Source organism: Aythya marila, assembly GCF_965140915.1.
Source record: "Aythya marila genome assembly, chromosome: 1".
NCBI classification, from domain to species: Eukaryota; Metazoa; Chordata; class Aves; order Anseriformes; family Anatidae; genus Aythya; species Aythya marila.
The window spans coordinates 18,509,099-18,653,277 of record NC_139042.1 but is presented as its reverse complement, the minus strand read 5'-3'; the positions used below and the strand labels follow the sequence as shown (position 1 = coordinate 18,653,277).

Here is a 144,179-nt window from a genome sequence, read left to right as displayed (position 1 = left end):
CATAGTATTAAACCTTTCGGGCAGATGGTTGGAAGTGAGATCTCTCTCTTCTTCCTCCTAAAATCAAACCTTTCAGCTCAGGGGCTTCACTGCATGAAGGAAGCTGTAATGTCAGGAGCTACAGGGGCTGCTGGGATTCCCTCCCTTGCCACCATGCCCCACTGCTTTAGGATCCACACTGTGATACTACAACACTGACAATCATGGCAGCACCATGTTTTGGATGTATCACCCATCTCTGGTGATAATCATTTGCCCAAGTGCCACCACTAGTGCTTAAGTCAACGTATATCATCCTCCTTAGTATTTTCAGCTGAAAGATTTAAGAGGTAGCAACCAAGCGTTGTAAGGATACAAGCACATGTGGATCCTCTGGTTCAGTTTGTCACTGGTCCTGTGCTACACTCAGCTCTTCAAAGTGTTTCAAAATTTTTCATGAATGTTATTTTTACTGAATAGAGCAACAGAGAGTCTTGAAAACAACCTGCTGTGGTCAAGTTTACATCTCTCTGTAAACATCTGTAGAGTACAGAGCTGTAGAGTTACAACTGTAGAGTAGCTATGAACAGAAACTTATATGCTATTGCTGAAGAGTCATTGTGCTAGAATAAATCATTCTGTCCAATGTTTTCTTTTCTCAGGGTAACAGTCAAGAACACACAAAAGACTGATCAAAATGTAGGGGACAGCAAAATATTTGAGTGCTGAAAAATATTAAGAGCTGCCTTTAAGTCATCATCTGGACAGAGTTGCAATAAATTAGGTACTTTAAATGGGCTGCACACAATGGCGTGACAGCTGTCCTTGACTGGGGAGAGTATTTGAAAAAATGCATTTTAAAAAATATTGCCCATAATGCCTTCTTTTCCTAGCATAGGCTTAATCACAGGTATAGGTGCTCAAACCCTGAAGAGCCAGCCTTGCCATTTGTAAAACTTGAGGAGCATCTAGTAATCCTGCAAGGAGCTGATGCAATGTCACTTCCATTGTGTCAATGAAAGGATCCAGCCTGACACAGGGGCCATAACTGCAGCCTGTGAAGCACCCCAGCTTGTGGGGCTGGAAGCTCTTTGTACAGGGCACACAAGCAGCGGGAAGGCTTACTCCATCATAAAATCATTGAATGGCTTGGGTTGGAAGGGACTTCAAACATCATCTAACTCCAATCCCCCTGTCATAGGCAGAGAAGCCACCCACTAGATCAGGTTGCTCAGGGCCTCATCTAACCTGGTCTTGAACACCTCCAGGGATGGGGCATCCACAGCCTCTCTGGGCAACCTGTTCCAGTGCCTCACCACCCTCTGACTGAAGAATTTCCTCTTAACCTCTAATCTAAATCTCCCCTCTTTTAGTTTGTGTCTCGTTCTGTCATTATCTGATTGAGCAAAGAGTCACTCTCCATCTTTTTAATAGTCCTCTTCAAGTTTGAAAGGGTACAATGATGTCACCCCAGACCCTTCTCTTCTCCAGGCTGAACAGCCCCAGCTCTCTCAGCCTTTTTTCACAAGAGAGGTGCTCCAGCCTCTTGATCATCTTCATGGCTCTCCTCTGGGCTGGCTCTAAGAGCTCCACATCCTTCTGGTGCTGGGGGCCTCAGCCCTGGACGCAGCACTCCAGGTGGGGCCTCACCAGGGCAGAGCAGAGGGGCACAATCCCTTCCCTCCACCTGCTGCCCACCCCTCTGTTGGTGCAGCCCAGGACGCAGTTGGCCTTCTGGGCTGCAGGCACACACTGCTGGCTCATGTTGATCTTTTTACACAGCAGAACCCCCAAGTCCTTCCCTGCAGGGCTGCTCACAATGAGTTCTTCTCCCAGTCTGTGCTCTTGTCTGGGATTGTCCCAGCCCAGGTGCAGCATCTTGCACTTGGACTTGCTGAACCTCATTAGGTTCACGTGGGCCCAACTCCCAAGCTTACCCAGGTCCCCCTGGATGGCATCCCTTCCTTCTTTGGTATCAACTGCACCACTCAGCTTGGTGTCATCTGCAAACTTGCTGAGGATGCACTCAATCCCAGTGTCTATGTCATAGACAAAGGTATTAAACAGTGCCAGTCCCAGGACAGACCCCTGAGGGACACCACTCATCATCAGCCTCCACTTGGACATAGAGCTATTGACCACCACTCTCTTTGTGTACAACCTTCAGTCCAACTCCTTATCCACAGAATGGTCCACCCATCAAATCCATATGTCTCCAATTTGGAGATCAGGATATCATGTGGGACCATGTCAAAGGCCTTAGAGAAGTCCAGGTAGATGACATTGGTTGGTCTTCCCTAGCCAACTGATGCAGTCACTCCATTGTAGAAGGCCACCAGGTTGGTCAGGCGTGATTTGCCCTTGCTGAAGCCATGCTGGCTGTCCCAGATCACCTCCTTGTCCTGCATGTGCCTCGACATTGCTTCCAGGAGGATCTTCTCCATGACCTTCCCAGGCACAGAGGCAAGGCTCACCTGTCTGTAGTTCCCCAGGTCCTCTTTTCTACCCTTTTCAAAAATGGAAGTGCTGTTTTCCTTTTTCCAGTCACCATGGACTTTGCCTGACTGCCAGGACATTTCAGACACGATGGAGAGAGGCTTGGCAGCTCCATCAGCCAGTTCCCTCAGGACCGTGGGATGCACGGCATCAGGTCCCATAGACTTGTGTGTGTTTGGTTCCATCAGGTGGTCTCAAACCTGCTCTTCGTTTACAGCGGGACGCACTTTGCTCCCTGAGCCTCCATCTATGGGTTCGGACTTGGTCTGAGGGAAACAAAACAAACTCCTTTTGTGTGAATAACTTTTATTTCGGATACACCTAACGCAGCATTGCGGGCGGGCTGGGGTACACCACCGTGAGGCGCTGCTGCGCCCCGCGACATGGCGGCGGTCGCTCCCCCTCACGGCCCGGCGCTCTGCCCGCTTCCACCTCTGCCCGGGAGCCGTGGCCGCCGGCGGCATCGCTGTACCGGCCACAGCCACGGAGCGGCCCCGGGACAAGGACGGAGCCTCCGGGGCCAGGCTGGGGAGGGAGGCGGGCGAGGGGAGGGGGAAGAGGGAGGGACGGGGACCCGCTGCTGCCGCGGGGGCTCCGCCGCGGGCGGGCGGCTGAGGGCGCGGCCAGGCAGCAGGTAGGGAGAGGCGCCCCCCCTGCTTTCTTCCACAGCCCGAGCTAAAATTTGGGGGCTTACTGTGCCCCCCTGTTAAACGAGCAATGATCGGACGCTGTCCGGGCTCCCCCGAAGGAGTTGGGCTTTGGCTGATTAAAACAGCCTCGCGTAAGTAGGGCGGGGGGTGGGGGGGGTCCCGGGCTGAGGCGCCGAGGGAGCCGGCTGGGGACTGGTAACGGGGAGAAGTGTCCAGAGCTCACAAAACACCTCGGGAAACGCAGGGGAGAGGGGGGAGACGGATTTCTGTGTGTGTCAGGGATTGTCACGGCTGTTGCCGGGCAAGGGTGTGTGTGTAGGGGATGTTGTTTCTTCCCTAAGGGTTCCCGCTAACTTTTGAGCATCACTGTGCGTTGCAAGCCAGTTTTACACCAGGAGAGCAATGAAATCCAAGATGTACCGCGGAGACAGACTTACTTCGACCCTTGTACCACACAGAATGATAAAGTTAACAAACATAACCCAAGATGCTTCTGGCATTTCATGTGCTCAGCTCTGATTTACCTGACCGATCAAGGGTTTCACCCGTACGGGCCACACAGAGACCAGGCTTTTGCCTCACTCCGGTCACATCTGTGGCCTGAGAATTAACCAAAAACATGCCAGTTGCTCACTTGTTCACTTGGGACTCTAAAGGGATGCAAAGTATTTTAAATGCGTAAATGCTCTTTAAAGCTTTTTGGAAGATATTTATAGCTCGATTAGGCAAAAATTGGCCAGTGTTAGCAGGAAGGAAGTTGTGTCTTTTTTTTTTACCCCATAGGCAAAAAGAGTATCAGAGGTATTTTGGGTTCATCCCTGACTTGCTGAAGAAATCACATAAGCCTGGGGTGTTATTAGGAATCCTGAGTGTGTGTTAGTTGTGTAAAAGCCTGACGTAGATGTGAAGAAGGAATTGAACTGAACAGCCAGAGCAACTAGAGTTTCCCTTTAAGGGAACTTTAAAGGGAAAATCCCACCAGAGCACTTCAGAATCAAACTAGAAGAAAAATTAATTAGTTTCCATAAGACAAAAATGCGCTTGAAGAAGTTTGAACAGGCTATCTGGCACTGTCTGCCTTGCAGTTCCTGTAACGTGCCTGAAGTCCCATCATACCTCAACCTGTCCTCTGGGTGCCTGCTCCTCTGCGGTGAAAAAGGGTCTTGAATCTTTGAACCACCAGAAAAGCTCATCTATCCTCTGTACATCTGGGGCAAGGGGTGGGACGCTCCTTACTGTGCAGTTTTTAGATCCGTGTGGCTGCTCGTATGTGGACACCTGACAGATCTGTCTCATTCATGCTTCACTCACTTGGGATGTAGGGACTGTCCCCCTCAAGCTCGACGGCTATTCTGTAGTGCCCACTCTTCCGTAGCTTCACACTCTTCTCACCTTTCAGAGTGTTTTATTGGTAAGTCACTGTCTTTTAATTCCAAAGTAGAGCTCTTAGATGGCATTTCAGTATTCTGGGGAAGAAAAGGGGTTACTTTCTGTTCCTGTCTTTTTTCCTCTGAGCAGTGAATCTGAGCAAAGGTTTGCTATGCCGGGGAACAGAGGAGTGTAGCAGGTGGAGTGTAGCTCTCCTCCTGGGCTCCTTGCAGTTTTGCTTTACTCAGGACAAACTTTCACTGAAGTCAAGAAGTTTTGACTAGAATTTAAGGAAGGGGCTCCACAGTAGCAGTGAGTTTAAGACAGGCGATTCTTTTCTCACAAGTGTTTAAAATGTAATGAAAGTGATAATAGAAGCCTCTGAAACTGTTACACTGTGAGCATAAGAAAGATATCTTTCAAGCCCTCATTCAAAATAAGTTTATAAAACAAATTATGAAACTTCAGCTGTTGTGTATCATATATGTACGTGACCAGATACCATTAGATTTTCACTGGGAATTATAGTAGCTCATTCTGTCCCTCCAGATCTTCCAGTTTGTCTGGAATGACACAGCCCACTGCAAACTTTGTGCAAAGTGACTACTACTTTTGTTGGATATGAATTGCCAGAGACACTTGATCTTTTAGCGTAAAAACAAGGAAGTATGGCAAGTTGTGTTCTCTTTTAACAGCATTTTTTTTTCTCATACTGGTTTGTAAAGCCTAGATAATTTTGAAGATGAAAACCCAAATTCCAAGATATTACCGACTACCACAAGAAATGAAAGAAAATGTGGGCTGAATTCATATTCTGACAGAGACTTGTTAGGTCTCAAATAATTACTAAAGGACTTTTTTTAGATATATCAGTATTACAAAATCATAAACATACCAGCTGTCATAATCTGGTAGTATTTGCAGCCTAGCTGTGTAATTATTTGTGTGTATGTCTGTATATATATATGCCTATATAAACATACATGTATGAGTAGAATTATAAATAAAATATCATATTTCATACACGTGACAGTGATAAACATCTTCTGTGACAGGGTCAGAAACACAACGAGAAGTAGTAACTGGCAAGTTATAAATGCCAGATGAGAATTATTTCTCTCCTGTAGAGGGGTATATTTGACATCATGGCTTTTAAAATTTATTCTCTGTCTTGCTCATTCTCTTTGTCACACACACAAACAAATGCAACATCCACAAAGCCTGTTTGTACTTGTATTAAACTTGGTAACCAATGGCAGAACATTGATTTTTAAAGATAATTCCATGCCATTTTTTATGAACAGACTATTTTTCAGTTTCTGTCCCAGCAGAATGATTTTTTTAAGTGACACAAACAATATACAGCTCCCAGTTCTTATGACACAAACCCAAGGTGCATGAAATCCTAGCTTTTCATACTATTGAATTAAGTTGCTTTCTGGGACAGATTCTCTGTCATTCTTTTGCAAGTATTTCCCCAATAATTTCATGAAATACAGATAAAAATGTTTCATTTTTTAAACTGTATTTTTTCCAATCGCAGAAAGAAAGAATGTCTCCCTTCACAAACCATATATGAGACTAGGGCTAAGCAATTTCCTGTCTTTTTATTTGAAATTGTGATCAACAGTGCTGGAAGCAGCACTGTACAGCTAAAGTTTAATACTACAAAAGCAAGCTTGGAAACGTTCTCAGATAAAATACTGAGTAGTGTCTGTTTAAATTTAAATGTAGGTGTTTTGTTGTTGAACTCAGTGGTGACTACTCAAATAGTCCGTGAGGTCTGTGAGCTCTTGGATTTAGTCTGATGTTATTTAATCATTATTTATATCAAAGCACCCCTTTAAAATGGTTGGTGTTATTTTTGGATGCATTACATTGGCTTTACGAATTACTCACTGGAGTATTTGTTAATGATGAAGGGAGATAACGGACCTGGATTTCTTCAAATCCTCTAGCCATTGGAACTAAGTATTTTCGCATTGTCTTTGGAAATTGTGTCCTTCCCATATTTTGGTATAGGCGATACAGATCTGTGGTGAAGGCAATGATTGCTGCAGTTGGTACCAAGATGAACACTGAGGTTTTCACCTCTGTGCAGTTTAGATGCTATGAAGTATCCACTCCCTTCTAAAGGACTTTTTCTCTGTGTACTGCATGGATTTTCAGACTTTGATATAAATCTTTTATTAATGTAAGCAATTAGAATCCCTTTTAAGTGTATCCTTTGAGAAGTGCATCATTGTGTCATACCTTTGGTGTCCTGAATTATCTCAGACTGGGCATTGCTGGCCTGTAGCAAAAAGGGAAAAAAACATCTTCAATAGTATTAGTGGATGGAGAAAGACTGAGAATAAATTTGATTCCTTTGCTTTTTACAAGCTATTATTTTTGTTCTTCCACTAGTCAATAGATAATTCTTCCAAAAAAAATCACAAAAAATCCTACTTTAATTGTAGTGAACATTACTTATTGATGTGTCTATATTAAAAAAAAAGACAATTGCTGTCTGTTCACCTTACACTGCAGGGGTTATATTTTTTTAGGATGGCAGCTTGACTTCGTTTTGGGGAAAGTAGTATCTGTTTTTGTCAAGAACAGTTTGCAGCGCCTAGCCCAATGGAAGCAGGGGTGACCATGCTGAAAATGGACCAAATTTTTGAAGATAAAGAAAATTTGGTGTGCTAACTTTTGCCAAACCAGAAGCTTTCTATTACAAATATTACTAACAAAAGAACAAAACTTAATTTTGACTACTTTTTACTTGAGCCATCCACTTTGCTTATCTGGACAGAAAACAAAGAGCGAGACAAATTGAAATGATAGACACAGAATAATGCAAAGGATAGGAGAAAAATGAAGTGCTGAATTTGGTATTATGCTAAATTTCCTTAATCTATCCAATATCACATTATTCCTTTTGTTGTTGCTACACAACAACTTTTGCAGTCAAAATAAGAAAATTGCTGAACAACACTAAGATAGAACTAAAATGATAAACTTTAGATTGAGGATAAAACATAAAAATCATATAAGGATACTAAATTAGTGTTAAAGAAATAGAATATCCTAACAAAGTTTATGCAGCCTTGGGTTAATATTTTGAGGGAGAAAAATACATTCTTTAGAAACACTTTGAATATACTTCCAAAAAAAAAAGAAAGATTAAAAATTGTTTGGGGACCAGAAGCATTCCTGCACAAAATCAGTGTTTCAGAATCAGTATATTAATACCATAATTTACAATTTATCATGCTGTGGTGGAAAAGGAATTCTATAACATTAAAAGCGATGAGTTTTTGTAGGATATCAAAAGCTATTGTTAGGGAAGTTTATGCTGAATTAACTTTCTAAAGATAAAAAGTGTATTAGCATTCCAGGTTTTCCAAAAATGTTGCTTTTTGCGTGGAAGAATACTGCTCTGCAATTACAGGTACCTCAGTTCCTCGTTGTAAAATCAAGTTATACAAAAAGAACAGTATAGAAAATTAACAAAATGACTACCTTAACTGAGAGCTTCAAAGGAGTTCAGTACTGACTTTGGAAATGCTTCCTCTTGAAATTCAGCAACACTGTTGCTGGAAATCACAATAAATTAAATACCAAAAATGATCAGTTTTCTCACTGGTAATTTCCTACATGTAATGATGAACTCTTTTTGGGAATTGTAACACATGCAGGTATCTAAACAAAAAAAAAGATAAGTAAAAAGCTAAAAAGAGCAAAGTGCAATTCAGTTATACCAATAAAAGTAAGCTAAAATTTTTAAAGGAGGGATAGCAGGATAAGTTTTTTATAGTGATTTTTCTTGCATGTTGATTGTTGCATCTGATTTGTAATTACAATTAATTATTCCTGAAAATATTGAAGACAGATGAAAGTAAAGTTTTGTGGTTTGTTTTCATTTGAAGGTTGACATCTAAAAGGTAGAAGTGTGTTTCTTAGGAGAATGAAATGTACTTCTTATGTATATTCCAGCATGTTCCAACTGAAAACAAGCCAGGGATAACAGAAGTGATGCTAGCAAATTATAGCTTGTTTCTCAGTTGAAGACAGCTGACAAGGAATCTAATTAAATTAAAATAAAATAAAATAAAATCTTTAAGCCTTTCCAAATCAGAATTGTGTCACTGCCTAGAACTGAACATGGGAAGCCCATCATATATGAATTATTGGAAGCCACCGATAATATATGCCAGTTTCTCACACAAGTAAGAAAATGTCGTTTTATTTCTCTGTGCACAATTGCCGAAGTGCCCTGAGCTGTGGTGGTTTTTTTTTAGAAATAATTTTATTGACTTTGCAGTACATTAACCACAAGTGGCAGGACATTAGGGAAAACATTATAGAAACCTTTCCACTGTTCCTCTCAGAATTTGTCATTTTCCCCAATATTTTTAGATACTCCAATAATTCTCTTTCCAGAAATAAACAGACTCAAACATGAGTAAGCTTGGAGGACATTAGTGTTGATGGTATGGTCATAGAATTAAACTGTACTTTGATAGTTTTTGAATAATTGTCTGTTTGTATAGGGTTAAAATAGCAGAGACCTGAGACATTACTAGTCCCCTGAATGCTGTAATAAATAAATCCTGATAACAAAAAGAGATTGTTAGCCAAACTTTGTATCACACTGTGATACAAGTGCAGTCACTTTACGAGTAAGAATATTCTAATTAATTGAACTAATTTCCATCTGTTCCATTCTAAAAATAGGCAAGAACAGCTAGAGGCATCTCAGGTGGAAGAAACAAAGAAATGGCATTGTTCAAAGATTTAAATGTAGCAGAAATTCTAGTTCTGAGTGTGCCTTGCCTGCCATTGTGTGTAGACACACCTGCAGTGACTAGTGAGAGCATCCTGTGCTCTCCCAGACCCCTGGCTGCCCGGGACGCAGGGTTTGTAAAGACGAGATGCTTTAACATTGCTCTGCTTGCTCTTATTGTAGGTTAGAAATCTGTAACGATGGGTGACTGGAGCTTTCTGGGGAGGCTGTTGGAGAACGCGCAGGAGCACTCCACGGTTATCGGCAAGGTTTGGCTGACGGTGCTGTTTATCTTCAGGATACTGGTGCTGGGGGCCGCCGCTGAGGAGGTCTGGGGAGACGAGCAGTCAGACTTTACGTGCAACACTCAGCAACCTGGTTGCGAAAACGTGTGCTATGACAAAGCCTTCCCCATCTCTCACATCCGCTTCTGGGTGCTGCAGATCATTTTTGTCTCCACTCCAACCCTCATCTACCTGGGCCATGTGCTGCACATTGTACGCATGGAGGAGAAGAGGAAAGAGAAAGAAGAGGAACTGAAAAAGAAGGGAAGCGTCAAGGACAGCAACTACCCAGGAGCAGCGATGCCTGGCAGTGGTGGTGGAGGCAGCAATAACTCCAAGGATCCTCCTGCCAAAAGGGGGAAGGAGAAGCTCCCAATCCGTGATGAGCGCGGTAGAATCCGTATGGGGGGCGCCCTGCTCCGTACCTACGTCTTCAACATCATTTTCAAGACACTGTTTGAGGTGGGCTTCATTGTGGGCCAGTACTTCCTATATGGTTTCGAACTAAAGCCAGTCTACCAGTGCAGCCGCCCGCCTTGCCCACACACCGTGGACTGCTTCATCTCGCGGCCCACCGAGAAGACCATCTTCATCATCTTCATGTTGGTGGTGGCCTCTGTCTCCCTGCTGCTCAACATGCTTGAGATATATCACCTGGGGTGGAAGAAGCTCAAGCAGGGCATGACGAGCCAGTACAGCCTGGAGATGCCGATCACAACGCTGACGCCGGTCATGGTCACAGGGGAGACCAAACCCGTGTCCCTGCCACCGCCGGCACCACCCGTGGTGGTGACGACCGCCGCACCCCCTCCCGTTCTGCCAGACACCCGTGCTGTCACGCCGCTGCTGGCCCCGGTGACCATGGCACCGTACTACGCCGCGGCTGCTCCCAGAGCGCGGCCCCCCTCCAACACGGCCTCAGTGGCAAGCTACCCCGTGGCTACACCAGTTCCCGAGGAGAGGCACCGTGCCATCACCCCCACGCCCGTCTCCACTCCCGTCACCATCCCGACGCCCATCCCCACGCCTACGCCGGCCGTCGTCAACTACTTCAACAGCAAAAACCACGCGCTGGCGGCCGAGCAGAACTGGGTCAACATGGCAGCCGAGCAGCAGGGGAAGGCTCCCTCCAGCTCGCCGGGCTCCTCCACCCTCAGCAGCATCCAGCGTCCCCTCCCCGAGCAAGAAGAGCCCCTGGAGCAGCTTCTCCCACCCTCCACCGGGCCCCCCGTGGCGGCGGCCAGCAGCGGCAGCAGCACCAGCCTGAGCGGGGCGAGCGGCACCAAGTGGGACGTGGAGGGCGAGGAGGAGCTGGCGGAGGAGCGGCCCGTCTCGGCCGCCTGCACCACGGTGGAGATGCACGAGCCGCCGCTGCTGGTCGACACGCGGCGCTTGAGCAGGGCCAGTAAGTCGAGCAGCAGCAGAGCCAGGTCAGACGACCTGGCCGTGTAGCGCGGTGGCCACAGCGCAGCGGGGCCGGTGGCTGGAGGCAGAGCGGGCAGGGGAGCTGCCCCCATGGGGGCCAGGCCCGGCGCGGGCGGGGTAAAGGCTTGGGTTTCACACTTTGACGCTTGCTGTTTTTTTTTGCACTCTGTTGAGTTGTAGTGGGGAAAAATAGCAACATTTTCTGATAGGTCAGGGGTGGCCGAAGCGCCAGGGGACCAACCCCGCTCTCTTTAATGCCCGTGGCGGATCTCCCAAGGGCAGCTGTAGTGGAGGCCCGCACAGGTAGCAGGCGGCAATGGGAGCTGGTCTTGTGCCCCGAGGCTGACTTTGATTTGAGAACATTGATACCCTTAGTGCCCATGTGCCCGCCCATCATCTCCTTCACGCCCTTGCCTTCCAGCCTTTTCACACAAGCTGTTCGTGAGCAGACACCATGACTTATTTTCTTCCTCTTAAATCCTAATAGAGCCCGATGGCAAACCCCAGGATGGCATATTGCCTGTTGGCACCCGTCACCTCTATGGAACAACTTGCCATGTTAAAGACCAAGGCGACGGCAGTCTCTTCCGTATAACACAGCTTAATGAAGCCTTTGTGCTCATGGCAAGTTGCCAGTGTGATCCTCTTGGCTGGGCAAAGTTTAGGTAACCCCTGTAATAGATTTTATCATTTTGAAGTTCATCTTTCTCCTTTTTTTTTTTTTTTTAATTTATTTTTTTTTTCACTCTTGACCTGTTAGGAAGTGTTCGGTTTGACCTTCTATCCAGTGTTTGCCGACCATGATCACACCTTTTTTTTTTAAGCCCACAAACACGTTTCAGCATGTTTGATTACAATTTTAGATGGCTTCTGACATTGCTTAGAAGAGGACAGGAATGTAAACCACACACCTCAGAAATGATTACACAGAACAATTTCTCTTCAGAAAGCAAGGATTATGATTTCAAGACATTGTGGCCCCATACGTTGCCCGTGGACAAACATTAGGATAAAGTACAGCTCTGCATTTTAGACTATTAGATACCAGCTTAAGTTTGTTGGAAAAAAAGCTTTTTAGAAGTAAACTTGAGTGCATATTTTTAAGTATTTAAACATTTTTAGAGTAATTTTGATCTGTAGGTTTAAACTTACTTGGATGTGTACTTACTCATTTTAGTTTGATTTTTGATCTTACAAGAAAATGTAAGGGGAAAGAAACTTAACTAATGGTGAAAGTCCCAAAGCAACATTATTTCCTGTTATGATCTACCCTGTCCTTTAACAGCAATCTGTAGTGTCTGACAAGTCCCTAAAAACAGATTTAGACAACATTGTATTGCAGAAAAGGTGGCTAAAATATCTGGGCAACATGCTAGTGGCTAAAGGGTCTGTTTTGATCCCACTGAAGTCACTTGCAGAATATCCATTCATTTTACCAAGGAGCAAGATTTGGGGATGGATCTTGCAGGCCTTATTCAATCGAAACTAAAATTCACATGGAGTTTTGGGAGCCAGAAGGAGCATAGATTTGGGGCCTTAGATAAAGACATTAAAATCCTGCTTTTGAAAATTGTGCATTTCCCTTAAAAACGGATGGAGGAAACTGCTGGGTACTTTTTTCTAAGGTGCAGCTTTCCTTTTCACTGACTTAGTCCTCCTTTCCTTTGTAACAAGCACTCTCGCAGAAATCAGTCAGAATTTTGCGTGTCTGATGAGGCTGGTGAGAGTTTGGGTACAAAGCAACACGGGATTAGGCCCAACTTCTGTTCTAAGCAAAATCCAAAGGAATTGAAGCTCAGAGTCGGTCCTATGGCTGCTGTCCACTGGAAGCGCTGTAACTGGAGCAGAGCAGTCAAACACACTGGGAGAGCCCCTCGCGTGGTCAGAGTATTTGGCCTGGCACTGCAGCCCTTCCTCAGGCAAGCAGGGTCACCCTGTAGCAAACACTTACAGTTGCCAGTTACTCTGCTGTTAAATGTTTTCCTCGATGTGTTGATTTTATTCAACAACTAAAATATGTTCCCACCACTCAAGATGAAAGATTTTTTTTTTACTCCTTTCGAATAGACAGAAAGAGTTTCTCGTGGTCAGAGGCACTGTTCTGCAACCCTTAGGTGTGCTGTCCCGTGACTTCTTGACCTGCTTCTAGTCAAGTAGACGAGAAGCCTTTCTGCTGCCACTCATCTTGGGGCAGACACTGCATTAAAAGTCAATGTACAGCAGTACAATAAAGATTCCTACTATTAGGTGTTCAGCTTCGGGCATGCTCTTGTGAATTTTCTGTGTTATAAGCCATAAAACCAATTTCTGCAAGAAAGCTAAAAGCTAAATCCTGCTCTGTGTTGGATCCCTGCAACTGTGCTGAACGTAGAGGTGATGCAGTTGCCTAGACGTAAACAAAGGCAGAATTTAGCTCTCACAAATTTTAGCCTTATTAGCAGCTGTAGTAGTAGTTTTTAAGTTTTGGTAAATGCCAAATAATTCAATTGCTGCAAGAATGCAATATGCATCTCCGTGTTGTAGTACACCAGAACCCATGGGCTGTATTTTCCTTTCCTTTATGCTTCTGAAGAATGAAGCCAACGTCTCTCTGGAGTGTGTTTCTATAAACCAAACCACCTGGAATATGTGCTTTTTTATATGGAGGCCTGAGAGCAAACCTGACTTTTTGTTTGATGGAGCCCTGCATCTTGCAGTCTGTAACTTACTACAGCCCGTAGCGAGTGTCCCTTGCAGGACTGCATCCATATTGTATATAAAGAATTAAGAAAGAGAGAGTTTTAACTTAGGATCCATTGATACCTAGTCTGCCTGTTTGAATTAATGTGTGTGGTTAGGCCTGCAGAGAGTTTGGGTGCTTTTGTGGAATATATGGTATTTTCAGGCAGAGTAACTACTGCCAGAAGGCTGTAAAAGTTTTTTTTTTTTCCTTTTTTTTTCTTTTCTTTCTTTTTTTTTTTCTTTCTGTTCTGTAAGGTTCAGGGGGAGAAATGCAAGTCTTTTGCAGTCCCTAAGAGAAATCTGACAGGGCAGCCCCCACATCAAAGCGATACTAGTCTAAGAAAGCAAAGCTACAACTCACAGGTTGTGCTTTTAGGATCACCTTGTTTAAGTTCCACCAAATAACTCTACAGTGTCAAGCTTCTTGGTTGCCTACAATTTCATTTGGAGTCCAGTAACTGTTTCTTCATTTAAGCCCAGGTAACTGTTTTGGCTGAAATCCCCTTTCGTGCTTACCACTCCTTTTAGTTCCTGTGTCACATTTGGGATCTGTTGGAAAAAAATCCCATTGATGTGGCAGATTTTGAATAATTAATCTTTATTCATGAATTATCGCTGAATTCAACATATGTGAGTAAAGCATGAAGACCAAACTCTGGATTTGTCCTAATGCATAGTGTTACAATAAGACTACAGATCTTAATTGGAACTAATGGAAAAATTATGATGAGGCCTAACCCTTTTCACTTTTTTCCTGAGTAAGAATTACAGATAGAAATTATTTAGTGTCTAATAAGATATTTTCAGTACATAGGTATTAGTTAGTACATCAAAAGGTGAGTGTTTCAGTTTCAAAGGTATTTGCCCTGTTTTGGTATTAAAAAAGATTAGTTTGCTATCTTCTGTAATTCTGGAAAAACTGTACAAACACCAACTAACTTGCAGAACAGAGTCTGTTGGCAAAAACAGCTGTTAATTTTCAAGTTGTTTACTCTTATACATTAGTTAATTCCGAAGAGGGGGCTGGTAGCAAATAGCACTTTGATTTAGTCTGCTCACGTGGCCATTCAAGCCACAGTCCTGAAAGATTGTATTCACACCCCTAACCTGAAGCCAGTTATTGCAGAAGAGGCACAGAATCATGCCTGATCAATCAACTAAACAAAACAACTCTTTTTTTTTTTTTTGCTCTTTTAATAGAATGTGGGAAGATTGTCTTAACTAAAGTTTAAAAAAATAATAATCTAAGGTAAACTATGAAGAAGAGAAAAAGAAAGAAACAAAACAAAACAAAAAAAAAGAGATATTCTTTGAACAGGCTACCAGGTGTATGATGTGCTACTCTTTTCGCAGTAAGTCATCTCCCTGTTATTAGTTGACCTTGCTTTGAGCAAGGGGGTTGGACTAGATGACTTCCAGAGGTCCCTTCCAATCACAGGGATTCTATGAAACACATTTTCCAAATCACTGATGGCAACATTACATTCTTCATAATAGTTTTACACAGGTGTAGTAAAAATATATCTATATTGCACATAAATACATAGTTTCTTGGCCATGGGCATGTTGATCTGTTTTCTGTCACTGAGCTTTTTTAATTAGCGCAGCTGTCAGTTAATAGAAAAGAAAACCAAGTACAGATGATTTAAAACCACACATTTCTTCCCTTTCTATTTTGATTAAATGAAAACAGCCTGCTAGAACCTTCCCTTTATAAAAGTGGTATATTTTGCCTATGAAAATCAATCTCTTGGTTTTTCATAGATAAAATAAGTGCTCCTTGAATCTGTTGGTCCATGCTGGCATTGAAAAATCCTAAATTCTTGACAATAGGTAGTATCCACTGATGAAGCAGATGAGCTGTGTTCTTCTCTGGTGTAATTTGGAAGCCAGTTGTGTGCAAAGTGGTACCAGGGATTGATTTGGCTCAGTGTATTTGTCACTTACAAAGGCACATGGAGCTAATTAAATGTCTGACATTTTGCAGCTCTTGAGATTATTTTCTGGTATGAATACATAAGTGTAGGATCGGTAAAATAATTAAGGCAAGCTTTAAAACTCAGATGAATACTTGGGTCCTTTTTCGGTGATTCATGGGACCACCCCCTCTGCCAATGCGAATTGTTGCATTCCACTGAGCTCATGTGAGTGATAACAGTCTGCGAAAGATTGTCTGCAAAAGCAGAGCATTGAGCCCCCAGCTCGTTTTGTTTATTTATTTTTGATACATACACTAACACCATGGATTAGAACAGGCTGGCTTTTTTTTTTTTTTTTTTTTTTTTCCCAGTTGTTTTTGTTTCATTTACTTTGATTTTTCTTGTGAAAAGTGTGCTCTTGTAATTTTTGATTTTCTGAAGTTTACATTCAGTTTTTGATTTCAGATTGCACATTTGGATGAAATTGTTTTCCAAGTTTACATTTGTATGAGAAGTAAAAGAACGACTCTGCCAAAATCTTAAACCTAAAAGCGAAATGTCAGAAATGTCTTACTCTAACACAGGAACTCTTCAGACATAAGGCAGTACCATTAAAGAAAAGGAAACCTGATCACTGATCTATAGCATCAGTTTCTCTGTATATTTAAACAATGGGAGCTGGATATGTAGGGAGCACACTATGCAAAAAGATGCTTTTCACCATAAACTTAATTATTACCCAGTAAATTCATTATTATTGAATTAAGTTCATTATTATTGATACGCCTTCTTGTGTGTGTAGAGGTTTAATGACAAAAACTAGCTGTGGCATATGTCTTTTAAGAGCTAAATTTACAGCCTGCTTTAAAATCCCAAACAAACTACTCGTGGAGAAACACTGCACTGTTACCCATAGAAGATTTTCGAAAAAGGTAAATGTTTTGTTTTCCAGCCAACAATATGGTTCTGAGCCTGCAAATGCAATTTCATCCAAGTTATTTTTACTCTTGCAAATAAGATCATTAAAGGTAATGGGACTATTTGCATAAGCAAAAAACACTGATGTGGAAAAGAAATTGTAGATTTGCATTTTAAGTTCATTGTAAGATGCCAATCAAATTCCAGAAGTTTTAGTCCTTGAAGAGTTATGCAAGAAATGTGATCGTACTTTAAGATGGAGAATATATTCCTGTTCCCATTGACGCTGTTTCTCACAATTAAAGGGTTGTAAAGCATTAGAAAGCTTACTCAGAGCTTTCTTGTTGCTTACTGGGTGTTTGTCTTTTACATGACAGAACCTGACAACAAACATAACAAGTTTTCTGGGCCATCAGGGACTTGTAATATCCATAAAAGCAGTAAACGGTTAAAAAGTGCTGTCTTCAAAGAAGTGCCTTGTGTATTAAACTCTGTAAGAAACAAGTTGATGTAAATGTTAATTTACCTCAAATGTTTACAAAATCTTGACTAAATAAACTTTTTGTACCACAGTATTGTCTCTTCTAGATTAAATTTTCACGGCTGTGTAGATGGTCTTAAAATACTGGGATGACTGAACAGTTAAGCTAGGTCAGTTAGCTTTCTCCCTTTATTTACTTACCTTGCTGCTTCCCTTCTTCATGTGGCGTGCTTGCTGACTTGCAGCTGTCGGAGAACTGGATGTTTGAAAGCCACCTCCATGCAGAGCTCCCCGTGCCTTCAAAGGAAGCTCACGGTCCAGAAGACACGGCTGGTCAGGACCCGCACTGGCAAGTGCAAGGGGTGGAAAGCTGGCTGCCTTGAAATCAGCAGGAGGTCTTCCTCTGCCTTCTACCAGACACACACTTACACTTGGCTCTTATTTTGACACACACATTTATCTCATGCTGTTATGGTGTTAGTAGTGACTCCCATCTTTTCCCCAATGACTTTACTTCTATTATGCATCTAGCTGATTTGTCTAGCAAGACTCTTACTATAAATGCACAGTGGATTTTAGTGTCCTTACTAGGGATATGCCAGGTACCCACTGTGTTTGAGATTTGCCCCTTGTAGGCAAAGTTCACAGTTTATCACACAGGAGTGTAACCCAATTTGGTACTGAAAACATATGTACTTGAGTCCAGGCCCAAGTTTCCAAAAAACTTGGTTTGTGAAGAGCAGCAATGTGGGCTAGATTAAGTGACTCTTGTAGAAATGTTATTGCCATGGCAGGAGTGTCTCTGTCCTGTGGTATTGGGTGTTTCTCTTGTGTTAGTCCAGTCTAGTGAATTTTTGATGCCTCCTGTGCTCAGGCGCTGTGTCTGCTCTACCTGATGTATCCATATGGTAAAGCAGATTTATCCGCCGTCTTTGAAGATTGGGCAAAGGTGAAACAAACGGACAAGGCTGTAATATGGATAGTTCTAAGATAACGCGCAGCAGTGGGAAGAAGCCAAGGAAGAATGTGAATGAAGTGATAATAGTGATACCAGCTGCATGGGTAAAGAGGACTCCCTTGTCCCTGATGAAGAGCACTTTTTACTACAAATTTATGTGGCCAGAATATGTTGCATTCTTTTTTATTTAGATGCAGATTTCACTGCAAAGTTCCACAACCATGCAGTCTGAAGAATGGACAGAGTACTCCCAAAAGAGCCGAGAGCCCCAGCTGGTACAGAGCGTGGCTGTGCACTGGGCTCTCCCTCCCTTGGGAGGCAGCCACGCCACCTTCACGGGGCAGCCAGGCTCCTAAAGAACTGCTGACAGAAGTATGAAGAACAAATGTCGCTGCTTTTAATCTCCCAAGGCCTGTGTGATGGTGGGGATAATGTTTGCTCCTGGGGCTGCCTTGCTACATTGAGCAAGGCGGCTTGATGAGAACTTGTGGAAGGATAACCAAAAACGCCTTTGTTTGTAGGAACAAAAATCTCTATTTGGAAATGGCAAAAAAACAACCAACCAACCAACCAACCAACTCCCCCCAAAAAAAAACAAAACACAGAAATAACCACAGAAATTTAATGTTCCCACTGAGCCTCACAGAGTTTAAAAATGAAGTAACACCATGCAATTCTCTACCTCCATGCAAAGATGTTAAAATCTCTTCAGAAGTATCTCTCCTTATTGTCCCTCAGCGACATCTGTGTGAAATGATGTAGATTCAGTCTGCTTCCAAAGCTCTGAATTTGACCTGAGTCCAATTTGGGCTGTGTTCTCACCTCTGGTGCATCAGTCCTGATGCTAACTACAAGCTTCAATCAAGGTGAAAGCCGCACAACAGTACAGTTTCTCCCCCAAAACCGTGGCTGGGCAAAGCAAAGCTTGTGGCAATGAGTGGAGGAGGTGTGTTGGGGGCAGCTCTCCAACCTTCTCCTGTGACCCTGCACCGTACAGCTGTGCTGGAAGCCAAATGAGGAGCAGCATTTTTGGCAACTGGATGTATCTCAGGTCTAACCATCTTTGTGTCTGTTTTCAGTTGACGATGAAATAAGCAGATGTTTATCCAAAATCATGAAACTGAAGAGAAGCCCTTCTCATAGAGATGGTCTAGGAAGAATTCACTATTCCTGAAGAATCCTAGTCCAGGAAAACAGAGTGTTTGAGGAAGTGCACATTTTAGAGCTTACAGGTATGTGCAAGAATTTACTGTGCCAGAATTACTGGTGACTTAAAGTACTGCTACTGCGTTAGTAGAGCAGTTGGTTTGCACCACCTGCACTTCATTGTGTAACTGTGGTGGTTGGTTGTTGTTTTTTTCCTTCGTATAAAGGAATTAGTGACAGATAGCAACAAAATGCTGCCTGTCATAGTAGTTACCTCCCTTTTTCTCGAAGTAGCTGATCTGCGTATCTCTGTGTCACTACTGGTAGTATAAGGTCTATCAGAACTTTTTTCAGGATCAAGAGGAGGGTCTTCAATGAGAGGAACTTTTGCCATACCCCATTTTCAAGGGTGACACTCGGCACTTATGACAGTAGCTACAGGTGTTAAGGTGGCTGGTGCTGCAGAGAGCAGGGACAAGTACATTAACACCAAAATAATGAGATCATGCACAGCTGCAGAGGGGAAAAATAAAATAAAATACCTGCAATTCTTCATCCTCAGTCCTATTTATTTGTACTGTGAAAGCATGATAAAACATATAAAAATGTCCAGGCTTTGGCTGTTCTGAGTAATGTGAAGCATGGCTTTTTAAAGAGTTCCTGTACTATTTAGAGACTATTTCTAAAAATACAAAGTGCTTAACAAATTCCTGCTCTCTATTCTGTGGTACAGATTTCTCCTGTGTTTACACAAGATCCACCATAGACAGTGAGTAGCTCGTGGGAAAGTGATATAAAAACCTTATTTTCCACACTAAAATATGTCTTGTATTTCTGTACTCCTAAATTGAGAACTGAACAGGAGGAGAAAGCAGTTAGCAGCCAGTGTATGTTCTCACTTCCAGTTTGGCAAGATGAAACTTTCTAAAGACTTTGGCTGTAAGGAATGTTGTGGTCTTCTGAGCAGATATTAAGGGATAAATATGGTTGGGTTATCCAGCCCCACAGGGGAACCTACTGTTTGCTTTGCATGGCTTATCCAGTGCGGTCTGTTATGAAAATTCAGCACAAAATGCAGAAGTAAGCAGCTGAGAATGGTTTGCCTAAGCAAACTTGTTCTTGTTTGAATTAGTCACAGATAATCTGAGAAAGCAGCTTCTTCATTATGAGCGGTGGAAGATGAGGAAAGGCAGAATCACAGAGTAGAGTAGTCACATTTCTTCCTATTTCTTTGTTAAGGGGAGTTTCATGCTGAATATAAATACATTGTACCAGGTCTCTAAAACAGAGGTAGTTTTCATACCCCCATTCACCATCCTTCCTTTCTGTCTCTCTGCTCTCTAGCAGGGATTTAATTTTTTTCTTTTTTCTTCAATCATGAAGTTCCTTCTGTCTTTCAGACTGCCTGTACCCGCTGTAGGGCCTGGTATGTATCTTTAAACAGTCCTGTGACTGAGATTGGAATACAGTAAAAACAACAAAATCAGACAACGGAATGAGCAGTAAGGACTGACAGCATCAGTTAAAGTTATTTAAATTAACCACGGTTTAGTGTGGCTGAAGTTTTATCACAAATAGCTATCACAATGCTGAGCGTGATTTGTCCTAATGTACGTATGACCGTGAAGCAATACTCAGCACTGTCACAGTTAGCAGAAGTGCTTGTGTGTGGTTTGTTCCAACAGCACAGTGATTTTTTTGTAAACCAAACCATCTATTTTCTTGACAAGACGGGCAATACTGGCATGACCTGGACAGGACGGAGAAAATCCTGCAGCAAACCCAGCCTGGCTGGGATACCAGAAACACGCACCACTAACTGTCCTGCTTTGCAGCATCCCGGAGTCTTACTAACTCTCTGCTCCACGTAGTAAAGCCCAATGCTTTGAGAGAGAAATTCTTGGCCAAGAGACTACCAAATGATCCCTGCATTACATTTGCCTGCTCACGCAGACTGGCCCTGCCAGCAGTGCCAGGCAAACATCAGGGATCTGCCCTAAAGCCACGGGCTGTCTGTCACTTCCCTGCTATGGAAACCCAAATGTCCAGAGGTCCCAGTTAGTGCAAGGTCCTCTGCAGTGTGCTGCAACCACAGCTTCTGGCCACAGCATAACCAACATTTCTTCAAAGAAAAAATACCTGAGCAGTCCTCAGAATGACAGCAATTTCCTAGAGTTTTGGACTTCTGGGGCTGAAGAGTAACAAACAAGATTGCTGCCCACTGATCACACTGCTTTTATCAAGTAGGTTCAAAAACACTCCGTTTGTCATTTATATGTTTATAGGACAACTAAAATACCCAGCAAATCTTTCCAAGTCTGTAAAACTTCATGTACCAATATGGCTATTGCTGTAGTGTGCTTGAACAATTTCATTTTGAACCCAGAAAAACCTTTGCGCAGTGCACTCAGCTCACTAGATGAGTTCTCTTTTGTTTGGAGCTTGCATGTCAGGATGATGTGAGAGGAGGCAAGCTGGAGACAAAACCAGTTGTGAGAAGGCAGTAGAGGCAAGCTCCAGGCATATTTTAGGGCTAAAGATCTAGTGCTGAAACCACTCAATGGCTCTTTGGGATTTTTTCAGCTTCCAGCACAGACTGCTATTCCCTGCCTGGCTTTGTCCTGACACCCATTACTTTTTAAAAGCTTCTTTCTCTTACAGAAAGTTTCTAGTCACCAGAAAAAAAAATGCTTTCAGGAGAGGACTGTGCCTGCTTCTGTTGGCTTAGTCTGTGAAAGAGGAGCTCATCACTTCAAGATGTAAGTTGCAACTACAGCCAGTTAACATTCAGAATTTCTATTTCATAAGAAAGCCTGAGATTTCAAATCAAGAAGCAATATGTTTTCATGTATCTTTTGTGAATGAAACTCTAAGAAATTCTCTCTAAAGGTTTTTGTATTAGGGAAAAAATCAGATGATCATTTTAGAAGCAAAGTATCATTCTGGAATTTGTCTCTTTTTTCCTTCTTTCTTTCTTTTTTTTTTTTTTTTTTTTCCTGTTTTGTATTTTTTTAAGGTTATTTTGCAACATGTGAAGAGTAACTGCACCTCACGTAGTGTCAAGCCAAACAAAGCAGAGGTGGTGATGACGGGGTGATTTCTGAGCTCTTCCCTGAAGGCACCTCAATTCCATCTATAGTTATTTTAGACACCTAGTTGTTTTGAATCTTATATCTTCATCCTTGAGTTCAAAGCTTTCATATTCAGAGTGCTGAAGAGCCATCTCCATAGAGGATACAGATGGGATAATAATCCTATTGCTGCTGAATAAACTGGAGAGAAGATGGACTGCTCGTCATCCATGTGTAATGGGAAAGCCTAAATGTATTTGCTTAGGTGTGAAAATCTGTTACAAATAAAGCCATGACCCAACTTTCTAACAGTTTTGTGTACCCCTCTGAATTCCTTTTCCCTACGGCTGCTATAGCAAGTCATGCATGACACTGAAATGTGCATTACAAGTTTTTTGGTGTATAGGAGAAGTGCAGTGATCTGCATATAATGTGGGTAGCTGTCTTTATTTTCAGCTGAAAGAATTCTCTCAGTTGCAACAACGTAAATCCAGTATAACTCCATCACATTGGTGAAACACAGATAAGACTTCCTTTGTGTTTAAATGACTGCTGTGGACAAGATCAATTGCAGAAAGAATAGTTCTTTTTTAAAGAAAGATCTGCAAGTTTAGTACATAATGGGCCAAATTAATCTCCGCTGTAAGTACACTCATTGGTGTTGCAGCAGGAATGAACTAAGCCCAAAGCAACTTTACAATAACTCATATATAACCATGCACAACTAGAAGTGTAATCACTTTGAACAAACTCAGCATTGTCTGGAGCATAGTTGGTCTGCTGAACCTCTGAGGCTAGGAACTGGCCATTGTGTGTTGAGTTTGTTTAGACAGTACCATTTTTGTTCAATTGGCTACATCTGTGGTATTTTAGTGACAGCAGAAATGTTCACCCTCACTACAGAGTGACATTATAGCTGCTGGACAGGATTTTTTTTTTTTTTTTTTCTAGAACATGTATGCTGTAACTCATTTGTACACTTTGAAAGAAAATTATAACCAAATATAAAGAAACAGTGTGTTTGTTTCACCAGTTCTAAAATGTATGACTCTTTGAGTTACATCCTTAATTCAAAAGGGGTTGACATACTCTTATAGAATAGCCTTCAGAAGTGATAAAAGCAGCTGAAGAGAGTGAAGACTGAAACAGATCAGATCCAGAATGTATTAATTCAGCTTTAGAGAAGATAATGTAACAATTTTTCTCTGGTTTCAGGCTTGATTTCTGTGTAGTTTTCAGTTCCAAATGCTGTGTTATAAGTGATACAGCCACTGCTATACCCACGGAGTTCCTCAGCCTTCAGCAATGTGGCTCTTTTAGAGATCACCAGCTGTACAGACCCCATCAGAGGAACACATGGGCTGTGCATGTTAGGCCATCAGTATCAGTGTCAGAAATCTCCAAGGATGGCAATCCCACAAGCTATATCCTCTGTTTTTCTAAATGTCCACCATGAGCATCCCAAACTGCAGCCTCTGGCTGTTGCCACTTTTTTACACCATCTGCCACGAGCAAGAAACATCAGACTCTATTGTGTTTTTAACTTCTTTCCAAGTGTGTTAGGCTCCTGTTACATTCTCATTTAGCCTTCTATTTGCCAGATAAGCCCATCTCCCACAACATCCCCTTGGGGCTCCAGGCCCCTGGCCATCCTGACTGACCCTTGCTGGATCCTCTCCAGCTTCTCCACATCCCTCTTGAACTGAAACTGGACACACTACCCCAGGTGAGGCCTCACAGGTGCTGAGTAAAATCAAGCAAGTTGATTTTACCTCATTTTCCTCCTTGAGAGGATGACTCCCAGGACTGCCATGGTGTGACAGTGAGCAGTCAGAGAGGTACGCAGCTAGCTGGGCAGGAGTGAGGTTTCTGATCTGCAGGTAAGTTTGCAATAGCTCTTTTAAAAACTTCAGCAACAAGAAGAGATCAAACAGAGTTGAACAAAGAAGGGAGTAAACTGAAAGCATTGTGAAACGTATTTTGGAAGAACTAGGCAAGAAATTCTCCTGTGCAAGGTGAAGTTAGGATTTTGTTGTGTATTTTGTTTGTTTGTTCATTTAATCTTTGGTATGACCAGATCTGAAGATATTTGACATATTCCTAGCAAGAATCTTTGCAGTTAGAAGAATATCTTCTACATTGTATAACATCTATTTTCTTGCTTTGTCTACCAAATGTCCCGTGTCTCCTGTTGGGTTTATTAGCTGTGTGGTGGTCAAACGCCCAGCTGTCACCTCATCAGATACAGAGATCCAGATCTGGCTGGTGATGTGAGGTCAGGTCCAGCCCTGACAATTTTGTTGTTGTATTGATGGGGTGGGGTGGGAACAGAGGAGGTGGATGAGGAAGTTTCAGCAAGACAAAAGTGATTTCCCTTTTTTCTTAGTTGGCCACTGTTGGAGGAATAAAGGCACACTTATCACTCAGGATATTTATAGAGTTTCCTACAAGAAGATGGTTTATAAATAACTACAGATCTCAGGACAACTTTCAATTTCTTTATGGAATAGAGGCCTTAGCAGAGAGTAGGAAAGTTTAGTTTTACTCAGAGTTTAAAAAGCTGCTGCTTGTGATACTTACAATTAGAGCTCCAGCCAGTGTCTGTGGTTCAGAAGAGCTGTCGAGGCAACTCACTTATGCTCTCCCCCCTGCATTTTTTTTTTGTTGTTATTATGGACTTTCCAGCATCCTAAGGCAATCTTATAGTATCATAGAATCACAGAATCACTTAGGTCTGAGTAGACCTCTAAGATCATCAAGTCCAACCATTAACCTAGCACTACCACGTCTATCACTAAACCATGCCTCTAAGCACCACATCTACACGTCTTCTGAATCCCTCCAGGGATGGTGACTCAACCACTTCCCTGGGCAGCCTGTTCCAATGCCTCACAACTCTTTCAGTGAATAAATGCTTCCTAATACCCAACCTGAACCTCCCCTGGCGCAGCTTGAGGCCATTCCCTCTGGTCCTATCACTGGTTATCTGTGAGCAGAGGCCGACCCCCAGCTCCCCACAGCTCCTTTCAGGCAGTTGCAGAGAGCAATGAGGTCTCCCCTGAGCCTCCTCTTCCCCAGCCCAACCCCCCCCAGCTCCCTCAGCCGCTCCTCACAGGCCTTGTGCCCCAGGCCCTTCACCAGCTCCGTAGCCCTGTTCTGGACACGCTCCAGCACCTCCATGTCCTTCTTGTGCTGAGGGGCCCAAAGCTGAACCCAGCACTCGAGGTGCGGCCTCGCCAGAGCCAAGTACAAGGGGACGATCACCTCCCTGCTCCTGCTGGCCGCACCATTCCTGACACAGGCCAGGATGCCGTTGGCCTTCTTGGCCACCTGAGCACACAGCTGGCACACATTCAGCTGGCCAGCAACCAATACCCCAAGATCCCTTTCTGCCGGGCAGCTTTCCAGCCACTCTTCCCCCACCCTACAGTGCAGCACTGGGATTTTCATGCCCCAAGTGCCCCCGGCACTTAGCCCTGTTCATCATCATACAGTTGGCCTTGGCTCATCAGTCCAGCCTGTCCAGATCCCTTTGTAAGCCTTCCTGCACCCAAGCAGATCAACATTCCTGCCCAACCTGATGTTGTCTGTGACAATCTTGTTCATCCTTGCAACATCAGGCAGTATTGCCTTGCACTTTTCAGCCCCTGCTTGCAGCAAGGCTCACGGCCCCACTGACCTGACCTGTTTCAGCTGAACTGCCTCCAGCCTGTGGCACATCTGCAGCTTGACAGACTTCCTCCCATACGGCTGCTGTGACAGCCTGGAGTTCAGGCAGGAATTAAAGTGCTGATGATTCTTGGGAGCTTGGCTGGGTGATGGGGTTTGCTAAAGAGCGCTGGTATTTTGGGGACGGTCTCTTCAATGGAAAGGACCCTGCTGGCAGGGACGGAGGCAACATGCCATTAGAGCTTGGGGCACTGGTCTTAGTGACTGTGATCCTGGCAGCCATGGGAGTCAGGGTTAGTTGGTCTTTCACCTATGGAAGTGGCAGAGCCTTCTGGAGACTGTGTCGACTCTTTTGTCTTGGTCCTATCTCTGGGTGCTAGCATTAGCAGTCTAGGCAGTGAGGTCGTTGGGAAAGCACAAAGGCCTCACTGCCAGTATCAGAGCTCTTCAGGATCTCTGGACAGCAAGAAATCTCTTGATTGGATTCCTTAATGGATTTATTTCTACCTAACTTGAAATCACAGGTACAGATGTGACAATTCGGGTGACAAAGCACTGGAACAGGCTGCCCAGAGAAGATATGGAGTCTCCTTCTTTGGAGATATTCAGAACCTGCCTGGATGTCATCCTTTGTAACATGCTCTTGAGCAGGGGGGTTGGACTAGATGATGTCTGGAGGCCCCTTCCAACCTCAGCCATTCTGTGAGTCTGTGATTTGGGGATAACTTCTTATGAATTTACCTGTCATCTTGAGGCACACATTTCCAGAAGAATTTCCAAGCTACAATTGTTCTTTGTCTGACACTTCATCTCGAAGATGTTTATCAGTTCCAGCCCAACACAGACAAGAGACAGTCCATACCCTTCACTTCCAAACATTTTTTGCTTACTAAATGCTGCCATCCTGTTGGTCACTCATGGGCATCATCTTGATGTCATTTCCTATGGATGTCTCTCCACACATTCTTACAGCTAGGCTCTGCCTACACCATGGGATATTCAATGACTGCTTAGAGTCTTTCTGTGTAAATATTTCTAATGCATGAGCTGTGTGGAGTGGTAGTGCATTAGTGCTGATTCTCAGGTCTTTCTGTGCCACCATGTAGGATACTGTTAATGGTACTTCCCCTTTCCTCAGAGTCTGGTTGAATGTTGTGCCAGCAGCTGACACTGTTGAGCCATGTCAGCTCCTGGCACCAGCCAGCCCACGTCCCCTGCAGGCCTGGGCACTGTCAGATGGTGTGTAGAACAGATTAACCAGCTGGAGAAGACAGAACCAAATCCCAAGAGTATCTCACCAGGGATGGTCTTCTCAGGACCTTGGGGCCCAGCAGCAGGATGTACCTAAGCTTCAGAAAGGACTCTGGAAATCACTACCTGTGCCAGATGCTGGTGCCTGTATGTCATGAAAATTGTACCTACCTGACAGGCAGGAGAACTGTGCCAGCTCCTGGGGCTTGCTCACATAGGCAGGTTGGCAGCATTAACCCTGTAAAAAAAAAAAAAAGTTAAGCAACCTCTTCCACAGACTTTATTTTTTTAAGGAGTTTATAGGATAATAAGGAATTACAGGCTCTGGTGAAAGTCAGTGTTAATTTGTGCTTATGAATCATCTACAGTTGAAATCCCTGTTTTTAAATCTGCTCATCGACACCTAAAAACTGTTTACTTACAAAATTCAGAGACCAGTTTCACTTAGGATCAGGTACTACTCAGAATTTTCCTGAAAATAACCCTAATATGAATGTGCCTATATATTGATTTAGCTTAACTCTATTATGAAACTTCCCTTAGCTTAAGTCTAAGCAGATTCATAAGTGATTTCCTGAGACAGACTTAAAAGATAGCTTAAAAGATAACAGTCTTTAAAGAAACAAAGTTGGAAGGTACATGGGTTGTGCTGTAAAGTTGGTCATGAAAAATTAAACAGGCTCATGCAAATTAAATATCTCACAGATAAATACACACGAAGAGAGCCAGACATAGAAATCTGCCTAGTTCTGGCAAAACTTCCAAGGACAAACAGAGAGTCCTGCCCATTATTTATCTTTTTAAAAAAATTATTATTATTATTATTTTTTTTTCTGATAGGTTGGCTAGTGTCACCTAGAAATGACAGGCTGAAAGTGTATTTTCCCTTCTTCACAGTTCAGAAACATATATACTTTTTCCCTTTTATGAACAGTTCTATCAACCCCTTGGTCCTTGGTTTGACTCTTATTGTGGTTCTGGACCCCAGATTATTCATTTTAATGCTCTCAGGCATCTCTGCACTGTGCTGCAGTCAACAGCATTGACATATCTGCACACATTGGAATCTGCTCACTTCAGGATGCTTATCTGCCTGTGGCAGGAGCCCAGTTGCATGGAGACCCTGTACGACAGTCTCTGGTTTTGTTTTCTGCTGACTCTATAATGGGTCTTTCTGCGTCTTCCCCCCAGAGTAGCTAACTGTGGAGTGGGTCAGCTGAGATCTTCCTGCCTCCCTGGAGCAAAAAGGGGCTGCTTGCAGAATATATACAAGCTTGACTTATAAACATTTTGTCCTAGAAAAATAACAAATTAATATCTGTGATATGCAAAGGGAACTTGGTTGTGCTTACAGCTGCTAGCCAAGAAAGATAACTTTTGGCTACAGGGAGTCCCAGCTGGGCTCCTCACAAGGAACTTTCCTCCTCAGCATTGCAGAGACCTTTGTTGTGCATTGTCACCAGCACCTTCACTGTCTGGCTACTCTTTTGTCCAACAGTGGTCAAACAAAATTTTAGGGCTCTGCTTTTCAGGCAACTAGCATAAAATTCTGTCTACTGGTGTAAAAGCTGGATGGTCCTTAAGTAGACACCAGACATGGATAACCCTGATGAGTAAAGAGTTAAGTCCAAAATGTAGAGTAGTTACCAAGCAACTATTTTCCCTTCTGTATACAGCACGGTGTTATCATTACAGTGCTCAGAGATAGGCATGACTGACACAGTGAAGTGGGCCCAGGAGGCGTAATCAGCTTCATGTCCTGTACTCCTGCAAGCTCGGCTGGTTTGTTTCGAAGAATAATTGCAAAGGGCAGGTCACCAAGCCTGAAAAGCACATACTGAGTTTTCAAAACACAACTGATCTGTCAGCCTGACTGAACATTTTTCTGTATCTCTGAATTTATGTCAGAAAGGTGATGAATTGCAAACCACATATGTCAGCCCAGTGTCTCTGAGGTGGGCTAGCTGGCTGGACTAATAAAAGTGACCTCCTGCCAAGACTGATTTACAGAGCAGGCAAGATTTGGCACTCACTGCCCTTCTTGTGTAGTGGCTTACTTTTGTACTGACTCTTCTCCAAAATGTTCCCCCAGCATTTTAGAGCATACTCTTTTTGCTCACTGTTGGTCCAACAGCCAGGAAACCTCAAGTCTCTTAGCGGTGCCTTCGCATTAACCTTGAGAAAGTCCTGCAAGCTCCCAGTACCTCCCTTTCTCCACCTCCAAAAGGGGCACACGACTTTCACCTGCTTTAAGAAGTGTTTTCACTTCTGCAGGTGAGAAGCTTTAAGTTGTACAGATATACTGTCAGCCACTGGAAGGGAGGTACATTTTCAAGAACAGGCTATAGTAATCTGTACAAACAATACACAATAATAGTTAAAATTCAGCAACCATGATTTAGAAGTTTGTGTACAATAGCCAAACTATGAGTGTTCCAGAAAACAACCTATTTAAAATTATTTACTTATAATTATAATACTGTTTATTCTGTATATCATTTTGTTCTTTACTACAGCTCTAAAAATCCCTGCCCTTTCTTAATAGCTTCACTAACTAGCTAAGGACGTTTCAAGCCATCCCATATAGTTCCATGACATTTACCATAGTCTTCTTTCATCTGAATTCTATGCCACCAAAGCCCTAAAACACAAGCAAGCGTAATTTTAGAGGGAAGCCCCAAAATGAGGAGGAATTTGAAGATCTGCCATTAGTGATGGGGCTTCAGTGTTACATGGCAAGCTCTGATGCATGACTGATGGAAATGTAAATAGTGTCACATGGGGAAACGATCTGAGAGAGGCAAACCATGTACATCTCCAGGCTCTTTTTTGTCTGTCATGAGAAGGAACTGCACTGTGTTCACTGGTTTTCCATGCACTGGACAACAACAAGAAACTTCCCAAATTTTGAGACGTTACATTTTGTGGGATCCTTCAAGCAGCGATTTTATTTTCGAGGAAGCACATTGTTAGTGGCTAAACCCAAATGCAATGTCTTCACAACACTAAGACAGCTAACAGAGGCTGGAGGAGCTTACAGTCTTGTCTCGGGAGGCAGCAACTGGAAGTATATTGTGGGATTTCTGCTGCACTAATTAGACAACCATTTTTATAATGCCAAGTAGATCTTAGGAAGTGAAGAGCATGTTTCGGAGTAGGCCTAGATGTGAACTAGACCTTGGCCTGGTGGTGAGGAGGAGCCTCTGTGCTGTGGACGTGACTCCCTCCAGCTTGCAGGATGGAAATGGTGCCTGGCTCTTCGTCTTCCCGTCCTGTGCCGATGTTTACACACTCAAAGCCACTGTCACAAGAGGCAACTTGCTGACAGGGCTAGTGATGGGGTCAAGCACAGACAGTGCACCAGCACTCAGTCCTTCGCCCTTTCTCCTCTGGTACGCCAGCACTTGAGATCCCAGCTGGAAGTGCTCAGGACTAGTGTGGAGGCAGCAGGGTGTCTCTGATCTGTTGAAGAAGAGGATTTCAGCATTATCAAACTGATGTTTTCCAAAGACAGTAACTTTCGTCTGTTACACAAAACTTGAAGTAAAATGGTTAATACAAAGAGAGAAATGCTTTTCAGTGTATTGTTAGGGAACTAATTTGGCATTGGATTTGGGTGACAAAAAGTCACATTTCCCTTGACGCTGTGCCACACAGAGGGAATTGGAGATGATTTCTGCTAGAATAGTCTTGCTGTAGATATGCAACAGGTATGACATTTGTGTGCTTCAGCTACACGTCAATGTTAAAAATAAAATATGATAATACAAAGAGATAGTGGGAGATGCAAGGACTGATGATGCAAAGACTGAGAGATGCAAAGATTATCGCAGGTGCAATAATGACAGATGCAAAGACAGAGCCAACGACAAATGGGATGTCAGCACATGATGTTGGGAAGTTATGCTGTGGTTACTGCTCAGAAGAGAATATGCTGCTTTCAGTTTTATTTTGAGAGAAAGGGAAAAAACAATCTCAGTGAGGTAAATATAGGATGGATGCTGTAGCATTTTGTCATTTCCTTACCTGAATCTCATTTAAAATTACTGTTTTACTGACATCGCCATCATGCAGGCTGTGAAATATATGTTTAAATCTGATAGAGGCAGTGCAGGCAATGTAATTAGAGAATTTAGCTCAGGCTGCCTGTGGTATTTTGAACTGATTTACTTATGCATCAACACCACCATCTTTTTGTGACTTACCTAACACAGGATATTTACTTCCAGGAAGATACTAAGATGCTCTAAGATGGAACAAGTTACAGCTGCCTTACATACAGTTAGTGGCAAACAAAAGAAAACTGCAATCCATGAGTTTCTGGGTGTAGTGGGTTTACATGGAGAGGTTTTGGTGGCGAAGGGCTGCAGGGGCGGTTTCTGTGAGAAGAGTCCAGGAGCTGCCCCATGGTTACACAAGGGCCAGTTTCAGCTGGCTCCAAAGGGACCTGCTGCTGGCCAGAGCTGAGCCAGTAAGTGATATTGTTTGCACCTCTGTGAAATCAGATTGAGGAAAGGGGGAAAACAAATGCTGTGCTACAGCAGCTGGGAGAGCGAGGAGTGAGAAGCAGCCCTGCAGCCCCCAAGGGGAGTGCAGCAGGAGGGCAGGAGGTGCTCCAGGCAGGCAGCAGCAGTTCCCCTACAGCCTGTGGAGAGGCCCCTGGTGGAGCAGGCTGTCCCCCTGCAGCCCATGGGTCCCACATGGAGCAGATCTCCACGCTGCAGCCCCCCCATGGGTGGAGGAGCCCCCGGTGGAGCAGGTGGATGTGGCCTGGAGGAGGCTGCGGCCCATGGAGAGCCCCCGCAGGAGCAGACCCCGGGCCAGAGCTGCAGCCCGTGGAGAGGAGCCCACGCAGGAGCAGGGGGGCTGGGGGGAGCTGCCGCCCACCCGTGGGGGACCCGTGCTGGAGCAGTTTGGGACTGGGGGATGGACCCCGTGGGACGGAGCCGTGTGGGAGCAGTTCCTGAAGAGCTGCAGCCTGTGGGCAGCCCCCGCAGGCTCAGTTCGGGAAGGACGGCATCCATGGGAGGGACCCCACAGGGAGCAGGGGCAGAGAGGGACCCTGAGCGAGCGGCAGAGACGAAGCGCCAGGGACTGACCGCAGCCCCCATTCCCCCAAATTTAATTCTGAAAGGGCTTTGGCTTTCCTAACTTGATCCCTCTGGCTTTCCTAACTTGATCCCTGGCCGTTCGGACAATGTTTCTGTATCCCTCCCAGTCTATCTGCACTTGCTTCCACTCTCTGTAGGCTACAGAAAATGGGCCTATTTAAATAGGAAATAACTTACAGCTTAATGGTTTGATATAGAAGTCTCAAAACCTTTTCTCCCATTTCTACAAGCCTGGGCTCAAACCTAATAGTGACATCCTAAAAGAACGAAACTCCTTTTAATATACAGCCAGAAGATGCTATTCCACACTCTGATTTCAACTTCTATAGACACTGTTCTGATGCTATGTATTTATTCATATCACTAGTAAAAAAAAATGATTCTTAATTTCAGAAGTGCCTACCTGCTGGAGAACTGAACAAGCCTTCCTCTGGTGGGAAAATAAGACAGTTCTGTCTGGTTTGATCCTACCTGACTATTTTGTATGCACATACCAGAAGTGTGTGTTGTTCATATTTTCAGACCTCAGAAATACAGTTATGAATTTTCTGATATTTCAGTTTCTGTATGCCTGTATTCCCACGTGGACTGTTTATGCTGCTGATTTTCTCAGAAAATGGCAAGGAAAAACAATAGTCTTTTTCCTGGAAGTTTTTGTGCACTCTGCTCCTCCCTTCCCCACATTGCTGATAACCCCTGCTGTGACTTCTGAAGGGCTCACTCAGCAGTCCAAGGGTACTTAATGGTAAAGCCTGGAGCAGCTCACCAAATGCAAAAGCTGCCTGGATCAGGGAATGGAAATTCCCTTTCTAAATGGCCCAGCTATGACAGACAAAACAAGTGCTGCACAGCTGGTCCATCCCATCAGTGCAAACTCAACCAGTAGGCAATGAGGTGACAGTGGTGTCTCCGGGCAGTGATTTACCCCCTAGTCCTCAGGTGTGTTTCTTCTAGGAGTATTTTCCATGGGGAAAGGCTTGTCTCTCTGCAGAGACAGCCAAGGCAGCTACCTTAGATACATCATCCTACATCATCCTACACATGATTACTTAGCTGGATCAGAGAATAAATGAAGATATTTAGCTGTGTCCCATGGAGACACAGTACTCCTCCATGTCCCAGTGGGATCGCCACACTCGTGTCTAGTGTTGGACTTTGCCATTAAACACCATGACCCTGGGAGGGATAGACTCAACCCAGCCAACTCAGGTTGAGTCCTGTTGTCCATCCTGTGGTTTCTGGGACCTGGAACAAATTAAGGCACATGAAAAATCAAGGAAAGACTGTCTGCAATGAGGAAGACAGGTGCAGAAACAAGAACAGTTGTCTCTGCTGACATAAATTATCACAGTGTCATACAATCATAGAATGGTTTGGATAGGAAGGGACCTTTTAAGATTATCTAGTCCAAACCCCCTGCCGCAGGCAGGGACTTCTTTCATGAGACCAGGTTGCTCAAAGCCACATCCAACCTGGCCTTAAACACTTTCACGGATGGGGCATCCACAACTTCAGGAGGAGGGGGCTCAGACCAGGGGCTGAGTAGGTTGCTTCAAGTCTGTGGCTGTGCATCTTTCCATGGGGAAAGACCTCTGACTTCTCAGTGCTTGACAAACTCTGTTTCTCCCATGTTTTATTCTGGTGAGTGCTTTTGTAAAGGCAGGGCAGAGGTGGGCAGGGAAGTCCTGGGGTTGGTGAGCCACAGGCAGGAACTTACCTGGCTCCCAGCACAAGGGTGTGGGATCTCAGCATCCTACAGGAGAATTGAAATGCTTTTCTAAGGACAAATTTGTGCAACTAAAAAAATCACTTTTCTGGTGTGCTTGTTTGCTTACAGTGACCCCTGTTTTAGTGCTTTGTTTTTTCACAAGTTTTTATGAAAAGGTGTTCTTCCTGCCATTTAAGCTGTTGATAAAGATTTTGTTAATTGCTGTTCTACAAATGTCAAGGTTGAAAAGACACTGAGGTCATGTAATGTCCACACCCAACATAAGCAAAACAGAGCTAGCAGGAGAGATCTAGCTGGATGTGGAAACCATGGCCACCTTACAGACATACTTGTGAAGTTACCTATGGAAAAATGAGAGGTTTTTCTCTAAGAACAGCCAAGAAAATGCCAGTGTTAAATAACCAGGCCAGGCTCTACTGGTTTCCTAGGGAGGATCTGGGTATGTGAACTTCTGAATCCTGTGATTCTACTCACATGAAAAACATAACCCTGGAGAAGGTAGCAAGGATAAATAGCCAGGTGTCCTCTGACATTTCTCTTCCTGCAGCTTCAGAGGGCAACATCCTGCCTTGAACATTAATTCTCCTGGGAATGCTGGAGAAAGACAATACACTGTGCTCATTACCTGGTGAAGAACAAACTGTTGCTGTGATCTGAATGAATTTTGAGTTGATTAGGGATGTTTTTCTGTTGCTGACAACTGGTCCTTCTAATGTTGTGCTGCAGTCCCAGCCTAAATCTTTTCCAGCATGCTTTTCCTTGACTGATCTTCTCTTTAGCAGACAGTCCTTTTTAACTTTGTATATTAAAATATAAAAAAATCCATGCTGATCATTTAGATGACGCACTGTATTGCAATGTTCTAGCATTATTGTGTTAGTTCAGCAGTAAATCATACAGCTCCAGGACATGGGAAATTTTGGACATGATTTCTGATAACACCCAGTGGCATTTCTTTCTTGTTGACCTTAATTTCCCTTTCCTTCCAGCAAAGCTGTGTGAAAGGGTTTCTGATCCAATGGCCACTTTTTGAACTCCTGTTACTTTCGTCAGTAAAGGAAGACAGAAACCGACCGAGCAGAGAAAGTACTGTGGCCACGGCAGTCAGCAGCTGCCTTCGTCATTTCACCTGTGCTTTTTGCAGTGCCTTGCCCTGTTCCTTAAGCACAGAGCAGTTCATTGGGCTCTTGCCAGATATTCAGGGACTGAAATAATGGTAGAAAAGGGTTCAAATCAAGAAAAAGTCTGTCTGACAAAGCAAATGATGCATAGCTGATGTGTGAATCTTACTTCCTGGCTGCAGTCACCCCACTGGTGTCAGGACTACAGAAAAAATGGCTTTCTGACATACAGCCAAGTCTACATCCATCTTCTCCAGTATTTAATTTATTATAAATTAAATTTAATATATATATTTATATATAAATAATTTATATATTTATATATATAATATATATATTTAATATAAATTTCTGTTTCCCCATGGACATTAGCAACTCCCTGTCTCCATGGAAGATAGTTTTTGCCTTGGGCTACAGAGATTTCATATGCTAACCAAAGAGGTGATATAGTGATTTCTCTGTGAATTTTGGCACACGTGAATTCTAATGAGATGCAAACTTTGTAACATATAGAGATAATTTGATTCTAATCAAATAATTTGATTCTAATCAACATCAGAGACATCCTTTACCAAGAAATTAAGGGAGATCTTCCACATATATTAAAAAAAAATAATAATGATTTTATGGTTGAGGAACCAGAAAAAAAACTAAGACACAGCTTTATATTCCAACTCTGCTGCAGATTTCCTATCCAACCTGGGCTGAGCCATTCACTCTCTGCTTGTGGTTTGGAAATAAGCAGTTCCTTCCTTCCTTCCTTCCTTCCTTCCTTCCTTCCTTCCTTCCTTCCTTCCTTCCTTCCTTCCTTCCTTCCTTCCTTCCTTCCTTCCTTCCTTTCTTTTTCTTTCTTTCTTTCTTTCTTCCTTCCTTCCTTCCTTCCTTCCTTCCTTCCTTCCTTCCTTCCTTCCTTCCTTCCTTCCTTCCTTCCTTCCTTCCTTCCTTTCTTTCTTTCTTTCTTTCTTTCTTATCCTTTTGTAAGCCTTGAACATGACTGGACATGGGTGCAGCTGTGTTACTCATAGTTACTTTGTCACCCTTACGCTTCATTTGAAGAGGGAGTTAGTGCTGCAGTATGCCCAATTATACACTTCTTTAATTTGTTTTATTTATAACTCTTCACCAGGCCTGGAACAGAGTAATTCAGCAGCAGCATGCAGGCAATCTCTTTTTCTGAAGTTGTCTACCCATGCACCATGTCCGAAGGAGCGTGCCTGCTGCACTAAAAAGTTCTTAGTTTCAAGGGGAAGTCATGCTTCACCAACTTAATTTGCGATGACATGACTGGCCTGGTAGGTGAGAGGAGAACAGTGGATATTGTCTGGGCTGCCACAACTTTTAATACATGATGAGCAGTGGCTTAGCAACTACATCCGCCAGTTCTCTCAGGATCTGTGGGTGTATCTCATCAGGTCCCATGCATTTGTGCACATTGAGGTTCCTCAGCTGGTCATCCAGTTCAAGAAAGTTGAAGAATCAGAATTGCCATGCAGCCTGGAGGGCAGCATGACAGCCTGTTTTGGGTTGGCAGAAGGCACCAGAAAGCCCAGCAGTACCTTCATGCTTCTGACAGGGACTTACAAGCAATTTAAAAGGCCACTCAGAGAGATTGTGTCTCCAGTTTTAGGATCAAACAAGCTTACCTGGCTGCTGGCAGCTTAAGTGGCTGCTTCCCCCTGATAGTTTCAGTACACCCTGCCTGGATTTACTGCCCTGTCCTGGCTCTGTGAATTAAACTAGATAAAGAATTAACTCAATTACTCATATATAGCAGAATATATTCAACAGGTCAACTCTAGGATCTGGAGCGAGCAGGGATGTCTGCACAGGCTGGCTCCTAGGTCATAGAGGTCCCTGTTGTCCCTTCAGGTGCAACACCTCTTGATTGTCTTGAGCACTAGAAATATTTTGTGATATTTTTACCTAGAAGATTGGATGGAGAGTTGTTGATGTGTCAAAATGGATGGTATTAATTTCAGAGTTTTTCTACATCTTGGCATGAACCAAAGTCTTAAGAAATGATAATAAAGCAAGAAATAAAAGTAATTTTAGAACAGAATTGCACTTGAACTTCTCGTATTTACATTTTTAATAACACATCATGAATTCATTAAATATTTAATTAATATTTTTTCTTAATGACAAATTTTAATTTCCACTTGAGTTGAGAGAAGGAGGTGGATACTGGCTGCACATGAGAGTCATAAAGAGTACTGAATCCTCATCCCCTGAAAAGATACTTGTTCTAACTGAAACAGGCTGGAAATGCAATTACTTTAACTTCAGTTTTTCCTAGTTGCCTAAAAAGATCACATTGTACTTGCTTAAACAAAGCATTTAAAAATGCAGTTGTCATCCATTCTATTCCTCCTGTAGCTGGACACTTTGTTGTTTTATAATAAACGGTGACATTTGTTCATATCATGTGATTAAAAAGGATTCATCACACATTAGAGCCCATAATCGCAGCCTATAGTCTCATTTTAACATTTCTCACCGGCATATCCTACTTGACCCCGCTTACTGCAGCACTTCTATTATGCTGTCTAAAAGGACAAGAGGATTGAACAGAAACAAAAATGCAGGGGTGAAAATTGCTTTCACACTCACAGCTATGTGTTCAGTACTGTTATAGCTCTAGATGAATAGAAGAAATCTGGAGTCTGGCCAACATCGCTTGATAGAAATCTCCATCTTCCAAAAAAAATGTCCTGATGCATTTAAAATAAATTGGAACAGCTAGAACAGTGAGCAAGAACCTTCTTTCACAGAAATACAGGACATCACTCAAGACAACCTGATTTAACATGATATCAGCTTCATACTTCATGCACTAACACTACTTTGTGGTGGTTTTTTTTTTGTTTTGTTTTGTTTTGTTTTTTTCTTGGCATGCTGGCAATATATGATGAGTATTCATATCAAAAGGTTGAAGGATAGTGATTAGATAGGTTTATGATAGGTAATGCAGTGTTGGCATATTCCTTATGAAATAAATCAAGCTATAACAGAGCAAAAGTATTTTATTCCAAAAAATTTGCGGTTGAAATTTGTTGCAGACTGCTTACTGATAACACCATGTAAATAGCTTTCATGTTTAGAATGAGTGACAAAGCCAGCCCAAAATCTTGCTTTTCTGTTTCTTTCCCTTTCTCTTACTTTAAAGAGCTCTGCGTATAAAAATGATGTGAAATTAAAAGGTAGCGAGGCACTGCCTGAAGCTGAGCCAAAGAAGAGCACGCTGTGCTTGAGCTGGGCAGCGGGTGGGAGGGAGGACATCCCTTCCAGCCCATAGGGGTTGGGCACTTGATGGTGCAGTGCCGGGGTAAGCTTGTCTTGTGTTTTGCCCCTGGGCCAGGATTTGGTCTGGACCTTATTTTATTTATCAGTTTAAGGAGCGTTGTGGAGAGCAGCAGGGCCAAATGAAAGCTCTTGGGCTGGTGCTTGGTGTCGTTGGGGTGAGGCTGGAAACATCCCTGTGCTTGTAACCCTGCTCCTGGGCCCCACACACATCCACCTGCGCACTTCTAAGGTACACCCATAGCTAAGCCATTTTACCTCATCTCCTAAACCAAATTTTCTCCAGCTTTGCTGAAACCCAGGTGTGGAATGAGGAGAGGTTTCCACCCAGTAGCAGCCCTTTCCTTCTGGGGGAAACAAGCAGACAAACAAACACACACACACACACACACAAATATATGACAGTATGACTAAAGCAACCTGTTTCTCCATTTTAAAGCCCTCTTCCACAGTGCGTATAGCTCTTCTTTTGGTTTCTCATGTTGTCTTCTCAGACACAATCTGTTCCAGTAGACTCTTCTGTTCACAAAATAGCCTTAAGAAATATCTTCCCATGTCTCAGCTGTTCTATCTCCCCAGTACTCAAAGGGCTATTGTGCATGTCATTAAATGAAGCTGATAAAACACTCTGAAGAGCTGCAGTGGTATATGTATATTCTAAGAGAAATTATTATGGTAGTGTTAGTACTATATGAAATCTGAAACAAATCTGTGAACTACAGCATCAGTTACAATTCTTTAGAATAAACAATAAAGATACTAAGTGTTATAAATAGTTGACTACTTTAGAACATAGTTCTGTAAAAACTTTATTCAGGAACAATGCACTCCAACAAAGATGAAGTTGGGCCTGCATGGATGAACAAGGAGCTCCTGGCCAAACTCAGAAAAAGGAGGCTGACAGAGGGTAGAAGCAAGGACAGATGGCCTGGGAGGGATACAGAGAAATTGTCCAAGCAGACAGGGATCAGGTTAGGAAAGCCAAAGCCCATTTAGAATTAAATTTGGTCAGGCCAGATTGTGCCTGACAGAGCTGGTGGCCTGCTATGACAAGGTTACAGCATTGGTGGATAGGGGAAGATCAACTGATATCATCTACTTGGACATGTGCGAAGCATTTGAATTTGTCATGCATGACATCCTTGTATCTAAATTGGAGAGACAAGGATTTGATGAATGAACTACTCAGTGGGTGAGGAATTGGCTGGATGTTCACACTGAAAGAGTTGCAGTCAGTGGCTCAGTGTCCAGGTGGAGATCAGTGACAGGTGGTGTTCCTCAGGGACCAGCCCTGTTTAACACCTTTGTTGGTGACATGGACAGTGGGATCGAGTGCACCCTCAGAAAGTTTGCTGATGACACCAAGCTGAATGGTGTGGTCAATACGCTGGACGGAAGGGCTGCCATCCAGAGAGAACTCAACAGGGAACCACATGAACCTCACAAAGCTGATGATCTTTTATGTCCCTTCCAGCCCAAAGCATTCTGTATGTGATTCTGTGTGATCTTTCTTCCAGTGTGATGTCCTGATCTTCTTCAAGATCTTCTTGATGATGTCCTGTCTTTTCATACATGTAGCTTTCATGATGTCCTGTCTTTTCAGAGCTGTCCTCCTAGCTGGGTTCAGCCCTGTGGACACCAGTCTGCTGCTGTCCCTTCCTGTTTGCAGTCTTGCTGTACATCTCTAACATGTGAACGGGGTCCAGTATGGGAACTGGTATGACCGTTCCTGCAGCTGTCTGAGGCTATCTTCCCACAGGATGGGAGTATCCAGACCAGACCCTTTTGCTGGCTCCCACAGTCTTCCATTTCTTCCAGAATCCACTGCATGATGGTGTTACTTTGCCATTAAATCTGGATTTACTCAGCAAAAATAGTAGTTAAATAGCCAAATGACTATTTCAAGCAGTTTCTAAGCACATATGTGGTGGTAGTTATGGTAGTATCCTACCTCCTCATACTCTGTAGCAGCTGGGTGAGGAAGGGAAATTTCATCACTTGCTTTCCAGCTGTGGGTTTGCCCACAGACAGCTCAGGGCTCCCGAGTGCATGCAGGCTATGAAAATACCCAGATGTAATACGGCTATTAACACGGAAATATTCCTCTAACAGCTCTCTGCCATAACTTCTTGATTTTTGACGGGTCAGGGTATTGCACATTTACATCTAGAAAATTAAATAGAGAATGTAAAAGACCCTGAGAGTTATTTGGGTTACTAATAGTATGTGGGATGTGATTCACCTCGTGCAAGTTTAGATGAGATTAAATTTGTGTTGCCTTAGAGGCAATGGTGGGAATCAGTCACTTGTGCAATGTGATTCTCCAGTTTTGCTTTATGTCACACTGGGATTTCCATAAGGAGTTGTGCCCTAAAGCTGCCTGTACTCGTACTGAATGTGGAGGTACCAAGGGGAGTTCTAACAGGAAAAGCTGCAATAATGTTTTTGTGTATTTTCAGGTCAAGGACAATGTCTGTAATCCCTGCATCTGACCACAGGACGCATGGAGCACATGAGGCAGAAAACAGTCTGGAGTTAGAGACGCTTTATAACCTCCTCCCATATAATTTTATTTTTTTTCTGGAAAGACCCAGTTATGCTGGCTGTGGGGCTCAGAGCAGAAATGACCGAAGACACCGAACACCACACAGCTCCAGGAGGGATCCCAGCAGCAGGCATGTCATTTTTATAGTGATAAAGCTTATTTTTCTTGATGAAAAGCATTCCCCAACAAGGTTTGCTCTCCATAAAACATAGAAGGAAACATGGATAAGGCCTCTGTTGGCCTGCAAATGTTACCTGCTGTCAGCCCCAGGGCTTTGGGCATCCGTGGCATGGCTGGCTTAGGCCGGTGCTTTCTCTCAGAAATAATCCAATAGCTTTCTATGTGAAGGAGGATGTGGTGACCTTGTGCGCAGCTCATCCTGACTCACCTCCAAACATTTCCCAAAACTGCCACAAAAACTGCAGCTGCCATCTAAACCCAAGGAGTGTGATCTTCACTTATATGTGGCACGGGGCCCTCCTGTGTACAGAGTGCATGGTCTTCACTGCATTGCTCTGCTGTACATGCTGCATGGTCCTCGGCGTGGTGCTCCTGCATACGTGGTGCATGGTCTTCAGTGCTGAGCTCCTGTGTGCATGGTGCGAGGTCTTCAGCACGGTGCTGCTCACAAAGCAGGTGTCAGGAGAAGCGCAGGTACTTTCACTGGAGGTGGGACAGGAGGACCCTGTGAGGCTGCAGCCTCTCTTCTCTCAGATCCAGCCACCTCTCCTAGGCTGCCCGGTCACAGTGCTGTCTCCTAACACCTCTCCTTCCATTCTGAGAGAATCAGATGTTAAATCATTGCTGTCTGGGGCAGCTCTCCTCCAGGCCTTGTACCTACACACCCAGGGTTACATCTCCTCTCTGTCAGCCAAAGGGCCACAGGACCCCTCTATTGTCCTGGGAGAGTAAATCCCATCTGTCATCATACCCTCAGGGAGGACCCATCACTGATGGTGTCTCTCGCTCTGCCCTGAGCATCCAGGAGCCCAGAGGACTATTCTTGTTGCATGCTTGATGGTTGTGACTGGGCTGGATTTAAATCAGCACATCCCAAAGATGCCAGGAAGGCCGTGACTGATTTGACAGCCCTTCACTTCAAGAAAGACATCAAGGCCCTGGAACGTGTCCAGAGAATGGCTATGAAGCTGGTGAAGGGCCTGGAGCACAAGTCCTGTGAGAAGCAGCCAAGCGAACTGGGGTTGTTGTGTCTGGGGAAGAGGAGGCTCAGGGGAGACCTCATTGCTCTCTGCAACGACCTGAAAGGAAAATGTAGGGAGCTGGGGGTCAGCCTCTTCTCACAGGTAACTAATGATAGGACTAGAGGGAAAGGCCTCAAGTTGCACCAGGGGAGTTTTAGGTTAGAAATGAGGAGACATTTCTTCTCAGAAAGAGCAGTCAGGCACTGGGACGGGTTGCCCAGGTAGGTGGTGGAGTCACCGTCCCTGGGGGTGCTCAAGGAGAGGTTGGACGTGGTGCTTAGGGACGTGGGTTAGTGGGTGACAGTGGTGGTAGGGGATGGTTGGACCAGATGATCTTAGAGGGCTTTTCCAACCTTAATGATTCTATGATTGTATGCTTCTGTGACATCTATATCTTGCTTCCTCTTCCAAGAGCAGAAGATACCCTGAGGCAGCATTTGATCTGTTTTGCTGGCCAAGATGTCACAACCACAGCAGTGGCATTTTGCAGCAGGCAGCCCCCCAGTGATGAATTAGAGCCAGTAAGAAAATGAGACTGCACAGAAGTCTGCTTTTCTCCATCTTTTCAGTCTTCAAATGCCATCTGTGGGTGGCAATCACAAGACATCCCAGTCTGCATGGTTAAGAGAGGTTTTTTTTTTGTGTGTGTTTTTTTTTTTTTTTTTTTTTTCTCAGATATGTTAAGATAAGCTTCCCTGCAGATGTTGATGTCTACCACAGACTTGATGCCTACTGGGCACTTACACTAGCAGTTGGCCAATGAGTTCAGCATGTCCCAGAAATGGTGTGGTGTTCTTGTTTCTGTCATCCCAAAGTTTCACATGGCTGTGGTGCTCTCCTGAGGGGAACAAGGAGAATGCACTGTCCTAAAGACACCTGTGGGGATATTTTTGTCCTCCCCAGGAGGTGTCATCCTGGCTGGGCAGATGGCTGGATGCCATCTGGTTGTGTATGGAGTGAGTGAGATTGGCTCTGCAGGCACATCTGGGCTGGAAGGGTGGAAACATCTGCATTGAGGGGCTTGGGAGCTGTGGGTCTGCTGCTGTGCTCTGTGGCCTCACTTAATTTATCCCTGGTCTATCAAATAATGACAAAATAATGTGCACTGTGAAATTTCTTCTGACTGTTTTTTAACTGTACATTTTTGTTTGAATGTTTCTGGTTAGCAGTGGCTCTTTCTTGCCCTGCTTCGCTGTAGCACATCTTTCCCAGGTATGTAGCACATATTCCCCAAACCCAGCGGTAAGAGCACACTATTTACCATATAGCAGGAGCAAGTCAATGCTTCAGTAATGCCAGCTTGCTGCTGTTTGGACGCATAGCACACTGAAATGGAAGCTCAGGAAAAAAAAAGAGAATTGAAACTAGGGTACTGTTTTCCATATCATTCTTTAAAAAAAAAAAATAATAAAATGGAATTATGAAAATCCTTTTGCTTGTTAACAGTAATGTGTAATTAATGTGTTTCATTTCACCCTAACACAAAACCCTGTGAAACCCACATTGCTAATGTGCCTGATTTTTCACAGAGTTAACAGAAATGTGGTTACATCAACCTTTCATTGTATGTGGTGTCAGTTATGCACGGCACTCTTTGTTATGCATTGACTGCGCTCTCGCGCACGTGATCGTCTCAGAAACCTCGCACAATGGCATAAAAAGGCTCTCTTCTTGTCAGCAACACCAAATTTGGAGAAAAAAAAAAAAGAAAGAAAGAAAGAAAGAAAAAGATTTCAAATGATTACATCCTGTTGCAAGAGGACGTATTTTAGTAGAAATAGCTCTGATGTATCATTTATCTTTGCTTGCCATTAATACAACGTTAATTTATGGGCTGACATCATTGGGTACTATTTAAGGAACTGATTTTGATCACCTATTTTAAAATAAATTAATCACCAATTACCACAGACTTCTGTAATTCTGAAATTTTTCCAATCTGCTCTTGATCGTACTTTTTTGCCCCATTGGGAAGTGTGCAATAGCTGCACTGTGGTCTGCCTTCACTTATATGTACACGAGTTGTTTTACCCAGCACAGCTAGTGAGATTTCTGTTTAGCCAGAAAGCTTTTTACAGCACCTACAAGATGGAACAGTTGAAAATTATATTGAAAATGAGTACAAGTAATGGATTAGGGTAATATATAAGGTACTTGCCTGCAGACACGTATTGTTCCTTCCATGAGGATGACTGTTGTACTCCTTCTGACCCAAACCATGTGGAAGTCAAACCGGGCAGGTATTACAGCAATATACAGTAAATGGAGTTAACAATCCCATTTACAGGAAAAAAAAACAAAACAAAACAAAACAAAACAAAACAAAACAAAACACTAATTTAAGTCTTATTGTAATTGAGAAATGTAATCACCGTAACATGTCCACTGATCTGTGTCCAAAGCTCCCTGAAAGCAATGTCACCACTTTCATTTCCTGCAGCCACTACTGGATCAGGCCCTATTAGCGGCAGGTAGTACAGCAGCTATGAGATGAGATTTTTGCAAAGATTAAAATGCAAGCAGCATTTTTGTGTTAAGGAAATATTGCTTGATACTCGGGAAAAATAGCAGGAAAATGCTTAGTATTGAATGAACATTTTCTGTTAAAAGAAGTTATTTGTGTCCAGTGTCTTACATGTGCTCAGAGATCACTGATGAATGTAAACCCAATGGGAGACACTGCTTGTACAGCGATTTCCTTTGTGCCTTTTGCTGGATTCATGTATGCAGTCATCACAAGCTCTTCTTGTAACTAGCAAATGATCAGCGTTGTGGCAAGAACAGACCTCTATTTCCTCTATCTTGCGAATAATCCCTGCCTTGCCCAATAAGCAAAGGCAATTTGAGGAATTTGTACTGCTGCTCAAGCAAAAGCTCCCTGCTTCTCCCTTGTGAAATGTTTTCTTTTGCCAGGTTTCCACCACTTGTATCACACATTTGGTAATCTGCAAAAGGGACCTGTTCCATATTCCCAGTGTTCATAGCTATTACTATCAGGTGATTTTTTGTGCTGTCTTTTTTAATCAGACAGAGAAACAGATCTTTTACAGAGTCCAAACAGTGACTTGTTATAGCTTGCACTGTGTCATGATATCAATTTATGAAACCATTAAAGCTGTTTCAAAGGCGTTCGCTACTGTGCAAAGTTACATTCCTGAAACAACAAGCTTGGCTCTATTGATTCCTCTAGCAACTGTTCAACAAAGTGATTGTCATGAACTAGAAATGTTGTGCTATAAAAACTCACCTTCAAAATCTCTCCAAAGAAAAAGCTCTGCAAGGCAGTCTAAGTTTTTGGAAGATTCCTGACATTCTCCTTGGTACCTGCATTTTCTGTAAGGTACAGTTTGGGCACCCGAGTGCTGATTTCCCATGGAAGTTGAGAATCAAATAAAAATAGATTTTAGCAGAGCTTCAAACAAGCCAGCTTACATCTAATTCCCTATCCCTCACATCACATCACAGAATGCTGGAGGTGGGAAGGCACCTCTGGGTCCATCTGGTGCCAGCTCTGCTCAAGCAGGGACACCCAGAGCAGGCTGCCCAGGACCACGTCCACGTGTCTTTTGGAGATCCCCAAGGAGGAGACCCCACAGCCTCTCTGGGCAGCCTGTGCCAGTGTTCACATGCACCTCTACAGTCTACCAGGAACACCACAGCAGGGAAAGTTTATGTTGGAAATTTTAAAGATCAAAACAGGAGTTTTGGTGTGATACCAATCCACCATAAACCCTGCAAGATCTGTAGTGAGGTGAGTCTCCTGGTGGATGCTTCCACCACATGAACCTTGCACAGCACTGGGGTGATACTAGACACCTTTTGCTCATGGTTCTTCACAATAACATTTTTTTTTTTTTTTTTGAAACTAAACTCAGATTTAATTTTTCAGTCTGAAGTCTTGCTGCAGTCATACTCCTTTTTCATCATCTGGTCACTTTTGCTTGGATCTTTAAATCCTAGCAGACATCCTCTTCTATTTCTATGAAATGTTACACACATTGAAAAATGTTTCTACAAAAACAAAAGACAAAACGACAAAAAACACACAAACAACTGAGTACATCCATCTTTCGTTTTCTTTTTTTTTTTTTTTTCTTTTTCCCACATATGTAATTTCATAACTTGTCCTAGTTTTGTAGGGAGGAGGTCTGTATTAGGAGAAAACATACATATCTGATACTACCACATCTTCTGAAACATATATTCTAAAAATGTGAAAACATTTTTATGTTCTGCAGCAGAACTGCCACTGCTTTGCTCCTTGTGACTGATGAACTTCTCCAGCAGGTCAACTGAATTTCTCCATTAGTGAGAAGGAAAGGAGAGACAGGAGCAGCCAAACACAAGAGTGAACACAGGAGTGGGCTGGAGATGCTTTTCCCAGGAACAGCACCTCCATTGCCACCAGCAGCTCCAGGCCTCACTCCTCAGACCAAATGCATCCCATACCAGTGCACCTCTGTCCTGCAGTGGCTATGGGCACGTTGCTGGGACCAGGAAACCTTTTTCCTCCTGGTAACTCATCTCAGATGACAGTAGCATGAGGCAGCTCCCCTCTAACTCAGGAACGTCCTCCCTTGTGTTGGGAACTGCTGTGCCTCTGGGAAGGCAGGGCATAATGCAGCCCATAAGTGGTCTTATTTCTCTGAGGCTTTTTTGTTCACCTGTTTCTCCCTGTACTGCAGCCATCTGTCCCTTGGTGCTGCTGAAGGAACAGGAGGAGCAAGGATACTTCCTTAAATATATAGGCCAGAGAATTCACTTTCTAATATTTGAAAAAAAAAAAAAAAAATATATATATATATATATATATATATATATATATATATATATAAAAAACTATAAACCGTTCTTGTGATTGCTCTCAAAAATACAAGTCTTACAAAAATACAAGTCTTGCTCTCAAAAAATAAGTCTTACCTGGGAGACTTAGCACTGCTCCCACCCTGAGATCACACCCCAGTGGGTTTATGTGGACTAACAATGTGCTGTGAACGGGTGGCTCTTTTCATGTTAAATTTTAATTATTTTGCTTGACACTTTATATTGACATCCCATTACTCACTTCCTCCCTTCTGAGCTTAAACAGTCTGAATATTTTAGTCCTTCTCCCATAAAAATCATTTTTACATCGTTGCCAGGCTTCCATTCCCCAGAAAGGTCAATGATTGCACCACAGATTCTGGTCCCTTGTTAAACTCTTGACCACATTGTTACTAAGGAATTTTATAGGATCCTCTTTTATTTTGGCAAAGTACCAAAACCTAACTAACCCAAGCTGTTCCTCATGGTTCAGGGGATTTAGCTGATGTGAAGAGTTAGCTTGCTGCTTTGTACCTCCTCTCCAGGGGGTTTCCTTTATGGGATTCTCCAGTCAAGCTGGAGGAGAAATCACATTATTTTGCCATGATGATGACACCAACAAGAATGTCCTCCTTGGGGAGTTAGCAGACAGTGTTTTTTTAAATGTGACAATGAATGTTGGACCTTGTCCTTGTGGATGAGGTGAGACTTTAGAATAAAAAACACTTATTACCTGAGGGTCAGAGGAAATAATGGCTGCAGTGCAACATGGTCACTTCTCCAGGTGAACATACATACACATACATATAAATATACATTAACAGACAGTGCAATCCATAGTTATTTCTCTGAAGTATACCATTTCAAGAACATTGTCTATAGAAACTACTCAAGATATAAGAAAATGTATATGAACAAGTCTGTACATTGCAAGACACCTGGGTTTTTGTCCTCCAACAAACCTGAAGGACACACTCATAGAGAATTTATTTATTTTTTAGCTGCCTCAGCTGATGTTAAGCCCATCAAATAACGCTCTTCCTCCTGCTCTCTTTTAAAACTTTTTTTAAACAACTTTCACCTTCCGCTTTAATCTTAATAAATAAATAAACAAATAAAATAAGGCTTTATTTTTTAAGTTAATGGAAATAAGACTGTAGATCTTTCGGTATCTATTATTTTGATTACAATCATTGATTTGTTGTGTACTAGCATAGATTTCCTTTCTGGCATTAGAGAAAAAACAAATAGAAGATGTTTTCAGATGTAATGAGGAGGGAAGACTTTCCGGAATTATTTTTGTCCAGGTCAATCATTTGGCAGTGGTGGTGGGTACCTTTGTTTGCCACGGTGACACAGCTTTCTCCTGAGCTGAAAAACTTCCTTTCAGCTTCAAGTAGGGTATTCCAACAATTCTTAATTAAAGACTAGAAATGCAAATACTACATTTACATCACCTGCATAATGTATGCTGAAAACAGAAAACATCATCTTGATGACAGTTGGAAGCATATTGCTTACTCAGCAAACATAACGAGAAATAAAATACGTCTTTTTTTTTTTTTTTTTTTAAACCAGAAAAGCACTTAGTGATTTGTCACAAAAGAAACAACAGCAGTTTAAATTATACAGATGACAAGGATGTTCCTGTTCATTTCTAAGACAGAACATGGGGGTTTAATATTTTATGAAACAAAATTTTAGTGCAATAGCAAAATAGAGGACTTAAGCTATCTAGGCACAGGCTTTCAAGACTTAGCTGTACATGACACAACCAATAATGCCCTGAGCACTTCCCTCCCCTGTGACTGAACCAAAGCACTAATAAAAAAGGAAAAAGGGAAAACAAATGCTAACAAACCTAACCTCTCCTTGTACCTGGCAGAACACCCATTCTTGAGGACCTCTTCTGAGAGAAACCAAACCAGCCTGCTTGTGCTGGGGAAACGGCAGGTCAGAATGAGCCACCAATTCATCATTTGCTTATTTTCCTCAAAGTAAGGCAACAGCTGAAAAATGGAGGCAGTTCAATGCTAGGTCTTGTTCTCTCCAGACCTCTTGAACACAAACCGCTGGCTCCTCTTCCTGGCACACCTGGGCCTTGTTGCAAATAGCTTTCACCTCCTGCACAACCTGCACGCATCACTGAGGGAGATTCATTTTCAGCATTTGCCGTCCAGTCACATTGTCATTTTCATAGTTTTGGGCCAAGATGGGTACAACCAGTAAAGTAAAGACTTCAGCTTGGCACGCAGTTCTGGGAAGCTCTCAGCACTGATGTGACTGGCTTTGATAGTGCAAAACTGGATGGCAGGCAGGAGCAGGCCTCGTCCAGGGCCACGTGCCACTTCTCCAAAAATCTCCACGCCATGGGGAAAGCAAAACTCAGGTCCTGTCCAAGTCCCACCTACACTCACATCCACAAAGTCTGAGAGTACACAAATCGCTTGAATTAGAAATGAAAGTTCAGATCCACCTTCTTGTTTTCTTTCTGTATTTGTTTTTAGTTTGCAGAAATTTGCTTCCAGGACTGCCACTGGTTTGCCTGGATAATGCTGTGGTTCATGAGGGGAGCAGAGTCTGGGCTGCTTTTCCTAGCTGTGACAAACACGAGGACCACCTCAGCCAGCTCGCACATCTGACTGCCAGCAGCAGAGGAAACCCAACTGACGCTGTCCTTAAGGGCTGATTCCAAGGACTCAACTTTCTTTACAGATTTTCTCAAAAGAAAAAAAAATAAAATAAAGAGGCTAGAGATAGAAAAATATTTGATTTAACACAAAGTTTTGTGACTCCTTGCTGGTACCTGGTACACCATACAGTGATTTAACAGCATCCTTCCCTGCTTAAATTATGCAGAAGCAAATATGCCATGACTGCTATATCAATGGCTTTACTCTATGAAAACAAATGATTCTTAGGTGACAAAATACAAAAATTTTCCAGTTGTATGAAATAAATGCATTTTGAAACACCAAGATACTGATATCCTGAAAACAGAATTCGTTATGAAAAATGATTTTAATTATCTACCTCGTTTCTATGCCCACTAGCAGCATAGAGCAGTAGCTGGGCGAAATCCTTTGAGACAGGCTATGCAGCAAGTTTGAATAGGGATGGAAGCCTGGAAGGGACTGTGGGAACACAAATTAAGCCTACACTTCTAAACCCTGTAATCTGTTCAACATGGATACAACCAATCTTTTCTGTCCCTTCTCTGCATTTGCTCACTCTTCTCACCCACCAACACCAGCTTCTCCAGCCACCGCCACATACCCCTGAAGATGCTCACCACAAAAGTGTCTCACTCAAATCCTTTCTGGTATTCTGCCTGTCAGAATTGGCTTGAGGATGGTGAAGACTTTAGTAAAGCTAACAAGAGGTGAAAATATGCCTTACTGAAGAATAAGGAAGAAGTGGAATTATCATTACAGTTCTCTCTCCGGCCATGGCCTAATTCGGGGCCACCCACAGCAAGCTGGGGCCCTGCCAAGGCAGAGCCGCTCTCCCAAGGCTGCCAGCTCCGGATGGAGCGGTGCAAAGAACAGACACAGATCCCCACATCATCTTTTTATGCCTGTGAGATGCCTGCTGTGCTTGCGGATGTCCAAAGAGACAGGCAATTACCACTACTAACACTAGCATGAGCCTGGATGTTGAAGCACTTGTCCCATTACATTGTGGTTTCAAGCACCTGTGCTGTGGCTCATGTTCTAGGGCTTTCAGATTTCAACATTTCAAATTAAAAAGCTGCTACAGGAAAGATTTCTGACTTGACAAATCCCCAAGGCCATGGGCAGAGTACAGTCTGTGCTGTTGGCCATGATCAGGCTCTTCAGGAGACACACGCAAACCCTACGGCTTCGATCTAGCCCTAAACGGAGGGTAAGTCAAACTTCAAGGTAAAATTCAAAACATTTCCAAAACATCATTAGCATTTGTTGTTGTAACCCAGACAGTCTTGTTTCACTTATGAGGGTCTCATACGATTTTAAATCTTGGTAACTCCTTGGCTTTAAAATATTCAATATTTCAGTTTCATTGAAAGTCCTGGTGCCCTCAGTGCAAGAGGAAGTTGGAAAGCTCCCACTCAGCTTAGTCCAGGCCATACTCCCTTCTACTTGTAATGGAAAGAAAATACTCAATTGCCCTTCCTAACAGCAACAGACCAAAATGGGAAAGTGAACATTAGAACAAGAAGGAACTTTTATACACCCTCCCCCAAAAGAACAAAGTCTGCTGAAATGGCAATATGGTGTGCATGCCCATTACCACTCCCATCTTTTCTCTTCTATCCCAAAGACATTTCTGCCAGCTTTCAGGGCTGCCAGCTTTGTTGGCCACCTCTCCTATTTTACACAGCCTATCATAGGACAAAGTCGTAGATAATAAGAAAACAAATTTTGTTACATTATAGATTCACACAGTGGCATTTTAAAGGCAAATAACATTGTACACTTTAAAATTAGTCCACAATAACCACCTTTTTTTCAGTAATTTATGCTTAGTTCAGTAATTACAAAAATACCTAGGCTGCGTTTTTCTCATACTCCCAAAATTACTGCACAATTATACACGGAAAAAATGTGACTGACAAAGCAAATTACTTTTCTGAAGATTGCATGAGTTTTTCAGTTTTTCATAATGAGGCATATTTTCTATGTAATTTGCTTACAACTGCCTTCTCATTTTCCCAGTATCTTGAGGCTACAACTTCACCGATGAATTGTTCAAGACGAGGTCTCCAGCTGAGGAGAAGTAGAGCACTTCCCACATGCACTTTGCAGGTGAGCTGTGCCAGAGCTTACAGAAATGGCCAGAATATCCAGGTTACCACTTCACAATTCCTTCTCAAGGGGGAAAGAGAGGGCAGGATTCAGATGCATATCGTTAGGTTGGGAGCTCTGTGTAGGACACAGCATTGCACATTTTGCTGTACAACAATCATTACCACTCAAATTTAGGAAAAGCACGTTTACATTGAGCCTTGATGCAATCTTGACCACAGTATCTCAGAAGTTTACAATGTTTGGCCTTGACACACTACACCCATGAAAAACATTATGGTTGATGATGGAATAGCTCCATCTTCTGGAATAAAACTTACTTTTTTGTCAAACCTTTTTGCTTCCAATGTGGATCTGTACATAAAAGTTATTTCAAATCCTAACTTTAATATTTTTACTGATAAAAGGTGAATCTTGTGTAGTAAATGTGATGAATTCAGGATAATATGATTTCTGATAAAATTAAAGAGAGCATTCATTATTTTCTAATGACATTGAAAATGTACACGCATTGTTCAGTATACCATGTTACAAACTAACCTTATTATTTAATAGGCATAATCTGATTTTGCTAATACCAATTCAGATTCTGTTTGAGACTAACACTCAACATACACACACTTTAGTCCTGATTCAGGGTACTTCAGTTTCGTGATAAAAGTCTGTAGTTTTACAAAAGTGTGTTTGCAGTTAAATACTTGTCTGAAACTCAGTGAGACTGAAGCCCATGCTGAAGTAACTGAAGTCTGAAACTATACAGAAGGGTGATTCTTATTACCATTTTTCAAAGCATTTGAATGAATGTTTTGAATAAATATTTCATGTTAAGCACAACACATTTTAGGTAGGTAAATAGCAGTGAAGGCTTAAAATTTAACACATGGTCAAGTCAGGTGTTCAACCAGAGTGGCCAGAATAAAACTGTGGTTACGATTCCCAATTTCATCTTTCACATACCACGGACAAATTGTATTGCTGTTGCTTGAAAAACAAACAAAACAACAAAAAAACTATTAGAGAACTAGAGCACTGAAGCTATAAGTTACCTACTGGGTGTTGCTGTGTATTATTTCTTGATTTCACGGGAAGGATAGAGCCACGAGAAAAAAATGAAAAAAATATATGAATATATACACTACATCTACTTTTGAAATAGTGATATCTAAAGTTAATATGTAATCATGGACACACAAGAATAGCAGAAATTTAAATAAACTTGCTTACCAAAACAAAGCAACTGAAGCTTTATTTCTCTATATAGAAAGATGAGTCCTTATGTGCATTCTTTTAATCTAAGGAAAATGAAAAAGCCATGCAGCCCTTGCAAGAAATGAGTCCTAAGGTGGTGTATATATATACGTACATACACGCACACAATGTTTCCCCTTTAACAGATGATTCCTCTCAACATATTTCAAGTCACTTAAGAAAGCAAAAGTCATGACTATTACTTCATAGTAGAATATTCTACTACAATTTTTTCAGTACAATAGCAAAATCATTGTATCAGCCACCATATTGCTCACATCAGTTAAACAAGAGCAAGGAACAAAACTTGAGCAGATAAACATGTATCTGGAAATCAGACTCCTTATGCAAAATACGCACAATGAAAAGATATAGAACACATGAAAGGAGTTTTCTTCAAAAAAATTATCTTTCAACTTTCTGCAACATCATGTGTCATATGGCTTTTGAATGGAGGCATTAGTTAAAAGAATTTTCCCACCCATAGTCAAGTATTCACTGTATTTAAGTACAGCAATGCAAGGACAAACAAGTTCAAATTTAGTAAACTGTATTACTTTATGTAATACAGTATTAAAATTCCTTTCTCTAAGGCTACAAAGACAGATTTACAGTAATATGAGGTACCAGCATTTATGGCAGGAAAAGTAATGGAAAAGAATTATACAGCATTGTCATCAGACATTTTTTTTTAATCTTTCCCTTTTCTTTGTTTTTGCCTTTTTTTTTTGCTTTTTTTTTTTTTATTTAAACAAAATACATGTCTTGATGATCACATGCTTTAAGCTTATGCTCATTTATTTATTTATATATATATATATATATATATTTTATTTGTAGGGGCAATTGAGAGAGAGTCACAAATAAGGAAAGGACACTAAGGTTTTAATAAGGGCAACAAAAAAAATGTTTTCACCAGAATAGATTCACATTACAGTACACCAATATTGACAGCATTCTCTTTTGTCTATTTTTGGTACATAAGATGGAATCTCTCTACATAACCTCATAAGGCTTCAGTAACTAAAAAGTAAAAAACCTATTAGTTTACAATTTATTTAAAAATTCTGAAAGACACAGCAAGTTCTAAACTTTAGTAGTGCTACCCATACACAACCATCTGGTTTAAGAACCCAGTAAAAGAGTGTCCTTTCAAGGGAGCTTGCAACAGCAGAGTTGTGCAATATGGATGTCTCTTACTACAAGAAAAAAAAATTACACATGGCACATTCTCATTCATATTTTTGCAATGTAAAAAGTTACAAACATACCTAATCAAATAAATAATAATAAAAAAAAAAAAGAATCTGAAATGTGTTTGTTATGTGTCCTAAAATCACTATGCAGAATAATGGAAACTTTCACTCACAGATTATTTACATGGTAATACCCAGGTGAGGGTACACACTGCTACAAAACTCATAAAACAAAGGGTAAACTTGAAATGTTCTCCATAATAAAGGTCTAGCAGCATGACTATATCTAATGCTGTTTGTTTTCTTGAATGTTTTTGGAAGTTTGTTTTAATCAATGTCCTCATCCAGTTCATAATTGTCCTTTTCATAAATATCTTTTACTAAAAGAACCCGTACGAGCATATTTTCCAAAGTGTTGCGGTCCAGTGAGGTGGAAGTGTACCAGATAGGACTATCCGAGGAGACAGAGCATTCTGGTTGCAAATAGAACATGTCCGTCCTCTGATTCAGATTCTGTGGGCTACAAGGTGGAAAACAAGGGGAGTTAGAATAACAGTTTCACAGAACGTATTAATACATTAATATTTCTGACATTGTGTTAATGAAATCCTACATGTATTTAGGCAAGTTATTAAATGAAGATTAATGTGGAAAAATATTAAAATTCCTTCTATTTTACTCAGAGGGTTGGTCACTAAGCCTTAAAATCCCTTAACACCTGACCTGATATATTTTGGAGTTCACACACATGCTTAATCCAACTCAGATATACCCTCTACACCACTAGGAAATTCTAGTATTTTGTTCTTTTAAGCAAGTCTTCGGAAATAATTTTCAATCCTGCATATACAAGTGCTCATTCATGCTCTATCCTTCATAAATGGATGCCCCACTTCTACAGGCATTCAAGACCAGGCTGGACTTGGCCAACCTGATCTAGTGGGTGGCATCCCTGTCTATGGCAGGGGGTTGGAGTTAGATGATCTTTAAGGCTTCCCACTTCTCCTTCCCACTTTCTGGAAAAGCCAGCATTTTTATAGGAACAAGCAATGGTATATTGTGCACAACTGTGAATGAGAGTATCCCTCAGGTATCAGTTGCAATTGTCAACTGTTTAGCAAGTATATTTCAACCACAGTTTGGCAAATATATTTCAAAAAGCTGACATTACCTTAAATTTTGCAATATTTCACGTACAATAGATTTTAAAGTGTTAAATATGTTAATTACATGATTTCATCAAAGATGCAAAGTACATGTTGTTAGAATTGGAACCAGGAAAAGCAGCCTGCTGCTCTAGATAGCAGTGGTGACCAATATTTCAATATCTGCAAGACAGTGGGACCCTAAACAATGTTCCAAATGGACGTACTTGAGTTCTTTTTCACAAACTTGAGAGTTTTCTATAGAAAAGTGATTTGATCCCCACTAACCCACTACTAGAAGTTGAGTATCATTTTTAAAAAAAAAAAAAAAAAAAAAAAAAAAAAAAAAAAAAAAAACACGTTCCACAGTGTAATAATACACCCTCTTCAGATCATGACAGTAGATAGTGGAAAGGTGAAAAAAACAACAATACACCTCACAACACTCACAACTGAATTAATGAAAAATGAGGTGCTTGCATTAACAGGCAACCACAAGTTTCTCTTTATAACATCATATACTTTACTTCTGTCTACATCTTTCTTCAGTTTTAAGAGTAAAACATTGTTTCCAAACACGTCAAGTGTTATATTTCCTTTGATCTACTGTGTACTTTTTCTTCTCCTGTATCACTTGCCTATTCCACTTACAGTTACATAAAAACTCCACTAAAATCCATTGCTGTGGTGGCTGGTCCAATTAATGAAAAATATTTTCCATGAAATCCTGTTTTCAAACACTTCCAAAACATTCAGCTGCTAAATTAATTTATTTTTTTTTAATTTTCCGTATTTCTTTTAATGTATTAATTTCTGAGTGGACTGGAAGGAAACAAGCTATTTATAAATAATGGGTCACTGTCAGTAATATTTTTTCTACTACAAAAATACTTTAACTTACTTTAAGGTACCTCAGAAGTATCTACATTTCAAATTTCTGATGATTTAACATGAAGCAAATCCATTGTCTTGACCAACTTCTTACTGAAGAGACACTGACCTCACAAACACCCTCAGCAGCAAAACCTATCAGATTCCTTGTTGAATCTGCAGAGATGCTTGATGTTGCTTGGTTAAGAAGACAATCATATTATCATTCCCAGATGGAGCCCTTAACAACCAATACTGAAGTACTCCACTGCTCTTTTGCAGGTATTGTCTGTTTACAGGAGTGGAAATTTCCATGCCTTCATTTCATATTTTTTAGAAGAATTCAATTCATTTCTTTTGCTTGAGCATATTTCATCATCAAAAAGTATCCCTTTTCTACTCTGGTATTACCATTCATTTCTACTCTGGTATTACCACTCAGGTCTACTCTGCATTACCATTTCATACATACCTTTTAGACAAATAGCACTCAAACATTTTCACAGGGCACCTAGCTGGATCAGACGTGTTTTCAATTTGTTCAAATATTGGTTCGTCGTCTTCATGTTTCCTTTTTCCAGTAGTAATTTTATCTTTAAGAAGAAAACAAAGAACATCTAAGCCATAACTTGAGGTTACTGCACATTTTTCAATAAAACCCACCAGGTACTGCAATTCAATCACCAGACCTATGTATATCTGCACACTGGAAATGCAACCCATAGCCACAACAATGTCCCAGATGTAGCATGTAGACCAGTGAGCTGAAAGGCATCATTTACTGCAGATTACTACTGTAGTCTCCACAGACAACACACTCCCATTAAAGATCCAGGAGCCAAGAGCTGCTAAACTCTACGCAATGGCAGACCTCTGGCTCCTGGCAAGGTGCCCAGATGTCCCTCAGATGAGCGAAACGTGGATGCAATACTTATATACTCGTACAATACTTATTCTGAAACTGTCATAGTACCTTCACTATCAGCTCTGCATAGGGAAGACACTTGATATCGAAGACAAGCTTTGCTTTCCATTGTTAAAGGATTTTTCTTCCACTGTCTAAAAACAGTGCCAAAAGAAAGTCTTAAGTGCTGCTCCACTGTTTTCAGACCAAAATACTTGGTGTTAAAGTAGAACAGTGTATTCAGAAGAGCAACTGGTGAATGTGATCCTAGCTGTTTAATCCTCCATAGATAATCTTCTTCAACTCTAGAGAATATCGACCCTTCAGGAAAAAAAAATATTAGAGAAAATGGATTAGCCCATAAACTGTCCAGATGTAAAAGAATAAAGTTCTTGTTTGATGTAAAATTTAATAAAATGCTCATGAGAGAAGCCTCTCATATTTCATCATACACCCAAGCCCACAAAAACCACCCAGTAAGCACACAAGCATCCATTGTTTCAGGAAGAGACAGTTGATAAGGAATATAAGTATATGCAATTTTATACAGAATACATTTCTTTAATTATTTCAACAGTATTTCTTACATGTGACTCCCTCACGTTATCATATAAAAGCAGATGTTCAAGGGGCTAATCTTAGTGCCTTCAAAAAAACCATATTTTTTAGTTCTCTATATTCTGCTCACACATGGTTTCTGAATAGCTGCACCTTCATTCTTATTGCTCATGGATATCTCACTTGGAAATTACTTCCAGGGCATATGTTTGCATAGGGAGGGCCAGAAACAGAGCCCTCCAAATCTATACAGAAAAAGAAGACAATGTCAAGTAGAGAGAGGAAAGGGGTTGGTAAGGAGGAGCCCTCACTCACAAGAAGATTGTGGCAGAGATGGAAGAATGGATTCTGCAGTTTAGCACCAAAATTGATCTGCCGGGAAAATTTTCCTAGAATACCACACTTCTGTTTCCTCCATGAACCAACAATCTTCCTGAGCAAAAGGCTCAAAACTGAGAGTTCTCCCAGTCTAGTTAATCCTTAATATATAGCTCATTAGCCCAGTGCCCACCTGCCTGTTTCCCATTTGAGAACTCACTTGGGCAAAAATAAATCCAGCTCATGTAAAAAGTCAAAAACAAGCTGCTTTTTCTGGTTTCTCTCTCCTGAAGATGGATAGCCAATTTAAAATTAACAGGTGGTGGCAAAATCAACTCTTGCAACATGGATTACCAAGAAAAAAGATAAGAATTACAGGCACAGTCTTAACTGAAATCTTAGATGAAATCTTGGTGATTTTTAATCAATGCACAAAATGTTTCTATGTAACTACATGCTTAAGAAAACAGAGCTATTAAGAGAGAAAAAACATACATGACCAAAAAGAAAATTACCATCTGGAAGTATGCTTGGTTGCCAACTTCTAAGGATTTTACTCAATTCCTGTTCAAACGTCTGGTAGACTGGATCAATAAATATGTTGTCTTTTCGATTACTTCCATATAAATACTACAGAGAAGAGAGTAACAGACAATATTTACAATGTCAGATTAGGCCAAATCCTGTGCACTACAGGGTTGTTTGTCAGTACAATATTTGCACTCTTAAAAAAAAAAAAAAAAAAACAGTATCTGAAAATAAAATGAAAACCTACTAAATACTGGAAAAGTTTTAAACTCCAGTGCAATGTATATTGTAAATTTTTAACTAGATATGAATCATAGATTAATTACAACTCTAACATTTTTCTCTAAAATGTTCTTGTATTCAACATTGTATCAGTGAACGGTGAGTCACTGAAAAAAAAATAATAATAATAATTTATCTTTTCCTCCAGCTATGTCTTCAAAGAAAAAACACATTTAGCAAGAAACTGCCATTTTATTCATGAAGTCTGGTCAACCACAAAAGCATCTCCAACACAGACATCAGAGAAAAAAAAAAAATCAGCAGTGCAAGAAAAATGATAGGTTGATGCAAGGCACCTGCCTATTCTGCTGTCTATCTTCACCCTCCTGACCTTACAAACAGAAACTCTTTTGAACCTTTACCAAGAACTCATGGCTGAAGGCTATGCTAGTGTTTGACATTATCCTCTCTGGAGACATTTCTAAGAAATAGAGGATTGGATTCTTAAAATTTCCACTCCAGTGTTATCTTTGTGTGAACAAGCCTGTTAGTGAACACAATAAACGTGACAGACAAAAAATGTACTCAGTTCTGGCAATGGCATCTATTTCTGTACACATACTTGAGATAATATTAAACAGCACTCATTTTTATTAAACAGTTCAGCATATCTTGATTTGCTTATCTTTGCACTTTACTTTTATAATAAGGAAAAATGAATTAACACACTTCTTAGAAGCTTCCAGCACATCTTCCTTCAGGTAGGTATTCTTCAAAGTACAATATTCCCCAAAATGTGATTGTTTCTATACACATTGGTTTTGATTTTATAATGCAGTTCCAAAGCAGACAGTACTGCTTACTATAAGCATCACAGGGTTTGCTCCTCTCTCCCTTGAACATTTTTCCTCCATGAGTTTCCCTTTTCTCTGTATTAAACACTCCCATAGGTCTCTATCAAACACTGGCAGCAATACTGAAATCAGAGCGAAAACTCATTTGAAACCAACTCCCACTCAAACCCAGTGACAGTTCAACTAAAAATGTTTCTGTTTTCTGGTTCAGAATATGTTTGGCTAAACCCTGACATCCCCTGTAAAAATCAGTGAGACAATTAATGCTGCAGGGTCTACGCAATAATGCCACATTAGGGTCTTCCCTGCTACACAACTACCAAATGCACATCATCACACCTTCATTTCTATACTATAGTGCTGTGCTCTGCTACACTGCGAGCTCTGGAGGGGGCAGGATTAGCATTAGCAGCTTCCAAGTGAGATGGTGGTAAGGTGATGGTTGGACCAGATGATCTTGAAGGTCTTTTCCAACCCTTATGATTTTATGAGCTCTAAGGAAACCAGAGGCACCAGGAAGGCACTATGGGGCATGCTGCTTTCTGCAATGGAAAACAGCCTTAATTACAGCCCAAAGCACATTCAAATACCTGCTTAGCAATATCAGCCTGAATTTTGCCCAAACCACCCCATTATTAGACTTACTATTAGATTATGTACTCTTGTTTCACTAGCATTTTGCTGAGAGTATGCAGACATAGATTTATTAAGGGGTGGAAGAAAAGATGACCAACTGAACTGGCTTTAATTCCACCTCTCCCAGTGCACATTTTTATGCATCTGCTGCAAATACCACACGCTTCCCCTCAGTGCCACACGTGCAAAAAATCATCTTACACTGGGACAAAGAATGAGGGCCATGATGCAGCAGGAGTGCAAGGCAGGCTAACACCTTTTCCACAGGACTCCTTTCTGCTAGATGCCCACCCCATCACGTGACAACCTTTACTTTGAAGTGTTGTATTTTTCAAGAACGGTACTTCAAAGATGCCAAAACCTCACTGAACCAACTCTGACCATAAGCAGAACAACTTCAGCTGCAAATGAACCAGAACTGAGAAAATGTACTGGTTTGATTCAAGGACTAGTACACTGTGACAGATTTTTCAAGTGCTTCCTTTAAGAAAACAAATAAATAAATTACACAGTCAGAAAGACAGCTGAAGACTTGATGGACTCCTTAGCACTTCCACTGTGCTACAACCATGCCACTGCCAAGAGGAAAAGCTCCAGCCTGAGCCAGTGCCTCACCATAGTGAGTTTGGTAACTTTGATGGAGGAGGAGAGTGCTCTATTTCTGACTCACGTCTTCCCCATTCTCTTTCTTTGATGTATTACTCCAAGTTAGTAAACTATTGCTGGTCTCTGGCATAATTTTATCCTTATCTTTATTTAATGTTCTGAGCCCCTTCTGAGTTAAACAGAGCAAATAACTTTTACACAGTAACAGGCAATTTATCCAGTCTTTCATGGGTAACCATAAAGGGGTTGTCAGATGGAAAGAAGGGGTAAGGACATACTAGAAGGCAATGTGTTTTGTGGTAACTACACTGCATTTAGAGTACTACTAACTTGTTTAAACGTCTTTCTTCAAAAGGCTAATGCATACCCACATACATAAAATTTGCATTAGCACACTAATGTTGGCTGCAACCTTTGCCAGATCACATGCTTACATGTTTCTGCTCCTCTTGCCTCTGTGAAATGCAAACTCTTCAGAAAAAGGGCAAATATGCCTATCATTCTGAATACCAGTGGCACAATTGGGCCAGACAATGAAATGGGGCTGTTAACACCACCTATATTAAATACTGGATGCTAAATATAAGCAATAATTACATAGTCGTATGAGTACTAGTTATTCCTTTAATGTTTCAGCATTGTACGTGTGTTAGAGCTCCTGATATTTGTGTTGTACAACACAAGCAACTGGTTCTGATGAACTAAAAAAGAAAAAAACTTATTCTACGTATAATTAGCTTTCACAATAGGCAAAATAAACATTGTCAGTGGCACAAAGACAAATTGAAAAAGATAAAAGCTATTAGTCAAGTTCCATTTTATAAACACATCGCTCCTCTATGTTTATCAGCTCAATATGAGTATTTTCTATTCAACAGAAAGATACAGAGAGACAGTAGATCATGCAAGTGCAGTGGCAGAAAGCTAGCTGAATTTGAAACATGCTTTGTAGCAATATTGACTAAAATGCCAATGAAGGCTCACTTCTGGAATTTCAACCATGAGGGAACGATATCAACTAACTCTTTAATTTTGTATAGTCTTAATATGGAAAAGTTACTGGAAGCACTAGTTCTTTTAAAAGATTTTGATTAAAATATTTGATTGAAAGATTTGTTGAATATTTGTTATTCAAGTACTTTGCTTTAAATGTAAAAAAAGTTTAAGCAGGATGACAAAGTTTGTGAACATCTTGCTTTCTACATCATATGCATTTTTATTGCCTTTTAAATTAAATGAAATTTTCTGTGTTCTCAGCTCTGAACATGGTTTATTTTATCTATGATTTGACTTATATACCAAAAAAATAAGACATTCTCTGCTTAAATGATAAGCTGTGGAATAGTTTTTTTTCCATATCTAGTGATGTGTTATTGCCTTCACATAAAATACATCTAAACTGACTCCCTTTTGCTTTGAAATATGATGTAATTGCAATTTGGGGGTGGAAGGCAAAAAAATACAGCACAGTTTCTTGCATTCCAGAAAAGAAAACTGCCTGCCCCCATCTTCAATATTCAGTAAATTAGGCTCTCCCAGAACAACACTTCAAATAGCTTGTTTCCACTATCTGCCAAGTAACTGAATTAGTAAAACCTTTACAGCTCATTCCTAAATTTCATTCTTCTTTTACATTAAGCCATCTTTAACAGTCAAATGAAGCACAGCATTTGGAAAAATTATGTCATTTTAGATTGCAAATTCCTTGCTTCACCCCAGCAAAAAGCTTAAAATTATACCATACCAGCTTACATTTGAGTTTTCTGCATGGGTCTGCAAACTCATTTTCTATACAGACAGCTTTCTATAATGTGATATATACGGCAGCCTCTCTGTGTTCCAGATCATAGCCATTATATTAAGAATAGCTCCTAGCCTCTTCTCAGCCAATAAATCCACATTATCTCCATTCTCCCACTGAAATGGATTAGAGTGAAATCAACAGCTCCATTTCCCATCTCTACAGCCTCTACTAACCTCCTGAATCCCAAGACACAGATAATAGATGCTGTCAGGTGCATAGTTCTCTCCATTTGGCCTTCGAATTTCATTGACAAAATGTGCCAACCCATAGTTTAACTCAGCTGAAGTATGTGATAATAGATCTTCCTTTAATTTCACAGACTTTGCTGTAAAATAAAGAAAAAACGCTACATTATACAACAGTATTATTACATGCTTGGGGTGGGATGGGGTATTTTTGGACTGAAGGGGGGAAAACTGGCTTGTTGTCCTCTACACTAACAAATGAATGAGTCTGGATGTAACAAGTAGTTCAAGTGTTAGGTCTATATTGAAATAGGCAAGGCTACCAGAGTAAAGTCTAATTAACTAAGTGCAGCATCACCCACTGAAGAATTTACAGTCATGCACAGCTGAGGATGACACAGAAGCAGAAGTAGCCCAAGATGCTGAAGTGAACACAGTGTTGTAGAGGGAGACCTTCAGGGGAAATGACAGTTTCCAAAGATCCAACAGCATAACACAACAGTGCTAAGATACATGTAGGAACTGAAGAACAGCAAGAGTACCAGCAGTCCCTCTTTCTCCCCTCAATGTAAATAAATGTCCATACAGCAGAGCTTTGCAGAAAGAGAAGCAGTACTCCACAGGAGTGAAGGCCACACCATGTCAGAACTCCAAAACCTTGTAATGTCAGCCTCTGATGAAGATCTCTTCATCCTACAAAAAGTAGGATGCCCCCCCCTTGCAACTCAGAAGAAGCACAGAAAAGGTACAAACTCTAAAGCAAGTTAGAATACAGGGAAAATCAGGATGCAAACAAAAAATCTAAATGGTCACAAAGAAAAGGTGAAAGGTTCTAGAAAGGTTCTGTCCTGGCTTGCACTAGAAGTGTAAGTCACAGAACATTGAGCCAAGTAGGGAAAATTTCTTTACTAAAAAGAGTGTGGCAACTCTGTGGTAAAATAATCCCAGTTATTGTAGGAACATTAGGGACATGTGAAAATTTCTAATAATAATTCCAGCTGAAAATCGGACATTATCAACAGTTCTCACTACCACATTAAAATCTGGATGCCAGATTTTTGGAAATACTTACTTGATTTCAGTTCCTCTAATTCTGGCAGCTCTTCGTTTAAGTGCCGAGACTTCACCCAGTGCTTCCACGCGTTTACACCATATGCATATTTAAATGGAAAACTACACTCTGAGTTTTCAGAGCTATCATCATGAGACTGGTACTCTGACACCGCTTTCCTCTTCACTCCCTGCCATTGAAACAAAGTGGTTAATGCTACTAATAGCTTCTAACAGGAATAACAGAAGCTGGGCAGAATAAGCAAGCTGCAGGCCAAATTATAAACTAAAGGTTCAGTATAAAGGAACATACGTTTCCTTCAGCTAGAGCCAGCAGGTAGTTTCTGTGTTGAATATACTTCTAAGAGGAGTGTTTACTTAAGCTGACAGTCATTTCTAATTCACCTTTCAAACTGATTTCTAAAACAGACAAAAGATTTTTGATAATGGATTTGCTGCATTGGTTATATCATATTAAGCAACAAACATAAGGCACCCAATAATTCAGTGTGTTTTTAGGATTTCATTTTGTCAATGCATAGGATGTTAAAAGATACTATCAATCTGTCAGGTCAACTTTTAGGCTTAGCTGAACTCATCAATAGGGCCAACACGGGCCCAAAATTAAAGCATGCCTAACAGTTAAAGGGATAGTACCGTTAGTACAGACTCCAAATCTAAAACCAGATCCATTCATTCTTAGTAAGTTTTATTATCAGCTTTGCGCCAGGCATCAGAAACTCTATTGCCTGTTAGCTTCCTTCTAAATAAAAGAATAGGGCTAATTCGTTTGCAATGTCTAAACTAGGATTTTAACTGAAAATAAAATCTAGGAAAATTACAAGCAAATAAAAAAGTAACTTCTTTTAACCATTTTATACAGTAGGTGCTACTGTCTCGCTATAAGCCATGGTAATGCCAACATTCTTCTATTTGACTATCAAATTAAATCATGAGAGTTTTGTTTAAATTCAAGGTAGAAAAACATTGAGAATACAGTAAGTATATAAAACAACAGGTGAAGCACTAACTATATCCACAGATCTATCGATGTGAATCCTTTATAGCAAAATTTAGAAAGCAATTTTAAATTCTTTACAGCAGAATATAGAAACTGCACCCCTATTAAATCTAATAGTTAACTGTAACAGTCGAGGACTAAAATAAAATGCTTACTTTCAGTATCAATTTACATCAAAAAGATAGGGTACTACATACCCTAGGTACATACGCAGTAAAAGCCTACAAGCAGTATGAAAATTGAAAAAATCATGGCATATTTTTGCCCACTAAAATTTTGTGCCTTTTTAATAGCATTATATGATTACCTTCTTTTTGGAGCGCGGCCTTGGCTGTTCCTCATATTCTTCCCCAAAAACGGGAGGCAGTAAAAATTCATTTTCTGTATCAAGCTCCTCAGTTGCTGAAAATATATTAACAGAAACTTAATTTTTAACTCCTTTTGGAAAATACTGGTTTGAAAAGACAATTACCTATACCAGCATGCATTAATATATGGGGTCTACAAAAGGCCACATGAAACGTTAACAAGGACAGGATTTCACTAAGAAGGAATAAGCCTATTCTTACTTTAAAGGTAAGGCAAAACTACCAAAATGCTTTTTCTAAATAAATTGCAAAGTACACAATGCTGAATATTTTCAAAAACTATCTCACATCACTATGTCAGCATTTCTTCATACTCTGGTCTTTCACACAATTTTTCCTGCCTAGGCAGTCTTTGGTATTAAGAAGTTTAAGTTATGGTGAAAATGAGCAACTATGAATGGAAAAATACAAATTAACTTAATACAAGCGCTATGTTCATTGACTGCTGTCTTTTGTATTCATGTTTTGTATTTTATATAGCTACTGTATGTGATTAAAAATGCGTCAAGAATGTCAGTTCTTTCAGAGAAACTGGTTTTAGTCTATATTTACAAGGTGGAGGCCTAGCTTGTGACAGATGATATTATAATACATGTAAACAGATAAAAATGCATTACAGTATAATACTACTTATTTAACGTTTCTGGGTTAGGATGAAGGTCTATTATTTCAGGCAACACAGCACAATGAGAGAACATACAAATAGATTTAATGGTGTAAGTTCCAAATTTATTTACTCTACTGAAGATGGTTCGTCTCTCATGCAACTATCAGACAATGACTTCATTCAAAGCAATGTTCTTCTGAGAATTATTCCAATTTTACCACCTTACTGGTCAAGAAATTATTCAAACTATCACCAAATGTATCACCACAATTAGGAAAACTGGTCCAAATTAAAATATCATTGGCATTCAAAGATTTAAGAACAGATTAACATCTACTATAAACTGCTATCGTTTACTATTCCACTTTGGTTTTTACTTCCATGATTTTTTCCTTCCTTATGTAAAAAAAGCCTTTCTTGTACGGAGGGTTAAAAAATAAAGAGGGTACATATTGCTAATAATACTTCCTCAGATTAATGTCAATCTGTTTTCCTTACTCCAAGACTTGATCTTCAAATCAGACATGTAGCAAACTGAGAAATTCAGTTTGGGCAAGTAGCGTGGATATCTACGGCACAAGGCAGAAGGAGACTTTCAACAGCAGATATAGAAACTCCCCAGGGAAGGTATGAGTTATATGCCCTAAGAAGCTACATCTAAGGAGTTCTACCTATAACCAGGAGCTTTCTTGGATTGAATAGTACACAGTGTAAGGAAATAAAGACTGTTTGCCTGCATTCTGTAGAAAACAGTAGAAATTGTAAAATTTAAAACCAAGACCTTCTTTCAAGAAAGGTCTCAAATTAGTGATTTTCCTGTTAATTCAAATTTAAACTTTTTCAAATATACGTATGGATATGAATAAGATACTAAAAGGTAACATATTAAAAGGATATTTGTCCTTTTGTCATAGAATCATGGAATGGCCTGGATTGGAAGGGACTTCAAGCATCATCTAGTTCCAACCCCCCTGCCATAGGCAAGGACACCACCCACTAGATCAGGTTGATCAGGGCCTCATCTAACCTGATCTTAAACATCTCCAGGGATGGGGCATCCACAACCTCTCTGGGCAACTTGTGCCAGTGCCTCACCACCCTGAGGGAAAAACTTCCTTCTAACCTCTAATCTAAATCTCCCCTCTTTAGTTTAAAACCATTCCCCCTTGTCCTATCGTTATCTATCCGAGTAAAGTATCTACTTGTCATCTCCACTCTAAACCAGCATTTCACTTCACATGTAAATATCTGGTGATTCAGGATGAATTCATTATTGTTTTCCACGATCCATGCTATTTGAAACTTCAAGCCTTCAAAGTATCCTTCCAAAATCCATGTCCAAAAAAAAAAAAAAACATACATCCATATAAGCCATAACCTTATGAAAGATTAACTCCTTAATTAATTCCTTATCTTTGCATGTTGCTTAAAATACCATGTTTAGAAAGATGGTTAAAGTCCTTTGGAAGTCCCCAGTCCTGCAACAGCATGGCAAAGTTTTACTAAGAGAGTCAGCCAAGTAGATTTTGCAATCAAATTAAGCTCCCATGAAAGGATGATAAAACAAATTGTAATAGCTGTCCATAATGTCTGTTTCACAATATATATTAAAATTACAGAAAAAATACCTCTTGGAAAGTCTATTTCAATATCAAGGTCTCGTTCATATGGAACATCTGGCAAGCTTCTCTGTGCCTCTGTTTCTGAGTTTAGTATATTTGACTCAACTATCATACCTGTAAATAAACAAAAATGGAAAAAAAAAAACATTTTAACTAACATGGATTAGTCAAAACTGGACAGATTTAGACTGTTATAACCTGCTTGGTTCTAAAACTGCTTTTTCTGCTCATCACAAAGTCCTAGATTTTGTTGGTTTGGGGATCTTAGATTTACGTCTTCAATCTGATTTCCTTTAAACAGGAAAGATACTTATGATCCCATCTGTCCCTCTTCATTAAGATGAGTCTCAGTGTATAGAATACCAGATACTGGGGAATCTGGATCTTATCAACCAATCACAGAACACAGATAGGCTTGAAATATGTAACTACTTTTCTACATACTTTGGCCAGCAAACAGAACAGACTTTCAAGTCTGTGAAAGATATCCTTCAAAAGCAAACAAGGAAGGCAGGCTGAGAGAAACAAAAGCTTGACACAGAAGTGCTGTCTGGTGCTGATGTGTCACTATCTTCAGAGAGGTGATACTTGCATGTGAGGATCAATCAAGAGCCAAACCATCAATAGGTAATCTGGTTTTGTTGACGACAGTTCCACCTCTGAAATGTATGTTTCTTTAAGTTTTAGCAGCCCCCTGCTTCCCCACACACAACGTAAAATGTGCCTAGTAAAGTATTACCACAAAGAGAATGGGCCCCTGCTGTATCCCACCATGTTCAGAGGAAGCTGTTCACACCCATGTGAGGTGTGAACCTCAAAGACACAAGTATGGAGAACACTTCCCCTAAAGCTTTGACTTGAGCGTGTCTGGAAGGAAGAGTGGTCTGGTTATGACTTGTTTTGAGTTACACTGAGAAGAAAGCCTGTGAGTGCAAACATAGATGACTGCTTGCTATCAGCTGGGATGTTGGCATAAGCAAAGAGAATGTTTATATTTTTAAAGACAAAAGTAAGACAAATGACTTTGTCCACCAAAGTCACGCAAGAGACTTCAGAAAGTTTTTTGTACTTTACATGTATTAAATGTTCTAAAGTATTTAAATAATTAAGATTTCAATTTAATATAAGAACTCAATAATAGCACTGTTGCAGTGAAAGAATGTTCCCCTACCATCAAAAAAACCCTCCTCTTTATTTAAATATACCCCATCACTCCAAAGAGTCAAATATATGGTAACTAACTCACTGGCCATGTCAGAAACTTCTGTTTTTCCATCATGTTCAGGCAACATCCCCGACAAAGTCAGTAGCTCAGATTCCAGAGGATTTGAGGGCACTTTTCCCCTCAGCTCTTCTATTGCTGCAAGGATTTTCTCTGTGCTATCCAGAGTAGTGGGCAAGAAAACTGGAACTGGCACCTGTGTAGACAGGAAGGAAGAGATGACTAGAAAAAAAATTCCTGCAACAAAGCAACAGCAGCAACCAGCACAGGAACGCCAACTCTACACCCTTCTAGAAGACCGAATTAAAGTGGATTAGAAAAATATCATTTCAGTGTGAGATAAAAAAAAATTGCTGACAGGTTAAAAAAAATTAATACAAATGATTCAGAATGGAAGGGCGAACAGGAAAGGACACAAAAGTAGATACAACAAACTATAGTGTGTCAAAATCTGAACAGAAGGAATTTTGGAGCTCTACACCTCATTCTGACTGTAACTTCAGACTAACCGTTTGGACAAATCAACATCCTCTTTTCATGACTTGTTTGTGAAAGATGGAATTTCAGGAATTCCTTTTTTTTTTTTTTTAACCACTGTTTGGATGAGATTTGGTACATAAATGATAACAAATTTAACTTACAGTTATTTTCTTTTCCCAGTACAAGATTCTTTTTTTGTTGTTGTTTTCTTTCTTGCTTATCCTGCTCTGCCATCCCTCCCTAACACAATCTTTCAGTTTCTCTATCACAAACAACAAATCTAGTTGTTTAATGGTTATTCAGCAAACAAAAACATCACTCAGAATTGTTTCTAAAATGTTCAGCAGTGCAAGATTTTTACATAAGCAGGCAGATGGGTCCTAAAGAACAATCAGGAAATTACATGCCACTGTCAGATTTCTGATCCCAATTCAATAAATAGTGCAGCAATATCCTGCAGTCATTTAGATGGAGCAGAATGATAACAGTCAGCAGTACAAAGTGGTCCCTTGCATGCATGTGAATGGATGCCAATTTAAACATAAAGCTGGTCTGACTTACCGGAACAGGAACTGTTGTAGGAACAGGAACATTTTGACTATACATGTTCATAGGCACCGGAACATAGACAGGTACAGGAATAGGCACTGGGACATACTCTTTTTTCCAATCATCTTCTATTAAAAGAAAAAAGAAAAAGGCAAACACTGCCAGGTACTTAAATATATTTTACACCTGCAGGTTAGGGAAAAAAATCAAAATATTTGCCATATGTTCCAAGAGAATAACATTTTTTTAAAAGCCTGTAACAAAGAAAAGAGAGGTTCAAGAGTTACCTGTCTGACAAGATTTTGTCTGCATATGAGGTTTACAGTATGTGGCTTTTGTCATTGTCAAAGGTTTGCAAAGAACTGCCTTGTTCTTCATTTCTCTGTTAGGCGTTGGAGAAGGTGGTGGTGCTGAGCCCTACAGGCAAGCAAATACAAGAAAACATATTGAAGTCAACATAGTGCAACAACACGAAGTTTTTTGATGTAATCTATCAGTTGATGCTTTCCATGCACAAGATACTGAAGAGAAAGCTCAAGCACACAACAGCATTAATTATTATTCTTTAACTGTGTGTTATTCTGCATTTGTATTAATGAGCTGCCACTAAAATGGATGTAACACAGCAGTGTTTTGCTCATTCTGGGCTAGCACTTCAACTTTTTTTTTTTTTCTTTCTTGTATACATGGAAGTAAAATGTAAGCTATTTTATAACTTTAAAATAATTTTAGCTGTTAAAAATAATTCAAAATGAATAGCAAAACTATTTTTTGGCGCAAGGTCTGATCTTCTTGAAGTATGCTATAATCCAAAAATCACTTTAAAAATGAGCATTTCTAGATAAAACATTATCTCTAAACAATTTTAATACTTAAAGTATAAACTTTGAGCTCCCCCTGCTGGCTCTATAATAGCGTCAACAAATACTTGGGCATATCACAATGCTCAAATTGCATTCTTACAGTCAACAAGGAAAAAAAAAATCTTGCTCCAAACATGTTTTTTTTTTTGTCCCCTGGCACCTGTTTTAGAACCTGATTTAAGAAACAGAGACTGTCACTTTTACTTGGCCGTATGTTGTAAGACTAGCCCCACATGTCCTTTTAGATATGGAAAGAAGGTAAAATCATAACAGAAGAAGGCAGAACACCTTCTAAAGTGTAAAAACTAATTGTATCACATTTATTTATTATTATCATAGCTTTTATATGATCTTTTAAAAAGTTATAGACCATATTAATATATTTGGAAGCTATTAAACATAAAATACCAGATGTTTTTAATGCGATGGTTTAGCTTGCTGGTATCTCCAGTTACCCAAGCTCCAGTTAATTATTCCAATTATTATTACCCAGGTATTCAGTTATTTTCTGTGTTTTTCATTAATGTGTTTTATAATGCCATGAAAGTACTTTCAATTAAAACTAAGAATTGCCTTACATAACCATATTTTCATTAAGTTACTTCTTTCACAGAAAAGTGAGAACTTCTGACAAAGCAAAACCACGTTTCAAATCAAATACACGAAGTTCAATGAAAAAAAAATTATTAATAATGGTATTTAAGACTAGTTGACAAAAAGTGATAAACTCAAAGTAAAGGCTACTGCTCTGCTCATGATGTCCACCCTCACAGACAGCAATCCTGCAAAAGGTGGTGCTTCCATACTCTACCACTTGTAGCAAAGTCAGTCAGGCCCTGTGTACCAATTATTCTACTCTTAGCACTTAGAATTTAAGAACTGATGCTTTGTTTTCAGCCCTTCAAAGCTGAAATACAACCTTAATATTCTAACTGATCAAGGAAATGCTCTTCCCATTCTGTACTCAATAATACACCTAATCAGTCTAAACACAAAAAAATAAGACACACTTATGGAGTAACTACACTTTCATGCAGCACAGATGTGAAATCAAAGGTTTCAATGTCAGAAGACATTGAAAAGATAAAATACGAATATTTAAAAGTTAGTTTCAACTACTGATGTGACAAAGACTAAAAAATAACCACAAATTTAGATTGGTGTCATTCAAAGATACTAGTTTGTGGTATTTTTAACATTATCATCTTTAGCCACCAGGATCTCACATTTTAAATGCCTCCAATTAGGTTACATGTATGTTAAAAATATGTACTTACTGTTATTTTTGTTCGAGGAGTTTGACAGCCCTGATCTAAAAATGCAAAAAAACATTTTTAGATATTTTCGCCCTTTTTCATGATTATAACAGATTTCAGTAAGCAATGCAGACAACACATATCATCAGGGTAATGTCAAATTAACAGCACTGCTTAGCGCTGTACCACAGGTGAGAACTGTACTAAACTCTGCTTCGTCACAAACACTGCACAACTCTGGCATCAAACCTTACACAAAGCCAAAAGCCAAATCAGTCTGCTGCAGTCAGATGTGACTACGACCTCATTCATAAAAGTATATATTGAAAAGTTCAAACATGAAAACGGCCATACAAAGAAGCTGTGTTGGTATAGTTACATTAATTGAAAAGGTGATTCACTTGCATGCTGATGTGCAATTTAGATCACTATAAACCATGTGAACATGCATTCTGCCCCCATCAGAAAACATATAAGGTACCTATTGCCAACAGGGGAAAAAAAAAAAAAAAAAGCAGTGCATTGCTCACATCTGCATACTTCTCATTTTCTTTGAGTTTCCATCTCATTTGTTTCCTTTTAATTCAATTTCTTCATTTCCTTTTAATTCTGAGTGCATTTATCTGGTCTCTTTGACCAAAACATGTTTTGAAAAGAAATGCTTCCACAGAGCCAGTAACAAAACACTGGAGCACAATGAAAGAGGAAGCCACTTTCTATCCCCGTAAAGGCAAAACACTAAAATTATGCTTAACCTAAAAAGATTTAGTTTTTGAAAAAAAGTGATTGCAAAAGCATTTGATTAGCTGAAAATGTTTCAGCTCTCAAAAGAGCATTAAAATACAGAGTTAAGATTAAAAAAAATACCTAGCAACTCAATAAATTATGTATCTGGTGATAAAATAAAAAAGGGCAGTCTCTAACACAAGCCAGTTTATTACAACAAATAAATAATTCAAGTAGCTTTGAATTTTTCACTTAAAAGCAACATTTTGTTTGCCATTTAGCAAGGGTAAGGCAGCACATACCGTATTGTAAGTTCTCAGGTCCTTTTTGGGTTGCCAGATTTGGTTCATTTTGTTGACAGTAGAAACGGAGCAAACAGTGCTGATCACAGAAGTGTTTCATTTCTCCACGCCACTGCACCTTCTCTTTGAGATTTCCTTGAGACTTACAACAGTCACATCGCGCAGCCTTAATGCAAAGAAAGATTGTGACATTTTAAATAAGCCTTGGAAAAAAATTACTTTTACATTTTAAAAGGTTACATTTTTGAAAGTACTGAAAAATCGTTACTGCTACACAGTTAAGTCTCACTCATGTAGGCTCTATATTTATACAACCCTCTAACCCACATTTATACACATATTAGTCACTTTACTTTCAAGTGTTTGCTGAGGGTTAATGCCCAGAATTAATATAATTAACATGCTGTGTTTCAATTAAACTCTAAGTCCTTTAAAATTGCTCGTTTTTGCACGTTCAGAAAAAAAAAAAAAAATCCAACAATTTTCATTAATTCCACTAAAATCTTCTGCAAACAAGAGCAAAAAGCGACACTCCTTAATGACTTGCTTGAACCCAGGACAAGTACGATACTTCCCTCCCCCCCTCCCCCCAAGTTTGGTGTGTTATTTTTTCTTTTTCCTTCTGTTTGTGACTTAAAGAAAACAAAATCACTTCTCTAGGTGTCAGATCAAGGCCCTTTGGTGTAGATAACTTTTCTATTTTCATTATTGTGGTAGTTTGACAACAATTTTAGATTCCGATTATTAATTAGTTCCTTCAAATTTCTTCTCTCACTATGATTTAAAAGCAGCAAAACTAGCTCTCAACCTAAAGAGGATTCCAGTTAGCACACAACTTGAAACTCAAGACTTCGTTATTCACCAGACTACAGGATAACTTCACGAGGCATCACTAATAAAGACATTTTTCTACTAAATTGGTTCCACAGAATTTAATCAGCCATGCTATAAAATATTATCTGAAGAGTACTAGCCCCGGCTTCAGATCTTTAGTAAGTGAAGAATTGTTTGCAATGTTGTTCCCCTTAATATTTTCTTGTAATCTCCATCCCAAAGTGGTCTTTAAAAATAAGCCAAAAAAATAAAAAACAATTTATGGATGCTTAGGAATCTCAAATAACTCAATCTAATAGCATAGCCTGAGGAGGAGGAGGGAAATTATGATAGTGTGCAACATAAAACATTAATATACAAAACCATACACAACACTGCACTTATGCACAAGGCTCTGATGGCTGAAAAAAAATGGTCCAACTGTAGTTCTTACAATTCCAAAAAACATACCAAAAGGCCAATTAGTTCAAATGTAAAAGGTAATTAAATGCTAAGTCCCTTCACCGTACTTGACCAGTCCAGCACCATTCTCTGGCAGTGCAGGAAATTCAGCTGTTAGCTGCAATTTTCAAATATTCAGAATGATATATTGAGAGAGTTGATTCTAACAGTATAACCAGCTTTAAGTATATATACATATGCATGTATTTTCTTTAAATAAACGTGTTTCAACCTGCCTGGGAGCAATTAAGGCAAAGAAAGCAATTAAAGGTGCCACGGAAAGGGCAGGTACTTCCCTTCCCTGGTGCAGGTGCCAGCAGTAGTGCTCATGCACCTGCCTGGCACACAAGCAAGGGCAGGGGCATTGCAGCACTGCATTACCCCCCCATCCCTTCCTTTTGGTTACATTTGTCACTTTGACTTTCTGCTGATGATGGTCCACAATTCATTTTGCAACATAAATGTTCTCAGAGGGACAAAAGAGCAAGTAAATTGTATTCTTGTAAGTGAGTGGGGAAGCAGACGAAGCATGGAGTGTTGTCAAAATAGCCTAGGTGTTACCGGTTTAGGGAAACTGTGAATTCACAACTTCAGTGCAAATGCATCTTTACAAAACCACCAAAAGGCCGAAATGCCAGTAGGAAAAAATAAAATACAATTGTGTAATTCACTCTAATTTTAAATCTCAAGCCCCTCTAACAATGGTCATTAAGAACGACAGCTGACCCCCACACAGAAAAGCCCACCTACTCTCACCTACTGCACACAGCTTGGCTACCAAAGTGCCATTTTCTTCTGTTTTCTCTGTCCTTCAAAGCAAGAAGGTGCTAAATCTTGTAAAAAGCAGCAACTACAGTCTTCCTGCTACTAATTGCTTTCTCCCTCTATTTTCTGCTCTTTCATTTAAGCCTTTGAATAAGTGAATTAATGCCTCCCCTGGACTGCTACTATGGTATTTAGCTGAAAAAAAAAAAAAAATCAGTTTCCTCAGACATGGTAAGCCACCACTCCTTAGCAAACCCAAAATTCTTCTGTATGGATGTTTCGGTTCTCATCTCTGCATTTATTACATTAATTCTAAATATTTCCATAACCATACCCGCAGTCAATTCTATAAACCTTCCCATGCACTTAAGCTTCCTACGACCTGCTTACTCTCCCACTTCCCTGACCATGAAATTAGTGAAAGGAAAAACCAGAAATCATGATTTTCTGCTTTTTCCTTCCTTTCCATCTGTTTTCATTTAAGATACTGGAACTACTCATGAACTGAATCACCAAAATCCTTGCCTTTGAGTCTGTTCTAACACTGTATGTCTAAAAGATCCACCTATACCCTTAGTGCTCCATTTGCACCTAACTCCTTTTCCACTCATGACTGCTTTTTGGTCCAATTCCTTCCCCAGGTCTGACTTCAACATGCTCAAATCGCTAGCACCCACCTAAAAATGTATCAAACAATTCTGTTTGCCCCAAAGTTGGTTTGAAATATAAGTTTCCACATGTGGGGCTTTTTATTTACATTTTTACTCCTCCATTGACCTGTTCCCAATGTTCTCCAAAGATCTGGGCTAACGTTAATTTGGCCTTATCTTGGCTGTCTATTCCAAGCTACTTTGGTTCCATCTGCAAAAGTAGAAAGCAAGAGATGTTTCCAGAGAGTGCCTGATTATACAAGGGTAACTGCTTAAAATTGAGATGTTTAGCTATACAATGGCTAAATTTGGACGAGATAAATTTCAGAACGGTGTCTTGCTGCCTTTACCATCTAGATTAATGTTGGATCCATCATCTCAGATTTTACCATGTCTGACAATCATTGTTATTTGCTTATGCCTCAGACTACAGCTCCTCACCTCCAACTTCGTTTTGGCTGTAGACATCTGACCTCCTCTGAATACACAATTATTACCATACATGTTCAATCCAATCACTATTCCACTGCAGGATGGAATGACCTATATTTGCTCTTGAGCTGTGGTATTTTCGGCAATGCTTCACAATGTATATTTTAAGAAACCAATTTCTGTACTGTTCTCAAAACTGTATAATCTTTGTCAAGATACTTTCAGTTCGCTAGTATGAGAAACATCAAATGATTGAAACTGTCATCAAACAGGCTACTAAAATATTTATATTGAAATCTGAAAAATGACTGTGAAATTATGATCCAAACCACAGCATGCAATTAAAGTTTACGAGGAGGAGCTCTAATAACATAGGGAGCTAGCCTCAAGACACCAAATTTTTTGCTTCTCTTCTTAGAAGTGCATTGGACACCATACTACAAAAACGTCCTCAGAACTTAGCACCAACTAATTTCAGCTGTCATTCACCAGATGATGATGACTGAACTACTCTTTCACATTTCAATCCCTTGCATTAGGTTTGAGGAATACTTCTAGATAAGCCTGATGTGCTTCTACCTCTGCTATCTTTTTCTAGCTTTCCATAAAGAGAACTTTTGCATTCAGGTAAACCCTCCCATAAATACTTAATTATTTTTTAAATGTTAAGATGTTTTCCAGATAAAACTACATGAGAAAAATGTGTCCATAAAAGAAAGTAGACAAAGAAATGGAGACAAACATTTGTTTAATGAGCACAATGCTGATGTTAAAACATTACTAGGTTATTACTACTTATTTCTCTTTATGTATACATTTAATTGAAACTCCAAAATCACACTAGACGTTACATAAATGAGACAAAGCTCAAACATATGTATCTATTCTTTCAAGAAGCTAACAGACAAAACAAGAAATGAAGTACAAATCAAGGGAGGGGCCCATATCTGTTCTGTCTTTCTGTATTTTGGTCACCTATTTATGACTAGGTAAGAATGTTCACTAACAATGTGCTACCAAACCTAGGATACCTGGAATGACTTTTATAAAAAGAGGGAGAAGTTACCAGCAAGAACGTAAAGGAAAAAAAAAAAAAGTCAATTTTAGCAAAATACACATACCCCAAACTTAACCTAGTACTTGTCTTCTCTATGTAGTAAATCCCAAACTTCTATAACCAGAACTTTAAAAAACACCAGCTTCTTTAACCTGAACTTTAGGCAAAGGCTTTAAGAAGTATTTGGAAAAAAATGACAATCAACTATTCAACATCATCTAACACTAGTTCCACTGGCAAGCACAAGATTCAGCAAGTAAAAATATCTAACAATTCAGCGTCATCAACAGTCACTAGTTGCCAGTAAGTCTGCTTGAATTACTTTTTCATGGCATCATATCTTATTTTCCCATACCACAGTATCAACACCATTTCTTAAGCAGACTTAATGGGCTAATTCAGTTATTGCTTTATCCCATGGATCAGAAGGATAAACTGAAGTCAGAGTTTTCAAGTGTTTCCCAAATCTGAATCATAGTACAAACTTCCACAGAAGTTTACTATATGACACTAGTTTGGTACACTCATCCCCAGACTATTATTTGCTGAATCATCAAGAGGTTTCTAAAGCATATCAAAGCTTTATTGAATTCTCTATTAGGAGGCATTTTTTAATAAGGGATAAACTTCATCCCATACCTCAAGTTTTAAGGCATATTGATATAATATTATTGTATGAAATAACATTTTAAGTCTAAGAACTTTGCAGCCAAGCTTCATCACCCTATTATCACAAGAGACATAAGAAACTGATACTGGTCTTCAGTAGTTTTCTTCCAGAAAATTCTAAAAGGACCCTATGTACATTATTCAAAATAAAGACAGTGTTGGGCTGTAACACTTCTGGAAACAGACATTCCAAAATATCAGATATTTCTTCAGGTCTTTTATGGTAGGTAGATCATCTTGAATTACAGGACTTTGATCTAGCCCTCTAGCATTTCAAGCTTTTTATTGCCTTCCAGGCTCTGAACAGAGTTTTGGTAAGGTGACGAATTTTGTAATGTCGTTTTTTTACAATTGCATCCACAAGTATAGTCCTTGTTTTGGTATTATCAGTGTAGCTTTCCAGGATGTTCACAGAGACCAAATATTTTATCCGTGGTACTAATCGCAGGTTAAACCCAGTCCAATTTCACCTTTACTTCTTTCAAAAAAATGAAAACAAAAAAAAAAAACCTCTTAACGTGAACTCTTTGCTGGTTGTGCTTCACAAGGTAGTTAAGCTTCCAGAGATTTAGAAACAGATGCCATCACATTTGATTTAAACTTTTATTAGACATCCATTTGGTCTTGCTTTTCCCTTTGGCATCCTTTCCATTGGGAAATAATCAACAGTGAAAGCCTCTGCAGTTCAAACTGTGGGAGAAGGGAAAAGGCAAAAAAGGAGGCAAAAGCAGGAACAGGATAAACTCTGCCAACCTAGTTTATCATCAGTAAACTTAAAGTATCATCCAGCTGCTAACTAACAGTGTTTTCAACATTCTGAATACATATGTAAGTAATTTTGATAAGAAAAATATAGTATCAATTGAGGGGGGGGGGGAATTAGAATTGTAAAGTAACAAATACACAATAGGTTTTTTCTTTTTTTTTTTTCCTGTGACTCAAGACTGCTTTGCCAAATGAATTAATAAATCAGATCATAGAAATGCTGCTCTATGTTCTAAGAAAATTCAAATGATGAAATTAATACGTTTGCTTTTCGTGTAGCAAATGCTTTGCTGAAGTAAGCCATATTTGCTGCACAGTCCTTGAGATATCCTCACATGTGCATTTTTGTTTTGTTAAACTCTGGAGCTCTTGTCAAAAATTCTGAGTTACTTGCCTTGTAGTACCAGTCCTGAAATTTTTTACAGCACTCTTCACTGCAGAAATCTCTCACTACACCATCAAGTTCCTTAGTTGCTCCCTTTTTGCACAGCTGCGAGCAGTAATTACAAGTAACACATCTCAGTCCTAACCGTCTTGCAAAGTCTTGTTTATATAGCAGCTTGCAGCCTGGAAACAGATTTTAAATATTAGGAACAAAGTAATTTTTACAGAGAGATATCACAATTAAGAGTTAAATATCGAAAACTAAATGAATACAACAACAGCTAACAATCGGGGCTTCAGACAAATTCAGGTTGCATAATACACTATATTTCAAGACATTTTTACCTGAATACCTTTCCTTCACAACCCTATGGTTTATGTGGTGTCTGCATCTCTCTCAAAACACTATGCTTAAATCTGTACTTATCAAATCCCTGAATAAACAGACAAAAAAAATGCATAATTTGTTTTTCATATAGACCCCTGCAGAAGCATTGACTTGGAATTACATATCCTCAGAATGCTAGATAGCCAGATAATGACAAGCAGAAATTGTAAGCCAGGCAGCACTGTTCTCTAAAACAATAGCTATCTTCAAGGATAAACCTACTTCTATTACTACTTTCATTCATTTAAGTACAACAAACCACTTAGATAACTCTTTCATTTTTAAGAACGCTAATAAGTACAAGATCTAAGAACTGAAGAGTTTCCTAAAAAAAAAAAAAAAAAAAAAAAGAAACAACTACAAAGTAAGCAATGAAGCGAGCAGTTCTGAGAATGATTATGCAATGATAGGAGCTTACATATGAAATTTGTGTAAGATCTCTATCTTAGATCTGTATCATATTTTTTTCCCCATTCACATAAGGTGGGTTATTTTTTAATTTGTGTTCACTATGCAGTCATAACACCAAGGTCATCATAATGAGAGCTATATTCTTCAATAATCTGATCTTCCCTCAAGCAAATTAGAGAAGATATTCTAATGTATTAAATGCATTAAAAATGAATACTCTAGCTATTACATAGGCTATTTTGAGAATATAATGTATTTAAACTATCTCAAATCCAGTGTCTATTCAAGCTGATGCCTAAATCATATTCCATACATCTTTATAATTGTGCTAATTTTACAGAAAAGAACAGTATGAGTAGATGAAGCAACTGTCCATATAAAACACTGATGAGACAAGATAACATCTACACAGACTATTAATCTAAGATACTGCAGCTGTTTTTACGATTTCCCAAATACCACAGTAGCACCAAGACCTGAACTCAAGTCTTCCTAGTACTTGCCCTGCTTGGGTATATTGCCTAGTATGTGCAGACTTCTGTACTTCTGGTAAGTTAGGAAACAGTATGCAATATATACTTCCTCTGGAATACACAATATGGAAATAATATAATTGTAATAGACCCAGTAATTTCAATTAACTGTCTTGTGCTGTTGTCTATTAGGGAAGAATTTGGTATTCTGAATTTCAGTTAAACAGACTCTAATTTTAAAACCACTAAAAGCACACAAATACAAGTGGAAGCTGCAGCAGACAGCATCTTCCAAAAACAAAAGGTTATTAAGAAATTTTAACTTGCAACATTACAAGTTCTGCTAAGAAATTAAATTTCCTAACAATGTCAAAACAATACAATTACAGGATATCATACAAATGAAATACATGTAGGTAATAACTGCTTTCAACTTTATTTTTCTTTTAGTCTTATCTCTCTGATTCTTTAACAACAGAATAAAGAAAATTACTAATACAAAGCACAGAGTGCAAAAGGTAAGGGCCAAGTGAAGCAAACGTCCTTGGAGTGCAACTAATTTGGATGCAAAATACATTGCTCTGGAGGAAGTAATAATCCTGAAGGTACCAGTGCGTGCAAGCTTCAAAGTACTGGTTAAAGCACTGAAAATTTCTTGCCAGTATTTTTTCTGATGGACATATTTCTCATTATTGTATGTGGCTTTGGATTCTTTTGACTTCTTCACAGTTCCAAAGACAGGTCAGCACCACAACATATCCTCCTCTTGAGCTGTGCCTTAGAAGAACCATTCATTGCTGTGTCCATCTTTTACGACCAAAGCTAGTAAAAGTAGTCTATCACCAATCAGGTAAGCTAACTGGCTAAATAGCCTACGAAATAAACTGTTAAAACTTACATTTTTCTTGGCTGATAAAAGAGTAAAACTGAAGAAGATACTGCTGTTACATGAAAAAATCAAATAAGAAGTTTTCCATTCTACAGTCAAACATCTCCCACATCTCTGTGACTCACAGAAAATAATGAGCAGTGAAAAATAAGCAGGGAGAGAAAAGGTCCAAAATTCAGAATCCAGAATCCAGCCCTTGAGAGCAAGTGCCTGAAAAACATATTTGTTTGTATTTTATAAATCACTGACTGCAGAACTTCTTGCTGAAGGATGCCTCTACAGAGGATTCAGAATCCATCTTCATAAAACTTCAGATGTTGATAGAAGACTGTTATATCCCTGAAGACTTTTATAATGGAAATACAGGGTTTTTTTTCTGCGTCATCATGAGAAAAAATCTTCAGAAATAGATGTCTGATGCTTTTTGATGCTTTTTTTTTTTTTTTTTTTTTTTTTTTGGTAATGTCTTTGTAATATGTAACATAATCCTCTTGACCAGGGAACCTTTGGTTGCTTCAAGATCATGTTTCAGACAAAGGGAAACAGAATGCCTATTTATAGGGCTATAAATACTTTTTACGGGATATATTTTAATTAGGTCCTTGGTACTCTGTACATACCTAGGATATAACTTCATGGTAAGAAGTTATGGTTTTGATTGGAATGGTAAGACTTTCTTTAAAGCACAGAGAAAGGTGTTCACCTTTGGCAAACATATCAAGTTTGTTCAAATAACTTGGTCTTCACAGTACACAATGCAAACCCCAAATCAACCAAGCAGTATCTCCCTTGCTAATTTTGTGGATGTGACCAAGAAGTGGGCTCTAACTGACAGAACACTGTAGGTGAGTAATACAAAAAGCACTGGTTGTCTATCATTCCAATATCAACACTAGAAACCTAAGGGCTTGGCCAATGTATCTGCCCTACAAATTTGGGCTTCATGAATAAGCATTGTCTGAGACCAACAGCTGTCAGCCCCGTAATTTTGAATGAAGATACACAAGTAATTCCTAAACTCTTCAGAATTTTTGCTATTACAACACATATACCAGCTAAAGTGTGACCAGATAGAAAGCTCTACTGCTTTAAGTGATTCTAAGAGATTAGCTGCTGGTCAGTGTAAAGAAAATTGTACATGTAGATCATTTGGTTCTAGCTACACAGGTAACTGAATATATTCTTTAGTGAGGTTTTAACACAGGACCACCCTGTGAGTCCATTACCTCAAAGAGATCACTAAGAAGCATTTTAGGATGAGATCTCTCCAATGCAAAATTTGAACCAGGCAAAAAAGAAGTTGCTAATATCTGCTAAATCAACCTAACACATCCTCAACTAGGCTATTGAAATTCTGGCTTCCAAACAAAAACCATTCCAAAACTCATCCCTTCTTGCAACCCTAGGCCTTCCCACATCAACTAGAGAGAGAATAAGCCTCTGAACACATGCAACACAGACTTACTGACAGGATGACACAGAAGCAGTTCAAACAAGCTAAAGGTCAAAAGAGTTTCCTTTCTTTCAGCAGCCTCTAGAACTGCCAGATCCAGCCCTGCAGAGCTATCTGTGACAGAAAACATGTTTCACTTGATGTCTGTAAACTAATGCAAGCAAGCTACCAAGAACCTGGTCCTATTCTACCAGCAGCACCTACCTGAATTACTAGAAGTTCAGTACACTCACACATGCAAAAAGCCACAAAAAAAGAAATGCTGAACTAGAAACACTTCCTGAGTCATTGCCAGTTTCTTATTATCACAGACAATAACATCTTTTATACAACACAATTATTCCATCCTAAAAGCAATTTTTTTTTTAATTGCTGAAAGGCTGTATTTATTAGATTATCTTTCTCCTTCTTCAAGCTACATACCCAGACTCACTGTTCTCTCATCCTGTAGTAACTTCAACAGTTATTTGTAACAACTTCATCTAGAGAAGAATAGCGACAGGCCTTTAACATCACAAACCTGTAATATCAATAGGTCTGCAACATCACAAGCAAGGTCTTGATGAATTCTGGAATTATGTTCCAATTCACATCATTCTGCTGTCATCTTCTGTTCTCTCTGTATTGATTCAAATATAATAGCCACCTTTTCCATACCCTTGCTCCTACCGTTCTCTCTGTCTCTGGCTTCACAATAAACATCACTATCCTTACAAAACCAGATGCAAAGCATCCAGTGTTGAGTCCTGGTTGGATTACCTTTAAAGTAGATCCCATTTTCTCTGTGTAATAGGGAGGTCGTGTATCTCACTTCTTTCCTTGTCTTCTGCTGAGGAATCTTTTACTACTTTACTATGCCGATTCAACTCATCTTCTTACACATCCTAAGTTTATCCTGATAAAAATTTCAGATCTCTAGGTACTAGCTTTTTCCCTTCTCTCCTCATACCTACCCACAATCCAGTTACCCAGTTTCTGCTTGTTCTTATTCTCCAGTTGATTATTCTCTCAGGTTAATAAGAAGCATCTTTATAAGCTTTCTTCATCTTGTGACCATAATTTTAGCACCTTAAGTTGTCATCACCCCTTATCTGCAACAGCCAACACAGTCTTTGCATAAAGAACTGGTTCAAACCTCTTCAAAGACATAGAAGGGAAATTAACACTGAAAAAAGCAAATTTAATGAAGACTGCTGTAGTCAACCAATGGCTAGGGTTTCAGGTTTCACTTCTATATTCTTTGCCATTTTAGAAATTATATGATCTAAAAATTTCAGACTCTGCACAACTTGTGCTCAAAATTCAAATGGCTGTAACAGTATCAGTGTTTTCCCTCTGAAGAGCGATAGAAGATTAAAGAATCATAAATGTTGAAAAAAACCTCCAAGATCACCTGGTCCAACCACCCCCTGTAGTGGGTTTACATGGCAAGGTTTTGGTAGCAGGGAGACATAGGGGTGGCTTCTGTGAGAAGAATATAGAAGCTGCCCCATGTTAGATAAGAGCCCCGCTGCTGGCCAGAGCTGAGTTGCACGATGTTGTTTGCAACTCTGGGAGAACAGACTTAAAAAAGGAAAAAAAAAAAAAAAAACCAACCTGCTGCTATACAGCAGCTGGGAGAGTGAGAAGTGAGAGACAGCCTTGCAGGCGCCGAGGTCAGTGAAGAAAGGGGAGAGGTGCTCCAGATGCTGGAGCAGCAGTTCCCCTGCGGCCCCTGGAGAGGCCCCTGGTGGAGCAGGCTGTCCCCCTGCAGCCCATGGGTCCCACATGGAGCAGATCTCCACGCTGCAGCCCCCCCATGGGTGGAGGAGCCCCCGGTGGAGCAGGTGGATGTGGCCTGGAGGAGGCTGCGGCCCATGGAGAGCCCCTGCAGGAGCAGGCCCCGGGCCGGAGCTGCAGCCCATGGAGAGGAGCCCACGCAGGAGCAGGGGGCTGGGGGGAGCTGCCGCCCACCCGTGGGGGACCCGTGCTGGAGCAGTTTGCTCCTGGGGGATGGACCCCGTGGGACGGAGCCGTGTGGGAGCAGTTCCTGAAGAGCTGCAGCCTGTGGGCAGCCCCCGCAGGCTCAGTTTGGGAAGGACGGCATCCATGGGAGGGACCCCACGGGGAGCAGGGGCAGAGAGGGACCCTGAGGGAGCGGCGGAGATGAAGCGCCAGGGACTGACCGCAGCCCCCAGTGCCCTGCACCGCTTGGGGGGAGTGGATGGAAGAGGGTGGACGGGGGGAAGGCGTTTTTGGTTTCTTCTTTGTTTCTCACTTCTCTAGCTTGTTGATAATAGGCAATAAATTTTAGTATCTTCCTACTCTGTTACAGTAGTTGTTGAGCGATCTCCCTGTCCTTATCTCAACCCTTGAGCCCTTTGTGTTGTATTTTCTCCTCCTTTTCCTTTGAGGAGGGGGAGTGAGAGAGCAGCTGTGGTGCAACTCAGCTGTCCACCTGAGTAAAACCACCACACGCCCCTACCACCAACCATGTCCAAGATAAACATAATAATCTCCTCCTCAACATATCTCTAGCATTCAGCATTTTTGACTATAAGAATGCTGTCAGAACAATCAAAACCCATGGCAATATGTTAAAATTGTCAGGTCATTCCAGAAGCTATGCACACAGCCAAGCACTAATTGGAAACTACATCTACACAACCAGACTCTCCCACTTGCGGCATACCACAAGAAACAAGCCTTCAGCTTTTCTGCATGCATTTTTCTAGAATGTGCAGATCTGCTTTCCTTCAACACAGCCAAGAGCCTTTACCTGCTGCTTCTGCAGTGAGAGCACTTGTTAAATATTTCATAAGGGACTTCTCTGATTTCAATATGCTGTCTTTCCTATCTTAACTCTTTTTTTTATTATTATTATTTCAATCAGCTGAATATTATCTTAGAGCTTTTACAATAATAAAATCTGTAATAGTTGTCTGCAAATTAAAGATATAATACCAGACGACTAAATAAGACAACATGGCCTCAACAACCACACTGTGCCCATCAGAGCTCTTTAATAAAAGCTGCCATGACTCAATTAGGGACGTTCCATTACAACTTATGTCCATAAACGTCAAAGCACATCGTATTCTTTCAGGGTAACTCAGGCACTACAAAATCCCTCTGAAGATGGCTTCCACTTTTCTATTAACCTGATTTGTTGGAAAGAAACATTTTCCCTCATTAACAACACGATTTGTACAATTGCAAAAGGGGATTTTTGTGCATCATACTTTTTACAGCATTTAAGATGTTAAGCTTTTCATTTTTTCCATTTTGCCATGATATTCCAATTCATCACTGAAGAAATCCTCAAAAGCAAGCCACAAGGAAACCAATATTTCAGGTTAGAATTTATCTTAGAGGGGTACATTGTACATTGCCAAAGGAAGCAGCCAAAAGTAAAAGCAAACTAACGTGGCTGGCTAAAGATGAAAAGGCACCACACTGAGCACAAGTTATTTTGGTATGGTAGGACACTGTCAGAGCTGCAGAGAGGGAGATAACAGCTCTATGAAGCACAAACCTGAGAGCTTGCAAAAGAAAATTTTTATTATACGAAGTAGTTAACTGTGATATAAAATTTTACATATGCTAAATAAATATCACTTTTTTTTTTCTGTCACTACAATCTATACTACTCAGCAGTGCTTGATAACTTTATGAGGTCCTATTGCCAAATAGCATGCAATTAGGAAGTCAAAATTTTGTCATAAAAACGTGTGCTTTACTACCGCCTGAACAATTTTCTATACATTAGTCCAAATTCCATACATTGTACTTTTTAAGAGGTGTATCTATATCTCTAAAATAGATAGCTGATAACGTAAACTATTTTAAAAAAATCCTTTAAAATCGTTTCTGTATGTTTAAGAATTAAAGCAAACATCAGCAAAGAAAGGGGCACAAGCAGGCTTGACCCACCTAGGGTATGATGTTCTGCTGTGCAAGAGCATCATATCAACTGCTCCTCAGTGCAGCTTCCCACCTACTGGGGAAGCCCAGCAACTCTAAGCAAGTCTCCATGATGTTTCATATCACTTAACATTTTGGAAATCCAATTGTTAATGTTTCCAGCAATAACAGGAATCTCTGTAATTTCAGGTTAATTTCTAAATTGGTGGTGAAACATTCGACTGTAAGCACTTGTAAGTAGTTTAAAACACTTGTGTTTAGGCTGTTCCCAGTATCTACAATGTTTTCTTATAAATCTAAAAATCAGCTAAGCATTTAACAGTATACTTTATCTAACGATCTACTGTCCAGAAATGATTGAAAATATGTCAATCTACAATACGCAATGCTTTAACTAAATACTTATCTTTCCTAGACATACTAAGATTGAAATTCATGTAATTTCCTAAATTCTTTTTCTACTTGTCAGCTCTATAATATTTCAAAAAGGGTTAGATTCTACTTAGATGAAATATCAGAACTGTTTAAATTTAATTTACAGCATCTTGTACTTAGACCCACATTTCTAGAAGCATGTAAGCATCCTGTCAAGATCATAATATAGTTGCTGCTTTCATAGTTGAACTTTCTGTATTATCCATTTGAAAGGAACTTCCAAGTTACTTCCAAGTATCAAATAACTGAGTTACTCCACAGCTTACTGACCTTCTTCCAAGAAGCAGACTACTGCAGCACATGAATCAACGTTACTAAAATTCATACTACAAAATCATTACAATGCCTGTATTATTTAAATTATAGCACTTACTTCTATTGGGAAAGATTAATTATATGCCAAATGAAGAAAAAAAGTGATGGAGATACTATTCTAGAACAGTTCCATTGCTGGATTCCCAAAGACTGACTACTTTTGTACATGAGACATGAAAAATCCCAAACTCAGGATCTCAGGAATAGCAGCTCGCACAGCCTATCCTCAGTTGTCACTCATGTGAGTGCATATATCTAAAATTTCACAGGCAACTCTGACTATCTTGTTTTAGCATACATGACATACATTTTATTTAATTTAAATATTGGTATTTTGGTATGCCTCCCTAGTCATAAAATGCCAGCACAGTATAATTTCCTAAGTCTCAGCACCAGGGGGACAGATGAACTAGTCAGTTCAGGTTGCTCATCTTCCACATAGGATCTGAGTTTTGGACAAAAACAGAAAAAGCATACTGTATCCCATGAAATAATTAATAGCCAGCTTTAGCATGAATCATTTCTAATTATACATTATTGCAACAGAAATTTCAGCTGTTCACTGCACATGTTTTCAAATAGCTCAATAGACATACTAAGAAACAGAGTTGGAATGAAACTCCACAGAAATACTAATCCCAGAGACTTCAATGTGGGTGTCAGGGTTTGTCAATTTTATATGTGTTTTTAGAAGTGCTTGCATGTGTAAAAAAAAATAAAAAATAAATTGAAACAACAAAAAAAACTCAGGTCTGAAAAATGTGAGCAGAAGAATGATGGCATCTTCATTACTCCAACTAGGTGGGCATAAGTAGTCAAGGGGTATTTGTGGTTGATCTTATATATGTTATCCATAAGTTTCCTTGAAGATGAACAAATGGGCATTCTTTCTGAAATTTTAATACCCGTTTAATTTCTATTGATTTTTACTCAGGAGCCTTCATTTATAAATAGACACCTGAAATTTGCCAGTATTTTCCACAAAGAGTTTTATTTCTTCCAGAAATGACAGTATCTTTTGTAACTTAACACCTCTGGTATTACTTCTCAAATCATAATATATTGTCTCCTGGTGAAGAAAAACTACATCCTCACCAAAATGGTCTATGTTGGTAGAATTTCTTGAAGAACAGTTTGCAATATCAAAACCAGCATGACCTCCATATCAAATTAGTTTCTTCCTACATCTACTAGCTTTTCTACTTTATAAACAGTTGGGCAGGTATTTCTGGAAAAAGGCTATGAGATCAAAGAAAAATTAGGGTTGTTTGGGTGCCTGGAAAGTGGGGAAGAGGAATTTATCACCTCTGATGATGGAACCTTTAATTTGTTTACCTCCACTCAGTCCAGCTATAGACCTTGACCCCTTTCACCCACATCACATTCCCACTTCTAACTCCTGGATTCCAAAATTTCTGGAGTAATCTGTAACAATTGTTATTTCTCCTTTAAAAAAACAGGACCTAGGACCTGTTTCTACAGAGCTTCTGTGCAGATCAGCAAGTCATTTTCATCAGGTAACAAAGATTTTTTTTTTTTTTTCATATGCATCACAAAGCAGGCCTAACCTTCTGCTAGCAGATCTGTGCCATACTTATTCAAGCTACATCTTATTTAATGGTGCTTTTCACTACCGTCTTTCTGTTATTCAGTGGTTCAGATCATCATACTAAGACCATAAAATTCATTTTAACAGTAAAATTTGATGTATTCACCCTCACAAAGATCACCTCTGCTCTCAAACTGGAATTCCAACACATGCAAGCTTGGGACCCACACTAAGACTTTTAGCAATGTATCTCTCCCACTCAGTAACTGTATTCATGCAGGAAAGAGCATCTCCTTTCCTTCCTCAAATTTTCCAATAGGAATTACAAATCCCCTCATTCCAAGCCTCCTCATGAAGAATTGTCTATGTAATGTAATATGGTATAGTTTACATTATGAATCTTATTGATTTCATTGTGACAGCAGCCAGGATTTGAAATGAGGACATCCGAAGTATCCACAGTAATACCAGCATACACTGCAATCTCCAGCCTCAAAGAAGTTTGCTCTTGTCTTTGAACATATTCTGTGGAATTGTTTATTCACAGAAACAGTATCTAGCTAGATGTTACTGAGTGTTGCAATATACTGTAAAAACTCTCCACCTATCACTTTGCAGTCCAGAACACAAGAAAGTAATGATGGTGGAAAAATCTACACCACCACACTCCATTCATCAGAAACAAGAAATTCCAAAGTCCAGAGCTACAAAGGAATATTGTGGAAGAAAGGATGCCTCCAGCCACACACTTCACTCCTCTTCAAGCAAACAGGACCCTGATTTAAGTACATTGGTACATTTGCTGTTTAATCTGCTTGAAAGCAGATTAAACATTTATCAAATGATAGTGAAAGCATTATCATATGAACTAATAAAGAAAAAATACATATAGATATTCAGTACAACCCCCAAATATAGATCATCCAAACTGGTAGTTAAACTTCTAAGACTGGGATTAAATATCAGTTATCAAAGGATAGCTCACCAGAAGTGGAAGACAAGACCGTACTTTTCTGTTTCTATTAAGATGTTCAATATTTTAATGCAACTTAAAAGAATACTATGCCAATATACCACTTTGCATAGCTTGTTGGTTTTTTTTTTGTTTTGTTTTGAAAATTCTAATCATTGATCAGGAAAATTACAATGACTTTAAGCAACATATATCAACAGGCATCACTGGAGCTATTCCTTGAATGACCTTTTTAAGCTAAAATAGAAAGAATTTCCATTGTTGTATTAAATTTTGAAAATACTAACCAAACAGAAAGCTTGGTATTCCTCAATGCAGGTAGTGTAGGAATAGGCTTAGCTGCATTTTTTTTATTTTTTTTTTTAAAGAAGAAAATATGTAAAAAATTTGTGCATATGCATACACGTGTATGTATTTACACACACACATTGAAGAGAGATGTCTAGTTCTCCTAACCAGAAGTAAGTGGTCAAAATTCAACAGAAGACCAGAAAAGCAACTCTGATGAATTAACAGGCATATGCATTAATGATGAAGAAACTTGTGTTTCAGCATCAAATACAACAGAATGAATGGGTACCTTAAGCTTTAACATGAAATATGAACACAGTATGTCAGCTGCAGAAAAGCTACAATGACCAAGACCTCAGAAAAAACAAACACATACATACCTTCACTACAAAATGGTCTTTTGATGCCAGAGAAATTCACCGTCTCATGCAGCGTTTTTTCCTCTTGACAGTATTCACAGTATGTAACTATGCAGTGCAGTTTCTTATAATCATCAGAACATGCTCTGCTGCAGAACTGATACACTTTGTTCTAAATGCAAAATTGCAAAGCATCATGAAGAGGGTTAACATTAAATTATAACATCTGGGAATTGCAACTTTAAATAATAGTTTGCCTTTAGGACAAAACTGTTACGTGCCATGTAAATAGATGAGCAAGCACACAATTAAAGTATGACTTCTGCTGCTAAAAACAAGTAACTCTTTCTCGGGCTCATAGTGAGTCCTACAAATATGCTGACAAAAAGTCAGCATTTCATATGAAAATGCAAAATAGGAAAATATGCCAATTGACTTATCCAGAAAAATTATATTGCAGTTATAGGTTTAAATTTTTGTAAACACTTCACCATTCTAAAAATAGTGGGGGAAAAACAGAACAAAACAAACAAAAAAACTTACCTCCCATTCCAGTACTTCTGGCTTTGAACAAAAAGAACTTTTGCAATAATTGCATTTCAACTGAATATCAGTGGGAGAGACAAACTGACCATTTGTTGAAGACTGCACAGTGAGAGTCTGAAAAACAAAAATATATACATATACATCACAAAAAAATAGTTACTTTTAAATTGTGTTTTTTTTTTCATTTAACCCACATTGTTTGAAAATCTAGGAGTTTATAAATAAAAGTCAGCAGCATTTCTAGGCAAAAGCACAGCAGGTTAGTCTCTTCCCTTGACATCTTAGATTCTCCAGTCTTGAAACTTCACCCTCTCTTTCTCAGTATTTCTTTTATCTTACCTTTCTAATGTCTGCCATTTGAGACTATAATGCATAAATAGAAAAAAAAAAAAAATCTCCCAAAATTGAACACCTGTTAATCACAAAAGATGTATTTTCAGAAAACTATAATTCACAGCTTGCCTTATTTTGGTCACAGAATTTCAAACAAAGACCTACAAAAAATATTTTCAAATCCAAACCTGACCAAAACAGATTATCATCACCTTACCTAATCATATCACTTCAAAATACAAATACTACAGTGAAAGGCCTTCAGCAATAATTTGAGTAAATGCAGGGTTTAAGATTAAGAAAAAAACTAGATAACAGTCCTAGCTGGCCCTCAATCATTGTGGCTGGAAGATGCAGCCATTTAAATACCTAAGCCCTAAACAAAGGTTTTCAGATCAAGAAAAATAATATAGATTTCATGCAGGAATGAGAATTTAATTCTGTAACTGAATAATTCACTTAATGTGTTTCTGCAGCAATCAATAGAACACAATTTTATTGCACTTGCAATCTTCCAGTAGGTTTTTTATAAATCTCCAAGACAATCTTTTGCATATCCTTAGATCAACCAACTACTGGAATATTACCCATGCAACTTTCAAGACAAGGTCTGAATAAGTAGTGATCACGGATGCCCAAAGAATCCAGAATATAAATTTCTTATATCCATCTTCTCTGCAAGCTTTGCAACAAGACATATTTTTAGAGACATTCTCTTCACATGAGATGAAGAGGTAGTAACAAATCTATATTAGTGAAAATATAAAACATTTCTGTTACAGGGTACTTTGCTTCAGGCTGCTGTGTTACTAAATCTTCATCTATACTAAAAAAATAAATTGTGTTAAGACTGGTTATTGATGTAAACCTTCACATAAGCAGGCCAATACTGCTGAGTGTTAGCCTGCAGAGCCAACAGTATTGGTTTGTGCAGATGCACTACTTCTGCATCAGTTTACAGATGTTAAGTAGTCATACACATTTCCCAATCATGGCCAGAACCCTAGAACCAAACAGCAGAAAACACGTCACATTTATCCCAATGGTCCATTATCCTATAACAGCTTGAAGTCTGATGCCTACATACTGCATTTACCGGTTTTATCCCTCTATATCCTGCAAACCTCTCTGCTGTTGAGAGAGATTTACTAGATTTTGGCTGCTCTAAATAGGTTGCTGAAGACTTGTACTAACATAGAAGCCACAAAGGCATTTTGACATCAAAAGTCCAACCTCTGTATTTCTCCATTTGTAGGTTTCCCCAAAAAGCAAACACCATTCTCAACACATGCTGCCATATGGATTATGTAATTGCAATGAAAGCCCTAGAAGCTCTAGTTGAAAACAAAGGGAAATCGATAAGCAAGTACACCCATCACACCAGTTTAGATACAAAGGAAATATTTAAGAACTAGCAGTTGTGACGACCTGTAGCACACTAAAGATAAAGGGAAGAATGAAGATGAAATATATCAAGCGCTCACAGCAAGAATAGCAACTGTATTTTTCCATGTCTATAGTTGCGATTAAATGTGGTACTGCAAAACCCTATCTTGAGGGTTACAGCATAAAATACTGGGTTTTGCTGTTTTCTGATGTATGGCACTTTCAACTTCTTTTCCCTTTTGCTGTGGTAGAAATGTAGGCCCTACCAAGTCTAGGAGACTGGTAACTGAAGAAAAACAAAAGCTGAAGATAAGAGAAAATGGAATTTTAGACTGTTAAAAATTCAAACTTGTTTTAAAGAATATTTACACCTAATTACAGATAAAAGCTAGCTATGTCATTAAGCATTACTGCTTCTAAAACAAAACCAGGTTTGTTGTTTGTTGTTTTTTTAATCATAAACTTCTATGGTCAAGTAAACATTTTCTACATAAATCAGTAAAGAACTGAATTCACATTACTGATAGCTATAAAACAAGCAAAAAATAGCTGTTAAACCAAGAGTTAATCACAACATGATTTAGTTGCCTTCTTAAAGTTCCCATTATGCTGCAATTAAAGGCTGCTTCTGCATAGTATTTTAATGAGTCAAGATGTCATGCATGTAGCATCATCCTGTCTTGCCTCTAAATTACAAAATGCTTAGAATAGAGAATATCTTTAGGAATTATCTGGCAGCATTCTTACACGAAAGAATCGATGAGATCACAAATTTGTTAAAGTCTTTCACAGATCACCTTGAACATCAAGGATTTATTGATGTTATGCTTTACTAAAGATATATTTGAGATCATGTGTGCGCGTATGTGCACATATGCACATACATCCTTAAATGGAATCTTAAATTCAATCCCCAAATAGTTATCTTTAATTTGGCTTTTCTTGAGCCTGAACAACAAGAGCATGGAAAGTGCCAAGCAAGATTAAATATCATTATAAAGCCGTTTTCAGGCTTCAATGCAGCCACCACAAACTGCTCTAAGCTGTCAAATTACAGCTGAACGATAGACAGGCACAGCTCCGAAGTCTTCTGAGCAGACCAGTGTAGAAGCACAGATTCTGGCCTGCCCCTGTCATTACCTGCAGCAATAAGTGACAGAGGTGGTATCCTTGCTCATAGCAATACAAAATCAAATTGTGGAAACATTTCTGTGTGTAAAGGTGTAATAGGCAGCCAAACGTTTTTCTTTTACTAGTTCAGGAAAAAGAATTTTGTAAGAATTAAATTGTTCTTTGTTAATATGAAGAAGAAGCAAATATATATGAGGCAGGCACCCATATGGACTGTATAGACACCCATATGGCATCATATAAACTGTGCCACGGGGAAAGTTAGGGGCAATAAATTAAATAGGGAGGGAACTACACACTCCCCTTGCCCTCACACATACAGAACTTCAACCACCACACGGAACCCTCAAATATTTGTTATTATGATCAGATCTGAAACATTATTTCTCTAAAAAGCATGCCAAGCATCTCCCACATGCTTCCCATTTCAGAGAGACAGAGAGTGAGACAGAGATGTAAGGAATCTGAGAAAGAACACTTACAGACATCATAATGATGGTAAGGGAGAGATCAACACAATCATGGAAAAACAGAGAGTAACCTGATAAAAAATGTACTTTTAATTCTTACACATACTGGTTCTGAAACTCTTCAGATATATCCATAAATTGAAAAATAAAAGCTTTAACAATAGTATTCTGAGAACTTTGTATAGACTTGTGGTTTGGCAAGATAGCTTGCGTTTTAAGACATTTATACTTGTACTTTTGCTAACTTGGGTAAGACACTTGTACCACAGCCTCCATGTTCACAAGAAATAAATTAGCAGTTTTATTTTTCCTTAAGAGACAAGTTCAGCACAAGATCTTCAACTGACCCAGTAAAGTTACTGACAGCAAAACTGGATTTAAACAATACAGTTTTGGAGCAGTTCTGTACTTGAATCTCCAATAACATCTTCCAACATGAGCATGAAAGAAGACAAGATAAAGTCCCACTGCTCTAATACCAACTACCAAACAGCAATCACATTGGCCAGGCTATTTTCCCTTTTTTACCCTCTTTATTACAGGGATGAATGCTCTTGCAAGTTGTTTGCACAACGAGGAATACAGATATAGATATAAGTTGCACAACAAGTAACTCTGCTGAATCTCTCAAGCGTTTGAATAGATTAAAGCAACAATTATCTATAAACATAAGGTTATACATAAGGTAAAACAACAACCAACCCTAAAACACTGTAACCAAATTAGGCATTTAAACATTCCAACCCATCTGTAAACCAAAAGGAAGCTTTTGCAGAAGGGAGACACAGAGCTTGAACAGCAATTATTCCGCTGTGAGAAAGGCAACTTCTAACAAAGAAAAAAGTACAGGAAAAACAGGCACAGTAAGAGAAAGGGATGAATACAATGCCAGAAAAAGTACAAGAAAAAATATCTTCATTAGTAAAAAGTGAAAAACGTGGAGAATCATGATAAAGCAGTTTTTGTTGTTGCTGTTGTTTTGTTTTGTTTTCCTTTTTTCAAAAAGATCATTGCAGAAAGCATTCCAGTGTGACTAAATGGAATAAATTGTGATCTCAATTTAGGTCCAGTTCCTATGTGTCACTCAGGTATAAGCCCCCCCCACGGGAACACAGAGTCCAAAGCACACGTTGCAGTATACTGTCCTCTCCATCTAAATACTAAACAAACAGAAGCAGCAGTTCTTATATTACCAACTTTTATCTAATGGTGAATATAATTTTATTCTTCTAGACAGTGAACACATGAAAACCATCAAAAATCAGAATCGAATAGAGAAGATTAGCCGAGCGACCACCTAGCTGTCCTTGGTGCTGCTGAGGACTCACGGATTGTACGCTACAACTTTGAGGAGAGACTTCCACATCTTACTGAAACTATAAAAAAAGTATTAGCCAGGTCTCAATAAGACCAAGAACCCACAAAGGCATCACTGATCTGCTGTTATATTCAACAGTGTTGCTAAATATTGATTTATCTGCAAATCCAAGAAGGCCCAGGTTGTACTTGTCATTCGCTACCTTTATTTTTCTGCCTTAAATAGCATAGTTTTCATTTTGAGCACTCTTGGGGCTGCAATCAATTGTAAGACCACATAGAATGAAGTAGATGCTGAATGAGTTTGCAAGAAGTCCAACAGATTTGTCATTACCTACTAACAATCCACATCTATTTTGTTAATCAGTTCCATTTAGATCGCACTGACAGACATCTACTAAGTTGGTTAGGACGAAAGCACAAGAACAGGGCAACATGTTGGAGGTCCCATCCAGGGAATGTTAAGGAAGCAATTAAGAGACTGACTTGCTTTCCAGTAAACTTAAAAGTTTCATGACAAATGGGTTAACCCTACATGGGTGTAACTGCTTCCTCACATGGTGTTGAACAATTATCAATCAAACAGCACACATTTGTGGAAGCTCTTTTTACATACACAAATTGAAACAGTGTATTTGAAACATTCTTTGATCATCTACACATTAATCGCTACAACTCATTTTGCAAATGCTTTAACTAAGTCATATTAAAAAGATGACATTTTTAAAAAGCGTATCAGCCTCTTACAGCATGCCTACCATAAGGCTTGCAACAATCCAATTTCTGGACGTAATTTAAACAGCTGGTTTCATCCATAAAAGTTGTAATGACTTAGAATATAATTTTCCATTTCAGAGAGTCACTATTCCCCATGTCACAAACCTTTTTCAGCACAATATCCAACATGAGAATGTTGTTACTGTATTTAGCATAAAAGAGATCAAAATTGATGGTTATCAATGCACAGCAGCAAAACTCATCTCCGTATTGAGGCTGGCATGGGAAAAATAAGATGAGTAGTGGTATTGCTTTGGGTTCACTTACAGCATCAAGGAGAAATTGGTTATTATTATCCTGTAAGTTTAAGATAGTAACTAGTGTTATTATTATGAAACAGCACTTTCTAAAGAAATGGTTACGAGCCAGAAGCATCTGCTATGTTAATCGTAAGTCATAAGCACATACGTAAAAGCAAGCTTGCTTAATACGCAAATATTTAACACAAAGACAGGTACACAGATATTTAGGGAGGAAAATATTTAACACAACAGCTAACCTGAAATTTAGCTACACAACTGGAACTGCAAAAGTTGTACAGTTTTCCATCAGGCATTGTGGCTTGATACTGAGGTAAAGAGTTTCGTTTACAAAAGTGGCAAATAATTTCCATACCTAAAAGAAAAACGTAGTTTACAAATAAAATAAGTATAAAATAGTAACACAAAAAAATACTGGGTTACAGGTCAGCTTTTCAATGTAAAAAGCTAAAATTTTTCTGTTTTCCAGCCAGCTTCAGTAAGTCACATAAAACAAAAGAAATTGTTTTTTTTTTTTTAATTCTGCCATTAAAGCTAAGCACTGCATGTGAAACAGCAACTTCTACAACGTTCAGTAGAGCATTTTCATCTTAAGTTTGATTAATTAAGATCTATGTCTGCTTTGCATACTGAAGAACATAAGTTTTGAATTGATTTACTCATTCCTTTCACCCAGATTAAACAGTTTACCTAGAGAATGTTTCTATACAGTATAACTACCTCTATCCTTCTGCAAAAGAAAAAAATTATCAATTATTGTTTGAGGAGATAAAATGGGGTGGCACAAAGACAATAAAATATTATTTCACGTGTGTGGAAGTTGCATTGCCATTCTGTGGCAGAGAGCACTTTATGTTGCAACATTTTTTTCCCCCCTCCGGAGACCTTAAGACAGATGAACTGTTTCAGAAATCAAGCAAAAATACTCGTGGGGAAAATGACCCCTCATGGATCCATCTACTAATGTTCAATATACGATAATCTTTTCGAAATCTACATTTAAAAACCTATTAAGACTCTAAAACTCTGCAGAGATTCATTCTAAAACAAGTTAACCCACCCCCACTGTTCAATCTTGGAAAAAAAAAAAATCAGGTCTACTCTTATCAGTGACGAAAATCCAACATCCTTGTCACTTACTTTGTGATTTTGGATATTTTGATTTTTGTGTGTTCATGCATGCAGTTGAGCAGTATGGCTCCATATATCCATTAGGTCCTATGCACTGAGTCATGTCAAAAAACCTGCACTGAGCTCTGCAGCCAGTACAAGATGTTAATTTGCCATATTTCTAAAACATAAAACAAAGCAAAACAATGCATTAGTTAAAACCATGTTTGGCTTTTGTTTTTAAATTAGAGTATAACAAACAGAAACTTATTTATTTCTGCAGTTCTCTCCCCCATCAGAACCTTCCTATACTGTCATTTTCTCAAGTGTAGTCAGCACTTGTTTCTCCCTCCTGGGACCTGGCTAAAACTACATTTCTGTGTAAAACCAAAAATAAATAAATATTTTAAAACTACCCACCACCTACAAACTGTGATAAGAGTATATGACAAGTTCTGCTGAGTTGGAGGGCTTGAAACAATGTTGTTTCTCTCTCCTTCATGGTTATATGGACAATGGTTTTATGACAAGAAATGGGAGTTTGGCATGAGGAAGGATAAATAATGGTGCTAAACTTGGAAGAAACAAAGTTGCACTCTCCCCCAAATAACATCCTTAATGTTATCACGTATGAGTTAGTTGCAGCAGTTTCTTGGTAACAGCACTATTTGGAGAACTTCTCTAGCTTCTGCAGTCTTCTAGTTCTAGTCTACCAGGCAGGGGAAATACACTGCAGAGTTCCTATACTCCTCATTTGACCCAGTGAGGAACCATGACTCCCATTAACCTGAAAACAGACTCAGTTCTGACATCTCTCAACACAGCAGTCAGTCAGTCAACAGTGTCCCACAAAACAGAATAATTGTTATATAAAAAGCATGGAGAAGTTGCACTGAGCAACCAGTGACAAAGTGAGTAGACAAAAATTAGTAGTTTTGACCTGCCACATCTATTATTTACCTAACAGTGAAGTATGTAGCCCATACACCATAAAGCCAGTTTCAGTAAAAATATCGAAACATCCTCCCTGGCCACGGAAATTTATAAAGGCTTTGATAGCAATCACAATAATTCTCAAATTTGAACAATCACGAGTCTCAGATCAGACAATCTCTTCTTATTGGGTACTAGAAAATACCCTTCTGACTCTTTGGCATGAAAGATTTCTTCCTGCCTTCTGTTCAGGAATGATTTTGGCATTGCCTCTCCTCTTTTTCAAGGTTTAAGGGGAAAAGAAATGCAAAGAATCTTTCACATCTGCTCCACCTTGATTGAAGTAACAGAAGCTTAAGTGGCTATCTTTAGTCTTCCCACCTCTACACATTTGAGAACTAGCTAAATCCAGTCTCACAAACACAGAAGACACTTAGGGTAGCATAAGATGACATCTTCCCTATATTAAAAATGCATACATGTAAACATACAAGCTTATGCCACAGATTGGGTGTAGCATCTTGCACAGACTAGCAAATTTTCAAGATACCTCAACAACTTCAAAATTTGCACAACACTTTGATGAAATCTTTGCTGTGTATTTCCTCCAAAAAGGAATCTGTGCCAAGCTAGCAAGCTTCTACCTAGAGAAAAATATTTTATATGGGTCCAGGATCCTTCTTTCCCATTTTTTTTTCTTTAAAAATGTTCCCCAGTACCTGCTAATCAATCCTCCTAATGAGCCACAATATTGGAAAAAATCACACTAGGTACCAAGAGCTAAATGCACTAAATGCAACCATTGTACTGTTCTATGAGCTGCAGCTATTCCACCAATATTCACTCATCTCCTCTGGCATGCTGAGAAGACAAAAGTAGAAAACTGAGAATCCTTCAAGTTATACCATGTATATAGGAGATCACACTTTACATAAGACTTCTCTTGAAAAAAGTTCAACGAACAACAACTGTCAAAAAATCTGCACACACATATAGCCTTGGTACCTCTAGAACAAAACGAAATATAAATCTAGAAGCACTGGTACAAATATGCTGACATAGCTTAACGAAGAGCATCAAGGAATATGATCAAAAAACAACGTACAGGCAGGTGGAGCTCTCACAAGTTCTTGGTCTGAAATAAAAATCAAAGCCATAACAACTTTATATCAAGATGAAAATATAATATATTATAAAAGAATTTATAGTAAGCTGAACAGAGTGCAACTGGACACAATTCACTGTATCAAAGTACTTCATGTTTGGACAAGACCCCTTGGAAGTAGAAAAAGCATTTGCTAACCAACATCTCAATACATCAGAATTTAACTGGTATCAAGGAAGGCTCATGCACATGAAGTACAGTGCACTACCCCGTCCATTATTTCTGCATTTCAAACATCCTTGTAATACTGGAGTTGTTTACTGATTTGACACTAGATCTTTCAGGTGCTTGTTGCTTTTAAGTCTATTTTACTATCTGTTAAAGCTACCAAATCTAGATCCGAAGTATCAATTTGCTTATAAATATTCCAAAATTAGAAAGGCAGGGTTGTTTTGTTTTTTTTTTTTTAACTTTTTTTTTTTTTTTTTGGTATCTGCTGAGTATCCATTGAACTTTAAACTACGCTAGCAGTACAAAGACCATGAGTTTCACCAAAAGAAAAAATCAAGGATGCAGAAGATTCTCTCACGATTATTGTTACAGAACTTAAGAGAATTTAAGCATTTCTGTATTACTAGCAACTTCAACATACGTTGTTACAGGAGTGAAGGGGGGACAGCTGTTAAGGAAAAAATAAAACTTAAAAGGCTCCAAACCTCTTCAAATTTATCGCTCCCAAGGACTCGTCATCGTGTCCTTCAAGCTGAACTTTCGGTGTATTCTTTTCAGCATTCCTCAAACTTCTAAATTTGAATACTAAAACCATTCAAAAACTAAAAAGTACAACACTGCTATAAAAGAAATTAAAGCAATGATAAAATACCCGAAAGTACTAATCAATCACCATTATACAGCTGCATTGCACTTTTTTTTTTTTTTTAGTAGTCCAACAGATAGGCTTTCCCCATTGACAGTATCAACAGGCATCCTTGTATTGTCCCATGTTTTTAGACAGCCATAATGCAAAACAAGAATTTTCTCCTGTTCTCAAGTGTGAAAAGTCAAGATGAGACTGTCCCCACAGTTTTGTACTCTCACATTCATCTCAATAGAATCACAGAATGGCTTGGGTTAGAAGGGACCTCAAAGATCACCCAGTTCCAGCCCCCCTGCCATGGGCAGGGACACCTCCCACCAGACCAGGTTGCTCAGAGCCTCATCTAACTTGGTCTTGAACACCTCCAGGGATGGGGCATCCACAGCTTCTCTGAGCAACCTGTGCCAGTGCCTTACTAATCTCTGAGTGAAGAATTCTCCCTATCCTCTAATCTAAATCTCTCCTCTTTTGGTTTAAAACCATTCCCCCTCATCCTGTCATCATCTGACAGACATAGGCTGTCTTCCATCTCTAAGAATTTGTAGTATTAATTTTAACCCACAGAAAAAGTAAAATTTGAGAATCCTTTCTCTGGAAGTATTCTTGAAGCTGGACTAAAGCAAACAGAAGCTTCATGGAAACTAAGTAGAGCTACATTAACACATTGTGTAGAAGAGCAATCACGAGGCATGGATTTATGGCCTGGATGCAAGACAAATCATGGTAACGACAGATCCACAGAACCAAGAATGGTATGAGGGTCACTACGACTCAGCTGTTATCTTGTCCAAGATGAGAACTACAGGAAGTCATATGAAGCTCAACAGATCAATAGTAAAACAAACAGAAGGAGGTTGTTCTTCACCTAACAAGGTCAGCAGAACTTCTTACTGAAGAGCGTCATGGATGTTAACACTGTACGTGTGTTAACTGCAGAAGCACTCAGATTCATTTTAAAAAGTGAATGGAAAGTTATTCAAGTTTTAAGTGATCCCTCAATCTAAAATCAGAAGTAAAAAAAATAAATATTTAGGACAAAATATCATAAATATACCCATCCTGTTCTTACTGTTCCCTGTATGCCCACCTACATACACTGCAGGCATTGCAATTCCTGCTCTGAACCAGTAGTTGTTTTCATTCTCTTATTACGTAAGATTTTTCTTTTTAGTTCAACTTGAATATTTTAACTCTTCATAAGGAAAAATGTGTTCAGAAAAAAGGAGATGAAGAAAAACGTAAAGCTGTGTCAATGCTGTTAATGTATCATGGTCATGAGACAAAAAAACTTTACTGGTAGAAAGAAAAATGAAACAAGGAATACCAAAATCTTCATTATTGACTAAGAGGGAAGGAAACACAAAATACAAGACTTCATGATTTTATTTTAAACATCATTGCTTCATTCCAGAAACACAGCATCATGAACGGACCTCCAAAGGTCAAGTCCAACCTCCATCTCCAGATGGAGTCCCCAGAGCTGGCTGCCCAGTTCTTGTCAAATTTGAGTACGTCCAAGGATGGGCATTCCAAAACCTCTCTGGACAACCTCTGAGTATTTCACCACTGCCACAAATTTAAAAAATTAAATAAAAATTTAAAAAAAAAAAAAAACTTGCACGTAATCAAATCCTTTGTGTTTTCAAATTGTGGCTGTTGCTTTTCAACCTCCCACTACGCACTTCCATGAACATTCCAACTCCAACCTCCATATAATCCCCTAGATCTCCCTTTAGCCTCCCAAGGCTAACCAAACTAATCTTACCCAAGCCTGTCCTCCCATGCCATGTGCTTCTGTCTTCCGAAACATCTTGGTAGCTCTCCACCAGACTTACTTTATTCTGTCAATCTTTTTCATCTAGGTTGATCCAAAACTGCATATCTTGCTCCACCATCAGTTTCTGGAGTACAGAACAGAAGGAAAAAAACCTTCCTCTCCCTTGACCTGATGACTACCCTCTTGCTAATACAGCACCACGTTGTCTAGAGAGGCTTGTGGAGTCTTCATCCTTCAAGATACTGAAATCCCAAATGGATATGGTCTTTGACAAGCTGGCTCCAAGTGGCCTGATTGAGCAGGGCAGTGGACACAACTAGAGGTGCCCTCCAACTTAGACATCTTTGCTGCAAGGGCACACTGCTAACTCCTGTTCATCTTGTCATCCATATGGACACCCAAATCTTTTTTCCATAGATGCTGGTTCGGCAGTCACACTTCCATTCCAGATGAAAGACTGACTTGCACTCTCCACGATACTTGTACTCTCCATGATACTTCAGGAGTAGACAAGAACGATTACAGACAAAAGCATGCACATTTTAAACTAGTCTCTGCTTCAGTTCCAGAGCTTCAAAGATGGAATGAGCTCGGAACCAACTAGCAAGAGAAAATATCCAACATTTTCCTTCCATACACCTCTTCTTGAAAATTCAAAATCCTTTATCTCCAACCTATCCCTAAGAGATTTTGCAGAGTCCTATGACACTATGAGTCATTTATGGCCTGCAATTTTAAGAAAATTTAAAGAAAGAATCATAGAATCATAGAATATCCTGAGTTGGAAGGGACCCTTAAGGATCATCAAGTCCAACTCTTGACACCGCGCAGGTCTACCCAAAAGTTCAGACCATGTGACTAAGTGCACAGTCCAATCTCTTCTTAAATTCAGACAGGCTCGGTGCAGTGACCACTTCCCTGGGGAGCCTGTTCCAGTGATAGCTGGAATAGCTATCACTATAGCAGAAATAGCACCAATTAGGTTACTAATACCAAAAAAAAAAGTTAATCTACAGGCAAAATTTATAGAAAACAACAGCATAATACCCTCTGATGAGGGGAAGCTTAATGTCTGACTACATTTCCCTTACTCCTCCTCCTAGATTCTGCACTGAGATGACCTAATTTTAGTTAGAACACATTCATATTTGACTTCTTCCAAAGCATGAAGTCCAAAGCAGAAGTGGAAGCCTGAACATTCTTGTCTTCTTCCACTTGATTCCAAAATCACTCACTCTTTCGTGACATTTTTAAACCCTATAACAGGCTTAATCCTATAAATCAGGTCTACTTCTCATGGTAAGTAACTAACAATAGAAATACGATAAAATACTTCAATTCTTAGGAGTCATTAATTCAGCATACATTTCAAGTCTTCATTCTGTCTGCTAGGATAGTATTAAACTCCAACTGCCAACTACAAAAATGGCTATCAAGACACAAGACAAAACAGTAGAATTAGATATATTCCAGAAATAATGGTACTGTGGCAACAGAAATCCAAATTCCTAGAAATAAGAGGAAATTCATTTGGAGGCTTTCTGAGGAATTTGCTCATGTCATTATTAGCAAAGGTGTCGACTGAAGGTATGATGAAAGCTGAAGTCTGGCGCTCTTCTTGTACATACCATAACTAAGAATAAAGATCAAGCCCAAAAACAAGTATCAGACCAATACTACAAATCCATGGTACTTCAGAAATAATGTTCACTTCTGTTTGCAAACTAGAACTTATTACGGTCTCCTTTCTTGAACCTTCCAGTTGCAGGAATATCTTAATAAAGCTATTAGTGCCTAAGATCTAGGCACCTGCATTACTAGCTTTTATTCGCCACTGAGAAGAGCAGTATGGCCTCTTTCACATTCCTTCAAAAGGACGAAGGACACATCTGCAGCCTAAGAGCATTCTTGCTACAATCTCTCCCATGCAAAGACCAGTTGATTAAGAACATGAGACCAGCTGATTGCTACAATGCTATACAGCAGCCCAAAGATCTGTTTACAGCTGGAGGAAGTCCCTTGCAATTCAACTTATACAGTCCACATAAGAGACCTGTACATACTTCTCAATCCAGGCAAAAGCTTCTCTCCACTATCTTTACAGAGTAACAGTTTAGAATTAGAAATAAGATAAAAATAGGGAAAACTTCCAGAAAATATTCACTGACAGACACACAGACAACCTGTGTTCAAACAGAAAGGTAAATGAGAAAGAAAATGGAAAATTTCTGGAAGTAGAAAAGCAGAGGTATTCACTACATGGAATTCTACAATAACGGAGATGCACTAGAAAGGCAATCAAGCAAGCAGCAGCTAAACTGCTTCAGATTTATTTGAAAGAAGGATGGTCCAGATGGATCCAGAAGCAACACACGTCTAAGAAAAGAACCAGATGTCAGCAGAATCTGTAACAGCAAAGAAAGAAGAAACCGTATTATTTATTGAGCCTTCTGAAATACCACACCCATACCGTCTCTAACCCGAAGAATAAACTCTTCCCTGCTCCAACTTAAGGTTAAGATTAGTAACGCATCAAAAGCATTTGCCCATGTCTTAAGAGCAAAGGCTCTTAATAGCTGCTTTTGTGGTTCTTGAACACCAAGTAATTGGTGTTTCAGCTGAACTACACAAACAACCAAATCATTAACACGTCCACTAACTTTCCTCTGGCATCTCCAACTTCCAGTGCTCCCTCTTCTTGCCAGTTTCATTCCCACTCCCCAGACATTTATCTTCATGAATTTAAGGAAGGAAGAGATTAAGAATCCCTTCTTCCCTTACCTCATAAAGGTTACTCTAACTATATGAAACCTTTTCCTTCCGTTTCATGTTTATTTTGCCTTTTCTTTTTTCCCCTCTACCTCCAATCATTCGAGGTGCAGCAGTGCACTGACGTGGTTATATCTATGTCAACTCCAATACCTACTCATATCCCCTCCTTGCTTCCTCTTCATAACCACTTCCTGTGCTCCCATACAGATTACACATCACAATTATGCCTTAAGTATTTTTCTTCAGAAGTACATGGCTGTTTTAACATTTCTGATGAACCTACCTCATTCTATCTACTAAAATAGGAGTGAGACAGAATGGGAATATCCCTAACAGTTACTACTAACAACTCTGGTGCTTCAGTAGCCTGGTTATATAGTTGTAAGGGTTTGTTTATTTTTTTAATTGGAGAGCAACAGGTTCTACATGTGGGGGAAAAAAAAAAAAAAAAGCAGAAATGGTAAAATAAATGGTTCCAGAAACTCAAGTAAATAAGATTTACTTATTTCTAGAGGGATTTGGTTTGCATCTGAGACACGAGAAACTGGAGGTATAAATATTAAGAGGCTTCAAAGAGAAACCTCACCCCATACAGATCAAGAATGAAAGGAAGTGGACTGTCTTAGTCTGGTACTAAGACATAGTACGTGAAGTAAGACAGCAGTAGTTTACTACATGAGGAAGAAGTTCTGTTATCAAATCACAGTTCAGTTGAACTGGCTGAAACCTCAACACTGTCTCTTTGGAGAGACCAGAAATAAAAATTTAAATTGAAATATTAGAAATACTGACTTTTTTTTTTTTTTTTTTTTTAAAGAGGCTGCTCAGACCTCACAGTTACTGCTTTTATCAGCTGTGTTTATTGAAACACAGACACTTGCAAAGAGTTTAAAAAGCAGTAACTACTGCAGGAAGCAGGAGATTTCATAGCTAATTGTACTACCAAAAAACCAAGAAAATAGGACAGATTCATCTTAATAACAAGAGCACAGGGAAAGAACAGACACTGCATGGGATAAGTTAAAAACCCTGAACACTTCCACTGAAGCATCATGCAATAAGACATTCTAGCACAGCATTCTGTATGAATTTATACTAGTAGATAAGATACTTCTTGTGAGAGTAAATCCAAGCTCTATAAATAGTAACCCTAAATTGCAGAACTCACATGCATGTCATCGTATACAACAAAGGTTCCTAAACCTCTGCACCCAGGCAAAAACGCAATTTCACAAAAGAAATTGCTAAGCAAGGAGTAGAATGTGAAACATCACATTTGAGTCACAGCTGCCTATGTTGGGCTTTTTCTATTGCCTGTCTGTGAGCAAAGAGTTTGTAGGGATGGCATAGCCTTGTTAGTCTTGAAGGACATTCAAGGAGTCTTCATCTAATCAAGGAATACAACCAAATGGCCTTTTTCATAGAATAATTAGAATCACAGAATTATTAAAGTTGGAAGAAACCTCCAAGATCATCTGGTCCAACCATCCCCCTACCACCAACATCACCCACTAAACCATGTCCCCAGGCACGACGTCCAACCTTTCCTTGAACACCCCCAGGGACAGTGATGCCACCACTTTTTTTTTTTTTTTTTTTTTTTTTTTTTTTTTTTAAGTGCAGAAGGAAAATTAACACTAGATGAAAAGACACTGCAGCATCCTCTCCAACCAGGAAAATACCCATTTGGTTTGCATTCACCTGGTATTCAACTTCATTCCAAAACTATTAAGAAATCATTAAGGGGAAGGAGCTCTAGCCGTTTCTTTTTTGACGGCACATGAAGACCATTGCTTTTAAGAAGAACCCGAAGGAATCAAGGTCAAGGACATTCTAGCAATTATTTTGTTGAGGAATCAAAAAAGACAAAAAAGGTGAAGCATAAAAAAAAAAATTCAACTAGTAAAGTGTCAAACACGTTTCATGCCAGAATCAAGAAAACTGTGGACTGATCAGGCCAGTAGGCAAAACAGTTCAAAGACTTATCTATAGAAGAAGACACAACCAGACTCAGCCTTATCTTAGTTGAAGAGCTGAAAATTAAAACTTATGGCTGGTAGCACAAGTCAAGTCACATTCACTTGATCCTTCAAACAAGGTTGTCAGGAATGTACCCAGCTCATTGTACCCAACCAGGGTACAATAAACATCGTAACTGCCTTGAAAAGGAAATCGGCTAGTTTTGTGGATATGGAAAATATCCAATATTAAGTGGAGCAAAAACTTTGAAATGATGGTTGTAGCTGCTTTGGATAATATCTTCATGGCAGGCATACATGGGGTTTCTTTCAATTTGTTGCATATATACTGTTTTTTTATGTGTAAATTCTCATTTTAATTATGAGATGCCTACACAAAGAAATCAAAATATTCTAGGATTTTCAAAATTACATAGGCAATATGGTATGTGACAAAGACATGACTACCTAATTCACCTCTAGAGTTGTGTTTTCTTTACTTCTTTTATTCAGCATCATTCTTCAAGTCCTTCTTGCCCCCTTAGATGTGAAGATTTCGAACTGCAGTGCAATAGGTAAAGAATTTACAATCTAGAAGTAGTAGTCACCTTCAGGTTTAAAAATACCTACTTCTTGTATGAATTTTCTTCTGATATCTTTTTATCTGAACTGTCACAATGACTTTGGTTTTGGAGGAAGGTTTTAATGTTATTTTCTCATTTTTTAAGAGCTTCATTTGCACTTAGCTGTCTTGATGAATGGCTGTTGTACTATCAGGATAACTAATTTTTTTCTTCAGAGGCTACGCCTATGTAGATTTTTTTCTTAAATTCTAACAATTTATTAGTCTATTTATCTTTCATAAGTTTCTTTTACTATGACAAATTTAAGCTCTGTAATTGTATCAGTTGTAGATAAGAACGAACAACCATTAGGAAAGCAGAACACAGGACATAATATTCAGGATCATTTGTCTCAGTTTTAAAGCAGGTTCTGAAAATAGTCCATAGAAAGCTATGTGCATCCATCACTTTCAAGTGTGACTTAGGCACTTCAGAAGAAGACCTACTCCCCATGCACACCCATATCCCATAACACTTGCTTATTTCCCTGCCTCCCACCAATGCAGTCTAGAGCAGAGGAAAGAAACCCTTCATCAACAGTGGATTATTTGCGCTCGGTGGCCATTCCAAGAGCCACAGTAATTTTTATTGTGCACAATTTTCATTTCTCATTCCAGGAAGAAAAAATGTCCATGATAAGTTAATGAAAATTAATTGTTCAAATCAGTGTAATATTTATTTAAAAAATACGGATGAAGTATATAGATAGGTACAAGTAATAAAAATCAGTTTTCATTTATTACTTACTACTACAAATGTATAGTGATAAGCTTATGACATTTACAAAATAAACTGCTTAATACAAAGCTCGTACCAGTAAGACCTATTTATTTTACAATTTTTTGTAAGAAAACATTTGCTAAAACTGTTATGTCACACATGGTAATCAGTTGCACAACACAATGTTGTAATCAAATGACACATCAACTTTTCCTGTATTATTGGCTCCCGTGTGTTTATTTCAGCATGTAAAGTCTCCCGTATTGTCTCCTTCACTAGTTCTCCTTTAACAGCCAGATCTGAATCAAAGATTTCCAAGAAAACATTGTTACTACTGAATAAAGCAACCTGTGATTTACCAATTGTTGCCCAATGATTTACCAGTGACATTTTCCAAAGTCTAAACTTATTTTCAAAAATAGAATTCCTTGATTATGTTCAGTTCAAAAACCTTAATGAAAATGCAAGTTCAAATCTGAATAAATCTTGCTAGACAACTAGTTACTCTGAAATAATTGTACCCTGAGCAACTTTGACACCTACAACAACATACACTAAAAAAGCTCCTAATTTTATAGTTCTCTTAATATCAAAAATACTCCCAAAACCCACAGAACTCCAGGAACATTTGAAATCTGCCAGCTATGAATTACATTTAATCACCAGTCCAAACTAGATGCCCATGAGCACTAGAGTTAAGCTTCTCACAGCCTATTACAGTTCCCCAGTACCAAATATTTCCAAAAAACTTGTTTGAATAAAAACTGCAAACTGCTATCAGAACTGAATACACCAAAACAATGCATGTTTCTCAATTTGAAAGGTTCTCTTAAGGATCCGCACAATAATGTACAACATCCACTTACTATTTATGAAGATTTCCTGGTACTGCAAACTGCTCCTCTCCCCCAAATCAAACTAGCATATACAACTTGCTACCCATACCTTTCTCAAGTACATATCTAAACACAAAATACAGAAATATCTAAACAAATAGAGTACAGTCTGTAATGAGAGTTAAGTACAGATTTATCATTCAACCTCTCAAAATTCCATGTTCATTTCTTAATTCCATATGCAGTGCATGTTATACTGGTTGTGTGGGAATGTCTCAAGTTCAAAGTTAATCTCATGCCTTTTTGTTTCTTCGAGAGACAGTATTCAACGTTTCTTCAAGTCTTGCCATGGCTTCTGGGCATGCCTATGTTTTTAGTATCTTGGAAACCTATCCTGTCCCTTTTGGTTTCGCTGTGACAAAAGAACAACGCTTAAGTTATGTTTTCAGTTACGCTATTTACATATGCACGTTTCCAGAATTGCTCTTTGCACATTGCATATACACAAGAACAGCCAACCCCAAAAGTAGCAAAACTGAATGTCCAAAGAGAAAAAACAAACAAAAATAATGTTAACGTTAAGAAACTTATATAAACATTCAGTGCTGGGCTCCCTTTTTCTCTTAAGTCATTGGTTTCTCAAAAATGGAAAGAGATGAAGGAAGAACCCAAAGCAATATTCAGCACTGGGGCCACAAAAAAAAAAAAAAAAAAAAAAAAAGCAAGGAAATTCCTTGCTAGTAAAATAGTGATTTTGCATTTCATAACACTATCCCTGAAAACTCAAAGCAATGTGGACCAAACAATAAAACTAACAAAATCCCCAAATTGCTCATTTCCCAAAACATTTAACATTTCACAACTATGAAATTGTTATCATAGCATAAATACTGTGATTAATGTTTAAACCTTCCAACCAGCATTAGGAATGAATAGTACTATGTAAAGTGCATCACTACCCGCCATCAGATTCTTGATTTGGAACCATTTTGAACCACAAGTATTAATATCTTAACAATTTTAAGAATAAATAAAACCCAAACCAAGTAAAGAACACAAAAACACAAAATTTAAGACATGAAAGAATGAAAGTAACTATCATTTTCAAAATCATATGCTGTACAGTGAAAAGACATAGTACAGGTACATAGGCAACGTGTAAGCATATTCTCACAGCAATGTCCAACCTACACATCCTGTGTATGTTTGGATGTTTTAATTGTGTAAAAGTGAGCTTCTAAATCCAAAAAAGTTATCACTTATGAACCAGTAAACTTGTGTGTCAGTCTTGATTTTACCATACTCCTAAATGATGTACCCATTACAAATGATGCACCCATTAGAAAAAAAGAAATTATTAACAGAAATGTTAATTGCAATGATATTTGGTTCATAACCAATAAGTATTGTTATTACAGTAACAACAACAAAAAAAAAACAATCGTAAAAGGCCCATTTGGGTTAGTTTGCCCACACTTGCATTAACGCCATATTTTTAGAAGTCTTTGTTACTTAAGACTTCTAATAAAGAATAAAACCACATTATGAGTAAGAGGATAAATTTAAAGAGTATTAATGCTTATTTAATTTATAGATTAAGAAATAATTACCTGCTTGTATTCACCAACGCAGTTCTGACAGCAGAATCTCTTCTGCTGACCATCAATAGTAAGAATATTGTTTCCAGCTCCTTTACTGGGTAAATACTCCCCACAATGCTCACAGCAATTCATTATTAAACCATTTGCCATCCTGTATCTATTGAAGCAGTGGTCACTGCACAGCTTATGAGTCATATTTTTAAAGCTAACTTCATGACGAATCTGAAAAATAAGAATAAAAGCATTCCATCACCACAAAAATACCAACTTGCCTAAGACTACTAGAGAAGTCAAAAATCTTGCATTCAAACACAAAACTATATAAAAAACACCATCCATTTTACTAGCTGAGTAATTCAAGGACAAATCATGTAGTATAGAAATTTCTTCTGTTCCCAAAGTTATAAGCAAAATCTTGGACCCATTTGTTCTTGCAGCCTAGAAGCCAAGAACACAGGGAAGGATGTAATAATTGGGTACTAGAACAGAAGGTCAATTTATGCAACTGTACAAAATAAACATGCAAAGACTGTCCAGACACACACATACTAAAAAATGTGTACATTAGCCTGAACTATAGTGTCCCCAGTAATGGCATCAAGAGGAAATACATTAATGAGAATTTAGAATGAAGTATATGGTATGCATCTCAAAATGTTGGTGTAATATTTCAAAACATACAGTAAAAACTAATTCTGTAAATTGTGACTTTTTAATGGTAATTTTTCTGCTCAGGAGATCCATGTTATAATTACAAGAAGCAATGCTCAACAAAATTCTTGACAGTAGCTACAAAAATATCAGCAAAGGCACTTTCTTAGAAGTCTAATAAAGTCAACAAGAGTAATTTTTCTCTCTTAAATCATTTCTTTCTTTATTTGCTCTTCATGTATATTAAGCCTATCTCAGTGTACATAAAATGCTGCATCATTTTAAATTTCCTTTTTTTTTCAGTTCTCTTAGAATATTTATAAACCAAGATTATTCTATTTTCATTAAGGAGAACAAGATGGAAAAAACAAAATCAACCAGACCTCAGTTAGTTTACCACAGATAGTGCATCTTGATTTATTCAAAGCTCCTTTTGAGGGATTCTGTTTATCTTCATAGAATGATAGACACGATGTACTGCAAAACTCCTGGAAAGACTCACTTGAATCAACTTGAGCAACAATGGTACCTTTCATTGTTGTTATATCTCTGAAATAGAAAAAAACATCTAGAGTGTATGTGTATAATTATATATTTAAACAAGAACACTTTACAGCTTGTAACATGCATTCTTCCTTTAAATGCTTGTATTTCATATTTCAAAACAGCTTTGTGGGTGTAGAATTGTTAGTCACATGTCAAACACTAAGTTTAATAAATTTTTCTATGACTAATGTCAGCACTCCAAATACAATGTTTCCTGTATAAAAACATATTCCCCTCCACCCCCCACCTGGTGTTATTTTTTTTTTTATTTTTTTTTTATTACATCATTCTAGAACTAGGTAACTAATGCATCATTGAGCTTGCCACAACTGGTAGTTAATCTTAAACCAAAAATGAATATGGTGAATTTAAACTAGCTCTTTGGCAACTTCACACAAAAGCTGTTCTTAAATTTCATACAAGAAGTTCAGAGCTACATATAATAGAGAAGGTTGTTTTCTCGTATTTATAAATGTAATCAAAATTATTAGAACTACACCACTATAAAACCTAGTTTTATCACTATTTCAAATGTTAACACCATTAATGTCCCAAAGCACCTTAACAGTTAACAGAGCTGCCCACAAAGAATTAGGATATAAGCAACCTAATGCATAAAACCTGACAAGTAACAACCAATAAAATTAATTAGAAGTAGAGCAAATCCTCTTCTTTTTCCACTGAAGTGGAAACTTTAACTTTCCTGATCAAACTTTCTAAACTTCTCTGATCTTCAACTGAGTGCTGCACACAGAGGAAACTGAAGATAGCTACCACCACACTCATCAGTCAGCCCTTGGATTCAGGTCTTCCAAATTTGTAAGACCATCTCACTGGTGGTTTCACTCAATCCCAAACTGTCATAGGCCGTAAATTAAAAGCACTAAGGAGAAGAAATAGAAGTCTCCCTGTCTGCCTATTAAGTAAATAAAGAGTCAACATCCAGGAAGTGCTATTAGACAGAATAAATAAAATACTGATTGGACAACTCTGGCTCTTCACTGATATTATGATCGATCATCAGCTGGAAAAGACATCTCCCAGACACTCATACATAGGAGCTCTGAAACTAGGATGAGTGGGAAAATGCTGTATGGTCCCTAAACAGGAGGAAATTCTTCAGATGGTGGTGAGGCCCTGGCACAGGCTGCCCAGGGAAGTTGTGGATGCCCCATCCCTGGAGGTGCTCAAGGCCAGGCTGGATGGGGCTTTGGGCAGCCTGGTCTGGTGTGAGGTGTCCCTGCCCATGGCAGGGGGTTGGGACTGGGTGACCTTTAAGGTCCCTTCCAAACAAAATCATTTGATGACTCTACAAAAATAAACTTGTACCACCCCTGTATATTATTAACATTTGCAAGCCTGTCTCCCATCAAAGGAAAGTCAGCAGATTTTGGCTTGCCTTTTGGCAAGATAGAAGGGATTTAGGCTTGGGACTGCTATCATTTCTGATCTGCAAAACAAAGGCAGAGCTCCTGCCCTGAGCAGCTTACAGTTTCTGGCTGGATTCCATAAGGACTTACAAACACTTGTAATTTTCAAAGCGTAGGAGTCTAAGGTCAAAAAGAAGTAACAAAGTCAATAAAATTTGAGTTTTATAAACACTAAGGAGAATGCCAGGCATTTCTTACACTTTTCTTCTTACTAACATTCCTATGCTATTTATCTAGTTTCAAAAGGGTTTATTTCTATAGAGTGTTATTTTAAAAAAGATTTACAATAAAAAATGTAGAAGCTTTATTTCCGATGACGGTGTGTATCTATATATCTATTTTTTCTTCAAGTTATCTTAAGCTTCACATTTTCCACTTACTCTACACATTTGAAGATAAAATTGAGCATTACCTCTGAAAGTCACCTGTGACATACCAACTACTATCATTGCTCCAGTCTACATTCCACATCTCCTACATTTTGCTAGAGTTGCCATATTCTTTCACTAAACTGCAATCTGATAATACCATTTCTGCATTAGTAGGAAAGGAATGCAAACGCAAATTCAGAACAGAGTACCTGGTTTGCTACAATGGGGTAGCAAAAACTCAGCAATAAAGCAAAAAAGCTGGGTAAGATTGGCCTTCATAATAAAGCCATACTAGTGAGGAACCATTTAGTTCATGTTCCATCTTCCATCTATGAGCAGCTGAATGCTAATGGAAGAGTGAAGATCAACATCACCTCAAAAACAGTCTGAAGATGACTTCACAGATGTTCTCTAGAAATCAAACACTATACAAACTATTTTATAAGCAATGAAGCTACAAATACTTTCTCATCATTTTCATTTGTATGTATCCACTTAAAACTCACTGGCAAGCACATCCAAAGACACAGTTATAAGAAAAGCGTTGATTTATCCATAAGCTTTCAAGATTTCAGTCAGAAAAAAAAATATTAATCTTCATCTTCACATATGATACAGCTAGTGGAGCATTTACCATGCCAGATCACTTCTAATAAAAAGAAACAGGCATACAAACTGACAGAAAGAGTACAGAGTGCTCTTAACTAGCACTACAGAGGTAAAGGGTTGAGAGAATTTGAGGTTTTATGTATGTTTAAGAAGAGCTAACATGTTAGATTTGAGATATTTACAGTGTACCAACGTAAGAAAATGCAGGATATAAATACTTTCTATAGTTTAATTTTACCGAGTCTCAAGAGAAAGAAAAAAAAAGAGAGATCTGGATACAAGCCATTCATCCACCTCATTGCATATTAATGTAAAACTTTTACTAGCTTAAATCTGTGATTAAGCAGAAATAATCCTCTCCAAAACATGCATTAATAAAGGCAGTCCTTAGCGCAAGGTATTTTTTTTTTTTGGTTCAGTAAGAATTCATCATCTAATTAGTATCAGTGCAGAGTGTACTAGACTGAGGGACTTTTCTGGAAAAAAAAAAAAAACACTCACACGCAAGAAATCCAAATACCTCAGTTATCAGTATGCCGAAAAAAACAAGATAGCATAGCTAGTTTGTACACCTAACACTACAAGAGTGATATCATGGAAGGTATTTCTTTGGCAATTTTAAGTTTTGGAAATAATGAAAAATTACAAGTGAAACCTACCCAATAATTCAGAGTAAGCCTCTTAAAAGTATGCTTATTTCTCTTCTACTATCTGCTCAAGTTATTTTCAACTTCCAATGCTGCCATAGTTGCACCTATTCTATGGGACAAGCCCAAAGCACCTCTTCCCTCCAGACTACCAACAGTGGAAGAACTCCCATGAGCTCCAGCTGCTTTCAATTCCTACTCCATTTTAGATGTCATGATTTTATATCTTTTGCTATCAAAATGAAAGCTTTTTATGTTAACATAAGGTCCACTTTTTAAATGAAGAATACTGTATCTAAGGAATCTATCTTGGCATGGTATACAACTAGACACCTCGTCTTAAAAAAAGATATGCAATTTTCGGATTTTACCTTTCATAGAAAATCTGCCCTACTCTGAACTTGAGCACTGATAGACTTGTTTTGTTACAGTGTACACAGTGAATTCATTTCCAAACATTAAACTGACACTATATAAAGCACTTGAATAGACAGATTTTATATCATTAATAGAGCAATTCTCATAAATGCATGAGAATCTCAAGTATTACTGGATTTAGCTGCTAATATGAAACAAAATAAAAAAATCCCTTACTTTCTGCACATAACACAAAGTTTCTTTGGAGTGGGTTTGTGTGAGAATGATGAGAGGCAGGTAGTAGAACAAAAAAGGTGAGCTGATCCTTTCCGCTGATACGCAGTCTGTCCCTTTTGTAAAGGCTTTTTGCAGTTTGCACATGTGACTTTAACCTGTTTAGAAGGCTGCTGCTGAGCAGAAGGCTGGAAAATCTGTTTAGGAAGTGATGCTACTGGTGACAAAGAATCCACACCTGGTTGCTTCTGATTCCTAGGGAATGAAGCTGACTGGGATATCCAAGAATCTTCAGGTAAAAAAAAAAAAAAAAAAAAGAAAGGTTAAGTGAACAAACATGTACATTATATATAGAGAGAATAATATCCATAGATTTTTTTCTTATTGGAACTGACAACAGAAGATAAACAGTATTTTAGAATTTGAAGTTTAAAATAAAATGCACTTTCATTGTACCACTCTCCACTGTTGCAGAAAGCTTCAGAACACCCATTAAGTCTCAGGATGGTCCCATTCTACACCTTGAAGCAGGTTTTGAAGACCTCAATTCACTTGCACTGTGTTTGCAAAGTGGTAATTGTATCTCCAGACAAACAAAACTGCAATTACCAACTGCAATTAAAAAGAGAGACCAACAGAGAACATGGAATTTCAAAACCAACGTTTGAGATACAAACTTTTCAAATGTATCTATAAAACCATGAAATGTTAGGAATTTCATTAGTTATTTTGTACTAAAGCAAGCTTTTAGCAACTGATGTGTTTAGCCTCAGGTATAAGTCCTAGATTTGGGGTTCCCCCCCACTTGTCTTTTAGTCTTGTCTCCAGACAAGAGAACTGTGCTGCAAAGCCAAGCAGAGTGGGTCCACATCTGGGATCTGCATCTATGTCACTGGTTATTTCAGGAGTTTGTTTTTAACCTTTTCAATGCAGTGAGTACCACTTAATCTACGAGATGGCAAAGTCGTGACTGTTTCACATCTTCCTCAGAAGAAACCAATGCACCTAAAAAATGAGTCTACATTACATTCACAATTCCATGTCCTTTTGCTCCAGACCTGATTAGCCCTCTACTTGCATTTTTGTACAATAGACTACTACGGAACCATGTCACATTTAGCCAATCTTTTATGGCATAACATTTTGCAGAACAACTTGCATAACAAGAACTTAAGTAAAATTTGCTATTGAAAAAGCAATGCATCTAGAAACATCACATGCGTCTGTTAGATTACATGTTCAATAACCTGGTTTGGACCAGAAAATACAGTTCTAATGAAAAAGAAAACAAACAATACAGCCCTTCAATAAAATCGAATTTCTAGGCTTTTTGTTGGAAATGTAAACTTTCATTTTAAATAATTGCCACCACAATTCAGGAACTTTTAGCTACTGAAGGATGCCAAGAATGATACATTATGTAAGAATGAAAGCAAACCTGAATAAAAACTTCTTTCCACTACAACAAACCATTTCACACATTTCCAAAAGCATGTATCAGCTATCCCAAGTACCATCAAAGCACTTGGGACTTACCTTTCAAGCCTGTTACTCCAAACATTTACAATAATATTTCACAACTGCATACCATTTCACCTCATAGCTACAACTGTATTTGGTAGTAGTTGTGCTACTATTTTTAAGTTTACACTGAATTTACTGTAAATAAATGTAGATAAATAAAAAGTCTGAAGCCTTTAATGTCCTACTGCAGCAACTACTTTAATGTCCTACTTCAGTATGTTCCTGCAATGTTATTAAACTAGTATTGACAATGAAATAACAAAAATTATTTCAAATCCTACAACTTCAGACAACAAAACCTTAACCTACAGACTCTAGTAACTGCCCATAGCTTGTAATTAAGGGACATTATCTCAGTCCGTAATCATTCATTAAACTGTATGAGAAGGTGTCTTCTATTTTTTGAAGTATTTTTTTCACAAAGGGTTTTATTAAAGTTATTTTACTGCATAGCTTTAAAAAAATTGCGACAAACTTTCAAGAACTCGTTACAGCAACAAGCAGACATTCTTGAACAAGTGGAAGATCACTTCCCAGCGTGACTTTGCAGCTGTCAAGGCTGTCCTATTTCTCTGACACGTAATACAAGTTGGAAATCAGCTTGTTGCAATGCTTGAGGGTAAAGAGAAGGGGCTACAACAAAGAGGTGGGGAGAAGAGGGAACGGAAAGAGAACAAAACACATTCCTCTTTAAACCATTAAACATGTTTACTTTTTAAAGCACAAGTCTTTACACTGACTATCTAAGTTATGCTAGCACAGTGCTCAAGGTAAAATTCACCTGAGTGCGCTCTTCAAATTTTTCTATACTGTTACGTGAACTACCTCAGACAGCTGATTATATCCTGACGGCACCTTAATACCTCACAGTATTTTCAGATCCTCCTCATAGAAAGAGGTTTCAGGTGGGAGCACGTAGTTTGTATCTCCTCTATCAGGAACACGTAGCATATGCTGTAAAATTACATGTGCTTGTAGTTCTAGTAAGCACTCAACTTCCACTCACCAAAACATAAGCTTGCTAGGCCCATTTGGGTTTGAAACTTTTAATCATGATTTCCTAGTACCTCTTTAAGATGATTTTAGTATTTGCTTATTATCTTACCCTTCAAAAGGCCTCCCCTAGTTGACATCTTGTTGCATTCCTCCTTCCACAAGCATGTCACAAGAACAGGTAATCTTATTGCTTTCTCTTTTCTTACTTTCACTTTTTCCATATCACTCCTTCATACGTAACATTTTTGTCTTGTGACTTTTCCTCACGTTTCATTTTAACCACGTTTCCTCCTCCACTTTGCATGCTCTACAAAAGACCTCTAAAATCTTTCATGTCCTTGAACTGAGAAGCGTCACACTTCCCTACCTGATTCCTGATCAGTTTCCATGCCCCACTGCCCTTATGTCTTCATCCTTCAGGTTTCTATCTGCAGCTCTCTCCTCTAATGGTCACGTTTATGAGACCGTACAGTTTCATGTTCAATTTCTTAACTATAATGGCTGTTCAGGGTGTTCCCATTCTTCTTCATTTGTTCCTGCTCTAAATTGCAATAAAATTACTCCTTACCCTCACTCACACCCAATACGTTCATCTGTAGAGCCATCTTGAAAGAAAAAAGGCTCAATGAAATGCCTTTAAATTTCTATTTATTTATTTATTTTAGAAAGCAGAAGAAACTCTATCAGCACAACTTGGGGCAGGGGTGAAGGGGAAAGTGGTTATAAAGCTTTGTAGAGGTATGCAGCTCTTGAAACATACTCAACTACCTCTGCACTGGTTCAGATAAGGATGATTCTAAACTGCAGCCCTCAACTTGCTGTGTTGGTTCTGTTTCTGGAGCAGTTTTGATCCACAAAAACAAAGTTCTGTTTCTCTGAATGGAATCCAAATTTCATCCTAGAAGCATATGAAATATATACTATAGTCTTTACTGGGGACATTAGGATCCGAATTAACGTGTGGGACACAAAGTTCTCTGTTATTTACCTACCTCTTCTCACATAGTGAAGGCACTTAGCTCAGGGAAACAGACTAACACTAATCCAGAAGAAATCTTCCAAACAACCTATAGTGCATTTGTCACCACATACAGTGTTTTTTTGAGGAGCCTCATTAGCAATAAATTTGATCTACTATTTTTCTAATATGTAGATGTCACATGTCCTTGTTCCTTTGCTAATAAGGATCAGGAAAAATAATGCTCTTGGTTTTCATCTTCAAGACTTCAAATCCTCCATACAGGAAGCAAACAAAAATCACAAAATCACAGAATGGCTGAGGTTGGAAGAGACCTCAGGAGCCCATCTCGTGCCACCCCTGCCCAGGCAGGGACACCCAGAGCAGGCTGCCCAGTAACACGTCCAGGCGGCTTTTGGAGCTCCCCAAGGAGGAGACCCCACAGCCTCTCTGGGCAGCCTGTGCCAGGGCTCCGTCACCCGCCCAGCACAGCAGTGCTGCCTGGTGCTCAGAGGGAGCCTCCTGGGTGCCCGGCTGTGCCCATGGCCTCCTGTCCTGGCACTGGGCACCACTGAGCAGAGCCTGGCTCCAGCCTCTCTGCACCCTCCTGTCAGGGATTTGCACACATTGATACTTCTGCTGACAAGCACACACTCAGTCCCTAGAAGAAAAGAAGGCAACTTCTGGGAAAAAAAAATAAAATTGAAATACGTATCTTGAAAATCTTTCCTGTACATGTCTGTAAGTATGTAAAAACTGTAAATGATCCAAACCTACCATTTTCCAGGCTTTTTCTTGAATAAAAGCCATTCCTACTATAGCTGTCTTCCCTCTTCTCTCCTTTTTTTCCATGTTCCTGGTCATTTTTCTCATTTCTCTCGCGCGTTGCATTTTTCTCCTTCCTTTTTACCTGTGCCAGCCCTTCCTTTCCAGTTTCCTTTTGAGCCTACTGCTCTTTATAAATATTCACATACAGAGACCACAGGCATAAGAAATAAAATCCTGCATTTACACACCTTGAAATAAATCACTCCTACCCTTTCTCAGGAAAAGTACATGCTAATTTTCTTAATAAGTACTTTCCCTAAAAAAAAAAAAAAGGGGGGGGGGGGGCAGGACACTATTTTAAGGTAACAAAAACTACAAAAACTTTAAGTTCTCATCCACAACTACTTGACCATCTGCTGTGTCATAATAATCATACCCCATGTCTGAGGAATCAACTATCAATAGTGAGAGTATTAGTTTTCAAAGATGAATTTTTAAATTACTCAGTGAGACATCCAAACTACAAAACTTTCCCAAATTTCATCTTCAAAAGTCAAATCTTGAAGTTAGTTTTAAGATGAATACAACAAAAAGAACACAATGTTACATCTGATTTAAAGGTTTAGTTTCAATACTGGCATTTCCATAGTACAACACAGAAGATATTAACACTTTTGCAAAAGTGTATTTGGTGATTTATCACCAAACTGAAGATCTATATGATTTAAATATTTCTTGAAAAGTAGGTAGGAAGTCCGTATCAGCATATTAATTCACAATTTCTTAACTTGCTAATAAGTGCCTCTTGCATCTGGATTCTAATTGTTTTAAATTTTCCTTTTAAGATGACCCTGACTAGTCTGAAGCCAAATCTTTTGCAGAAGTGGTAATTCTCCCTCCTCACTCCCACTTCTAGCCCAATGGGCCAGTGGAGTATCAGTATACAAACTTGAAAGATTTTAAGTTAAAAGCTTAAATGTGCAAGCTTAAGTTCTATAGAATAGCAATTCAAGAAAACAATTTACAACTGCCCCATGTGTTTTTTGTTTTTTTTTTTTTTATCAAAACCTGTTTACTCACTAAAACAAGAGACAATATACTGTAATTTACAGAGATACAGAACAAAACCAGCCAACTCATAAACATAATTAATAGTGTATAAAACAAACGCATATTACCACAGGTGACAAAATAGCAATTATGATGTGCGTATAACTTATTGGAGAAATATGAAAGACTACAAGTTGTATCCCATTTTGTTAAGCACTGTAAATACTGAGAACTGCTCAGTATGCAATGAATTATGACAGTTAACTACTTTTGACAACATCAGACTTTCAAATTTGTTTTTTTTGCATGTCAAATTATATTCAGATGGCACAACAACAGATCAGTAAAATAAATCTTATTTAAATAATTTTGATGCATTATACTAGTTATAGAACCACACAAAAAGGTGTAGAAGTCCTATAGATACACTTACCTTTTTTGTGTGAATTAAAGGACACTGAAGTCATAAAGAAAACTTTGCTCTTTAAATATTTACATCTCAAGACATCTAAAAGCATCACTACCTGCTAAACTGGGATACTGTACCTACGCAACATATCATGTTATCAAGCATGTTTTATTCTAGAGTCACAGATAAGGTTGTCATAGGGATGAAGAGAACCAAGATCTTTCACAAGAATTAAACTAAAACTAAAGCAGATCAACTGCCAAAAAAAAAAAAAAGAATAAAAGATTCTATTATGTATTTTCAGATTTGAAGGAAATAATCAGAATTGTAACTTACCAGGATTATGATGAGTCACAGATTCTCCATTTTGAAATACATCTCCAGCCACACTCATTCTACCAGGATTGAAAGGTCCTACACCAGTCTTGGTCTGTGAAGTTAAAGATGGGGTGTATGTTTGCATATTAACACCAAAATTACTTGACTGCAGTCCGTTAGAAACATCTCCCAAGTTGGCATTCTGCAGTGATGTTACATGTGTAATCATTAAGTTCATGTCACGCCCTTCAGTATTTTCTAAATGACCATCACTCACAGAGCTCATAGCACGTGTTTCTAATGTGGTAACATTAGCAATCTGAATTTCAGAGTCTGGTTCTGTGGTTATACCACTACCACCTATTCCTGAATTTACCTTACTTCTTGAAAAACTGGAAGCTGAGAAATCCATATCGTTGGTTCTATTTTTACACTCTGGAAGTCTTCGCTCATTAAAACTGGAAGCATTCTTCTCTTGTCCTTGATTTGTTTCAATATCTTCTTCATCATCAATAATAATAGTTTCACTTATGCTCCCCTTTTGTGAATTTAAGTCTTTTGGAGGAGGAAGCATTTTGCAATCTTCCCCTTGAAGTTCATCATTTTTGGATGATGTAAACGCAGTGTTCCTTTGTTCTGTTATCAGTGATGTAGAATTTTGAGGAGGTTGTATAGGTTCAATAAAAACTACATCATCATCATCTTCTATAGGCGAGTTTTGGAATTTACTAGGTCTAGAAACTAAAGAACTAGGTGGACCTCCAAATGTATTTCCTACATTTGCAAGGCCAGCTGCCATGGCGGTATTCCCTAGTAGACCAGGAGTATGTTCAGACAGTTCTAATCCTCCCAGAGAACTTGTGTCCATTCCAGATCTGCTGTTTGAGGAAAAACAAAACAAGACAAAACATACCCAGCTTCAGAGTAAGATATAACTTTCCCGTAACAGTTCAAAAAAAAAAAAAACCAAAAAAAAACCCTACAGCATTAATAGTTTCAGCTTTTACTTTGTTTTCTTCCTATATGGGATCACACAAATGAAAAAAAAAAAAGTTTATCTATGCTCTTCGGAGTATCTTAACTTTCTAATCCTGTACTAGCAAGAGATACTGCCATTCCTAAGATTTCGCACTAATAGCTACATGCTGTTATGTTTAACAGAAAATGCACACACACACCAGAAACTGAATTTTTGTTGGTATTTATTATAAAATCTTCATTTCTCGGTCCCTCTCCTGAGGGACTCCTTCCACCCACACATACACACAGTGATCCCGTAACACTGTTTTTGCTAGACTGCAAAAACAAGATCAAGATCTAGACAAGCAGAAAGAAAATTTAAATTCCTATTAAATTTCATTGCTATTAGAAATGTTACAAAGTTACAACATTAACAGATTTATACAATAAAAGACTGAAGCCAGATCAACACAAAACAAGCGCCTAGCCAATAAAAAGAAAAAAAAAAAAAAAAAAGCAGAAGCAAAATCATTTTGCATATTAACAACTTTGAAAATCAACTGATGTTTCCCCACCACCATACACCCAGAGCTTATTACAGGCCTCAGCGTAAGGGGCAGAAAAGGAAAAGAGATATGGAACTGCTGCACACAATGAGAATAGACACATTACTGAGGGTGCACAGCAACTACTCCTTTCTAGCCACTATCAGAGGTGGCTCATCTGAGGTCCTGACTTACTACCTCAAGTTCCACTGCAGCTTTCAACAGCTTTTATCTCCTTTCTCTCTAGCAGCAAGCAATGTTTCTTCAGGCTCCCTCCCAACAGCTACTTTGCTCATGGGTTTCTGTTTGCATTTAGTGATTGTTCAGTCTGGGGAATCTCCTGTTTATAATTGTCTATTTTACCATGAGTTCAAAACTGATAAAAGGCAGCCTGGATATTTAATTTCTGTACCTGTAACTCCAAGTAAGTGTTAAAAGAATTAAGATCTCTGTAAAAAACATGTGTATACCAAAGTGATCTTGATATATATGAGAAACACAAAAATAACATGACAGAGCATGTCTGAGAGTATATACTAATGCATGATACCACTGAGCTTTTGTGAAAAGCTAGACGTAGCTTTCCATGTTTTTTTTTTTTTTTTTAATAAATCCTTTATAAAAGGAAGGCATATAGAGGAAGTTGAAATATCCCACTCATCAATACTTACCCATCCAGAAATCCACTGCAATCTCTTTACCTTAATAAGTTGCTCCAAGACCTTTTATTTCCTTTCTTGTGAGGAACCTGCACTTCTTGTATCAACTTGCTGCCTTCTGCAAAAGCAGTTTTCTGAAATAGGGTTGAAACAAATATTAGATACCTCAAACAGTTTCTGCATCTCAGACCTCTTGTACTGAGCTCTGATTCATTGATGAACTCTGTTCATTAAGCTGAATTTGCAGTTTAAGTTCAAAACTGACTTTTAGCTCTGTTGTTCCATGCCAACAGAGAATGTTAGTCTAGACAAATATTGCCATGAGCAAAGCAGCAACAGGACTGTTTATTCTACATTTTCTAATCTATGGTGCTACATTTCCAGAATCTTTTGTTCGATGTTTTATAGGTACATGAAAAAAGTATGTCTCTTAAGAAACAGACAGACATAGCTCCAATTACATAATCAAACACTGGAATTAAGAAGTCTATCTGTAAAGGAACATAAAAAGAAATAAATGGTTCAAGTAAACCAAGCTATTGACAAAATAACTGATAAGTTTCTTTGCTTTTTATGGTGTCAACTTTCCCAATGCCTGTAGCAGAATATACAACATTAAAATTCAGACATGGCAAAAGGAAAATTACAGAATGCATACTGCAAATCAATCTTACAGTGCAATACAAACCCTACATTGCTAATCATTTTCAAATTGTATATACGCACTGCAGTAGTACTGAGCACAAGTTCAGGCATCCATAGCTTATATTAACACATATGCCCATTTACAAGGGACTGAAAATGTTCATAGCTCAAGTCTGAATTTATTCCTCAAGTTTTGCAACAGTCATTAGGTTTACCAAGCTTGGCAGCATTTTTACAATGCAGTATCAACTTGTATACTGTTTGAGGACAGCCCTTAAAATCCCCAGAAAGCAAAGAGGCCTGAGGGAACAAAGCACAAAAATTCTTCTAAGCATGTACAGCGTTATTCAAGCCCTCGTGTCCATTAGCTGAAGCTGGCAAAGCAGAATCCAAACAGCAAAGCTGTGAACCAGATTAATCCTAGAAGAGTGGCAACCACCTTTTAATTCCTTCATATGTTAGCCTTACAGCCAAATGCCATTATGTAAGAGCATTTGAACTGTAATAAAGGTAACATTCAATTGCAATGAAGAGTTTTCTTACAAAAAAAAATTATCAATGCAGTTGGCTTGTACCTCCCTGGAAATCCGTCAGTTACACTGAAGATTAATTTAATCCAATATTCTCTTTTACCTATCATTTTTTCCCTCTAGGGCTGAATAATTCAAAAGTTAGATTTCCCTGCATCTAAGCTTTTGCTGAAAAGCATGTATTCAGTTCATTGACTCTTTAAGTTTCCTAGTTTTATTTCATATATTTTCTTTCTCAACAAGGAGAAAAGCCTATCAAGCATATAAAAGCTTTCAATAAAGTTTTACATATACCTGAACAGATGGGAGCGAAGAGGAAATGAGAATATGCCAAGACTACACCTCAGGTCTGACTCAAACCTTTGCTATTCCAGTAAATAGCAAAGTGAAGATGCTCAGTAAAAAGATAGATTTGCACATAATATACTGCAAAGGTAAGCCCATGTATTATAACACAGCCTGAAAGATATCTTTTTGCCTAAACATACTTGTTTTTTCCACACAGGCTCTTTAAAGGGTTTTGTGACCTGTACTATTTGGTATGACATAAAAGAAAGAAAAACTTATGAGCTTAATCGTTTGTGGACAGTAATACCTGCAGGTATTTCCTCACAAATATCATCTTTTAACTCTGCAAGACTCAGAAAAAAAATCAAAAAAAAGTTTTAAAAAACTTGGAAAGTGAGATAGCTAGTGCTCTAAAAATGCCAATACTGAGGAGAAACTCAGAGACTACACAGGCAATGTTGTGGTCAATTATTTCTAAATGAAAAATACCAAAAAAGTAATAATCTACCAGGTGAAAAGTATAGGCTTAGAATGGGAAAATAGGAAAAACTCCACACTCCGTAACTTGTTAAGCATCTCCCACTGCTACCATAGAAGCATGACTGCTAAAAGCCTCTAAGATTCATTAGAGTGATGACTGCATGAACTGTTAAGACTCTATAGAGAAGGATAAAAAATAAAAACAAAAAAAAAAGTAACAGAGAGCCTGGTGAGGCCTAGTCTGCAGACAGTGTGCAGTCAATTCTGCTGTGCCATGAGCTCAAGGCTTTGCGGCAGTGCACGGGCACCACGACTATAGCTGGATGGGAACACGGGCACTACCAACACACACCAGCCCTTCCTGAGCCAAGCTTTGCATGTTCTCCTTTTAAATTAGGTTACATCACTCACATATAGAAGTGTTCGTGCTGAAATAAATTACAATCCCGTGGCTACATTCAAGACTTAATTGCTGAAGAAATAAAAGGCAAAATTTGGGCATTTCTCCAGAAAGAAGTGACAGATATGACAGCTTTTAAGACAGCCAGCCAGGCAATGCTTCATAAGCCAAGTCTTAATTCCACAGTTGAATAATTAAATAGTTTTAAATTTATTAGAAATTGAAGAAATTTTGGAATGGGAGGAGGGTATACCTAGAAGTGATTAACTAACCAAAATCTGGAGTTTAAAAGCCTTTACTGGGTGGCTTTGATAACAGTTGGGATGCAGGTGACAGGTATGGAAGAACACAGCCATGGTTATGCAGCCCTGGATCAAAGTCAGAGCAATCAAAAGTGATCACTGAAACCCCACCAAACCAACATCAAAACACTTGAAACAGACACCCAAACCAAGACCAGCATGTGCAAGTGCTTCCATATAGAAGGCTAGAAGCCTAGAAAGGTAAAAGAGAGAAGGCTAGAAGCCTAGAAAGGTAAAAAAGAAAGTTTTTCCTTTCTAGGCTTCTAAACTTTGTAAAGGAAAAGAGAGCACATAACTAAGAGATCTTCAACGCTGAATGGATGGATAAAATCCTAGGGGTAGCGCTCTACCTGGGTACAAACACCACAGGAACAACAGAATGACTCATTTGCCCCCATGAAGGAATACTACTTTCTGTTAGGAAAACCACAGGATCTTAACTAAATTATTTACCTCAACAGGTGCTGTGCTAACACTTACATTCTACACCCAAAATAGAAGAAACAGCGTATTAATGCCATAATATCAATCACTTCCACTTGACGGCACGTGTGAGATAAGAGGCACAAGAAAGACTGCAACAGCCAGACATGAAGTGAATGGAAGAATTCAAGCACTGTTGTGTAGACTATGGGAAAAGGGCAGACAAAAACCAGAAATGGAGATGCAATGCTGCCAACTGCAACCAGCTAGGAGACCAACAAAAGGAAAAACAACACGTGGTAATTCTGAGCCATGCAACATGGTCAAGATGCAATTATCTGAACAGCACATTTAAACTCCCAAGGGAATGAAAAAATAATGTTACTTCATTGCTTGTCTTCAAAAGGAAGAACAACCTAGAGTATGAGGAACCCAGTAGAAGGAAATGAAATGGAGCAGCTAGAAGAACAAAAAGCTTTTTGACAGCATGAAGGCTATTTAAGAACTCACCATATTAAGCATACAACCAATCTAAAACGACCCCCAAAACCATAAAGACTACTATCAAAAAGTCTCTGAGATAAGAAGATGCTGTAATTGTACTAGGGGGAAGTCTCACACAATTGTCCAATTCGTTACCTTGTGCTAGGCATGGCTTAAGACAGGCCACTGAGCTATGTCAGAGCAAAGGTTTGCCTAACACACCTCTTCTTGTACAACAGTACAGTTTTCCAAAACAGAAGTACCCAAGAAACCTGAACCACAGCAGAAAACACAGAATAAGGTGTTAGCACTGATGTTCATGAAGGAAAAGATCAGGGAAGACCACATCAAAGCTCTCTTTCTAGGGGTCAAGTCAAAGGAAAGACATCCTATCAAAGTGCTACCACAAGAGACTTTCAGAACAAATCACTAGGGCCGCATGACATTCACTTATGACTTCCAAAGACAGTCGGCAATTTTGTATTTACGTATCTGCAAGCAATTACTTAAACAGAAGGCGATAATTACCCAGATAATTACAGATTACAATCCTATATCCATCACTAGACAGATTGATGGAAACTACGGCTGAATAAATACACTAAGGAAAAAACATAATGAAGGGGGAAAGAATTAACAGGGATTTTGCGAGAGGAAGTTAACATCTCACAGGACTACTATAGAGGTCTTCTGCAGGGTTCACATGCTCATTGACCAAGTCTAATTAAACCAGTATACAGCACTCAAGATTTCCAAAGACATTCAAACACATTTCTCACTGAAGACTGCAGTAGAAATTATCCATAATTAGATTCAAGATAGGGTCCTCACGAGGATTTGCAATTATTTGAAGAGAAAGAAGTATTATGTATCGCTTGCTGTTATCTCAATAAAGGAGTTATTAATGGGATCCCAATATAAAATAATACAGGTCAACATTCATAAATCAACCATAAGAGATGGAGACTACCACAGGGACGTTTTCCTAATCGTGCAAAATTATTCACATGATCTGAAAGCAGAAGAATATCACAGTGCTGAACGATCAGACAGTGCGATAGGCAAAATTCACTTGTGATAAAAATATGACAGTGAACAGGGAGAAAAGGGTAATAACACACACAGTGATTCCTCTGAATTGGAAGTCAAAGATCCACTCCTTCAAACCAAATCTACTCAACCACCAATGACCAAAGAGGAAAAACCAAGTATGTTCAGACTTTCTAAGCAAAGAATCAACAATACAGATATCTGTATTGAGATATTTGTCGCTATAAGGAAAATGCTGGTGAACTATGGTTGGGGGTGGGAGGTGTTTTTGTTTGTTTTTTGTTTGTTTGTTGTTGTTGTTATTGTTTTTTAATTATGAGATTTTCAGGTCACCCCTTTTCAGAGAAATAGAAAAACAGGTGAGATGCTGAAGAGTTTATACTAAAGAAGAGTTTTCTCTTTGGAAGACAAACAAAGGAAGATAACTCAGGAAAAAAAAAAAAAAGAAAAAAAACATGGAGAAGATTGAGAGCTACACCCAGTGTCTCATAACACACAAACAAAAAGACACCCTGTGAAATAATTATGTAGATTTAATAATCTATAGTGCATGAAACATTTTTTTCTCCTCAACTGTGAGAACCGCCATCATATAATGACGGAGGCCAGAAGTGCAACCAGTTAAAATAAGGATTGGGCAAAGCTGGAAATAAATACACTGGTGACCATCAAACACAGTAGTTGAAAGACAACTACAGAAGTACTTAGCCAGGCAGATACTGAAAATCAGGAGAACTCACCTGCAGAAAAACTGTGCTGTAACTGCCAAGTTTCCATCCCTAGACATTGCTGCTGTAACCAGGTTACCAAACTGTCTACTACCCTAGTACAGTAATTACTTTAACCTAGTAGAGGAGTAATTCACTATTAGATCATTATTAGATGTACAGGAGATGTCACTAGCTCTCATGGAAGTCTTAACCACTTATCCACATCTGAATTTTGACCTATGGCTGTTAGGTTGACTTCAGCTTGAATGGAGGGGAAAAAAATTAAAAAAAAAAAAAAAAAAAAATCAATATTTAAGCAAAATAAGGAGCTACAAGACTAATCTGAACACATCTCAATGCTCTGTGACACTGTATGGTTCTACTGATTAATTCCTCACCTTGGTGCTTGTTTGACCATAACTTCATTTGAATTCCTCAACTCAACTACTTCCTGGAGTTCATACCCTTCCTTCCAACCACAACACCACAGAAATTCATTTTTCATTACCACTTGACTTTTTGTAAGTCTAATTATCAAAACCTCAGCCTATTGTGAGGACTGACTGCATACAGCTACGAGGAAGCTATTTCACTGGCTTAGCACAATGCTGTAACTTCTCGCTGTAACTCAGGACCACTACATCCCCTACACAAACAGGTGCAACCTACACCCCATAGTACGAACCATCATCTGACCAAGTGTGTGCCAACAATCACCCCAAAACAAAGTAAAACATCCCAATTAAAAAAATCACTTCTAAGTGGCTGTTTTACTCTGCAACCAAGACAGTCTGGCCCAACTATACCCAGACAGGAAGACTGAAAGCACTAGAAGAGCAGCAATAATCCAATATACTTTAAAGGGTTGCAATTTAAACCAGCTGTAGGCTAAATCTGAATGCTGCTACTGCAGACCAGTCTCAATTTATGCAGTGAATAGAATACAGTATGTATGGACAGCCAGCCACCTATGTGAGCAGAAACCCGCGTTGGGGAGGGTTGAAGGGCCCTTCTGAGTCATCGGATATAGGGCTCCGTTACCGCAGACAACCACAATAAGATCATTTCTTTGGAACAGCCCTACTATAAACATTCAGCATTTTTGTGTTTTCTCCTTACATCCTTCCTGAGGGCTATCCAGCCAACAATCCTAGCATATTAAGCAAAGACAGGCCTCATACACAGTGGCCCTGAGTTACTGTCAACTTTTACATGTTTGATCTTACCAAAAACTGTAACATTACTGAAGGTCCACCTGGTGATTAGGTCCACAGGCTCATTTCATGATGCTACCACACTCATAACAAGACAAAAGCTGATCCGGCTAACAAAGACTTTCCTCCAGAAGTCCTTTCCAGCCACATCAGTTCCCCAAAACAAATTCTCTGCACACCACCACTAGCAGCTGTGCCAGACTGTAACAAGGTTGGTCAAGGCCACTTCAGCGGATAGGGTAGGGAGAGGAAATTGAAAGCCACAACTGCATGACTCTGACAGCAAACACATCCCATACTGAGTGAAACACGCTTGCTCCGAAATGCACATGCTATTTGACGACTGAGTGAGTGAATACTAAATTAAAACACGTGTATCTACTGATAGCAATCAGTAGGGTACTGGAAATTTGTAAGCAAGCCTAACATACTACGCCGAGGCCACAATGACAACTGTTTAATTAGTCAACCAGCTTCACACACAAATCAGGCTACTGAGTTCAACATACTTGCGTACTTTGAGCTAAACTAAAGTGCAAATATACCTAACACCAAAGCAAAACAAGGTCTTTCTTAAAATATTATTCAAGTTGGTTATAAAGATTAACCAAGAGTCCGAACAACATTTTACAATAACCCATCAATGCGTTCATGTTGCTGTTTCTCGACCACAGGTAAGAATTTTCAGGGACAGGATACTCAGTTTTGACAGATTGTATTTACAAGCCCTACAGTCCAAGTATCATCATTACAAAAGCCTAAGATCTCATTTCTTCAGCCTAAAGATGGTATTTCAGACGAATTTATTTTCCAGTGGGTTTAGAGCTGCCCAAAGTTCCATTTTTTCTTACAAATCTGAAAATTTGAGGGAAACTTCATTATATAACATCCAAAATGTGTTTGTTACACGTTTCAAGAAATTGAGGAGAAAAGCATATGCATGCGGAGACCTGCATTCCAGCAGAGACAGCAACTAAAAACAGTAAGATGGCAAGAGTTATGCAGTGAAAGAAACATTTTGAAGCAGCTGAATCAGTAAGTTGTTTTTCTTCAGAGGGGAAAGTATTTAAACACAAACTAAAGCTTACTGAGAAGTGACAGGTAGGGACATGCAAACTTCAGTACCTTCTGAATATCTTAACTGTACTGCAGCCATCAACGTCAAGTGTGAATGCTGATATCTGGTTTCCATCTGACACTTCCAGGAACATCTGAATACCTTTATTTAACACAGCCTCTTCCCTTGGTCTTACTAATCAACCAGTGCTGAGAATTGCTCCCTCGTATGGATGAACAGCATCAAAATTCTGGATCAATCTCAAACTTGATCCTATTCAACATCAATCTTGAATGGAAGAGTATCCACACCAAGCACCTCACATTTTCAAGATTGCTCACAGGGGAATAAGCAGCACTTGGCATAGCTATTCATGGCAAATCAAAATCATACTGTTGACAGTGTAGAAGTTTTAGGACAGCCATACTGACACGTATCCCACACACACTCGATGTATTTCATACCTGTTTAATCCTGAAAAGGTGTTGATCAGCAAGAAACCAGTACTGCTTCTAGCCTTAAAAGCCATGATGTGTAATGTGGCAGACAAATTCTCTCTCTCTACTAAAGCAGCAACATGTTACTTGAGGATGTATGTTGTTATAAATGGAATAGAAAGGTGAAACAAAACAAAGAACCCAAGGACCCACAAAAGGAGGTATGTCTAAATGCTTATCTATTACTTACATCCAAATACGTATCTCTTTCCAAGAAAGTCAGTAACACTAGACCACAGCAACAGACTTGAAAGATAACCTAAATCAAAGGGAACGTTACAGTAACAGAAGAGAAACACTAAAGATATGGAAATAGCAAAAGGACAAGCACAGCGCACACACAAAAGAGTAGAAGTGTACCATGTCAATTGACATAAATTAATTTTAAAAGTATACATAGTCTAGTTGGGTAAAATACATACTCAATGCCTCAATACTCAACACTCAAGATCAGAAACAGACCTGAGATTAATAAAATTATTTAGATGCCTAGACTAGGACATGGAATATAGGCTACTGATTACTAAGGATCAGTGGGTCACAGCACTCATTTCAAAACCAAGCCTCACACTTGCTCCACAGGTACCAATAAAGATGATTAATGCAGATTTTAAATCTGTCATGCCCCTGTATTTTACTACCATTCAAAAAAATAAATTGAGTTGGTAACACACAAAGTGTATAATCCCTTTAACACACCATTTAATTATTACAGGTTTGAGGAAGCAGAGTGGAAAGTACTTGGGTAACATTATGTAATATTCAGGTAACAGAGTCATTACAGCAAATGCTACAGATTTAAATGTAATACAGATACTAATGAGAAAAGGCTCCAAGTAATAATCTATTTCAATATATTTCATACGAAGTATAGTCTCCCTCTAGCCTCCTCTTCTCTAGGGTGAGCAAACCAAGTGACTTCAGACATTCCTCATACGCCTTGTCCTCCAGACCCTTCATCATCTTTGTAGCCCTCCTTTGGGCGCTCTCTAGTAGTTTTAGGTCCTTCTTACAGTGTGGTGCCCAAAACCGTACATAGTACTTGAGGTGAGGCTCAAGTAGAGACTGCTCTCCAGCCTCTCATCCCCCAGTCTGTATATATAGCTAGGGCTGCTCCTTCCTAGGTGCAGAGTCTGGCTCTTGCTCCTGTTTAAACTTCACATTGTTGGTGATTGCCCAGCCCTCTAATCTGTCGAGATCTCTCTGCAAGGCCTCTCTACCCTTGAGGGAATCAACAGCTCCTCCCAGTTTAGTGTTGTCCACAAACTTGCTTAGTATGCACTCGAGTCCCGCATCCAAGTCATTTATAGAAACATTGAAGTTGGCCAAGATCGTAACATTAAAAAGAATTGGGGGTACAATCAGTCATGTATAAACCACTGAAATCTGAAAAAACAACAAGGGATGGGAAACAGTAAAAGAAATCTCAGCTGTGGAAGGGTGAGATCTAGTAGATTACTGTATCCTGTAGAACTACGCATTCAGAAACAGACCGATTTAATAGAGCAATGTTAATTCTCATAACAAGTTAACCTTCCCTGTATTTTTTTTTTTAATTTAGTACATTTAAGATGATTTTAATAAGTTTTTAAACCATGCTTCACACATTTACGTTATCGATTTTTATCTTAACAGCATCATTTTTTGTTATAAAAAAAATAAATGTCCAATATAACTTACAATAAAGCACCGCTTATCAGTTGAGAGCATTTTTTGTCTCTAAATGATATCAGACTTCGCTTAAACGCTTCAAGTTTAATAGAATTATAGAACAGCAGATTTCAAAAGGAGATGATGGATATCACCTTTGCACATTCACTCCAGCTCAGAAGGGTGTCAAATTAGAAACAAGACCCACATCTGAAGTTAAGTTGGGTTTTTAGGGTTATATCCAACATAGTCCGGAGTATCTACAGAGATTTTTCAAGCCGTTTGGAGACCCTCTTCTAGTGCTGTCATCTTAGCTATTCACAATTTTCTGGTTGCAGCCTGTACCCATTACCTGCCATCCTACCAGCGCGTATCTAGCTTCATCTTTACACTTTGCCACTAAATAGCTGCAGACAGTTACATGTCCCTCTAGCCTTCTCTTCTTATGGCTCAATACACCCCATCCCTCTTGGCCCCCGTTTGTTACGTGCTCCAACTCTAAGCATCCTGGTGGCCCTCCATTGGACTCATCCCAATCTATCACCACCTTTTATTATACTATGTTCAACCCCAAACTTGAATGAACACTCTAGATGTCATCTCAAGTATCAAACCGTGTGGAACAATCACGATCCTCAACCTGCTGGCTATAGCCTTGCTTCATTCAGCCCAATATGCTGTTTGCGTTCATCCCTGCCAGAGCACGTTACTCGTGTTCAACTTAGTGTCCATCACGACTCCCAGCTTCTTCTCTGCAAGCTGCTTCCTCTAAGTTTTTTTTTTTTTTTCCCCTTTTTATAATTATTTAAAAACTAGCATGCAATCTACACTTACATATGTATTGCCCATGATACAAATAACTCTGGACAGATAACTGATAAACATCATATCTAATGGCATGCCCAGTTTCTCAGAGCCTGGGCTCACAAACATTTTTTACTACAGCTTTTAAAATTCATTTTTATTTTTGTATGTGCTCAGGATGAAAAAGTGCCATTCAATATAGCTTATAAATGAACAAGAAGTTTACAGATAACCTATTTTCCTCCTGTCTTTAGCAAAAAGATCAACTAGGAGTCTTGAACAGATTTTTTTTCATCTGAGAAATACCCAAGTTCAACTAATAACCTACTGCTTTTTGGCTGGGTATGGACAAGCCTCTTCAACACATTACCTTCAATGATTAGCATTCAACATATCTAAGCAATTCAGAAAAAGGAAAAATTGAAATTGAGGTTATATGAATGCTACACTAAATATAGCAAAAGAAACCCACTATGGACAAAGCGCCAATTAAGCCAGTGTTACAAAAGAAAGAAAATCTTAACATTATGCAAGATTAAAAAAGAAACATGAGGAAAAAAGTAGTTCAAGTTTGATGCAGAGGTAAGGTTGATTGGAAATGGGATCCAAGGCAAGAATGGATATGGTGAGCATGGCTAGCATGGTAAGTTTTTCACAGCTGCACTCCCTGACTGCTTGTAAATTACATTATGCAGTCAAGACTCCAGTATATTGGGCACAAAAATTCAACTGGTTTTAAGAAGTTGAATGTAGCCTTATTTTTAACAACAACAAAATGCATACTATATTTGCCATGGTTGCTGTTCCACAACAAAGAAACATATCCAGAACAGGACAAGAAACACATCCAGATTAGGACAGGACTGCCGTGATCTTGGCTTCCAACTCCTCTCTCCCACTTTCTCCCCTTCTTGCTCTTGTACTAGGTAATCACAGGTCCCAGCAGTCAGTCACTCACGGGGACTAAAGCGATAGAAAGCTGGAAAACTCGAAGCAGAACAAAACCCAACAACTGCACAGCTCCCCTTAGGAAGAAACTTCACTGTGAGTATTCATGGAGCTGAACTGATTCCCCAGAAGAGACAGAAAAGGCCGCTGTTGGTAAAACTGAAGAGGACAACAGCCCTAAATTTGGGTGGCTCACACAGTCATGCAAACAAACAATATATGTTTATTTGAATGAACCCAATTCAAAATAATAAAATACTGGTTCTAAACCAGTATTTTGTCTTTTGAGTCCAAACCTGTAACTTGAATAAAGACCTGCATAAAGTATATTCAAAGACTCATAAAAAAAAAAAAAAAAAAAAGCTTTGCTAATGGAGAGCTTTACAAGTCCTCTTTAAACTTTTGCCTAAACAGGTTAAAGCAGTGCCTCAATCAGTTATTCCTACTCTCCGTTATCCTAGATGCTGACAGGCTACCTACCCACTGTTCCCCGAGTTTGTGTTGCTTAGCCAATAACCAGCCCTCAGGAATGGGGGCTTTAACACAGATGGCAGGAAAAGCACCCAATTATCTCATATGCTCTTGGGTGCAGAGTCTGGCTCAGACCAGGATTAAGACACACCCTAACCTATCTTCTCCTAATTGAGAGAAAGACTACATTTCTAAGATCTGTTAATACAAAGCGTATCTTCCACTCCTCCCTAAGTCATTCTTGTAGGTCTTCTCTGACCTCTCAATTTCTTTTTAATTATTAAAAAAAGCTGGACTTCACTCAGATCATAGTTGCGGTCCTACACACAATATTAGGCAGACCATCTCAGTGTTTCTATTTGTTAATTCTTTGGATAGAAGTGTACATAGTGCTAGCCAAACACAGTGGCAATGGCAGTAATTTCAAAATATATCCAACATTTGCATGTGATAAATTAAAAAAAAAAAAAAAAATCAAAAAACACCTTTGTTGTACTCTCCATTTTCTGTCATTTCCAAATAGCATTTTGCCTTTTTTGTATGTATTGCAGGGAACCTCTTACCTGGACTTTCTAGATAACATTTGGCTTCTTTAATGAAGAACTATCTACCAGAATAAAACGTTACCTTCTGTATTAAATAAATAAATAAATGGAACTAACCACCGTGAACACAGATATATCGGCTAATAATTCAGGAGATGTCTGATAAATTCTTCCAGCTTAGTAGCGGTTCATGAACATATACAGGCTGACATACTAGTCATTAATTCTTGGTGAAATAAAATTGTGCCGTGGTTTCAGGTATCACAGAACACTAGGTCTTCCTTCCCTAGCTACAAAAGAAAAGGAAGGAAAAAAGACACTGATACCACACCCATATATTACAGCTCATATCACGGGTTCCTAGGAGCCAAAGTTACAGACCCCGTTATGCCAGCCACTGTACAAACACAGAATAGGAATGTCTGTTCAAAGAGCAAACAACCTAAACATAAGGGACAACAGATGGAGAGAGACAAAAAAGAGAATCCAAGGAAAGAGCACCACCATAAACAACGGTTTGAATTAGCTCTTGTTCCAAGGATGGAACGTTTGGGTCCCAGGGTAATGGGAAAGGTGCTGGCTTGGTTTTTTTTAGTACGCTTTGTTTGTTTAAGTTTGCTTCCTCTGCATTACTAGATTGCACCTGCTTTAAATGATGCACACAGGGAACCTCCCTGAGCATGAGGAGCATCACAGGAGAATGGACAAAGGTGTTCAACTGCCCCTGGTGTCACTGTCTGGAAAGCCCTTAAAAAAATCTCTTTAACAACAAAAAATACACATATAATACTGGTAATACCTTTCACAGCTAACCCCCAACTTTAAATTAAAGGCTGGTAACCTGTTACTTTTACATCCATAAACTGTAAGATGCAAAGATCCGACAGTCAAAGCCAAGGACTACGGAATCACTCTTGAGGATTCTGAATCCAGATCGGGATCATTTTTACTCAAACTGTAAGAAAAAGTCTTACTATAAGATACAGGAGATCAAAAACGAGGTATGAGAGGTATGTGACCATGGATCACATAACTAAATAAGTAACAACCATTTACGTGTTTATTAGCAATTAAGATAGAGCACATTATCTGTCGGAAGAACAGTGTGCTCTGGGTCTAAAACAATAGCTAGATCACGGGCTTAAACCAGAGGTCCCATGACAACACAGCCCACAAGTGACAGACAGCCCAGAGAGCTTTCCTTCTGGGGAGGAAGGATTGCCTTTGCGATAGCAGCCCGAGCTAAAGGTCAAACATCCACAAAGGGATGTCAGCGGCACACACCACGATACCGCGGGTAGGAAAAGCAGCAAGTCTGGAAGAGAGAGATTGGAAAACCCTCCACAGAGAGATGACAGCTGACTTCGTGAATGAGATTAGCGAGATAACTTTTAGAGGAATTGGGTGTTGTACTAGGGGCAAACACCGAACCGGAGAGGTCTTACAGAGATGCAAAGAAAAGGAACTCAGAAAGAAGAAAGATCTTCACTGAGTCTAAATTTTATTTTATTTTTTGGGGGGGGTGGGCGTACTTGCTTCACAAGTGGACTTTTGTCTAGAGTCCAAAAACAAAACAGGTCCACGTTTCTAGTGACCGAGGCCCAATGGGGTTAAATCAGAAAATCTTGTGTATATTGCTATTCTATGGGTTATACCCAATTTGACTTTCTTCTTCCAATGTTATAACAACAAAAGAAATAAGGAAACTATATAGAAAGCTGAATGAGCTCTTCCATAAAGCCACTGTCCTCTCTCCAGTAGAGGACAATGACCTACTATATTGCCACCCCCCAAGAGTTAGATTGGTGAGCTACGGTGCAAATATCTGATCAGTTATCATCAAGTAATCATCAATATCTAATTAGTTCTCCAATTACTTAACAGCTCACGTAAACAAGTGAATATCAGTATTTTACACCTTTTTCCAAAAAGGTGGAATTAAGATGACTTCCTGCTCAGCACTTGTCAGTAAGCGTTAAAGCTAACAGTTCAGGGCTGTGTTTCGATAGCTTTGTACAGTATGAGGTACACAAATTTAGGCATTATGGATTTTAGGAGCGACAATAACACAAACAAAAGAATTCTGATAACTCTTCTAGGAGTTAAAAGATAGAGTTTATGAACCTTAACACGGTTAACTACAGACTGCCTAATTCATTTATTTATTTTAGGTAAAGCATTAACATTTTATGTGTTAAGTATTCCAGAGATCCAGAACTATCCATTCTGCCCAACAGCAATGCATGCTTATGTAATCTCATCTCAGAAAAAGCTTAAAATCCACGATCCTCTTGTGTTACTGATGCTCAGGGTGGTTGCGGAGAGCACCAGTAATATCCAAGTGCATTTCAAGACTCTACTCCATCTACTCTATTCAAAGAGTTGAGCACTTGCCTCTGAGCCCCCTGCCCCAGGGCTGATCCCAACACCCCCATCAGATTATGCTCCCGTGGCCAACAGCAGCAGTGGAAAATGAAGTTATGGTGAAAGGTTGCTCCGAAAAGCTTGGAGGAAGATGGAGCGCTCATGCATTAGCAGACACACAGAAAGCATTAACGCCCTTCAGACAGTAATTGCAAAAACACGCTGGTGGCAACCATGTCACCAGAGGCTCCCGTTTGACCACAACACTGAATAATCTCTGTTCATTTTGAGTTCATTGTCTGTATTATAACCACTGACTGAAATAACAACTGTTTTCTTACTCTAGTGTGCTATCAGAACAAAACTTGAATCACTGACGTGCCCGATTCATGAAATACTTCAGGGGAAGACTCCTTGAATGGACAGGAACGGGTTATGACCTAATCCATCCATAAAGGACTGGCACCAACCCCTACACAACTGCTGATGTTCTCATCCAGACAGATGTGCAATCTTATTTTGTGTGCGTATCAATCGTACCAGAGTCCAGTGGCATAGAATTACACAGAACAATTATGGCTTTTGTCTTAAAATTGATGATTTCTGGAAACTTAGGAAAGACAGAAGTCTTAAACTGCCAAAACAACGTAAGCACAAATACGTGGAGTTTCAAGCCAAGCAGCCCACATGTTTAGTTAACTTAAGGGGACACGCCAGGGAACTGCATTTCAGAAGTCTCACACTTCTCTCTTCTATCCAAAAATTTTCTCACAAGTACCAAACACTGACAAGGTCACTAATCCTGCTCCAAAATGAAGAACTTTAATACTAGCAACTAAATTGAGTAGATCGTTTTACCAGGGTCTGCAGTAATATGACAAAGGGTAATGGTTTTAAACTAAAGCAGGTTAGATTAGACACAAGGAAGAAATTCTTCACTATGAGGGTGAAACCTCACCCAAACCATCCTGTGATTCACATACCAAGTTAACGCCTACTGCCAGCCATATCCTCCAGCAGCATGTAGGGTAAGCTGCAAGTATGGAAGAAAAGTTTCTTCTGAACTCTACCCTCTCAGAAACCCAGTTATTTTCCTGAAGCACTCACCCTGTAAGATTAAATCATAGAAACAAAGTTCAAAGAAGTTGAAAAAAGCGCTTCTAACTGCAGAGATAAAACCAACAGTTTCAGCAGACAACAAAATTCCTATTGCATACAGGGTTTTAACAACCTCATGAGACAATCATTCGTTATCTTCAACTTCTCAGAAGGGATAGCTTACTTCTCAAGTTCCCAAACTTTCAATCTCAATCTCTGTCTACAGATAGGTAGAGTTTATTATTATTTGTGATGTACATGCCTCCTAGAGTAACAAAGCAGTTCTCCATGAACAATGGATTTTCCATCAGTAATAATACTTTATATAAATTATTCACAGAACTCCTCATTCTGCTTTTGTTGCTGAGTGTACTGATTCGTTGTGAACTCCAATATACACAGACAGAACTTCAGTAATACCTTATTTACTCCTTGAAACCAAAATGAAAGCTCCTGTAACAGTTCAGGGCTGTTCATGGTGCTGCTGGACAAAAACACAAAGAAAGCCAGCAAAAGTCTCTGAGTTTGTATCAGTTTTGGTCCCACATCCCTCTGCATACTTGAACGAGCTCCACAGAAGACAGTACACTTGCTTTCATTTTTTCACTAGCATTTGTACATTCTTGCCAATGCAAATCCCTCTTAGCATATTATTTCAGAGTAAGCAAGAGTGGAATGGAATCATATTTAGGGTCAAAGAGGGTCAGTAACAATCCACAGCAAATTTAGTAGATACTCTAATTAAGACAGTCTTTTATTAAATTCAAAAAATAAGTGATTTGGTCTACCTATGTGTCATCATCACCTTCAATTCACAAATTATGGCCGAGGAGCCTGGAGTGCTCATGCAGCAGCAGGCAGGGAACAGACTCCCATCACACAACAGCCTGGCCTATCCATGCCATGGGACACACTGCTTTCCTCCAGCCACCTAACAGAGAGAATGCTGTACCATCACCACCACAGTTGGTGGAGAACAATGTGCCATCTAGTAGGATGCTTTCGTGCAAGACGTTCGTGTAATTCACAAGCCAGATGGCAACTACTCATTGAGTTTTGCTGAATCTTCGCTATACAGCTGTTCTTGGCAGTGTTCTCATCTTTTCATAGGCAGCCACACAAAGCTGCAATATTTTTTTCATACCAGCTCCAGCACAAACCTTTTCCGCTCCCTTCCAACACAACAGTCTCCCTCCTTCCAAAGCATTACTTGCCTGGATCAATCTTAGAAGTTACTTTTTTAACATGAAGAAACATCAGAAAAAGCAGAACAGCTGTTAGACTGAACTGTATAATGGATCAGAAGTAAAATTAGATGGTAGCCTTCCTCCCAATGCATGGTGAAAATAAAAGAGCTACAATTAAAATTATACATTAGTAAGTCAAGGTTTAGAACAGACCACTTTATTAATGATAACAAACCATACAAACTCCTAAGAGTCTTTCACAAAGTTGTTAGTTTTAGAAGCTCAGAATGAATTCAGATCTCATGTCTTCCTCTTTAGCAGTGGCATTTCTGCAGATAACCATGTATTCCTTCTACATGTAAGCCATCAAAAGTACCAAAGTGGCAACCTATGTAAATCTGGGCAATCTACTACCTAGAATGGTAAGGGGAAAATAACAAGAAGACTTCAAGATACAAGCGGTGGAGAGGACCTGAATTCCTCCTGTGCCCAACTCAGGAACCTAGAGCACAAGACACACGCTCCCTTTTTGTTTTGTTCTCTGTGCTGCACGTTATCAACCAGACCTCCCAAGGCAAGGCTACGCTTTTTGCAGTGGCCTCTAGCGGCGAGAGCCTGCAGACAACAGTCGCATCCAAACTCATGAGCTCCTAAAACGTGCATCCGTACACGCCAGGTTACTTTCTCCTTCACTGTGCTACTTTGCAATTTCAGAATCACCGTTTTCCAGAGTATAGAGTAAAAAATGATATTAAAAGCATATAAACTAGAGTCAAATTACACCGATCTTACATAGAAGGTTTGGTAACGAGCCTCCCCTTAGGTGGCCTATCACTCAGCAGAGAACACAGTCTGCTTTGAAAATCCCAGAGATACAGCACCGAAACCGGTCATTATTAAGAAGCTGAGGGTTTTTTCCCTAGTGACCTTTAGATTTTTGGGGAAGGAGCAAAGCAGATGGTTCAGGAGCACTGCCAAGGCACACAAAACACCAAAAGCACCCAACGAAATCACCCGAGCAAATCCAGAGGCGCTAAGACCCAACCTGACCGCACAAAGACCAGACACCGGCGCACGCTCCGCAAACTGCTGGCTTATCTCAAAACCTCCCGTACCTCTCCTTATCTTCGAGACGCGCAGCACGCGGGCTTGGAGGAAGAGGAAGCAAATAAAGATGGCCAAAGGCGCCTCGTTACGGATTCCCATTCTCGCTTTGAGACTCTAGAGGGCACCCGAAATATGCCCTCCCCCTCCCTCCGGAGCCGGGTAAGGCGAGCGGCGGCGGCAGCCCGTCGTCTGCTTGCCGGAGTTGGTATTGCAGGAGCGATGTCTGCAGCAGCAGCAGCGCCCACCCCGAGGAGGAGCCGCCTCACAGCCATTACCAGGGCTTCGCCCCAGGGCAGCAGCTGCTGGACCCAGGAATTTGCCCACCCCAGCCCCTTCCTTTTTACCCCCGGAGGAGAAGGAAGGAAGGAAGGAAGGAGGAAGGAAGGAAGGAAGGAAGGAAGGAAGGGGGGGTCAAGCCCTCGGTGAGCAGGTCTAGCCGACAGATACATAAATAGCACTCACAATGGAGCTCCCTCTCCTCCTCGCTCTCTTTGCCAAGGCTGCACCAAACCGGGCTGGAGCCTAAGGGAAAGACACGGGGTTAACACGGGGCACCGAGCAGCGCCCCCAGGCAGCGTCTCCTCAGCCCGAGCAGGGCAGCAGGTTATCTCCCGCATCCCTTTCGACCCCAAACCCAACACACCGAGACACGGAGGGGACAGGAGGAGGGGGGGGGACCCTTCCTACACCCCCCCCCCCGAGAGCCGGGCCCCACCCGGGGCTCAGCAGCGGCGGGGGCTCCCCGGGGCGAGCGTGGGGACGGGGAATCAGCCCCCAGGAGCCGATAACTCGGCAGAGGCGGCCCCGTAGCAGCCCCCCGAGGTGTGTGTGGGGTGGTCCGGGAACGGGGGGGGTCCTACAACCCCACGGGGGTTTGCCCCCGGTGCGGGCTCTGCCCCCCTGCAGTCGGCCGGCAGCACCGCCGCCTCCTGTCCGCCATTAGAGGGACCCAGCCGAACAATACGGGAGGAGCCGCGCCGGGCACGGGGGAGGGAGGCACCCGGGGGGGCTGGGGGGGAAGGAAATTTGGGGAGTGGGCTGCAACGGTGGTGGTGAGGGAGGGAGGGGGGTACGGCAAGGCAGCGGGGCACACAACAGCCGGCGGCCACCGGGGGGAGGGAGTTAAAATAGGAGGCGCTAACCCAGACCCGGCCCTTCCCCCAAATACCCCCAACCCCCCCCCCCCGACCCCACAGCGCTGCCCCCGGGCTCCCCCCGCCGCCCACCCCCGGGCTGGACCCGCGGGGCTCCCCCCCCTCCTCCCACCGCCACCGCCGCCGCCACCACCCCGGGAGCGGTGGCACCGACGACGCCACCGCGGGGCACTTGGCCCGGGGAAGCTGCGAGGCACGGCGGCGGCGGAGCCCCCCCCACCCCCCCAGCCCTCACCCAGCCCCCCGGGGCTCAGCGGGCACCCCAAAACCCACGCCACCCCCCCACACCTCAACCCGCACGCACTCTGCGCTACTCCTCCGGCGTCTCAACTCTAACTCGGTCCAGTCCCGGGCTCAGCGCAGCTGCTAACGGAGGGGAGGAGGAACCAGGCCGAGCCCGCCTCTTCCAGCCCGGCATTGGCTCGCCCCGAGGGCGGGCGCTGGCGCTGGGACAGCGGAGTGGGCGGCGGGGCCGCCCGTCAGGGCTGCCCGCAGCCGGTTGCCCCCGCGGGCTGCCAATCTTTGCCGCTGGCCGTGCCTCGAGTGCTTCCCACTCCGCTCCATCAGGCTTCAGGAGCCCGACTCGGTGCCCACCGGCCGGGCTGAGCCGCCTCCCCTTCCCCCTCCTTATCGCCCTTCCCCGCCGCCGTCTGACAGCGGCAACTCGCACAAGTTGGCCGCCCCTTCCCACACCCGTCCCCGCCTTGCGCCCGCTCCCTGCGGGCTCCACAGCCCCCGGGCACGGGCTCAGCTCCCCCGTGAAAAGGGGGGGATTTTGGGGGGCTGGCGGGGCTCGCCTCCAGCCTCCCCCAACCCATCCCCAAGGAGATACCGCCCCCCGGTGGTGCTGCGAGCCCGGGGCCACCTCCATGAGTGGAGGAGGGACGGAGGGTGGATAATGGAAGCTGCTCCCCTAGGGGACAGCCAGGT

General features: G+C 39.6%; 2 protein-coding genes across 9 annotated transcripts; one reads left to right on the top strand and one right to left on the bottom strand.

Annotated features, from left to right (window-relative positions):
* Positions 1-9,461: 9,461 nt before the first annotated feature.
* Positions 9,462-10,997, top strand: GJA3 (gap junction protein alpha 3; the record flags this gene model as incomplete). The annotated part of the gene is made up of 1 exon (XM_082756769.1): positions 9,462-10,997. One exon carries the CDS (start codon positions 9,462-9,464, stop codon positions 10,995-10,997), a length of 1,536 nt encoding a protein of 511 aa, XP_082612895.1.
* A 41,983-nt stretch (positions 10,998-52,980) lies between these two features.
* ZMYM2 (zinc finger MYM-type containing 2) lies at positions 52,981-143,645 on the bottom strand. Of its 8 annotated transcripts, XM_082777016.1 has the most exons (26): positions 143,554-143,645; positions 142,558-142,617; positions 123,855-123,976; positions 122,055-122,556; positions 121,697-121,790; positions 115,659-115,944; positions 111,845-112,010; positions 110,820-111,032; positions 97,639-97,789; positions 96,738-96,853; positions 90,822-90,938; positions 90,300-90,450; positions 78,850-79,022; positions 72,843-73,008; positions 71,836-71,870; positions 69,983-70,112; positions 69,708-69,823; positions 68,691-68,862; positions 67,451-67,558; positions 65,155-65,249; positions 63,849-64,017; positions 62,765-62,916; positions 58,457-58,571; positions 57,135-57,386; positions 56,634-56,754; positions 52,981-54,666 (listed from the first exon to the last, which is right to left on the bottom strand). In XM_082777016.1, the coding sequence occupies exons 4-26, from the start codon at positions 122,544-122,546 to the stop codon at positions 54,474-54,476; spliced, it is 3,783 nt and encodes a 1,260-aa protein (XP_082633142.1). In that variant the 5' UTR covers positions 122,547-122,556; positions 123,855-123,976; positions 142,558-142,617; positions 143,554-143,645; the 3' UTR covers positions 52,981-54,473. The 8 variants fall into 8 exon arrangements, 6 of the variants coding, with proteins under 6 accessions (XP_082633142.1, XP_082633138.1, XP_082633139.1 ...); XM_082777012.1 differs by having other exon boundaries at positions 121,697-122,556; XM_082777013.1 differs by having other exon boundaries at positions 121,697-122,553.
* Positions 143,646-144,179: the final 534 nt, after the last annotated feature.

What these genes read in the sequence shown, in the direction of transcription:
- ZMYM2 (XM_082777012.1), bottom strand. Translation starts at nt 122,546, where the DNA reads ATGGACACAAGTTCTCTGGGAGGATTAGAACTGTCTGAACATACTCCT. An exon ending in TGAAATAGACTTTCCAAGAG is followed by an intron (nt 65,250 to 67,450) that starts GTATTTTTTCTG and finishes ATATATTTTCAG; the next exon opens with CAACTGAGGAGCTTGATACA. An exon ending in GAGTGCTATTTGTCTAAAAG is followed by an intron (nt 54,667 to 56,633) that starts GTATGTATGAAA and finishes TCCACCTTGTAG; the next exon opens with CCCACAGAATCTGAATCAGA.